We start from the raw sequence: 113220 nt of genomic DNA on the forward strand, positions 1-113220 counted from the left end.
CAAAGGTTAACTTTGCATAAATGAATTGTACAAATTTGCTGATTGAATAAAGAAAATTCAATCAGAGGTAAACAACCTTTGAAGAACCCTAAGCTCAAAATCTGTTAGTTTTAAAAAGTGATTTTTTTATACAAATTAAATACATAATTTTCATAAAGAGCTATTATATGAAAAACAACCAAACTCCAAACCAACCTAAATCATGCAATAAAATTTAAAGAAATAATATAGTATAGGAATCTCGGTAACAGCTAACAGATTTTGAGCAAAACAATGTAAGGTTGTCAAATTCATTCACAACGACAGCCCCAGATTCACTTCTGCGCGTTAAAAAAAAAACAAGTTAATAAATTCACTCGCGTCGGAAAGTCTTAATTAATTAATTCAGAGGCAGCAAACGTCGTCGGGAGAGTTGCCCGGTTTGGCATTCTGCTTGTAAAAGGTAGGCACAGGAATCTTGGAGTCGCCGGACATCTTTCTCGGGGTCGGATGGGCCTCGACCTTGTGTTCGTACTGGCTGATGATCTCGCGCAGGTTTTGAATGAACGCCGCCTCGTCCTGCTCGGAGGAGGCGATGATCTGCTGCAGCAAAACCTGTTTGGCGGGCGAGCCGGGGGTGGAGGTCGGAGGCGGCGGTTGGGGGCGGCGCGAGTCTTTGGGCAGACTGCGGCGCGTGCTGTCTCTGGCGAAGGGCGACTGGAATGTGTCGGCGCCCAACGCGGGCCGCGACTTTGTGCTCCGGGGGCCGTTCCAGGTGTTGCCGCCGGCCGCCGGGGGCGGCGCACGGAGGCTGCGGGCGCTGCGGTAGCCCACGGCCGTGCGGGACAGGGGTGAGGCGGGGGCTGAATTTATTTTCGGGTCTGAAACTCCTGAGCCTGAGACGGAACGGCTGCGAGGCAGCGGCTGCGTTTTGGGGGTGGAAGGGGTGGGTTTGCGCACGCATGGACTTGCGCTGCGTCGCGTCACGTTGCGCAAACGCGATGGAGGCGACAGGTGATCGGAACAGTCGGAACCGTTGGATCGCTGTGAAATTGCTGATTCGGGCCGTTCTGTAACAAGGAGAAGAAATATTTTGAAAATTACAAATTTTAGGCACGTACGAAAATTTTAAAATTTGATTTATTATTTATTTATGTTTTCCTCTCATATTTTTATCAACATAATGAAAATGAAAACAGTTGTTTCAATATGATTTGTAATTGATAAAAATTCTTTTTTATTGCTTTTTTATGACTCAAGTAAAATAAACATTATTATGAAACTACAGAGAGTCTTAAACAATTGCAACTGAATCAAATTTTGGAGAATGTGTAAAAATCCAGTTTTGAAGCATTTATTACTTTTAAATTGCCCTCACGTGGAATATTATTACATTAAAAGGCAAATCAAATTCAATAAATCTACTGGTTCACCGCACTCAATCTGTCCCTTTGTCAACAATATTGTCACTCGCGGTCTCCAACATATTGTCTTTTTTTATTCAAAGGTCAAGATCCCAAGATAATCTCGGCAGCGCTTGTGGCCATAAAAAGCTAATCCGCAACGCGTGGAGTATCTCGTGCAAGACCATAAAGGTATAACGCGACAAATACAATGAATCATCCGCGTGCAGTGCGATTTCATGGCCGAATTGTCAATCTATTGACCTCTCTGTGGGTGAAACAGCAAGGCACATTTTATTATTTCACATTTTTCTCAGCTGCACGAAGACAGCGCGGAAACAATGAAGCGGCAGAACTTGGCGCAGACCGTGACATTGTTCGCGAAAAGAAAAAAGGGAAATAAAAACAAATCGGCGGCGGCAAACGCATTAGACCAGCATTTGTTGTGCGTTTGTCAAGGTGAGGAATGAGGAATTAATGAGAGTGCCAAATGGACGGTCAAGGGCGCGACCCAACTCGACTGCCCAAATAAGGCACCAGAGACCTTATACAAACTTTCCTTTTTCGCCGATATTGTTCGTCTCGAGAGCGCGCGCTCGGAACAAAATGAAATATTGTCGAGCGGCGCAGATTTTGCCGCGCGGAGAAAGGTTGAAAACCATTTTTGGCGCAATTCCAAATGTGTGACGGCGTCATTAAGCTAGTTTCAATACCACTGAGGCGTGTTAACACACGTTCCAATATGGCAAGATTACGAGAGTGCTAACCTTCTGCGAGAGATCTCGAAAATAACCCTGGGAAAATTTGTTTTCGCACTTTGTTTGCGCAAAACTGTCCTGCCTGCATTTGCACTTCGATTGAAGGCAATTTGGGAGAAAACAAAAGCACGTGTCACAACAAACAGTGCATCGAGCTTTTTTACGTTACGACTGCCCCACTTGTTTAAATTGCACGTTTTCGCGCGGTGGCAAAATAAGTCATTCCGCGATTTATAAATGTAATAATGACAGACGTGCCAAATAAAGGCTTGAGTGTCGTTTGACAAAAAGGCCATGATTGTGTTGTTTCATGTTGGCGTGAACTGCGACTCTCGATTGCACCAAGCAAAGTAAACACTTAATAAAACAAATAGCACTTCTTTATACGGTTGACAGTTTGGATTTGTGGAGCCGGGCAAATATTTGTTGCAACCGAAAGTCAACCGTGTCACCAACGAGGGCGACGGAGTTTTCGCGACGGCAAGTTACGAAATTGTTTGTGTACTTGCATAGAAGGCTAATTTTATTGAACAATATTTGCAATGGCTTCTGACAGACGTAAGGTAAATATTGGTGGGCTAGATATTGTGAAGAATAAACTTTGAATGATGTAAATATTGAATATTCTTAATTGGATAAAAGAAATAAGGATCCTTTTAAAATTTGTATGAATCCAATCTTCAATCACAGATCACACAATTAGAATTCAATAACAAGAAACAAATATTTAAAATCATTAAAAAAAAAAACAATTTCGGTATCAGGCAAATAACTCGAGAAAAAATTAACAGGGGAAATTTTAATACCATTAATTACGGTTTTCGTAAATGTTTTAATTTATTTTAAAATAAGATTAATATTTAAATTATTTTTTTCATTCTTATACACAATTTTAAGAGATAAATTTCTGTTGAACATAAATTTAATCATGATAGCGTTTTTCATATTGCATTTAAAATTCATGGGAAAAGTTTTTTGCCGCTGCATATTTATCTCTTACAGCAAGTTCAAAAAACTCATCTCTCTTGCAAAAGGAGTGAGAGCAGTTCATGAATTACATATGCGCGACTGCATGAAATATTTATGACGCCAAACCTATCATTACGCAGATTAGAAGGGCACAGCTTTTCGCAAGAGTGATACTCTTTTCGGACGCGCTGCAACCTTTTTGAACCTCAGTCCTTAAAATGCACATTGTCTCGTGTGGGCATTAAATATTCGTTTTGTGAGTCATTTGGACAAATCGCGCGCGCAATGAGCGTGTGAGAAAAGGCATTCCATCATTACACAAGTGATTCAGCAGGATTAAAGTTTACGGCCGGCGAGCGTCACAGACGGAAAGAATTATATGTGTGAAGAAAGGATGAGTCCGGAGCCACATCAGAGACGAGTCGCCGATTCCCATTATTTATTTGCCTTCATTAGCTCCGTTATTGTGGCGGATTAACGCAAAAAAGATGCAGTTCCAAGGCTCACAATCAGTTAGATTTTTTTGCGACTCACAGACGTTCAAATACGGATTTGGTCGCCAGCAGGATAAAGGCGCAGCAAATTTAATTATCACTGTGCAGCACGGGCTTTCATAATGCAAGTCTAACTAAAGTGATGGAACAAATTTTTTGCAACAGCATATCTGATCAACTTTATTATGTTTGGTTGCAAATAATAAAGCAGGAGATAAAAAAATGTATAATTTCTTGAAAATTTACAGTTCAAGTTCTAAATTTTTAATTTCAATTTTTTGAGGAACCCCTTTTTAAAATTTTAATAATTGCAGCTAGCTCCTGAGTAGTTTTCCGAATTAGATATAGTGTGAAAGCAGCAATAAAAATCTCAATTGTATGAAATAAAAAACAAATGTCCGCACAAGCTGTCTGATCTCAATAGCGAGATCAAAACAAAGTGAGTCACTCGCTCGCCTCCAAAACGTCGAACACACGTGAAAAATAATTGGCATCGCACAATAAAACGGTCTCAACATCAGCAGCGAGCCAATTAACTTGGCGCGTGTAATGAGATCTCTCTCTGTAATAATATGAAATGCGTTCGGCGCAGCCTTGATCCGAAAAACTGCGACATCGAAAGAGGGTAAAGAAAAAAAAATCAGAAAAAATTAAACTTCATATCGCTTTAAGTGGATTTAACCATAATTGCTATAAGTGAGACAGAAATGGGATGTGTTTAAAAGAGAGACAAATCACCCCTAATTTCATGGGACACAAAACGCAAATCACTTTATCTGTGGGACGGCTATAAAAACTCACAGGGAATAAAAGTTTAAATTTAAATAAAAAAATTTTAAATCAATTTTAAAAAGAAAGCAACAAAGGTGTCTTCTTTTTGAGAATTTGCCTCCTTTACACTATTCATATTTGATATAAAATCAAATTGCAAAATTGATACGTTTTTAGACCAACCAATATTTCTGTTTACTCAACATTTTTAATTTTGTAATATATTTATTCTTCCTTGAAAGTCTTGGATAGAAATTTAGCTTAATTTTGATCGAATATTGGGATATTTTCAATGAACAAATTTTGATTGGAAAGGTTGTTGAAACCCATTTGAAAAGTAAAGAGAGCAAGTGATGGTTACCTGTGGGCAGGTCGTCGTTGGGCACGGTGAGTTTGTGGCCCAGACTCCGGTAGCCCTCATCGCTGACCTCTGACCCCGAGTCGGAGTTGTTGGCGTTCTGCGGGGGTCGCGGCGACCTGGAGCGCGGCCGGTTGGAGCTTGCAGGTCGCGGCGAGCGGCTTCGGGGTCGAGCACGGGCGGGGGAGGCGGGAACGGAAATGGACGGCCGCAGGGTGGCTTCGGAGGTGCTGCCCTGGCTTGAGGTGCTCGAGCGGCGCGTGCGTGGCGGCGACGTTGGCACCCTGGAGAGCAAACGGACCAACAGGGACGGTTTGTTAGTGTGGTTGGACACTCTTCACACAGACATTTATTTATGCATACCCAGCATTTTGAAAATCAAATTGTCAATTTCCATGCAGCACGAGCAAAGGTTAATTGGATAAAATTAAAAATTTGTTAAAAATCTCAAAAACACAAAATGAAAAAAAAATGATACTCTCTAAAAGAAGAGGATAGAAGTGTCATAAAAAAATTCAATACAAATAAATATTCTCTGCAAAAATAAATAGTTTTCCAATTTGAAATTTGAATGGTTAAAAATAGAGATTTTGAACGCCTCTGAAATGTGAAATTTGAAAATGATCATCCCAGAGGTTAGTAAACATTAGAAAATTTGGAGAAAAGTGCCATTGTTGCCAAAAGCGTTTTAAATTCATTACAGGACAGAGTTTTTATGTTAATAAAAAAAAATGAATTAAGTAAGGTAAAATTAATGTTTGCTGATTTTTTCCTATTCGAATTTCAATTAAGGAAACTCTTTTATTTTCTATTTCATAATAAAAAGGATAATTACGAAAGCTTTATTCTATAATTTTAACTCTACCACAAGTTATAATTATATGCAAATGAAACATCAGGAACAGACATTCCTTACATTACATGAACACAATAATTTTCAATTTAATTCTTAGAAGAAGCTACATTTAATCAAATTAAAAGTTCATGACACGAGGAAGATTCTCTGAAACATTTCTAAGCCGTGCTTGTATAAAAGTTTCTTTCTATAACACGTTATTATATGTCGCGAGCACACAGAGAGTATCAAGTTTCTTACCAGAATCCGTGCAGCGGTCTGGGTGAATAATGAGATTCGAATCATGTCGAGAGTCATAGTGTAATGAGATATAGTAAATAGCGTGATGTAAATAATAAGCAAATAAATGAGCAACTCACCGGTCGTAATGCACCTGAGCCGTGTTCAGATCCACATTGTTGCCGGACTTGGTGACCAGACGAGAGGAGAGCAGGGTGCGGTGGCCTGAGGAAAGAGAAAAACAAAAACCGTATCAGTCGCTGCGATCGACGCAAAATGTAATTCGAGAAATAAAAATAAACGAGTTGCTCCGGAATTGTATATAAAATTAAATGTATATGCATGAGAGGATAAAAAACTGCTGCAGGCCAACCCGTCTTTATGTACTTGTAATGCTGAATGGGATTTTATTTTGAGCGGTGCATTTATGCAAACGAGGAAATCGCGTTAAAAATATACACACCATCTTGTTTCTCTGTGCGAGAGATCGAGATCATCCACCGACGTAATACAACTTGTTCAAGATGAAACTCACTTTTCGTCTCTCGGAAAACACAGCAGCTGTTGTGTATGTGATTATTATTTAATGCCCCATTATAATTGGCGCGGATTTGCATAAATCGTGATAAAAACAACTTTTTCAACAGGTACCCTCTTCACAGTACGCCCTTGAAAGCCACTTGCACTCTTTTTTGCTTCATTGGCGGCGCAGACAAACTCCAAAGGAGCCGCGCGACCGCGGCACAAAAGAGGCTTTGAATTTGCGGGAGGATCCTTTCGCACGCGGGGGGATAAATTTCAGCCGCAGGAAAGAAGGGTTCGGCACAAGTGCGAAACACTCGCATCTTCGTCCATTCATAAAGCACTTAACATTTTTTGCGCGGCATAATTACTATGGGTATGCAGCAACTGGTTGGAGGCTGCGTACAGGTTTCTGTTTCGCGGAAATTTGATTCACAGAATTAAAAGTCATAAGAAGTGTTTTCCGAGCAATAACTTTCGTTCAATTTGAGTGAAGGTACGCTTCAAGTTAAATGCAAAAGGAATAAATTTTATAATCATCATACCGACTTTACCCAGCAAAATGTTAATGTATGAGTTTGCATTTCTTTATTTGCTGGAATTTAAAAAGTTAAATAATGTTATTTTATTTGAAAAGTAAAGAAACAATATTTTACTTCGGAAGAAAAAGCCCGAGTTCTTTACTACCATGATAATCTCAAATGTGAAACAAATATTTTATTTGTTAATTTTAAGATCATTGAAGATGTGATTTCAAGTCAATTTTATCAAGTTAATTGAATCGGGCAGTTTTTGAGATTTGCTTTTAAGAAAAATCTTTATGGAAGTTAAGTGGGGGTAGAATACTTATTATTTGAGAATATTTATGAGTGAAATTCAATAAAGTATAAAATTTGATGCTAAAAAGTTACGATGAGAGAAACAAAGCATACAACTTTCATCCGCCCCTCAAATTTATCTCCACGATACGGTTAAATTCGGCACCACGTGGGCAAAACAAATTACACACCGCACGAGTCTGTGTTGAATAAAATAAGTCCCATTTCGCTTTCGAGATTCCCACACAGCTCTCGGACGAATTCATTCTCTGCTTTCCATCTGATAGGAAGATGCGAGTGGAAATTTACATTTAAATGTGCCGCTTTTATTACGTAAATCGAGAGACGTGTTTGTTTGGCCTGTTGCATAAATTTATTGTGCCGGACTCACCTGCCCTGCACCTGCACGGGTCGTGTTTGTCGAGGTAATGAGAAAGTGTGTCCCAGCCGCCACCCACGCGCACCATTACGTGCTTGCGCAAAATCTGTAACAGAAACAATAATTCCGATTTATGGTGGGTTAAAATTATAACACATAAAATTCCAGAGAATTAATGAAACAAAGTAGCATATTTATCAAATTCTGCTTCTTTTGAAAACAATTTAGAATTTTTATTATTATAATTATGCTAATAATATTCAAAGAAAAAATTCTAGAGGTATCTTTAGAATATGTTTCATTAACAAGCAGTTGAAACGCGGAAATAATAAATATTTTATTGATTAAACTAACTAACCAAAATAAATATTTTTAAGAAAATATTTAAAAAAATTGAATTTTTAAAATAAATAATTTAAATAAAAACTAAAAAATCTTAAACATAATAAATAATATAAAATTTATTTTTAATTATCCCTGTAGAAATATTTAAAATCGAAATTATTTATAGTTTATTTCTTGCAGCTTCAAACAATTTCTATTGAACTGGAATACTTCATATTTTAAATAAATTTAAAATAAAATGATACTAACTCTGACAAAGATGAGCACTTTGGTGTCGCCGATGCGGTACTTGCCCTCGGAGACCCTGATCATGGGGAACTGCGTAGGACAGGTACATCTCTCCACCAAATCACGTACCTGCAAAGAGTGGTCGAGCAAAAGGGTGAGTCAGTCTGTTTAAAAAAGGACTGGTTCTCCAGCAAGGTCAGACAAGGTATTTATGTACAAGAAACAAGAATCACATACAAAAATAAAGCAGCGCGCGCCGCCGCCGCCGCGTTTCTGTGCTCGCGCGCGGATCTCACATAAAGGAGCAGAAAATAATAATAAAAGAGCAGTTCTGCAATTTATCTCGAAAAGTAAGAAGTATCTAAACGCTGCGCTGCCGGGATAACAACGATGCCGTGTTATAAATTTATTGTTTGTTTATTTATGGACGGTGGCGCGGCACAAAACAGGTATCAAGCGCAGTTGGAGACAAAAAGAAAAGTGAAAAATTACACGCGTCGCGACACATGGGTTGCAATCATGAAAATATACAATTAATATGAAATGAATACAATAAATAATATAATTTTGGTACGTCGTATTTTTTGTTTAGAGAAAGGAAAGGTCAAATCAATGTATTGTTGCATTTAATTAAAAAATTATCACAAATTTATTTCAGATTCAATATTATAAAGGGCTGAAACCCAATACTTGACATAATTAATTTTCGCTTCAGTAAACAAAATGAAAAAGTGAAATTTTAAAATAATTCTGTTATAAATAAACATTGATTAAAAAAATTATAGCTTAAAATTTTTAACAAATTGAGATCACGACGAAATTTAATAATAAAATTTAGTTCAACTTATTAAAGAAACAAAACATGAGTGACATATTATGAAAATTGTGACCGGCCTCTTTTATCTTGAATGTCTTTAACATGTTATTGTCAGCGAGTTTAAGCTTTTTAAGCTAATCTTGAAGTCACTCATCATTTACTTAACTCGCTGTCAACAGATATACTATTTTATTATTTTTGCTTCTCTAGCATTAATTTGCTAATGCGCTTCTCTGGGACCGAAATGACTAATGACGCAATTTTTATAGAATTAAGATAGCAGAAAGATTAGCTGCTGAAATAATGACAAGGCCGTTGTATGGCGACGACTCGTCGGCTGTGTGAAATACTTGAGGTGGAAATTATTTTCATCCGCGCGCGGTGCAATAAAGTTAAAAGAGCGGGCTGTTGAAATTTTCGCAGGAAAATATTTGTGCTGCTCTGACAGAGATAAAAAGAATTTTTATGGGTGGCGCGGCGAAAATGAATCAACCTGACGTGAAATTCGCGGAAAATGTGCCTGAGTGCGCGCCGCAAAAAAATTATAAATTAATCACTCTCAGCCGTGTGCTAAAAGTTGGAAAGATTTCCTGCGAATCTTGATTGTGGGCATTAATTTTTAGAGTGTCACGACCCCACACGACCAACTTGGAAGAAGACACAAGAATTCATACTCAATTTCTATAACTCGATTAAATTAAATTATAAATTATAAATTAATCACTCTCAGCCGTGTGCTAAAAGTTGGAAAGATTTCCTGCGAATCTTGATTGTGGGCATTAATTTTTAGAGTGTCACGACCCCACACGACCAACTTGGAAGAAGACACAAGAATTCATACTCAATTTCTATAACTCGATTAAATTAAATTATAAATAAATTAAAAACATTGATGAAAGGAACATTGGAAGAGACAAATTGGGATGGTAATACGTTTTCAAGTTACCAATAATTATTGTTAAGGGATGGTGTGTTAAATTTAAAATAAACAAAGATTTGTTTACTTTTCTATCTAATATGATAACCAGAGGACAAATTAGGCCAAAGAAAATTAAATAATGTGACTTTGTTTGAAAACAACCTAATTTAAATTATTATCGATTATTATAAAAATGATAAAATAAACAACAAAAGTTTATTATTAATAATTAAAAATAAAACTTGAATGTACGTTTTATTTAATCAAAAACTACACGAAATGTCAAAATTCAGTCTAGCCAAGCAATTTGCAAAATTTAAATACTAATGTAAACAAGTTTTTAAAAAAAATCAAAACACCATATCAACTTTGAAACAAATTGAAAAAACGCGGAAGAGTTTGTTAATGGCTTAACTTGACGTCAGTCTACTTTCGGCGAACAAAAATTAGCATATTAATCAAAATACCAACGCGACAGGTGGCAAAGCGGCAGTTATAAAAAAAAATTAGCTCCATAATCCGGCACGATTTGGAGAAAACCGCCTCAAGCTGCATGAGTTTATGGTTTAAGGAGCACCGCTTCATTTATGAAATTAGATTTGGCCAAGTCTGGGAAGTTTTTGACGCGCCAATTATTATAATAATTTTTCTGCGTCGAGACGCAGTACGCAGGACGATAAATATTAATCGTGTCTCGATTTTGCGTAAGGCGCTGAGCGTTGAGATCAAATCTGAGCAGGAATAGTCAAGGTCGGCGCTCTTTAATATAAATATTGCCATGTACGATCAATTAGCCAAGGACGACGGGATTGAGAGAAAGATCGGTTTTGCGAGTAGCCAGACGTCTTTCTTTTTGCGCGACAAACCGGCGGCTGAACATAATTTTTTTTGCAAACTGATCGCCTAATCGAAAAATGCAGGAAGTGAATTTTAAAATTTTAGCACGAGTGCCCTGCCTTCTAATGCTGCATCAAGTGGTGAGGTTAATGAAGTTGTGCATTAAATTGAAAAGGTCGTGCGGCACGTGCTTTTGTTCAGCTGCGGACTAACGTCATTACATGCACGGTTGTAATTACCAATTACCCAACAGCGTGCGTTAATTATAATTGCGTTAAATTGGAGAACGTCGGCTATTTTAATACGCCACAAGAAGTGTTATTTTTACTGTGCACATAGCGTAGAATTTGCATTTTACTGCAAGTAATGAACATAATAAAGTTGTGTATTTTATAATAAAAGCAGCCTCTTTTACATTAAATTTGATTTACAGCATGCATCACAAGTCAGGTGTATTAATTTCACTTTTAATACAATTATATAAAAATATAAATATATATTTTTGTTGCTACACATTAAATAATAATTATAAAAAACATTATCTTATTTTTAGCTTTTAAATTTTTGTTTATTTTAACAAAATTGATTGATATTTAAAATCAAATTTTACAGTGGCATGCTTTTTGAATATAATATAAAAAATCCTTAAAAGCTTATTTACTACAACCCTTTCAAAATTATTAAATACATTCTGGACATCAAAATAAAGTATAGATTAATATTGAAAATAACTTTACATAACCTTGTAGAGTCTCTTTCCTTTTTTTTGTGCACAGTAAATATCAGATAATTTAAATGAATAAATGCTGTACTTTCCACAACTTAAAAGTTACAAAATTTATTAAGAAGATGATTTATGAAAACGCTTACATGTTAATAATATTTTCTGATGCGCTTCTTATTAGGTGGTAGGCTAAATGTATAAAAAAATTATAATAACAAAATAAACCCTGATTTCCAAGGTCTTAAGTGAAATTTGATAAATTGGAGAAAATTTTTGTTGCATGCCAAATATAGCAAATAAGTCTTGAACTTGAAGGTTAAAAACAACAATCTATTTAGTTCTGGGGAAAAAATGATGAAAGGAATTACTTTTATTAATTTAGGATATTGAATAAAATTTAAAATTATACGGAGCTGTAGAGGAACTTTTCCCCTCTATATTTATGTAATTTTTGTTGTTATTGAATGTGTAAAAAAAAAACATATTTACAGATCATGCCTTGCGCATGCCATTGCCAAATTAATCTTTTTGGCTTCTCCGCGTGTAGAGGGTGAAAAGCTTGCCGCTGTGGGAAATAAATATAGAACTTCCGAGAGCCAATCAAATTTATTTTTTGGCTCGGAAAGCGGTGGCAATCAAAGGCAATAAAATTTGCAGCCCCGCACGTCCAAATGGAAGAGGAAAAGCAGGTGAATTTTCCGGCTGGGCATGAGTCATTGCGGAAAAGTGCCGCATTGCGGGGCTCACACTCGACCGCTCCGTGCAAACAAAGCCAAGAGGAGAAATCAATGAAAATGTATATTATACATACATACTGGGAGGTATATTATTATAATGATCTGATCGGCGCGCAGTCGGCCAAGGTTAATCGCTCATTACAAGAGTGCGGCGCCGCTTCCTGCTCCTAAGTTTCGCTTTCAGCGAAAATCAGAGCCTCGTAAATTATATCTCCTTTAAATAACGCGCAGCATCAAATGTGTTGGATTGGAGGTTTTATTGCAAGGCGGTCGAATTATACAATTTGCAACAGAGTCCAATAAATGTGCCGACAAACGCTAATTATTTTATGGTGTACACATTTATTTTTTCTGATGTGATGAGTTTAGTGAGCGAGCATAAAAGAATGTCTTGTTTTTGCAAAATTGCGAAAAAGATAATGGTAATGGGGGTCACTGAAGGACTTCTTCGGAAATTTTATTTTATTGAGCACAGTTAAAACAACAGTAAAATTACAAAACAATTTTTTGATGCAAGAAGATTTGGCGAATCTTTTTTTTTTTAGCATTCATTTACAACATAGAAAAATGTGTTTTTCTTTAAAAGTTTCCACGGGAAAATGTTGGTGTTTTTGAGTTAATTTTAAAATCGGTTTATTCCAACTTATTATTTAGGTTGGTACAACTCCAAGCACAATATAATATTTCCCAATGGTACATTAGTAAATTCATAATTAGCGGCTGGATTTGTGAGTAAATAAAAATATGAAAGAGGTAAATTAAAAAAGAATTACTAAATGGAGGCAAAAACTGTCAAATATATCAAATATATATTTATATATTTTTTTCAAACAATTAATTGTTTTGCGTTTAAAAATAAAATTTTCTAGTTGCATATGACTTATCATTCTCGCTTTTTCTAGAGAAATTTTACAAGCTTTTCTTACACTCTGTTGAACAGCCCACTTTTCACACACTGGACAGAATTCTCGTTTTTGTGCACACAACGGTACTCATTTGTTCCCACTGAGTACACAAAAATTTTCATCCCCCTTTGACAGCTCCTTTAAAACCGGAGGCAAGTGAGACAGTTAACAGTTTTTTCCTCTACCTGCCAAGGTTGAGGCAGGTCGATTGGGGGTGGGACCACTTTGTGCCGCGCCGGGATCATGACCTCGCTCACGACGCCGAGAGAAACTTAGCTAGCAGATCGATTCAGCCAGTAGAAGCAAGAAAGCAGCCGATTTTTGAGAAGTGCTGAATTATTTACGATAAAAGTCGGAAACGAGCATTTTTATCGAGAAACGGCGTTTGATGAAATTCAAAACACTCGAGCAGGTTTTCATTTTCCTGCTCAAGACACGTTCTGTCATGGGAAGTGTCACGCCTGCATTTATTAAAAGAAGCCGATTTGTTTTATTTCTAAAGGCTGAGAGATTTCATAATTAAAAGAGGCAAATTAAGGCGGTGCCCTTTTTCGGAGTTTGACCTTCCGAACGAGAAACAAAAAATATATAAACGTCCTGTCAGGAACTGCATCAGTATCGAAAAGCAGTTGTGATGATGAAGCAGGAATGACATTTGCAGCGCAATTGGAATTATGCAACGCGAGATTGATTTGCATTTAACAAAGGCCACGCGAGTCAAGTTTGATTTCACACATCACTCTTTGATCTCGCCAAGCTGAAGCTTTACAAGAGCGCAAGAGAAAAAAATAAGCTCCAATACGAGAGTGTTTTGAACATGACTGGGTTGAAGTGGAGCAATTTTATAATAATTGTTGACGATTCCAGTTTTCATGTAATTTCTCATCCAAAAGGCATTTTGGCGCCAGTCGCACTTTCCTTCATTACAATAGAAGATTAATTTTAAAAAACGTGGCTTTAAAATAAAAATCTTTGCTGAATCGAAACAATGTTTAAAATTTCTCATTGTGTTTCAGTTGGAAAGAATGTATGTTTTTCTTTGTGACCTAAATCGAACACTTTACGGCTTCCTATATATAATATTGAACAACGTGTTTCCCCATCAAGAACTTGACATTTCTCCCTTAATTTTTCATCAAGGTGTTCATTGAGGAACAGAGCAACCCCTCAAGCACAGCTATGCAAAAGTGAGAAGAAATCGCCCCAGTTCATTTAAAAAAATTTTTAGTGTCATTTTTTCTGATCACTTTTTTTATGTAAGTGACAAAATAAATAAAGTTTGTTTTGAGATAAAATGAAATAAGCAACGGCGTTTTGTGTCTATTTGTGGACGGCTTATTGGGAATCCACATGCAGTTATTGTTCTGCTTGTCATGTGGAGAGCGACAACATCAATCTATAATTGGATGCACAGCATTAAGAGTATAAAAAGCATAAAGTAGCAGAGTCGCGCGCGCATTAACAGTTGACAGCGCGAGAGGCAGAAATAAATACCTGTGGTCGCTCTCGTAACCCGAGCTTCTAACCGATATAAAACGGTCTTGCCGCACCAAACACGACGACCACTTAAAATGAAACGCGGACAAATAAACTACGTTAGTAAAAAATAAATTGAAATCACTGTTAATTTAAGCCATTTTCTAATTTCTATATTTTTAATATGTGTGCATAAATTTGAAACTCTCATCTGACTGATTTTCTTACAGGTTTGCTAAACCCACGAAGAGTGGTTTATTTTATGCTATATTTAAATTTTTATAAAAATTATTGTATTATATAAAACATAGATTATATTGATAACTAAGCGTGTTTAACTTATTATTTAAAAAATATAAATGTTTTAAATAAGCTTTTATATATAAAAATTTATTAAAATAACATTTTGTTAACTAATATTTTATAATAAATATAAATGAAGATAATAAACGTTTAAATAAAACTTTTTAGCTTACAACGCATTGCAATGCTTATTTCTGTGGAAATTTTTTTATAATTATAAAATTAATGTTATAAAAATATAGCTGATGCATTTTCCTCTGCCTGATGCGTTTATATACCACACATTGATTTATTCAGCTCGTTCGAAGCTCTCGAAACTGCTGTTGCAAGCGATACAAAAGGCAAGACGCGGCGGCCCACACGCCAATAAAATGCACTTGCCGTTGTGTTTAGTTATTTTATTTATTTACTCGCGCTGGTATTTATGCAAATGACGCGTGACGCACTGCCGCAGTAGTTGATCTATTGCTTTTATTTTTCTCTCGCTCGCTCAGCGGGGCAAAACGAGTGTTTTCCTAACAAAGTTTTTGCGTGAGCGTTTTTCAATGAGACTCACGAACGACAGCATTTTTCCCTCCGCTCACTCGATTTATGCAACTCTATATAAGAGCAGAAAGCAATTATTAAAAGAAAATTGCCGTTCAACGCGCGACCACTGCTGAGATCATAATTATTAATTTATTCAAAAGAGTGCGTTCGATTTATAAGCATAAAAGAACTTGATGCATTTGAATAGGCAAACTCCTTGTGAAGTTTTGCATATTTATGAAAGTAAGTTGCTGCCGCACGATAAATTGTAGTGCGACATTTCCTTCACTATTAGATCTTGTTCACTTAAGGAATTACCTAGAGTTTTCAAGTTCATTAGAGCTTAAAAAAAATTGCATTTTTAAATAATGTCAATTGGCGGTAAAATTAATTTAGAGGGATAATTGTTTCATAATGCACTACTTAACCGGTAGAGGATGTATTAAATTATAAACCACGTCTATTTAAAGACGTTACGCGTGAAGGTTAAAACAAAGAGGTGTGAATTTCAATACCTATCCTTTCCAATCTTCGTTGCCACACCGGCTCCCGTCATTGTAAGCGGAATAAAATTTAATCTGGCGCGCCTTACGTCTGCCCGAGAGATGCAATGAGAATAATTTTACTTCTGCAACGAACGTTACGCGAGAGAAAAAATTACACAAGTAACAGCGCTAAATATTCGCAAGCTCGTAATTGTCGCAAAACTTGTCGTCCTGGTTACTGGTTCGACTTAATTTGATATATCTTTGGTTTGGAGTAGTGAAATCTGATACACACGTGAGAATAATAACTCCGTAATTATATAAATATAGATAAAAAATATCATTTAAAACGCAATAACATAGCTTTTGATGACTTTGAAAGAAGCTGAGAGAATTATCACGATTCAATTTTTCTCAGACGCTGGTGCAAAGAAAGATAAATATTTTTCCCACGTGACTTGAATTCGCGGTATTTATTTTTATGTTTATGATAAGGTCGTTGAGGAAAAGAAAATTATTATTACGAGCGTTTTTCTGGAGGAAATTTTAGAAAGCAGCTGTGGTATTTTTGTCCTTATCACGACTTTTCATTCAAACGTACGCTACGAACGTGGCGCGCGTGGCGAGAAAGGATTCAGATCTTTGGCTCTCTCATTACAAAATACGCCCACACTTTCCCTTGGCCGTTTGTGTGGACGTCGCTTTAGTTTTCATGAGGCTAATCTCGCAGCCGAAAAGCACTAAATCAGGTGGAAAAGAAAACAAAGCTATTGTATTCAAAATGAAATAGGCGGTGGTCCAGAAATATGCAGATTTCCAAGAGATGCGCGCGCTTCTTTCTTGTTTTGAAAATTTGCCGAGGTGAAAATTCTTCATGATTTTTTTAGTACAGAAGAGATTATACAAAAGAAAAAATAATTAAAATTTAATTATTATTTTTTTTCCAACGTCAAGATCAAGATTGAATTAATACAGGTACATTTTTATACTAAAAATGGCAAGCGTTAAAATATTTAATGCAACTAAATATTTATTTTTCTTTAAAAGGTTTAAATAATTAAAATAATAACTTTGGAAAAAAGATATGTGAATTTTATATTTATGCCAAAGTTGATTATTACAACACTAAAAAGCTAATTTTATTTTCTTAAAAAAGAGAAATTCTTAAAGGTTTTGAGAGTACTTAAATTTAATCAATAATATTTTGGGCCTTCATAAATTGCATTGCTTAATAGATCTTTCATAGTAGGTAAATAATTTAGTTTATTTTTCCATCCTAACAAAGATATTATAATTTGGAGCACCAAAAGGCCAGTCAAATAAATAAAAATAAATAAAACGCATTAAATTAATCCTTTAAAAAAATCGATAGAATTATTTTTTAAATAATTATGACGAGGAAGTTCAAAATCTAAGCTTGGACTCCCGAACTATGCCAGACGATTTATCTCCTGAATCATCTTGAATGGATCGAAGGCTCTCGCGCAAATTGGACTCAATGAATCGTAGGAAAGTTTTGCATGAGAATCATTTTTCAAATTCCCAATTACCAAAGGAAAGTGTCTCGAGCCATGCAAGTCGTGTCCGCCACGCCGCGACCCGCGCCGTGCATTCGAGAGATATAAAATGTAATCACGGCGCTGCAGACCCCATGCAGGGGTCATCGGAGCCGTGTTTGGGGTCTCGCTCGGGTCACACGGCCCGAGGCAACTTTCACTGTGTGAGACGGTATTGATCGGCTGCACGAGAGTGCCGCCACATTCCGCGCCCCACTGATACCCTTTACTATAAAATAAAATATAAAAATAACGCCTCTGTCTCGAAATGTAAAAATACATTTCATGCTCCCAATAGAAATAATGGACGAAGCTTTTAAGTGACATGGTGGAACAGGTATATCTGGTTTTCGAGCGAAATCGCAGACAACATTACTTATGCCGCGCAGCTTGTCAAAAACATATCTTTGCCTCTTCACACTTCGCGAAACACGCGTTTCGTCGATCTCGGGTACTCGGACGTAATTGACGTAAATGATTCGGGCACTCAACAGGCCGCGAGTAGAGACTATTTAGCGCGAGGTAAGCGAACAAGAAAGGCTTGTTTTGTGTGCTGATTAAAATTGTTCTTGGGATTTATCTGCGCGAACCATCATGACATGCGATTTTTCAAATAAGATGAAGTTATTTTTGGTTCATTAACGTAATTGAACTGATTTCGCAAAGTGCAAGTAACTCAATGTCCTTCTAATTTCGATGGCAACACTGGATGCCATGAGTGGACAAACAAGTTATTCTGATCAGCAAAGGTATTAAATTAACTTTAAGATCAGAAAAAATTATTTTCAAACTAAATTAATAAATTCCAACTTACAAATTCAAGATTAAAGTTTATATTCTGCTCCTTTGTGAGAAAATTCGGACACTTCAATAGAAATTAAATACTAGATCAGGTGTACTCACCATTTCGTCCAAGCTCTTCAGATCGTTGGTGACAATTTGTGGGATGGGTCCATATTCAATAGGGTAATCTTCCTCCTCCTCTTCCTCCTCTTCTTCCTCCTCCAAATCGACACCATTTTCGGTGCCATTGGCGACACCGTTGAGCAAATCGCCTCCATCCCCTGAAGTGGAACCAGCCCGTTCACGTTTCTGGTCTCGAGCAATTTCGCGGTCAATCTCGCGTTCAAACTGGACCAGCATTGGGGCTGGCATGCCAAATTTGGCACCACGTCGTGCCACCTAAAGTAAAATATTAATTTTTTTACATTTTAGCTTTAATTTAAATTAAAAAACGTCGAATACAATCATATAAAAAGTTGGATACTAAAATTTTTGGACAAATGATTTTTTTGTATTATAAATTAATAAAATCAAGATTACTCGTAGTTTCATTAAAATAAACGTTAATTGTAAGTGCTAATTCTACAAAATGATTAATAATATTCCTTTATTAAATTTTGCATTTTAATTTTTGGTATATTCTCTCTTTATTTATTATTAGAAAAAATAGGTTTCATTTTAAAAGCGTAAACTATTTAAAAAATAGACATTTTCCAATTGTTGATTAATTTCCATAGGTCATTAGCAGAAAAGTTGTTTTTAGGGAAAACAGAATGTGACTTACCTCCATGAGGCAAAGGACGACATGCTTCTCATTCTTCCTGAGGATGAGGTCGTCGGTCTCGAAGAGCAGACACTCGTGGACCTCGAGGTCGTGTCTGCACCAGGTGATGAAGTTGCTGACGTTGTCCCTGGCGAGGAAGGTGCCCGGTTTGACATTTGCCCTGAACTGCACGTCCTTGGGCGACAGGATGGGCCAACGCACCTCGAAAGGGTTGCCCTTGCTGATGGAGCGCTCCATTTTGCGTTGCGCGTGCTCGGCGGCCGCTTTTCGCACGTTGTTGGCGTGCTGCAAACACACAAGGAGAAAACACAATTAATTTAGATGCACAATGGAGTGTGAGCAGGACAGGAAGAAGAGGCAGGAAACGAATGGCAAAAAGAAGTCGCACCAGCCCCTGCGTCAACAGCACAGAGAGGCACTGACCTCTCCTTGGCAAAAGGATTTGCTTGAACAAGCTTAAGGAACTTGAGTCATGCTCCGAGTGTAAGCAGTGAAATCACTTTGACTGCTAATTAAAATACTGTCGTTGGAGGAACGAATGCTTGAAAGGTGTTAAAGTAACGTTAAAAACCTTCCTTGAATGCCTTAGAAAAATGTAGTATTAAATCTAAATGAGTTCAAAATGAATTATCCTTTTTTTAATTTTTCATCACGTGCCCATTAAAAAATAAATCATTATTTCAATTTTTTATTCTTAAAATGTTTAAAATTATAAAATTTATTTTAAGTGTTTTTTATTTTAATTTTAAATCATTTTATATTAATTATATTTTTTTTTCATCTATCCCTAAAAAAAATCAAAATTATGGGTTATTAATTAAAATTCAATTAATTTAGGCTATTGTAATAAATCAAAATTATGGAAATAATTTCCATGATCATCTCCTCGAGTGTCAACTTCTTCAAACAAAATCAAAATTATATTAATTGGTATACGTTGATTTCAGTACATTTTTTAAATTTTGTTTTTATTATTATCGTTAATTCTATTCAATCCATTACAAAACTTAATAAGAAGAGTATGATATTACGTTAATTTTACTTAACAATAATCGCATGAATTTACAGTTGCTGTTTCATATTAATTAATTAAATTTGTACAAAAAAGATGATAAATATTGGAATTTTCAAATGTTTACACAATGCACAATCAAAATATGAACCCTTCTTTATAGATTTCTAAGAGTTAATAAAGATTGATCAGTGGATTTGCCCAATTGAATTATTAAATGGAATAATAAAAGGGTTATTCACTTGAGAAGAACTTTGCATGGTATGCATGAAACCGGCACAGAGAGAGGAAGAGGTGATCGATTCGGTTTCGCCGAAACAATGGCTTAAAACAATGGAAAGTGCTTATTGCTTTATTGAAAAATCTCCTTTATTTTCCCTTGGAGTTAACAGAACGTGCAGAGCGGAGATCGTGAGCGTGCGACCTTTTATTCGTTCCGAGAAAATACGGAACGGGCGAAGAGTAAAATGTCATCGAATGTGCCCCATCACGACAACCGAACTTTGTTCTATAATGCAAAGTGGCGGACGCCTCATTTATCTTGACTTCTTGAGAAGCACGAAAAATGGAGGAAACTCTCACTGCTGAGAGACGGAGAAGTGCTTGCGGAGAAAGAAAAGCAGGAGAAAACAAAGGGCTTGAGAAAACAAACAGAGAGAAAAAAGCAGCTAGGGAGGAATAATAATTGCAAATGCTGCATACATAAGCAGCTCTGGAGAGATAATAAGCATCCTTTGTCTTTCTTTAAAGGGAGAAACGCCACATGAGACAAAGCTGCCAAAATAAGGAAAAAAATTAAATATTAAGAATTTTTAGATTTAATTTTACAATTTCAAGAGTTGTATACGTTTTATTTTATATTTAAAAACAAATTTATCTTTGGAACCGAGATTGTTTTTAGTCCGTGCCGGCTAACTTGGGCGATTTTGAAATGCATCCAAAAGTTAATCCAACACGCGTCTTTTTTTGAAATCCGTTGAACCCCGCGCGAGCATCTCGGACGTGCATGTATTCCACCGTTGGATGCATTCCTGCGGCTCGTGCAGCAACGCCGGGCATTTGATCGTCCCGATTTCAAGAATAATAGCGACGAATCTGAGAGTGAAATCCCATTAACATTCTCTAGTGCGCCGCTATTTATAAACATGCGGGTGTGCAACGCGAGAGCAGAATGAGAAGAAGCGTACTCGACGTGCACGTCATAAAAATTGCTCGGGGAATATTGAAGTAGCGGTTAAAAAGAAGTTATGGAATTAAACTCCCTCTTGGTTCAGCCGACGCAGGAAGTTGTTGGTCCGCGAGAGTGGATTTATTTTCGAGAGAGAGGCTGAAAAACAACAACTGCGTGCATATGATGCATGTTTGTGCAGCCGCCGCCACTCAAGCAGGGGTTCGGCCGCACACACGCGTTTATGAGCGAGGGTGACTGACTGACTAACTGTGCTGCCAGAAGTGGGTACACGTGGATTCACAGCTTCGAATATGGACCGGGGTAGTGTTAAAATCACAAAATATAATCTGAGAATATTGATTCTCAACACAAACAAGAAAAGTTTGATCAAAAAAAGTGCTGAAGAGAAAGTAAAATTGAGGAAAAATAACTTTTTAATTATTTTTTTAATAAATTTTTATCTAAATTAGTTGATGTTAAATTTTAAGAATGAGTGCAATAAATTCTTTTATCAGTCTTTTAGTATCTTAGGTAATTAAAAAAACGCAATCAAAATGAATTAATATTATTTAGTTAGGGAAGCTTTCATTCATAAATTAATTTGATTGGGAGAATTCAGGATTATTTTTCTACAAGAGTTCTCCTCAATTTAACGCTGCCCTCAAAACAATGAATCAAAACAAATGGATGCAGATGTGAAGGGCTTTCTCTCCTTCAATGGTGCAGCGCAAAATGCGAAAAATTCCAGTTTCAGCCACTGGAGACTAAGCAGGGCGAGATCGCGCATTTATTTAAATGCAAGTAACAGGAAATGGAGAGAGACATTCAATCCACTCGTGCAAGCTGCTGTGCGACCCGCTGGTGCCCTTTGGTTTGTTGAGCTCTTTTATATAATCATGGAAGAGAGTCGATGGCGTTATATTGATTTTGACATTCAATGCTCCCGCATGCACGAAATTAATGCTCTATTATTCTGCACTCATTGCTTCACATTTGACCTCTTTATCGAATTCATGTGACTCAAGCTAGTTGGCTTGTGAGGGAGGAAATTGCCAATTTATGATCAAATTGAGAGAGGTATTTAGTGCGTAAGCGGAGTACTGAAGGAAAAATTGATTAAAATTGAGAGGTTGACGTTGAAACTATTCAGGGTTGAATCAATCTCTATTTATGCGAGTATTGATGTAAGAGGTCAACTTCAATAATTTTGATGGAGTTCAAATTCAGTTATCACTGAAATTGTAGTTTGATTTTTTGTAACTAAAAATTATAAACACAATAATTATAAATCTTTATTATTTTTATTTTTTAATCACTTGATTAAAATAGAAACAAAATTTCAAAATTTTCGCATCTCCAAAATAATTATTCATTTAGGTTTGCATATGGCACCCATTATAACAGTAACATACCCGCACAATAATAACGAGCCGAACGAGCGTTGTTGTTTATTCAACAGGTCTCTCCGCTAATAAAATTCAGTAATTTTATGCAGCAGCACCACTGCTGCCTCTCTCCGCTCAAATAGGACAAAGGAAACCTTACGATGATTTGAAGCAACACCTGCTTTGCATGATCAACAATATACGCACGAATGCCACCACAAGTAGAAACGAATAATAATGTGATGAGTGCGTGTGCCCCGAGGTTGGATGCTGCTGATGGCAAATTGCTCGACGGCCAATAACAATTCATCTGAACATAATTTGCAGAGAGGCATAATCATCAAATATTGATTTTCGAAGAGAAAATTCCAAACCTGCATGTGTGCGAAAGGAAATAACCGATCATCAAAGGGAAAGAGATCTCCTTAAGGTCAACGCAAACAAACCGCAAGTTTAGAAATTTCCTGAAATTTTATAGGTTTCTCAGCTATTTAAATTCTACAAAAATTGCACAAATTAATTTGTTTGTTGTAATAATAAAAAATGAAGGTTTGAAAGAAAAAACAAATTAAAGAACATGCTGGTAGTTTCCATTTGTCAACAAGTGAGAAATACGCGGAGGACAAAGCGTCGAATTGTGTTTGTTGGATTTGCTGCCACTGCATACTTAATGAGAGGATGCTGTGGGTTATTATTACATCAGCCACAGCGTTGCCTCTTCATTTTTTTTCCACATAGAGTTAGTCAAGTGTCAGCGAGAAAAGCTCATGTGCGCACACATGGGCGGCGGAGTGAACACCGTGCGAGGCTCATTTCCTTTTCAAAGCGATTTCTTTCTTCACACAGCATATTTCCTTCCAAGTTTTAAAATTAAGACGTAAAAATGAGGGACGCGGATGTGCATATTACGATTCTGTTTGCGCATTCTAGACGCGATTTTTACAAGTTGACCTTCCAAACGGTTCAAAAGAATGATCTATTCCATAACTTAATTTGACAGCCATCAAAAGATTAAACTAGCAAAGGTGTAAGACGTCGCTGAAAAAAAATCGAAGGCTACATATTTGAGAATCGATTTGGAGGTCTCCAATTATGTAAATCAGCCTTAAATGGAAGTGGAAATAAATAGGCGAAGGATCGCACCTTATCTAGTGGCAACAACTTTTAAGCGAAATTTCCATTCAAGGAATACTCTTCATATATTTATGTTTATTAGTTGTCAAAAATGATTAACATCGCAGTATTCACAGGAAAAATCCCAGATTTAATAATAATTTTTGCCATCGCCATTAACATGATTTTAGAGATTGACCACCAAAAGTAAAATAAATATTTTGTATTCATATTTAAAAAAATTTATTATGCATTTTCAATCAGTTAAACATTGATAATGCGAAAATTGTTATTTATTTAATAATAAAAATTACAATAGATAAATTTAAATTATAAATATGATTGAAAAATTTATTTTATAATAAAAGTAATAAGATAATATTAATAATAACATTTTATTTCAAAATTTTAAAATAAAACTGATGTTTATTAGAACTTAATTCAAAAATTAGGCAAATATTTTCATGAAATATAGTAAGTTTAATATTATATAAAAATAATAAATTAAAACAAAACCCGATTAAGCACTTGAAAATTAGTAGTTTTTCCTTCAAATTACTTACGCTTTAAAATATTTCATTTAAAAACTAGGTCAAAACTGATTTTGTCTCAATTTTTTTTCTATTATGCGCATCTCCTAAAGTTGGTTTAAAATACTGTCTGAATTGTCAAATAAAATGTTTCAATTTGGTCATCTTGAAAGGTGGCTGTCATTCTGCTGTGGTATGTGTTTGGCTGATGGCCTCTGAGGGGCAAAATCGTGTCTTATCTTTAAAACATTATCGCCGCCCGGCACATCCTGCCCCAGCAGTGGTTTATCATCTCTGCAGTATATGGAAGTGCTGCGAGCGCGTTTCACTCTCGGGCAAGCTGTCTTTGGGGCCTTCGTATATAACTGACTGACAAATGCATACACTGAGAGCGCACACGTCATTGACTGAGCAAATAGCTGGGCAAAAAATATTGCACGCAGAAAGAAAAAGAGAGAAGGCTGACGCTTATGAGAGGATGAGTGAATGCCGGGCCTTGATAATTTCAAAATTGCGCCCGCGGAGACAGCCGGACAGAATTAATTACGGCCAGAAGTGTGTTATGATATGACTGGGCAGACGGAAAAAAGTCGACTCGGTGCATTTCTGTCTGCTGCGGAGAAAGGAAGAACAATGTGCGCTTGTGGTGGGAAACTGAACGGAATGAGGAATTGAAGAAATCATAATAGAGGATGTGGTCGAATTTCCCACTTGGGGCGACGAAAAAGGATAAAAATTTGCACTTCACAAAAATAACAACGTGCCTATTTTTAATTTGGAGATAAAAAATATTGGAGCTCTGGATTGTTCTGTCACGTTAAAATAAAGGGCAAATTGTCTGACAAAAATTTATTCGTTAATCTTTTTAATTCTTAAAAAAAATCGAATAACTATATATTTTTCCCTTATTCAATCAATGATGCGATTTTTCAAGGAAATTTTAAATGTTTTATTACTGAAATTTGCAATAAAAAATATATTCCTTGAAAAAATTAAAATGCCAAACTTAAATTAAGCTTCAAAATTCAGACGTCTTCTATCATTTTTTTCAGATTTTATATGTTTAAATTAACCATTTTATGTGTTTACCAAAAACATGTTTATGAAATTAAACAAATTTGCTGATTTCAACAAATTTTAACAACAAATTAAAAAAAAAATTTTGCCCTCAGGCAATAAAAGAAAAAAAATCTAATATTGAAAATTTAAAGAGCTTGATGCTTTTAAGCTCTTCTAAGAAAGGAAAATTAATGTTTCTCAGCACTACTTCCCCTTTATGCAAGTGACTGTGTCGGGACAAAAATATCATTTATGGTCACATACAGCTTCATTCGTGCTGCTAAGTATAAACAGAAACTAATGCGGCGTGGGGGACCGACTGATGAGATGTTTAAAGCTTTAACTCCTTTACTTGTGCCCTTTTATCTCTCTCTGTCGAGTTCAACTCTCATATGCACGCGGCCGTTACTGTGCGTTCAAAAGAGAGTACCCAAGATAAAGCGTCTGGGAAATTGAATATAATCGAGATTGATGATGGTCGTACATGAGAAACGCGCGGTGACTGTCCGCATCATTTACAACTTCTTTCTTTTAAAAGGAAGAGCGCCACATTCAAATTAGACGACTCTCTTTTTCAAATGGTGAATTATTATCATGCGCCGGACGGAAAACGAAAAACGGAGGTCCCATTTTTTATTTCAACGCTGCGTTGGAGACCGAGTGTAAACATATTAGATCTTGTCACCAGCAGGCAAGGTCGTTGCTCGGCTAACACTGCAGGCTTGTTTTTAATTTGTATTGTATATGGTTGGGGACATTTTTATGTGTGCGCCCAACGCTCTTCCTATGTATATCAATTAGCAGCTCAAAAGTTTTGAATTGTATCCTTGGCAGGAGCTTTATTCAATTTTTAAAGTGTAGAGTATTCTTATCCTAATAAAATTCCACCAAATCGCCTTTTCAGCTTAAGCTAATTGCGTTCTGCGTACTACATAAAAAGTAATCTTCAGCACGCCAATAAATCGCGCACAAATCCCCTTAAGCGCGCGTGCAAGAAAATATAATATCGATAAATGCCCTGCTTAAGAGGCGATTTAAAATTATTTTTTCTTGTCACGCAAACCCAAGTTTTCTTTTCCTTAGAACATGCTCAAAACTTTTTTATTCGTTTCATATCTTTCAGTTTTTGTTCCGTGTGACGTTTATTATTGTGCAAAAAGAAATTTGGTTTGCATAAGAAATCCTCACGTTCCTGGAGCGTGAAGTGACATTTCTCACTTTTCTCTTTGCTTGCTCAGCCCGAATTGTTAGAACAAACGATGCCGACGTGCCCCAAGGACCATATATCCACCTTCATTTGTACTCGTACATCACGAAGAAAAATTTACAAGAGCTCTCTGCTAGTTTAGATGGCGCTGGAGAGTGTTCATTATTTCCAAAATCGAAAGGAAAATCTTCCAGTAGAGTGCTCGATCAATCCCCTTTCAAAATCGTTAGCACCTTGAGTATAATAATATTTCCAAAAATGGAAATTGCCTCAATTTCTCCGAACAGCTGCGAGCATGAAAGACTTTTTTATAGTTGGAGTTCGCCAGCCTGTGAACTTATTAGTGACTCGCAATAATTTGTCCTCCAAATTTTTTTTTGTTCCTCTGAAGAAGATAAGAAATTTAATCTGGACATTGAAATTCCGCGGCTTATTCAATATGCTTGTAAAGATGCAGCCTTTCTGATATTGAAAGATTATTCAAGTTTTATATTGTGAAGTATAGTGTCGTTGGGCCCAAGGCCGTACGCATTACCAAAGAAAATAACGCATCATAAATTATATGCACAGGATTATACAAGAGATCGATGCAGGTTGCTGGAATTTCGAAAGATTTTCTCAGGTATTTATATGGAAATCAATAAAAAAAAATTAACGCTGCGTTCTGTATATAATTATATTTAAATGCACTGAATTGTTATTGTGAAATCATAAATATTGAATACTTAAATTCCATATTGGTCCATCGCCCACTTTTTTTATACATCTCCAATTTAGTAAATAAATAAATTATTGTCTGCTGATGTTATTTTTCACTCAATAATCGTTTTATTAGAAATGGGCGAAATAACACGCTTACAAGGCCCTCTAATTGGGACAAATAACAATCGGAGAGTGATCTGGGTCTGCAATAAAAATTTATTGTTTTTCGCGAACCGGCTAATCTTTGCAGCCGAAAACTGGATTATATAAATAAAAATAAAGTTTTACAGGGGCACGGCCCTTTGCGCGATTAAGCGGAGGTGCGCTCCGCTTTAGAATCTAGAACTTGCTAATGGCTCTCGAGGATGAAAGCAAAAGCTCTCTAGAAATCCCACACACCAGCAGAAAAACCAACTTCGCCCTATCAAGAAGCATAAGAAGAGCTCCGCGCAGAACTTTCAAGGACCTGCAGCTCTATCTCGTAAATTCCAATAAACGCTTCTGCGCGTGACAATGGCAGGAAATATCGCGAAAAATTTACCATTTTCCATATTTCAACCGCGGAAATATATGAAAGGGTTATTATATTATGTGAGCTAGGTGGTTCGCGTGTGCGCTTATTAATCCTCATTCAAGTGTCAGTCCGCGTAATGAAAGCCGAAGTGCAATTTAGCATAATTGAAGTGAGGCGCACAAAATGAATGGATCGAGCGAGTCGAGCAGTTGAGTCACGACCACCCACCAACCCGCCGAGCCACCGGAATAAATCAAAACTCTGGTTGCTGAACGACGCGCCCAACCATCTCTCGCCATTTGTCTCTTAGCGTCCGGCTTAATGGTCTTTATATACAGAGTCAGGTGCTTCTGCTGCTGGACCGGAGGAGCAAAGTTTGGGAGTTTGATTTATGGGCGCGCCTCACAAACCGATCGATTATTATCCTTAATTTATGACTTCGAAAGTTAAAACCGAATGAAATGGTTGAGGTAATATTCTGAGTGCTGTGAGATAACCACAAAATAGTCATAATTAAATATGGAAATTCTATAACTTAATGCAACAAACAGATCATTCAAAATAAGAATTAAAAAATTTTAAATCAAGATTGGTATTTATTTTACAGAATTTAAAGTCAAATTCTATCCAGTTGAAAACTTGATAGAATCAAATTAAACTTGCAAACATTATTATAATTATTAATTTTCCCACCTTTTAAAATTAAACAAGATTTAAATTAACTCTCTTTAAAAAAATAATCCTTTTTAATTTATTTTTTATTTACTTATTTAGTCTGTAAAATATTCAGAATTATCTTCATACCTTTCACATCACGTGAAATTTTCAGTAGGGGTCCAGTTGCAAAACGTAATTGACGGTTGGATACTTCAGAACCATAGGTGGTCCTAATTAATTATTCTGTCTGAACCCACGGGAGCACATTCATTTTTAAATTTTTTTATTTCTAGATGAAGTTGCTCTTCTGTTTGTTTAAAATGAGGCATTAAATAGGCGCCAGATTTTCCAGCCGCCTATTCACGGTGTATATAAAAATGATTCTAGAAGAGGAGAATGCTCATTCAAAAAATAATTAAGGAATCCGGCGAGAGCAAAAAATGCGTGCCCGTATAAGGTCACAGCTACACTGGCTACTGCTTTTGGTTCTTTTAAAAATAAAACGTCCAGTTGCCGCTGAGAGATCTTGAAATGCGTGCGCGACGGAAAACGCGTCAATTTCAATGTTATTTGTTGAACTGGCCGAACAGGGCCAGACTAGTTAATTTAAAGCAAAAAAAGCTTTTTGGCTAAAGGACACCCTGCTGGACCAACATCGCCAGATAATGACATTTCCTAGAGAAACTACTTTAATTCGGTGGATTTTATCTTTGAACATATTTGAGGTCATGTGGCTAAGTGAATTTTCTTTTTGATTATAGAAAGAGATACAAATCTCTAATCCAACTCCTGCTGCTTACACTTCACATGAATTTTCAAAACATTTTGACACGTTCCTGCGCTGTATGGTGCAAACTTTCGAGAAAGGACCTTATAATTTCGGCGTGAAATTGCTCAACGGTTCTGTCTGATTTTGATATGAAATTCGACACCGACAGTCAAGCGAGATTTTAATCCGCTTTTGCGTTATTATAAATTGTCAAGTTGGTTGCGTCGCTGTATAAACAGAGCAGAGACGCGCGAAGTGAGACTGAAACTTAATATTTTAAGTTGATTACATCAAATTGCAACGGAGTTATATAGATTAATCTGCTTATTTAAATCGTGCAGTCGGTCACGTCATGGCGATTTGGACCACCGTCTATGAGAAAAATTAAAGTCATTTTTCCAAAAACGTTACCATCTTTTCTACATAACAGTATTCTAAATAATGATCTAGAAAACGATTATATTGAACATTTGATTAAAATTTAAAATTTCTTTTAAATGAAAAAGTTTCGGCTCTTTTTTTTTAAAAACGAGTTTCTGAATTATTGTATAAATAATTTAAATAAATCAACTTTAATTTAAAAAAAATATATATTATATTTCTCTATATAATGAAGGTTTAAAGCGAAGGGAAAATGAAATTGAAATTCAAAATTGAACTGACCTTGCAAAGGGCGACTCCATCCTCAAGTCGATCCATAAAGGTGTCAACGGTGATCTGCAGCTGCGGGTAAAGGACGCACAGCCACTCGGCCAAATCCTCCCTCATGGCGTACAGGTACTCTTCGCTGCTCTTGAAGGGGCGCAGGGTGCGCGAGTCCATCAGCAGGGCGGTCACCTCGGCTCCGAAGCCGACGCCGCCCATTAGCGTGGCCATAGCTTGTCAGATTTCGCGAACAACTGTTGACAGAAAGCAAAACAAACATCACTTTCTGTGCCGATGTGAAATCAAATAATATGTGTCTGTTGGCGAGTTTAGCCCCGGGGCCCCGCAAATTGGCCCCGATACTTCACTCTCTGCACCGATTTGAGTAGGAAGAAATATAAATTGATGACTCACTGCTCAATTTCTAGCATTTCTAAAAGATCTCTTCTCTATTAAAAATTTCTGCAAACCAGATAAGAGTTTGACTCTAGAGTTTAAAAATTTAATAAAATTTAGTTCAACAATTTACAAATAAAAAGTAGAATTGAATAAAACTTTGTCTATTCCTAGAATTGAATTGCTTTGGTTTTCCAATCCGGCTTATGGTTTGAACAACTGTGCTTTATCTGGCCGTTGCATCACAACCGCAAAAACACAACGGCGCCTCAATCGAATTTCGATCTAATTGGAGGGAATCGGGAGCGGTCGTTTCTTTTCATTCAGCTGCAAGTTTCCTTCTTTGGCCGCCTCAGCTCCCACATGCACGCAGCGAAAAGAGACGAATGAGAAATCGGCCACAGTTTGCCCGCCACCGGGCCTCACAAGAGAGTGTTGTGGAATATTAGCAATAATCCCGAAACAATGATGGGAAGCGAAGAATTTGAAATGTGTATGACCTTCAGGGATTAAAATGTAAATTTACACCGCAGGAAATGCAATAGTTTTTACTGGGTATTATTATCTCCTAGTGATTTCAATAAGAATTATTTTTTTTCACAAAATAATTTGAGATCATTTGGTTTTATGTGCGAATTTTTCACCTTTTTAACGAAATAGGGTCACATTGCTCACGCCAATAAAAACGAAAAGTGACATTTTCTAACAGTGAGTCAATCAAATTCCACGGAAAATAGCGTTGCGTGTCCCAGTTTGAAAAACGTCCGCGTGCTTGAATTTGAAATTACTCTACCGGTCGCTCATGCATATGTTCAGTTAAAAAGTCTGACAAAAGCTTCGACTTTTGGTGCTGTGTCTGAAATGTTACGTTTTATCTCTATGGAGGCCGATATGCACGCAACTTTATGAATGCCACTTCTCTCCAAATGTTATCTCTGAACGAATAACTAATTGCTTTGCGGGTTCCAACAAAAAATACACATATATCCTATTTAAAGTTTTTTTCCCAGCAACAACAAAATTTAAAATATTCTCAATTAAAAACTTCTTTTGATAATTAATTTAATTCTTTTTTAATATAATTTTACATTTAATCTTGAAAAGTCATAGATTTGCAAATAACACTAATTTTTGGAAAATTCGAGCTAGAGGCTAATTTATAAGTCCAGCATTGATTCAATAATTTTGCCAAATTTACTCAAGAACAGAAATATTTAAATCCTCTTAACTAAATTAGAAAAAGCTGAAAAAGATTTTTTTGTAAAATTAAAAAGAAAAACTTTCTCAGTGACGATTGTGGTTATGAATCAAAATGAAAATCACAATAGATGACCTGACGAGATTCACACTCGTGTGTACTGAAAATGAGGCTCTTTAACGACAAGAAAAGCCTTTTATAATTTAATGGCTTATTTCCTAACCTTCTCTCATCTCTGCACGCTGCTGCTGGATATGGTACAAAAAAAACTCCATCCGATTTCTCTACGGACACAATAGCAAAGAAATTTCCTTTATCGCACCGCAGCATGCATCGACGATGAGAGATATACACACGAGCAAAAAGTGCATAAAAGGCTTCGTTTGTCCGATTCGGCCTTTAGCCGCATTTTTCTGCAGCATCAATTGAATTTGCGCTTTGTGTTTAAATTGAATATTTCGCGCCTCGATGCCAATCTATAATGAGATTTCTGCGTGCATATCAGGCGTGTCAATCAAAATAAATTGCAGGTTGACGAGCTGGTGTTAAATTTTGAATGACAGGGTACAATTAAGAAAGATGAATTAAATTAAAAGGGCAATGGGCGTCAACGCAGTATTGAAATAATCAAATTTGCGTTATTTATTCAGTCCAAAATTTCAATAATTATGCTATTTATAATACCATTAATTGACTATACCAGAATTATTCAAATTACAAGAATTGCTTTTAAGATTATTATGCATTCGTCAACAAAGTATTTTGTAATAATATGATTTTGTAGATGATAAAAAAAATGATTTTAATTTATTTGAAAAGAATTTGAATGAATAACAAATAAATAACTCATAAAAATGATTTAAATCTAATAAATAAAAAAAAGAAAGCATTAATTTAATTATTTGAAACGGGAGAGTTATAAAAATATTGTTTATTCATTATTTTATATTCCCTTTGTAATGAATTATATGTAAGAAAAAATAAGAATATAAAAGTAAATATTTATTCTCAATCTCCTTATCAACTCCTAAGCAAGTGAAAAAGGAGCAGCGAATGTTGGATGTAATATATTTTAATTTTAAAATCCTAGAGAGAGGAGAGATCATTAATCTGTCTGGCTCCAAAATCGGAGACATGAGATTCGGGATTTAATCGGGCGCGCAGACTAATTAACGCATCTTGAGAGACGCGGAAGTCGCATGGTGTATTTTTTTCCAATCAAAGTGTTGCGTCGTCGAAAAGCAAGAAAGGTGCGAACGAACATCAATCCCGCTCGTCGGTCACAACCAGAGATAAGGGCCACTCTCGCGAGCGTGTGTGTCATCCTGTTAGGTGACGCAAGTAATGTTATTGAATTTAATCCATACAAGTGAAATGAGAACGCCGACGCCATAAACAGCCTGGCCAATTATCAATGCTAAAAGCGAGCGCACCGCCAACGTTCAAAATAGAGGAGAGTGCAATTAATCGAATATCTCTGCCGCGTTTTTCTCCTTTGTGCGCAGAGAGATGATTCATCCAATGCAGCGGCAGCTGGAGCCGAATGGAAAAAATCTTGATGGCCATTCCTTGGTGTTAACGATGATGACCGTGACTTTTTTGTTTGAAAGAGAGAGAAAAAAAAATGCCTTTCGGGCACAATGACTTGATTTCGGATTCAACCCGTTAGGAATTTTGACAACAAAATAGACTCTAGAATAGCAAAATGCAATTCTGAATTTATAGTATAATGTCTTGTTGATATATTAAAACAAGTCTTTGTATAAAATAATGTAGAAGCAATTTAGTTAAAAATGTGCACAAAAATTCAAAGTTAATAAAATAATCAGACTTGTTTTCAAATTTTCTTTTAAAATAATAACAAAAATTTGTATACAATTTATATCTTCATGCTCTTATTTGCGTTTTTGCCTAATACTGCAATTTAAGGGGAAAAATAAGTTTAATATAATTTAATTTTATGAATAATAAATATCCAAATTTCTAACTGTAAAATTTTGTACTCAAAAACTCCCCGATTGACCATTACAATTTTTAAATTCAGTATATAAAGCTAGAGTAGCAATATTGAGATTTGCACCTTTGATTATATTAAATTTCATTTAAAATTTTCAATGAGAATTTTATGAATGGTTAAAATGTGCGACCATTATTTTGCGTGGGTGAATTTGGGCGTGCAGCATTTGCATGTTTTTAAGTCGGTGCGGCGGAATGGAAACTCTTTTCTTCTTTGGCAAATATGAAGATTTTTTCATCGGCGGGCAAATCCCTTGCGCACACATCAAAAAGCAGACCTTATTCTTATTCCATACTTTTTTTTCTCACAATGCACAGGGTGGGTTTGTTCAGTTTGTTGTCGTGACTGTTGTGCAGTCGGCAGACTCGAATAATAAGAATTGGAAATGCAGCAGTGTTATCTGCATCCGTATCTCTCCGGGGAGGAAAAATTGCTTTTATATTCATTGGAATCGTCGCGAGCGAGAGATGAGTGTTTCCATTCGTGATAATAAAAAAAGACATTACTGTGCCAGTCACTATTTCATTTCTTTCCGTTTATCTGCTCCATGTCGCCGCCGCAGCGAAGTCAAAGCAGAAGAGTGCGTCATACGTTTTCTTCAATGGATATGTTGGAAGTTTTTATCAAAAGTCGTAAAATCTGAGGACAGCTTACTTTATTGCCCACTGTCTAAAAATTCCTGTTGAGACCCGTAAAATTTTTGCCCGAATCGTAATAATCATTCATCTTACCGAATTTTATTGACATTGAGATGGATGGTAGCGCCAAAGACAAAAAATTGCAAGATAAGAAATATCGGCCATTTAATTAACTACAAAAGTCCATTAAAAATTAAACAGACTTCTGAGAAAATAGCAAAGCCGCGAACACAAAACATAAGTAAATTTTTGAGATAGCTTTTATCATTTCGGCACAAATTAAATTGAAGCTTAGTCAATTAATTGATAAGATACCAATATATGAATGCAATTAAAAAAGTCTTAGCAACATCAAATTAGATATTTAAATTTCTCCATTTTCTTGGCACGAGTTCAATACGGAATGCAAATGATTTATATTAATCAGTTTTCTCTTTAGGAAGTATAATACAATTAATTCTACTTCCCATTCTTATGAAATGCTGCTGACATCTCATAGTGGGAGATTAAGTTGTTACTAAATAATAGAGATCAATTTCTGATTCAGGAAGTTCATTATATTAACTCCTCTCCGCGGACGCAATTTCCTCAGAGAGATTTCAAGCGTCATGAATATAATATATGATTCAACCTGTCCCAATTAAAGATCCAATTGGCATTCCCAGCATATTCGCACACTTTCCACAATCCAAATTAGCCGCATTCAAATGAGCCGCGTGCCGGAAAACCCAAGCACTTACTTTGAGGCGCGTGCGAATCGATCGAGCAGGAAAAACGAGGCAATTTCGCAGACCAACCTCAGTAGTTGGCACGAGACAGTGAACGATTCTTTGAATCGTAATTATTTAATCGCAGCCCTGGGAACTTGGCAGCGTTTCTCACATTGTGAAATGCATTTAACAATTTAATTTAAAGTCTCACGTAACGAGACAATAATTAAGTCATCTCGTTAAATTACTCACGAACGATTTGAAACGTTTAAATATTAAAAAATAAAGTAATACACAAGGTTGGCAGAAAAAAAAATCGAAATAAAATCCCTTGACCGCACCTTTGAGCAACAAAGTGTGGAAAAACCGCAGAGCGAAATTCAATAGGCCGCGCGCGATCGACTCTGGCAAAAAAGATCAAAGAAGGACTTTGGCGAGAGTAATCGAGTGGAAAAGTGCTCTTACCACAAAGAGGAAAAGCGAACGAAACGGGTGGTCGTGGTCGTCTGGTGCCGGTTCGCTCACAAAAGCAGCCTCATGTTGTCCGCTGCACCACTGACTGACTGACTGACTGAGTGAACCGCGGGCGCGAACTGCAAGTGAGACCAACGACGGCGGCTCCAGCGGCAGTGGATCGACCGGCCGACGGTGCTGCCACCTTCGCCGGCTCCAGACGCAAGGTCGCCCGCAATGCTGGGGCGTTTTCCGGGTTGCATACACGCGTGCTGCCAATTATTGGAAAATGCATTCGTGTGGAACAAGTTTGATAACGAAAGCACACATTAGTTTTAAATAAAATTCCGTTTATTTTTTTCGCAGAAAAAAAATAAAAATTAATTTTTTCTTTTGTTGATGCTGACAGACTTGACAGAGACAATAAGGGATGTATCATGTTTTATAATGAGGGTAGGGTGGGTTGATGATTAAAGCATTGGCGTGGAATGTGTGTGTGGCGAGGGTGCCGCTGCGGTAGACACGCAGACGGCTTTTCGTGGAAAATTAATTACCAGAGAGAATAGAGAATGACGAGTGGGCGAAAAGATGACCCTCTCATCAGACTTTTTTTAATAATGCACGGGCGCGCATCTGCTTGAGTGAGCTTTCCTTTGTTTATATACTTTTAGATCGTTTATCAAATTTTATCAAACTTTTGCAGAGAGAATAACATTAACACGGTCGCAACACTTTTAAATTGGGTCCGAAAACAGTGGAGAACAGATTAGATTATTTTAGGTTTTATTAAGTTGTTTTTGTCTTTCGTCTATACAAATTACTCCATTGCCCAAACAGGTCACGAGATGCAGGCAAGGGTGCTTTTGGTTTTGTTGTCTTGTGTAACCTTTACTCTAGCAGGTAAAAAATTATATTATTTTCTTTAAAGTTAACAATTGTGTTTAACAAAAAAATTAAATGTTAGAATTTTTAAATTAACACAAATTATAATTTAATTAAGTTAATGTAAATTATGATGTTTAATTTGACTTTTGTTTATTTTTTTTAAAAATGTTTTCAGTTTTTTTAATTATTTAATTTTTGTATTATTTATTTAGTTCAATAAATTTTTAACTACTTTAAGGCTGATGTTTGTTGTGCAACTACTAAAAATTAATCATCAAATATTGTATAATTATCTTCCTAAGCGATTAATGATCCATGCGCCGGGCCTGCCGACTGCGCTGATGTGGCGAACGCGGTGTGCGACCTCAGCGTAGGCCAGTGCGTTTGCGACACTCGATATGTTTTCACCACCGACGGAACCTGCGAGGGAGGTCAGGAATTTTCACTTTAAATCGATACTTTTTTAATATAAAATTGCAGCTGTGAGCAGAGCGTGCATTATCGATCATGGAAAAGCGTGCAATGCAATTCCGTACGCCCTGTGCAGCGTTCCCAGCCTGCTGACCTGCGACTGCACCAACGACTATCTCATATCTGACGACAGGACTTCTTGCAACACACGTAACTAAATAAATAAATCATGTCAGGGGCTTGCTCTTTGCAAATTCAATAACTGGTGCCGAAAAATATAATTTAAAATACATATTTTTTTTAATTAAATATCTAAATTAAAAAAAAAAATATTAATTTTCAGCTGAAGTTGGTGGTCATTGTTTGGACAACGCTCAGTGTTCGGGACTCGGAGCTTCCTCTTGTGTTGACGAGCGGTGCGTTTGTGACGCCGGGCATGTTGAAGGCACCGGTGGTGGCCGTTGCTACCCAAGTACGATATAAGAAGCTCTTAAAACTCAGATTATCTTTTATCTCACAATTCACAATCTCTTATTCAAAACACTTAATTGCTGCGATCTAAATATTGACACTTGTAGTCTCCACCGGACTTTACGAGCGCTGTGAAAATGATGCCCAATGCGTTGCTCTGCACCCTGGCGCTACTTGCCAGGGATTGATTGGGCCAGAGTGCAGGTGCGCGGGGAGATTTATCGAAAACGCCTCAAACACCACTTGTGTTGAAAGTAACATTTTCTCTTCAATTAAATCAAATGAGATTTTTTACTTTTAAAAATTTTGAAATAGTTTCTCCTCAAATTGGCGATTTCTGCGAGGTGCCCATCCAGTGCAGAGATCCGAACTCGAGCTGCCTCGGTGGAACTTGCCAATGCAACTCTGGCTATGTTGCATCAATAGATCAAGTCAACTGCATCCCACGTAAGCGGGCAAATGCATTTGATACAAAATCATACACAATTAAATTTTGTAATTACAGAGGCTGCAGTTGGAGGTTCTTGTTTCCAAAACCAACAATGCCAAAGCGGTTCATGCGTTGGGGGAGTGTGTTCATAAAATTTCCAAATCATGTATAATGAAATTTAAGGACATTTTAGAATGAATATTTTTAACTGAATATAACAAAAGCCAAGAAATACTTTTGATTTAATTTTTATTTTGTCTTTCTCGAGAGCATATGATTCAGAATCCGTCTCGTTTTCTTCAACACATCAAGATCTCATAAGTAACAGCAATAAATATATATATTTTCGTCTTTTTGCGAATATACTTTTTGTGTTCCGTATAATATACTTTTAATTTAATATTTTCCATTAGGTACCAGCCCTTACACGATATGATAAATGACAGAATATTAAGGTAGATAAGAGAGTGGATTGGAAGGTATGTGTGATTGTAAGTCATATGAGGTTTCTTTGGATGATAGAAAAATACAGTTGTCAGAAAACTAGCTATAAATTGTTAAAACCGAATCTATTTTTTCAAAGCTGCTTAATTTTCTTCTAAATTCAAGCGATATTGGGAAAGGGATCAGAGAAAAGGGGGATGAAGAGATTTATCCAATTACACCTATCATACACTTAGAGAGTCACTCAGCAAGATTTTAAAACATTTTTGGGCGCGCCAGGTCAAAATAGACATTTATGATTTTTCTGGCTAGCATATTTATGCGCCTTATTTGTTATCAATAAAAAAATTCGCAAGTATTGTGGCCGGATCGCAAAAATCAAGAAGAGGAAGTATCCTTTTGTAAGGCACATTTAACTCTAACATACACACTCACATTTGGCACTCGTCGCATGTAAAGATGATATTTTTTTGAGTAAAATAGGGTTAGACAGGATATGGCTGGTTGTGTGGTACTAAATATCTTCTTATTTGTTGTCGATAAGCGTTTGCAGTTGCAATACTAAATCACGCGCCAGATTGAGAACAGCCTTGGCATCGTGCCGCTCGGCCATTTCTAAAGCCACAAAATCCATAAATCAATTATCCACTGTATATTAGGACAGAGAGGATTTGATTAACTCACCGTTGAAAAATTTTATGATGTCGGTGAAGTCCATGGCGTTGCTAAGGATGATATCCCTGTAAGTCTCGACCAGTGCCAAGGCCAAGAAGAGGCCAAACTGCTGGGAAGCCACGTGCTTTGAGGCCCAAATTGTTTCCCAGGTGACGAACACGTCATCGTACAGAAGCTCCCGTTTGAAGTCAAGCAAGAACCACCGGTAGCAGAAGTAAAAGTGCGTGTAGTCTCCATGTTGATGCATCAGTTCAAACATTTCCGAGTCAAGAATTTGAATAAGTGACCTAAGAAAAAGAAAACAAAGAATAAACACACCCAATACTATATAAAATAAGTACCTCATGTTAGCAAAATGCGTGTCCATTGCGCCTCCGTTTGGGAAATTTGCCACCATCCTGTCCATCAAGCGGCAGAAGCAAGCATAAGAAAGCGCCTCGTCGTCCATGATAACAAGCAAAGGTGCCACAAGATCGCACATTCCTTGCATATAACCAATGTCCAAGTGTTCCCAAACGTAACTATTTTTTAAATAAATTAAAAAATGAATGTCATACAGAAAGAAAGTCTTACGTGCACATCACATTTCGCAGTTTATCCAAATTTCCCTCAGTAGCAAAATACCAATAATTCCTATCGCATCTTTGTACGTCTTTTTCAATTCGGTGCAAATTCAGGCCATAGTTTTCAAGCAACTCAGTCTGGACAGAGGAATAAAAACATTAATTCTAGTAAAAGTGAGCATTTTATGAACTATTATTATTTTTGTTTTGTTTTAGAGAGCAATAATATGTTGGATTAATTCAAGGAATAATTTTAAAATTGTGTGCTCACCGAATACACTCCGCCCTGTGAGCTTGCTGGGCTCACGGCGCCGGATCGTGAGCCGGGACTAACACCTCCATCAAGTTGCTCCAAAGTTAAGCCTTGTGCGTTTCCATTTACAGTGCTTGGTTCTTCCACCACTTCACTCTGGTTTCCACTGTCTACAGAGGGATTAGTGGTTGTGACAAGAACCGGCTCAGTCTCCACTGTGGATTTTTTTAAAATAAAATTCAATTTGTAATTATAAGATTTATAAATTTAACCACCTTTCTTTGGTTCTTTGTGCTCAGGCTCGGACGGAGCTCCATCTTCAAGCTCTTCGCCCACCCCTTCGTCAGGAGATGAGGACCTTTCCTCCGAAGCCTACATTCATATTTATTAAAAATTCTTTTTTTAAACAAATTTTAAATCTTCAAACCTGCGGTTGTGGTTGTGCTCTGTTGATGCCCTGGAGCAGTTTTCCAGGTTCAGGTGCTTGCTGGTTTGAGTGGTCAACGTCAGGCGCCTCCAGAGAATTAGGTGGGCAAACTGTGGGTCTGCGTCCTTGCCTCGGACCACCTTCGGCGGGAGCCTCCTCCGGTTCGGAATCACTCGACTCGCTCTCCTCAAAAACCTTTGGGGAAAAACAAAGTTCATCTTTATTTATTTTCATTCAATTAGAATTTACATCATTGGCCAAGTCGTGATTGACCTGTGGAGGAGCATCTCCAGCGTTGCTGGTGCTTTCCGAGCTGAGTTTGGCCAAATTAGCTGCCATGACTTCCTTGTCCCTCTGGCGGACGATGGCCTCGACGGCCAGCCACTCGGACATGGTGGTTTCGTAGGCCCTGCGGACGCTCAAGTCCTGCTCCTTCTTTTCCTCCTCAGTGCTGGCAAATGGAATGTGTCCCAACAGATAGGGCCACACTTGTTTCCTGATCGACGGCGCCACTCCTCCGTAATAAGTGAGACGGAACACTTCGGCTTCGTCAGGCAAATTTCCATTAGAGGTCATCTCGAGCCACTTTTCCTCAGTCAGGCCGGCAGAAGCATCCGTCGGAGATTGTGCAGATATTATGGCCGAGTGGACGAGACCGGACAGGTGCGTGCGGACAGTGGTCAGGTGGCGGCAGTAGGCGAGCCACCCGTAAAACGCGCGCGAGATGATCTGCCGCTTCATTGTGTCGCACAGCAACTGGATCGAGTCGCCGGGCGAAATTTTAAACGCCTTTGGGACTGGAGGAGGCGACGGTTCTGGCGGTCCTCCGTCCAGGCTGATTGACTTGGAAGAGGAGGTTGAGCTGGCTGTCGAGGTGGAGAAAAGTGAAGAGCGTGTGCCAGGTGACGGGGGCACCGGGCTACGAGGGAAGAACCACTCGGAGATGTCTTCGTGGTTGGCCGCCTTGCTGATGATTCTGAACACATAGTCGGACGCCTCTTCCTCTTCAATGCTGCTGCAGCTGTTTATGCTGGAACTGCTGGAGAAAATGCCTGGCTTTTCCAAGACGGCCCTAGCTTTGCGGCGGAGGCGCGGAAAAACTTTGCCTGAAATAATTTGAATCATTTAAGAAAATTATACAATTTTTATGGCAAAAAGGTTAATCAATACTATAATTTAAATTTTATTTAATGCTATAAAAATAAACGTGGAAATTTTTTAACTATATTCGTAATTTTTTCTAAATTCATGTAATTCATAAGTCCCTTGTTTATTATTGAAATTGAATTAAATTTAATATTGTAGCAAGGACATAATTTTTCATAATTCGCGATCAGATAATTTAATATTTTTTATGAAAACATGCACTAGAGAGGTTATCCCTCCTGCTAAAAATTACTCAATATTATAATATTGGTTAAATAAAAAACAAATTATGCAAGAAAAAAATATTTTTAATTATTTTTATACTGTGTGATACGGTGTATATAATGCTGTTAGTGATTAAATTTTTATAAATGTATTTTTAAATTTTTGATATAACTCTCCATAATTGTACAGTAAAAAATTACCAATTTACTAAAAAGCATTAAAAGAGAAATTGAAAAATGATGGTCTGATCCTGATCCTATTCTGATCACTTTTATTTGTACTGACCGCACTGACCTTTGCCTCTTTGTGACCAGAGCGGCGGGTCAAGTTGACCGTGCGGCAGTAATCCCGTCTCGAGGCAGGAGAGAAAAGCTAAGAGATGGCCACCCCGGGGGAAATGAATGGGCGGCCGCTGAACTCCATCTAGCCCGACAAGAACTACAGTTCCACCACTGTCAGCTGCACGAGCGAAAGAGGCAATTTAGTCGAGAGGGTTTTACAATAATACTGTCGCAACCGCCTCACCTTGCTGGTGGCAGTGCACGTAGACAATGTCGTCCACATTCACATGCAGAGCGTAGTCCCAGTACAAGCTAAGGCAAATAAATATTTAAGTTTCTTAATAACTCAAGAACGTGTCAGTGTGATTAACTCAATTAGCTGTTATTTTGAATTTAAAAATCCACCACCAAAAAAGTTAAACTCGAGTCTTACTAATCAATGAGAGCGGTGGAATGGCGCCTCAAAAGAGACACAGGTGCAATAGGAGGAGATCCCCTGACAGGTAAACTAAACCTTCTGAACACCGCATCAACGATTTTATGATTAACATTTGATTTTCATTGGACGGGAAATTATGCTCACCTCTTGTTCGCGGTGTCCTGGGGTGCTTCATTATATCCATTCATCAACTGGTTGGGGGTCCATTTTATGGTGAGGGCGTTGGGGCTTTGGTGCAGCGACAAATACCCTGGGATGGGCTCAGTCAAGTCTTTCTGCAAGGACGATTCGCGATTACATCAGATGTGTGTGCACGGTAATTAAAGGCACGCGCAGTCCCAAAAATAATTGCATGCCATTAGGCTTCGGTCGTTTGCCTCGCGAGAAATTAATGGCTAACAAAGGTGGATCATTAATTTCGCGTGTGACACCGCAAGGCCGAGCCTCAAAGGATGATGGATGCGCTCACCGGCAGTACAAGGACGTTGTTTTTGCCATAGAGGAGGGTGGCCCTGCTGTTTTGGTGCAGACTCTCCACGTACTCCTTGGCGCAGCTAGAGGTCAAAGGTCGGGGCATCGATTCCTCTGTAGTGGTCACTCCGTGCAAACTGCGCCGGAACTGCCGACAGACATTCCAGGGATAATCAAGTCAATTTCGAGCGGCTGCCGAGCGAGCGACGTCGTTGCTCGCCAAATTGAATCAGGGCAAGTATAAGAGAGGAGGTGCAGAAATTCGATTTGCAGGCCAGGGATGGATGTGTGGTTGTGGTAAAACCAACCTCAGTTGATTGCGACATTGTGTTTTTATTTGGTTAGAAGAGAAATGTTTTGCAAAGGGGGAAATGAAACATACTTGTCTTAGAATTTTCTTAAAGTGAAAATAACTAATAACTATTGTTAAAATTTCCATTAACTAATAAAAAAATATTTCAAGTGCTCAATTGTTTTGCTCTTAGGCAGGGATTTAATTAAACTACGGAATATTAGAATTACCGAAAGTTGTTATTAAGTAATTTAATTTTTATAAAGCAATTTATGTGGAAGGATGCTTAAATTTGCTTAAAATTTCAAACTCTGTAAGCTGGTTTTAAGTTGCTTGATGCTCGGAGCACAGAGCAGCCAGGGGCAAATGTCAATATCCATTATAATTCATATTTGAGTGGTCGCCATCTTTACGACCTTGGAAATGGCAAGTCAGCGTCTCTGTTTTGCACGCAGATGGCAACAGGACATTTAACACAAAAATGAGAAGGCAGTTCTCCAGCTCCTTCTTGAATAATTAAGAAAACTGTGCTGTGCTCACCAGACTTGACATTTTGCGAGCGGAAATAGGTCAAGAATATAAACAAAAGCTGATAAATAAGACTGCGAGATTAGATACGGCGAAAATCAATTACAGCAGAGCTGGAAATGGGTAAAGAAACAAACTGGAAATGAAATCTAAAGAATGGGATAAAAGCAGATAGAGAATAAATTGCTGTAGCATCGCGAGTAAACAAAGGGCAGATAATTAGATAATTGCCGCTTGGCCTCAGAGCCTTTGAGAACGAAGGAGCAAAAAGATAAGGTAATGTTTGCTGACCACTACAGCAGCATAATTTCCCCCGAGTACAATTACGGCCCGGGAGCGAGGGAAACACGCCAGGCTGACCGACGTATGGAGCGCCTGCAAAGCGTGATTTTATGCAACCGGGCAGAATATGCTGCTCAGCGGGCTGCATAAGCAGATCGGGGATCAATAGGGCGTGAAGGAGCAGCACGGATTTGTACTCACGTTGAGCGCGGGTCTCCTTGTGACCGGCGGAGTGCTCGAGTTGTGACCTGAAATGCGGTGCCGCTGGACGAGTTCATCTGCCGGAGGGTCGGTCCAAAAGTGGTCCTGCGTTTTGGTGCGCGAGTAGTCGAGGGCACACGGTCCAACTGTGTGGGCAACCAGAAGGAACATTAGATGAGCAGGCGAGCAGAGAAGTTTCGAGGCGCAATTTAGGCTCGGATCGCGAAAAAGAAGTCAACCTGTTTGAAGCACGAGGGGTGGCGGGGCTGCCAGGGGGCGCCTGGCGATCAATACGTGCGTGAACATGGCCGTCGCTCACAACTTGTTGATTCTCTACATGGGGCGAGGGTGTATTGTTCGCCAGCACACGCCCTTTCTGTTACACATTGCAAGTTTTTTCCTAATGCGACTGCTGCAAAGCTCCTTGATTGAATGGGCTTTTTAAAAATGACAAGGCTTTTTTGAATTAAATAAAGAAGATATCACTCTATTTTTTTTTTAATTTTTCACGATAGTTATTGCCTTATTTAAAACAAAATGCTTGGTTGCAGATTTTTGAACGTTTTCGCGTTTGCACATTCTTAATTTTGATTCAATAATTTAATTTTACCTCAGGTTCTTTACTTTTCATTACTGTTGTAAAGTTTTTGGTGAAAATAAAATTCTCAAAACGTACTAATTTTTTGAAAATTTAAAATTAGTTCACTCCAGTTTCGAATCGCATTGCAAACCTACACATTGTTTGAAACATATCACATATGTCGTCACTTTAGTAATTTCGCTAAAAGACGGTTTAAGCGTTTTGCTTGAATCCGTGTGACATATTCTGGGTGTTGATTGAATTTTTATTTTCATCTCCATAATTAGGTTTAATTTTATGTAATTTGTGTCAAAATTAAATATTCACCTCATATTATTCTTTAAGTACGGAAAATAATGTTGCATTTAGTTTCAAATGAATGTTTATTCAATTAAAACTTAAATATCAATTAGCTATGGCGTTGTAGATTTAACTTTGAAGATTTGAAGGATTCTAAGTGAGTTTATGCTTGAGAAAATTTATGCAAATAGAGTCGTCGCCATTTAGCAGAAAATTTCTGCGGCGCAAATCTCTGCCCCGAAAGTGCTCAGTGCCTCGCCCACACGTTGATATAGAAAATCCTTATTTTTTCGCCAACTCTTTTCAAGAATGGTAAACACATTTTCTCGACACCAGCTCCAAATGCAAATCCGTCGAAAGAGCGGCCTGGGTGCGACAATGCTTCGCTCTTGATTTTATTATCTGCCGGCAGAGACGCTGAAGGCGAGCAGAGCAATAAAATTATGCATGCAAAGGCAGATGGATTCCGCTGCCTAGAGGAAAAGGCACAACGCGCGGGGACAAGCACAGTACGAAAGTGGAACGGAATTTGTGGTGGAGAACGCGAAAAGACGACAAATTCTATTTTTATTATTGCTCTCAAGAAATTTTCCTTGTAATTTTTTTTCCATATCATTTGACCTTTTATTTTTAAGTATCTGCAAAGGGTCTGGTTGTTTCCTTTGAAACCCGCAAGAAATTTTTTTAGTATATTATATATCAATATATCTCGTATTCCCAAACATAACGTTGCTTTTTTGGCTTTTTAATAGTAACAAAAAGATAATATTCTTGGATGCTTATATTAAAAAAATTATGCAAAGATTTTAATGCGTCCTATAAAATATTCACAAGGACTTATGCAACTTGCTGGACAGACATGTCAAGCAGGTTGCATTTTGAACAACTTTGATAATTTTTTGCTTCAAATTCAAAGGAACAGAAGTAAAATCAAAGTGTTTTAGTGTCGATTAAATTTTAAGATGAATTAATTTTGCTTATTTATTAAATTATATGAAAACGGACAATTTACTCCATGAAATAATACAATTACACAACAGTGTAACGCAAAGTAAGAATAACGCGGCATATGAACAAATAATATAAATCAGAATAGAGAACAAAGAGTTCATTTAAAGACAAGTTTGAAATTGTTTGAAAGCCAGAGGCATATTATGTGTCCCGCTTGTTGGAAATAAACAATTGAACAATCAAATCAAAGTACCCACAATAGTAAATAATAGGCTGGCAAATGGTAACAACGGCGTGTCGATTTTCACAGTCCTGGCAATTATTGTAATGGTGCCCATTGTGTGCATTACGTACATTTGCGTTAACAACAGAGCGTGGCGCTTGCGGCAAAATAACGCGCGCGCTTTGTTTGTGCGCTCTAATGGCCGCGAGGCAGACGACGGAAAAGCCTCGTCACCTCGGGAATAAAGATGCTCATTAAGCTGGAAATTTCGCTCGCCCATCTAGCATATGGCTCAAAGAAGGAGGCGTCCCACTTTTCCAGCGCCAGGAATTCTCTCCCCTAAGAGAGTAAACACTGCGTTGCCGCCGTTGCATAAAAATGTAATTTATTTTCTGACGCCCCAGAGATAAAGTGCGTTGAAAAACGGGTCAAGCGAAAGGAAGTGTGAGCCGCTCTTGTTTTGATAAAAATAAATTGCTTGCGGGTGACGAATGAGCTGCGAGAATATTCACTGGCTTCTTTTCTGCCGTTCAGTTTGAGAAGCCCTGCATTTGCAGAGCCGGCTCGATCGAGCGAAAAATTTCACAACGAGTAAACATATTTTTCCAATATCAAAAGCGTGCGGGAGCAGATGCACTTCATTGCTTTTATATCTCATACTCGGGCTCTCTGAGGATTTGAAAGTGGATCATTGAGAGAGCTTTGATTTAACGCGGAAAATCGTTTGAATCCATCAGCTTAAAAATTCATTACGCAAACATCACCATTGTAAAATGATTGATTTATAGTTATTTAACGGAAATCACTCACCTAAAAGAGAGCTAAGTATTGATCCGTAGTCAGGGTCTGAAACGAGCGCGTCCTTTTCATAATACTTGCTGGAAGAAAAAATACAAGAAAAAAAATTATAATTTCGTATTTTTATTGTAAAGTAATTTATGCTAATATTATTTAATTAAAAATAACTTGATCATTTATCATTTCCAAAATATGCCAAAAGTATACCAGCTATGAAAATCAGGCCAATTATTAAGTGAAAATCTGTACAACTTTAAGATTTAAATGTTGAGAGGCGGCAGGTTTAGTCTTTAAATAGTTTTACAATAAATCTCAAAAATTTCTTTTGGATAAATACTCTTTTACAAATGCATTTTTTCTATCTACCGATTGTTTTAATTTTGAAAACAAGTACAAAGCAGAAATAAGATTTTAAAAATTTAGATGTATTCCAATTATGCTCTCTATTTGGATACTTAAGAATACTATTAAAATATAAATAATGTGAGTGTTAAATCAAACTTTAAATTTGGCATTGATTTTCAATGATATATCATATATCCATTTAGAATTAATTTGATAATTGATTGCATCAAAATTCTAGTTATCTACAGCAGAATTCAGGCATAAATAAATTTAATGAATTTCTTTAAAATTTATTTAATAAACTTAAAACAAAAAGCGGAAATCAAACTGGTCAAAATGTATTTACAATATTAACATAAAATGCTCAAAATACCTGCTATTTTGTACCAAGTGGTCGATAATCTTCGCAAGCTGCTTTTCAAAAAGCGCCAGCCGAAGCCAGAGATACCGAGGCGTTGCCGGCGCATTTGCGTTTCCAGACGTGGACAAAGAGTTGCAGCTGTTGGACAAAACGCCGCTGGCCGAATTTTTCTTGATCAGCTGAGGCTTGATGAGTCTGTTGGTGCTGTCACCGCTGGACGACGAGCGCCGGTTCGGCTCAGAGTTTTCCACGTCCTGCACCATCTGCGAGATCGTTGCGGCCGGAGGGAAACTTTTGCCAACTTTGTGCAAAAGCGCCGTTGTTGAGCTTGTCTTGAACAGTCCCAGCGCCCGCCGACGAAGCCCCTGCGAAAGGCACGTCTCCACGGCAGCTGTAAGACGAGGAAAGTTGCAGGTTTTTTGGAATAAGTTTTTAAAGTAAAAATGGAACGTATTTACTTTCGGCACATAACCGTTTCTTACAAATATGGGATGATAAAAGCTCCAAAAAGTTGAGTAAACTTTTTTGTGAGAAATAAAAAGAAAGGAGTACATTTTTATTGAAAAAAAAAGTACAAGACAAACAGTTTCAGCCTCAGGCTGCGGTCATATTGCATTATTAATTTTAATATATTTACTAAACTATAAGTTATATGTAAATAAGGAAATCGACTTTTAATGCTATGAAAATTTAGTAGGTCTAATTATTATGCGCCTTTCATGACATTTTCGAGCTTTTTTGGTTTGTTTATTCAAAAGGCGTTTTTGGGCGTTTTCTTGCACAAAAATCTAATTAAATATCAAACAATTTAAAGGTTCACTTTTGCTCAAGCATCCTAATTTCTTCAAAAAAATTTCAAAAGTTAAAAGTTGGTTCTTAAGATTCCATGTTTAGAGTAAAGCTCTGGAAAAATTTAATAACCTTCAAAGAAATAAAATTTTAAACATTTCTAATGGATGAAATAAATTCTGTGCCACTTTGCAGCTCCTAAAAAAATTTGAATATTCTCTCATCTTGATCGAGCTGTTAAGGGAAAACAGTTTTCTTTGAAGCCAACAAAGGAGGATGAAAGTGCGTATATCTGCTTGCTACAATGCGCCCCTGGGAAAAAAGATTCGCGAAACGAGACGTCTTTTTAAAAGAGAGAAAGAGATCAACGTTGGAGATTCACTGACAAAATCAAAGGGGTTGTGTCAAAAGCCAAAAGACGTGTTTTTCTCTCTTTAGAGGGCGGAGATATAAAGAAGTTGCCTTTCACGAAAAAAACATTTTCTCCTCATTCTCTTTCATTGGCACGGAAAAGAAAAGATGTTCCTTGAAGTCGCCTTGTGCACTAGTTTATTGATTGCAGGAGCAAGGGGTGTCGTTTCTGTCAAGGCCGACGAGCGCTTGTGGCACTAAAGCATCCCGTGTGTGTCAAATGAGGTGCATATTAAGCGGCGAACGTAGCAAACATGCGGGTGATGATGAAGTGGGTCAGAACAAAGGAGGTAAGGAGAAAGACCGGCGAGAGCGATACGCACCGCACAGGGAGGTGATGGAACTGCTGTCCTCGTGAACAAACTTCCTCGTCACGGCCTCCTCCATTATCTGCTTCACCTGTAATCAAAAATTCCAGCGTGCAGTTCATATCACCCTTGGACGAATGACCGAGAAAGTGCTAGTAATTGTCAAGAAATTAAAAAGTTGCCTTGCCCTTATTTTTCTTAACCTGACAAAAATGTGTCGCAAACATGCAAGAAATTAAAAAAAATTTTAACTTGGTGTTTGACAAGATTTTCATATTATTTTAAACAATAGCCAGACATACATAAACTAAAAACTCCTGACAAAGAGAATAACACACCTTGTTTACAATAAAATAATGATTAAATAAAACGAAAAATAAATATAAAACTAAAAAGACAGCTATTGTTTATATAGTATAAGGAACAGTTTTTTGTTCCTCAAAATTTAGCTCACATGGAAAGTTCAACAGTTCAAAAGTTCAAATGATGTTTATGTTGTAAATTTATTTTAAAAAGAATAAATTTCTTTTAAGCGGAAATATCCTTGATCGAGATATGCTGGTTTTTTCCGTCGAGAACTTACCGTCATGGTTTAAATCAGGTGCTTTTTAGGCAAATTCTTTACAATTGGGGGTTGCCTAGCTCGAAGTGACTTTCTTATTATCCGAGGTAAAAAGTGACCTTTCATTTGTTTTCTACAAACTTGTCTGTGCTTTGATAAAAATGTAATCCAAAGCATTGGTTTTCCGGCCAGCAATATTCCTTTCCGCTTTTAAATATTTGTAATTTGAATAGAAATTAATAATAATGTTGCATATTTAAGAGCCGATCTTTTGCTTGTTTAAATAGTGAACTTTTTCAATAATAAAAAAAAAACAGCTCGATTCAGATTTGAAAATTTTAACAAGGATAATAATAATTAAAGGCTTTTAAATTACTAAAATTTAATGAAAAAAAATGACGTATATTTTCGCATAATTAGTTTAATTATTATAATAAGCGATATAATCCTCTGTATAGCAGATTATTGACATAATTATTCAATTTGCAATAATATTGTCACATAAGTGGAACAATATATTGGCTACTGGAAAAGATAATAGCTTTTTTATTATGACACGCACGAAATTGTTTTAATTATTAAAAGGGCTGTGGGTGCGTTTGAAATCGATATATTGGTGGGGTTGCACACAAAGCTTTATAGTTCGTAGTCTGTTGATGAAGATTGCTCTTAATTTTCAAAAGTCACGCACTAAAACAAACCGCGGAAAATCAATTTACCAATCAATTGCCAACGGCACGAAGCAAAGCCTGCTTCCAGCAAAGTTCTTGCGCCCGCTGCTTTTCTCCGGAGATCGCTTTGATTAAAATCTAACACGGTTGCGAAAAGGACGTTGAGTGCTGCTTTTCCCCCAAACCAATTCACCCTCTCGCTATGTGTCAAGAAGGAACAACGCGACCATCTATATATATTTCCGATAATGGTAAATTTTTTCCGCCTTATTTTCATAAGGGCTCTCGCTGCTTGGCACGCCATTAGCGAAATTGTAAAAATAAATTCTCCAAGATCCGGAGCTTTTCAGGATTTTGGCAAGTGCGAGTGTGTTTTGGCGTGCAAAAAGAGAGGCAAAGCTGACGTCAGAGAGCTTTCAGTTGCCATGACGACCGCACCATCACGGACCCAAATAACAAAATCTCGGTGCTCTTTACGGTAATGTGTGTGCGTGTTTGTATCGCGCCCAGTGCATCATATGCTTGAGTAATAATAAAAAGGCCGGACCATAACACGACACTCACCTCCTTCTTCACATTTTTGATCAGCTTATCCTTGTAGGTGTCCGGCGCAGCATCTGCAACAAATCGGTTTCCTACATAGATTAAATGGACAAAAACACACCAAAGGCTTTTAATGGGGGATTTTCCGTCGCCACAGAAATTAAGCCTCGCACTAAAGCTGGTGTGGCGACGCCGCTTTGGTCTCCGAAAGATTCGCCGCGGCGTTATCCTTATCGCCCCCCGCATTTCCTTCCGCAAATTGTATACAATTTTGATAAGGAAAAGCAAGCACGTATCCACGACTGCTTTCCTCCTGTTCCGCCGGCACTAATTGGACAGTAATGATCGTGTCTGCTGCCATAACGAGTCACCAGGCAACCGCTTTTGTCGCGCGCTCTCGGCTAGAAAAATTTGTTGCATTGTATTGGGACGAGGGTGGATTTTTCGCGGCGTCTCCCGGCGATGCGGCACACACGACCTCGTCCCATTCACAACACGTGTCGTGTGGATGAGAGAGGCCTTTCAGAGGAGCGCTTTTATTTAATTATGATCGTCTCTGCTGTGTAGAAATTATAACAAATTATACAATCTAAAGATAGTTTTTTTTTAAATTTATTTAAATAAAAAAGATATTGAATATTGATTAAACATAAAAGTTTTATGACATGCACAATTAAAGTGGAGAGTTGTGAAGAGGTAAAAAAATTAAATTTGATAAATCAAAAGTAACTAATTTAATTATTTCCCAATTCGAGTGGTTTCTTTGGGTTTTAAAAAGTCTCAAAAAAGGTAGAAAAATTGTTATTTTAGAGGAAGAAATTGTTGATATTCTTTTTCAGTGAGCACGAGACGAATGTTTGTTAAATAAATTTACTATGTATGCTTTGTTAAAATAATAATAAACAACTTTAATTTTCTTAAAAATTTTTTTCTCCACAAAATTGTATATCATTGATTTAATTTTAAAAATTGATAATATTAAACTAGTACATTAATTATCTTACAAATCAGCAATATAAAAGTTTAAAGAAAAAAGGTCAGGCTGGCTTTGCAGCAAAAAAAGATGAAAACGAAATTTCAAGAACAGTTAATATAATAAAACAAAGTATTTCCATCATCGACTTTTATGAATTAAGATAAGATGATGATGAATCAGATCAGACTCAAATTTTCCTCATTAAGGCCAATTCTTAATTCAACCATGAGTTTTTTGGGCTATATCTTCTACAAAATATTGTATAATAAAGTAAACTTGTCAAAATTTGTTTCAGAACGAAATAAAGTGATAATATATATCAAGTAATAAACTCCGTTATGGAACTAGCTGGTTAATCAGTTGTGCGCCCTCAAGGGATGCATTTCGCAAAAGTTTTGACAGAGCAAAGTTGCGGAGCTCGAGAGAGCAGTCGTGAAAGCTTTTCCGCCGGAGAGGCAACGGGAATATCTGAATATTACATCTGTGCGGGCTGCTGCCAAGCCAACTTGCAAACGGCACTCGCAGGGCAATCAAATAACTCGGTGGCTGATCAGACCGGCAATAATTTTTATCTACCCGTGCGGAGTTGATCATTTTGCGTAGGCGCTGTTATGCTACCCGCCGGTGGGCAGCTTAAATGGAAAAGCTGCGAGCCAAAAACTTTTCTCATTATTGTCAGGATGATTGAGAGAGGATAACTCTGCACCCTCATATGTACGCTCAAAGAGAAGAACATTACAACAAGATCGATAAACGATGAAAGATGTGTAACACACGAGAGCTGAGAGAGGCAAATAAATTTCCGCCCGTATGCTTTCCGCCTGCACCATCATATTATGGAATAAATTCGTTTCATCCGCGACACGTTCGTCGTTTGGATAATAAAATTTCCATCTCACGCTTCTGATCCTAATGAAAAAGCGCCGTGCTCGTATTTGCACCAGTCGTCTCGCACGACCAGTTCGTGGGTGGACGGAAAATCGATAAAGTGCAGTGCGAAAATTGCCTAATGCGTGAGATGGTGCTCGGGCGGCCCTACTCTCATACACCTGCGTGTCGCGCTCGCGGATTTCGCCCTCTAAACGACGACAAACCAAGAGCAATAGTGTACCTGTTGATATGAATGACATGGTTGGTGCACGTCCTCCCTGCACTCTTTACAAACTCGGTCTGCCTGCACAGTACAACGCGACTTTACGCTATACTACCCAGTACCCACCATACACGACAACTCGCCAACCCCACCACCCTCCTGTCCATTATTATACGCGCGCGCACGTCTCTGGATCTTCGTCAGTTTTGCCAACTACACCGAAAATTTTGATGATATAAATTTTAAACAGTTTCCATAAATTTGATAAATTAAAAATATAATTAGATTTAAATTAAAAAAAACTCTAGTTACTAAAATTTTATGTAATTTTTGTCAGAAAAATAATATTTTTGTAACCTAAATTGAAAACATAGGAAAAAAACTTTCTGTTTGGTTGGCAAAATTAGTATTGGTAAAATCTCTTCAGATAAATACAAGAGGCGTTCCAGCTGATTTTGACAAACGAGTAATAAATTATTTTTTGATTCGGCCTTAATTCACTTAAATAATCTCATGATCACTTTGATTTTTAAAAAATGAATTCGAATTTGTCTGGAGGGCGACTCAATATCGCCGCTTTGCAAGATTTCGCTCGCAGAGAATTGATTTCTATGCTAGAAGATGGTCCCAAGGTGTGTAAATTTCCTACAATCACTCCTTTTTAAGTGTATACAGCAAATGATTTATAAAAATTAATTATTTAGACACTCGTCTGGGATGAAGGTCTCATCGGACCTGTCAGCCTCGTGGCTCCCTATAATCTCCTGAAAGAGCAAGAATTCAATCAGATGTTTTCTTTAAGCGAAGGTTCGATCAGCTCCTCCACAAGTCGGACGGTAATTTTCCTCACTCGGCCTCTTCCAAAGCTGATGGACAGCATTGCTGAACACGTCCACAAGTAAATTTAAAAGAGTTTTTGTCCGTAACTTTTACTGACATTTAAATTTTTTTAGTGAGGAACGTAAAGGACAAAGACGAGACTTTCACATAATTTTTGTACCTCGGAAAACTTGGCTTTGCGAAACGAGATTGAAAAACCGAGGCGTTTACGGAAACTTCAAAGGCAACATCCACGAGTGGGCCTGCGACATTTACCCTGTGGATAGTGACGTCATGTCCATGGAGCAGCCAGCAGCTTTCAAGGAACTGATCATTGAGGAGGATCCGACTTGCATCTACAGCGTTGCACAGGGTCTATCAACTTTGCAGGAGTTATTCGGTCCCATTGCAAAGGTGTCCGGTCAGGGAAAAGCAGCCAAGCAGGTTTTAGATCTGCTCAGAAGGATTAAAGCTGAGAAAGGCGCTCCAGAAAAGTCTTCTGGAATTGACCATTTAATTGTTCTGGACCGCGGAATTGATTTGCTGAGTCCTGTGGCAACCCAGCTAACTTACGAAGGGCTCATCGATGAACTTTTCGGAATTAATCAAAGTAAAATTTTGAACAAAATTAATTGAATAATCTGAATTGATCAATTTTGTTTCAGCCAAAGTGATTATGCCTGCTGAAAAATTTGGGCAAGGAGAGGAGCAAGGCAAAAAGACTATTATTCTCAACTCCGGAGAGGAGTTATTTGCAGAATTAAGGCTTGTTTTTTATTAGAATTGAAATCAAAACCTAACTTTCTATTATTCCACATTAATTTTAGAGATAAAAATTTCTCTGCTGTTGGAAACGCCCTCAGTCGAAAAGCACGGATAATCGCAGCCGAGTTCGATTCTCGACATGGGCAAACTGTCCAACAAATGAAGCAGTTTGTGGCTCGGCTTCCACAGATGACACTGGCAAAGCAGTCTCTGGCCACTCGTAATTTTTAAAGCTTCCTAATCCTAAAAAAGAGTCTTTATAAAACAATTTTTCTGTAGACACAACTATAGCTGAGCTGATCAAGGAAATCACGGATTCGTTTCCATTTATGGACTCGCTCCTTGTAGAGCAGGAATTTATGAATGGGATAGACACAGACAAAGCTCATCCGTTCATCGAGGACCAAATAGCTCAAAAAGAGGATTTATTGAAAGTAAATTTTTTTATTATAGCTAAAATGAATCAATAAATTTTTTATGATTTTTAAGGTGCTTCGACTTATTTGCATCCAGAGCATTACCAACAGTGGCCTTAAACCAAAGGTGCTGGATTACTACAAACGAGAAATTGTCCATGTTTATGGCTTCGAACATCTTCTCACTTTGACCAATCTCGAGAAAGCTGGTCTCTTGAGATCACAAGTATTATTAAACTTGATTTCTGTTGGAAAATTTACTAAATAATTTAATTTCAGCAAAGTGCCAGGCCATTTACGGTCCTCCGCAAGACCCTGAGGCTTGTCGTCCAGGACGGCAGCGAGTCAAATCCAACTGACATGAGCTACGTCCACTCCGTTTACGCCCCTTTGACAGCAAGACTGGTGCAGCATCTGGTTTACAAACCAGGAGGGTGGAAGGCAATCCAAGATGTGCTCAGTTCATTGCCAGGACCCACTATATTGGAGGAGCCCCTCTGTGAAGTGCAACCCTTGGACAGCTCGAAAGTCATTGTCGTCTTTTTCGTAGGGGGTTGCACCATGGCAGAAATTTCTGCCCTGCGATTTTTGGCACAGCAAGAAGAAGGTTTGAGCAAATTTTTTGTTGCATTTAAAATTCAAATAAAATTTAAATATTTCAGCTCCAGTTGAGCTTATTGTGGCAACAACAGCCATTATCAATGGAAACAATTTCTTAAGAAATCTCATGGAAGTCGTCAAATGATCGCCAAAATAATTATTAGCATTCCTAAATTAAACATGAAGTCAAATTATATGTATCACAAAAAGTAAGTTTACTTGACATTGTTATGTTTTACGTAAACGTAAGATTTATTTTCTATTTTCACAATTAAAAAAAGCATATTGCCTTGAAGAACAGTGTCATTTTTTAATTATTAACTTTAACAACAGATTGAATAATCACTGGTTAAGAACATAACAGGTTAAAAGATTAACAATCACAGTCTAGGTTTGTTTGTTGAGAAAAGTGGACACGATCCGTACAAATTCCGACGGCTGGTCCGAGTGGACCCAGTGGCCAGCACCTTGGACTCGCTCAAACTCAGCATTTGGGAAAATTCGTTTGATTGACTCAGTTTCTGATTCTTTGATGTAGTCGGATAAAGCACCTGCAATAAATAGGGTCGGTCCTTCGTACACCTTGGCAACTGGAGGGAAATCTGCTACTTGCTTGGCGAAGCACCTCTGCAGAACGTCAAGATTGACCCTCCACTTACAACCACCTTCCCCTGTTTCGACTAGGTTGGTCAGCAAGAACTGGCGTATTCCAATATCCTTTTAAAATAAATTAAAAAAAACGGCTTTCACGAAATAATTAGTCACAACTTACATGCACAACCTTACTCAATTGGTTGTCTGCAAGCTTCTTAGCTGTGAGGAGTGGCACTTTTGGGGGCAGATCGACTTTTCGCATTGCTTCTAAAAAAGCACCAATCAAATGTATACTTTTGCTAGTTCCAATTGGAGAAATATCGACTACAATAAGTCCTCGAACCAACTCGGGCTGAAAAAAATTAATATAATAATTTTATTTCAATGAGTGATTATTTTAGCATACTGAGCAATTGGTAATTAAAATGATCTCTAATTTAACTAACATAAAGCAGAGCTGTCAGCATCATTGCCCTTCCACCCATGCTGTGACCCAGCAGGATGGACTGATCAATTTTAAGCAGAGTGAGCAGCGCTCGGACGTCCTCCGCCATGTGATTGTAGCTAAGGTTCTCGTCGTGCGGACTGTCCCCGTGGTTCCTGGCGTCTACGGCCACCACCTTCCGGCCTGTTTTGGCGTGCAGACTTTTGGACAGTGACCGCCAGTTAGACTTTGAGCCCAGAAGGCCGTGCATGATGACAAGAGGGCAGGTTGAGGGCACTTTCGTCGATTCGTAAGACGAGTAGGACATCTGGACGGGTTGGATTCTGCAAGTTTCAATTTGATAAAATGTTTTGGTTATGTGGATCAAAGTTCACTGACCTATCGGTTTGAGGGGTTGTGCAGTTGGCGCTGGAAAAGAGTCGGTGACATGGTGACACCAGTCGGATTTCTTTTTTCAAAGAGATCAGTCTCTCCAGCCGCATTTCTTAAGGTTGATTTTTTACTTCTTGGTGGGTAAATCGAGCGATTAAATTTTTGAGAGGGCGACTCTAACATGAATGAGGGTACAGTTGATTTTCCCCGCCGAGAAAGCCCACTTTTCTTTGAGGGCGAGCTAAGGACGAGTTGGCCAATGTTGTGGTTTTTCAATTTGCCGCTCTCAGCGCTTTGCGGCTCGGCTCGCTCGATAAAATAAAGTAACCGGTATATGTATATGAATTTATAGCACAAATCGGTTTGCTCAGAGATCATTGCGCAATATTATATAGCACGAATATTTAATTTTTTTATCATATTCATATTATAAAAAAATATTAAAAATTCTGATCTAAGATCGTTGAAAATGACCCTGATGTGACCTCTGCATCTGCAGTGCTGTCCTAAAAGATGTAAACACTGGCATACCAGCTCTCTGGAGGGCTTTTCATTAAAAGTAATATTTCATTTTAAAAATAAATTATCCTATTTATGTATTATCAAAGTCTTCATTGCCAGTCTATGTTAATTTTTTTAGGAAAGAGGACACAATCTGGACGAATTTAGAAGGCTGGTCAGAGTGGATTGAGTGGCCAGCTCCTTCAACCCGCTCAAACTCGGCATTGGGAAAAATTCGTTTGATTTCCTCTGCGTCTGAATCTTTGATGTAATCGGACAAAGCGCCTTTAATAAATAGGGTTGGCCCATTGTACACGTTTGTGACAAGAGGAAAATTTGCAACTTGTTTCACAAGGTATCGCTGCAAAACGTCCAAATTGACCCTCCATTTACAGTCACCTTCCTCTGTTTCTAATAAATTTGTCAGCAAAAACTGGCGGGTTGCAATGTCCTTGAAAATATTAATTTAAAAATTTAAAAAAATCAATGTTATTACTGATTTACTTTCACAACCGTGCTCAATTGTCGGTCTGCTATATTCTTGGCTATAAGAATTGGCACTTTTGGGGGCAGTTCAATTTTCCGCATTGCCTCCAAAAATGAGTCAACTAGATTTATACTTTCGCTTGTCCTAATTGGAGAAGTATCAACTACAATTAGTCCTTTTACCAAATTGGGCTGTAACAAAATTTAATAAGTTAACATTATTCTTTATTTATATTTACATTAATATTTATTTATAAATATTTTCTTATTATTTGTTTTATAAAAAATAGCTATTTTTTTATTATTCTTGCGGTGGCATTGTATAATTTATTAAATATTTAATATGAAATTTAAAAAAAATAAAATATTTTTAATCTATACAAACATAAAGTAGAGCTGTCAACATCATTGCCCTTCCACCCATGCTGTGACCCAGCAGGACGGCACGGTCAATTTCAAGCAAAGTGAGGAGCGCCCGCAGATCCTCTGCCATATATCTGTAGCTGTGATTTTCATTGTGCGGACTTTCCCCGTGGTTTCTGGCGTCTACGGCTACCACTCTCCTGCATGTCTGGGCATGCAGACTTTTGGACAGTGACCGCCAGTTAGACTTGGAGCCCAGAAGGCCGTGCATAATGATGAGGGGGCTGATTGAGGGTATTGAGGTCAATTCATAAGACGAGTAGGCCATCTGGATGGGCTGAATTCTGCAAGTTTCAATTAGATTAATTTTAATTGTGTGTGAATCAAAGTTCACTGACCTGTCCGTTTGAGGGGTTGTAAATTTGGCGCTGGAAAAGTGTCGCTGTAACGGTGCTGATAGTTGGAACTCTTTTTTCCAAGAAATAATTCTCATTTTGGCAAATCAATCTAATTAACTTCCTGACGGGTAGATCGCTAGGTTAGCCACTGATGATGTTGTGATTTTTCAATTTGCCGCTCTCAATGTCATACTGTGTTTTGCAGCGGTTTGATAATATAAAGACTTGTAACCGGTATAAAGATAACAACTGCACAATTTCAAACTAAAATATAGGTTTACTAAGGATAATGTCTAACATTTTGATAATTGAAATGCGGAAATCTGCAGCTAATCTTATCGTCAAATTGGTAATTAATTTAACTGTTGTTAGTAAATTTTTAATTCACTTTTATTCCCGTAAAGCTAAAAAAAAAGTTATTATGGATATGAATTACTATCAATTAAAATTTTACAGACACTAAGAATTTCTTAATATTTTGTATGAAATTAATTTTGGTTTAAAAGAAATTGGCACTGATAAAGATCATGAACAAAAAATCGCATGACAAACGCTTATCCCCTTTTAAAAATTAACTTAATTTTGTTAAATTAAAATTGCAATAAAAAGAAAACCAGAAATGCAGGGTCCATAGTTTATATTTATCATATATCAAATTGATGTATTAATATATAATAATTATATATTTTATTGAAAATTAAATGAAGTTCTTCTGTTTTACTATAAAATATTATTACCTATTTATCATGATTATTAAAATTTTTCTTGCCTAAAAAAAGTAATTTAAAACAATAAAAATGATTGTTAATTTAAATTTTATAAATCAATTTTTTTAATATTTTATACAATGCAATTAAAAATATTATTATAATATAATATGTATTAAAATTTTTTTTTAAAAAACATTATTTATATTTTAACTTTTTTTTTAATTTTCACTTACAATGAAAACAATATCTCAGTTAAAAAAAAATAATTAATTTAATAAATTGGAAAAAATAATTAAAATTTTAATTTTTTTCTTTCAAATTCAAAACATACTTTTCTTTTCTGCATTCAAACTGATATTATTTATATTACAAATCTCGGAGCTTTTGTTACAATCACACAACTATTATACAATTAAAGCAATATTTTAATAATTAGAATTATATCAAATATTTCATCAATACTCTACACATGAGTTATCTTTTCCGTCTATACCAAAGTGGGTCTATATTTCTGTTGCCCAAAACCCAAGACCCAGTGATGCTCTTCTGCGAGCCTGACTGGCTCGACCCAGAGACGACCTCCAACCTTGGAAGTGACGTTGGGGGTTCTGGCTCATTGTAATCCTTTCTTCTGATCGCGCAGAACCACCAGCAGCAAATGAAGCAGAAGAACATGAGACTCATGAACAAAACCCCCAAGGCGATTCCCAACATCGTACTCCAAAAATCTGGAAAAACATTTTCGCACTCAGGCGGCGGCGCTTGGCTCGTAGTTGTGGCTTTCGAAGTGGTCGGAGCGGAAGTCGTGGTTGTTTTGAGGGTGGTGGTCGTTGGGCTTTTGGTGGTTGAGGTCGTTGTCGTTAACCTTGTGGTGGTCTGTTCTTCAGTTGAAGTTTCCGCTTCGGTTGTGAATTCCTCCTCAGTTGTAGTCTCTGCTTCATTCGTGAATTCATCTTCAGTTGTGGTCTCCATTATTTCTGTTGTTGGAGAGTCTGTGGGCTTTGGGGTCGGCGGAATAATGGGCTCGTCCGAGACCCCAAACCATCGCAAGGCCACAAACTCTACGTCGGCCGTGACCCATATTTCAAGCTATATAGAAAAATAAAATTGATTTTAATTATTACCAAGCAAGATCAAAAAGAGGAAATTGAAAATATTTACCCTATACTTTCGAGGATACGTTATCCCTGGTTGAACTGGCACGTCAGCCTCAAATTCGTACCAACCAGCAGAGGACGAGCCCCTAACATCAGTCAAAAGGTGCGAACCCTCGTCTTCCTGTACTAGCCAAACTTGAATTTTTCTTGTTGTCGCGCCTATATTGGCATCCGGCATGTACACGCTCATTTTGAATGAGTAATTTGATAAAATCTCAAAGGCGTCTGGAGTTCGAATGCAGGACCGTGTTAACTTTTCGTTTGTTAGAACAAGTCCTAAAAAAGATATTCAATTTTAAAATCAAACGATGAATTAAAGTTTGAGAATTAAATTTTTTTATTCTATGAATTTTTATTAAATTTCCTTTTACCTGTCAATGGTCCACTTTCAGGAGTTTCGTATATCGATGCATCCTCTTCTCTCCATGAGCCAAGAAGGAAATTTCCTGGTGGGCAAGGCGATTCAAGACCGGGGTTGCCTTCGGACAGATCAAAAATTTCGCCCATTGATGGACGTGCCGCGAGCACCAAAAAGAGAACAAGGCGCGAGAGAGTCATCATCAGTCTGATTAGGCACAAGGTAGGTGTGTTTCGCGCGAGAGGTGTCTATTTTGTTAGCGCCTTTTGTGACATTCTGATTAAATATAAGAGTGCGACGTTTCTGCCGACTATTGTCGTCAGAATTTTTATTATCTTTGATTTGATTGATCACACAAGGTGATTGAAATTTTTGCGATTTCATCACAAAGTTTAGGGGGGAAATGTTTAACTTGATAGATATAAGTTTTAGAATTCATGGCAATCCCCACAAAAAACTAATCAAGATTTTGAATTTCTAAGAATAAGTAAGCGCTTTTTACGCACTTCATAAAAGCTTAACAAAAAAGCTAGTTCCTCATTTCATTCCTGTAGTAATTTTTTTTTAATACACGCTCTAATCTTGCGCTAGTTTTAGTTTTTAATTTATATAAGTGTGTGTTACACTCAGGGAGCTTCCAATATTTTATTATAGATACTGTGTTATGCACTTGTATACACTTATTAAAATTACTAATTGCTTTCGAAAAAAAAATTATATGTAGCATAATAAAATAGTTTCAGAAGCTGAAAATAAAACATCTAAAATGCAAAACTGTAATATTAAAAAAAAATTATTATAAAATCGTGACTGGTATAGTATTACTTAATTTAGACTTAAAGAAATTAGATGTATTTATTTTCTTACACATTCCATTTCATTCTTAATTTTTTAATAGTATGGTCCTGGTTCAACCGTAGTGGACGGTTCAATAAAAGGAGGTGGTAAAGGGCCATCTGAGGCTCCAAACCAGCTTAGAGCTGCAAATTCCACATCGGCAGTAACCCAAATTTCAATCTGAATAATCAATTTTTTAAAATTTATCTTCTTCTGCTTGTAAAATTTAATTACCCAGTAATTCCTAGGATAGGTTATTCCTGGTCGTAAGGGCATCGGCGCACTCACCAAATACCAGCCTGCTGCCGAGGAACCTGATAATTCAGTCAAAATATGAGCGCCCTCATCTTCCTGCACCAGCCAAATTTGAATTTTTCGAGTAGTGGTGCCGATCACAGCATTAGGAAGGTAGACATTCATTTTGAACGTGAAGTTAGAATGGAGCTCCATTAAGTCTGACGTTCGGACGCAAGATCTAGTCCATTTCTCGTTTCTTAAGACTAGTCCTGATTGAAAAAAAAATGAAAATTAGTATGTTAATGAAATACATTAATTTAAAAATTTAAGGTACGTTGTTAATAAAAGTTTGGATTTCTTGCTACATTTTTTTTTCAATATAAAACTTATTACCTTTCATGGGTCCACTGGCTTCTGTTTCATACAGTGAGGCGTCCTCCGCTATCCAAATCCCAATCATCGGATTTGACGGCGGGCAGGGTGAAGTCAAACCGGGATCAGCATCGGACATATCAAAATAAAAGCAAAGAACTGGGCTTATGGCGAATGCCAAAAATATTAATGTCTTTTTACGAAACATATTGTAGCAGAGGCGCGCAATTGATTTTTGCTCAATAGTTTAATACTATACTTAACTCTTCATTGCCAGCGTGTCTTACCAGTATCAAAAAGAAGATTAGATAAATGAGCAGTGCAAAACACTACATACATAATAAGACTGTTTAAATGATTGCATTCTTGATTTGATTATCCTGGCAATCATTTGTGTAAAGATATTTTGCATATTCCACATTAGAAGAAAAAGATTGTTTAAAGTTAGATTTATTGATATATCTGCGGACATGCCCTGCCCAAATTCATAAACACATTAAAAAAATATTGAAAAATATAAAGTTGATTTACAAACAAAGAAAAAATTCGCAGATATGACAGAATATAATATTATTATTTTGATTAACAGCCGTTTCTAAAAATTATTTTATATTAATAAAATAAATATTGCAAAACAGGTTGCTAAATAATTTTAATTCCCTTTCATTAATTATAATCTGGGAAAAAAAATGCTTAAATTTAGATGTATACAGTTTTCAGGGAGCTTCTCATCAAAGATCAGAAACTGTGTTAATTAACAAGTGAAGGTGGTGATTGACGTTTTGAAGAGATACTCAAATTCACTAGCAATTCAGTTCTTATCGCGCGGTGAATTGCTCAAGATCAAGAGAGACAGCACGCGTCACTCACTATACCTTGACCAAGAAAAGTAAAATCTATTCTTGTAAATTAAAAATCGTCATGTTTCAAAGATTTGACAGGATGTATGATGGAATTGATGGATCTAGTGCCACAAAAATCTGATGTTTGGAATGCGATAACTTAGCTAAAAGAGACGGCCCATTTTTATTTACTCAAGAAATTCCATCACATCTCCTTCCTATTTCTATTAGAACAAAATTTCTGAAGCCTTCGAGATAAGAGGTTAATGGTATTTAATTATTAAAATGAAATAAAATTTTGTTTGCTTCTCGGTCTATTTTATTTATTCTTATTACACACATTCAAACTTTGATCAGTTTTAAATCACATATTTATGAACATTTACATATTCAAGTGTATTTTTTTTTATCTTTTTACTTCCACTGTTAAATTTACACTAATTGATTGACACTTATTGTTTACATAAATTTGTGTTCCTGAATTTGTAAGAAATTTATTAAACAATTTTACATGGTTGAAAAAATATTCTCTTGGTTTACGTCTGATTTAAAAATCTATAGATAGTATGACTGGCCAAATAATTCATTACAATTACTGCCCATTTTCATTCCCGTCAGTGAGAATATTAATATTGACATATTTTTTCCGTCAAATTGTAAGCTCAGATCCGTTTATAGTTTTCTTTGACTAAAACTGTGTTTTGTACACAAACATTAATGTAATTAAATACATGATACATAGATAGATTAACATTTTAAGGAATATTATTATTAAATGCTATGCGTGTAATTTTAAGATGAGATATATTATTATGTTTGATAAAATTATTATATTCTAGTACAATATTTCTTAAAAGATCGACTTTTGAGAAACTTAAAAAATAACAAGACACACAGCGGACTTTAATATTAGAGACATTTTTGACGATAACTTTATAAAGTTACATGTTTATATATTCATGTTACATATATGTAACATGAATATATGTTTCGAACACACTTATGTTTTTTGTTTGCTCTTTTGCAGCTGCAAAAGAAATATGACAGATCCCAAATAGCTTACGTAAGATAAATTAAAAACAATAAAAATGCATATTTTAAACTAGCGCAGTGACAAAAATTAATAACTCCTTTCCTTATTTCATGAAAAACGAAAATTTAACATTTTAGAGATTTTATTGAGGTCTTGCTCTTTGAAACGTCTTGCGAGATTATAACTTATTCAGTTGATTGCAAACCATTGGGGGGATTATCAGAGATTGAAAATGAGAGGTGCAAAATCGTTAATAGAAAAATTCAGAGATCAGTCATATTTCCACTTCAGCCAATAAAAACTCCAGAGAGCAAATCTGGATTATTTGAAGTGAAAGTTGCCCAAAGATCATCTAAAAGCCGTCAACAATTTGATTTATTCAACAAGTAAATTGAAAATTCATTAAAAAAAAGTTCATTCGATTCTCGACTATTCCACAACACAGTCAGCTTTGCAAAAATCATAATAACAAAAATACAATGACAAAAAATTATAAATATATATTTATTTTGTAAAAGGTTTTTGGTGAACTCTGTGTCAAAACGCACAAAATAAGTTAAAGGGAAAGAAGAGAACAAACCGAAAAGGTCCGCCACTAGCTCGCCTTGAGCAGAAAAGTTCACACGAGCACTTCGAGGGACTCATGGGAGGTAGAGGTGGCCGGGTTGAGTTTCTTCATCTGCAGATCATTGTTTGCGGGCGGCTGCGTCTTTGCCGGGGGCCTGTCCCTGGAGCGAGGGGCGCACAGGGGCCTCCGCGCCGGCAGGAGCAGGCACAGCCGGATCCAGAAGTTGTCCTTCTCTAGTTTGGCCGGCGGTGGCCACACAATGTGCCGCGTCTTCTGCAGCGCCGCCGAAAGCTCGCGACCAGCACTATCCACAGGCAGATCCTGCAATCAAACAAAAAACAACCCGGTTTTTTAATTAGCTCTTGATACATAAATTACTTGTCTACACTAATTTAAAGAAAGGGGGAAACTATTAAATTATAAAATTTTTGTTTTGTTACCAAATGTAAATATTTATAAAAAAAATTAATTGCAAATAAATTATCTTATTAGAATTGCTATTGCTGATGTGCATCATATAATAATTTTTAATTATCAGAAGAAACAAACATAAAAAGTTTTTAATTATTATTTCAAAATCAGTTTAAAATTATATAATATATTTATCTGATCCACTCAGATTATTACATAAATATCATACAAAAAATTAATATATAAAATAAAAAATTAAAAAACTTTTTATATCAAATGATTCTTCCTCAGATTAACTCCGATGCGCTGTACGTTTACTTAAACATAACATTAAGTTTCCTCAAGTGTAAAAATAATTTTTTTTTTTAGTTATTTATTATAATTTTGAATTTTAAACTAAAATTTACTTATTTGAAGTTTTCCTGATGTTAAATATTTCGCTCTTTGTCCCTTATTTTGAAACTTTATTTTAGCCTAGGTATTTTTAACATAGGAAATCCTCTTCTCTCAATATGAGCAAACAATAAGCAGACGCGGCTCTTCTCTAGTTTATAACCTTGTCCATCAAGCTGCCAATTTGCGACGAAAATGCCAAAAGTGGCTAAACTAGTTGTGTTGAATGCCCAAACCAAGCGATTTTATGTTTTTTGCTTTAATTACAGACGACAAGTACACCCTTCTTAGGCCCAACAACGTTTTAATTACAACCTGCTGCCGCGCGCTTTGCTGTTTACAAAGTGGGCGAAAAGCGCCAAATTTGTAAATCCAAGACAAGAGTTTTGTGTTATTAAAAATAATATTTGTCTGCCATTTGCAATTTTAGAATACTTTGCAGTGGAAAATATTTTTAGTATGCCGTATATCTTTAATAATATTACAAAAAAAAATAGTTTATATCTTTGCTGCAAAAGAAAAATTTAAAATTTTCAAAGTCATCATGCAAACGAATTTTGTTAAAGTCATAATTAAGAACGTCATAAAATGCATTTAAAAGACCAACAGTCTTTGTTGTAGCTAAATTTTTTCTTACGCGTAATTTTCGCAGACAATGAATTGCAAAGAGGAGAAAATTATTTCTCAAGCGCCTCTTACAAAGTTCCTGATTATTTTAGAAAGAAAAATACGTTTGAGAGTAAAATTAATTTATTTAATAACTCATCGATTCATGTCTACTGACGTAATGAAAATATTATTTTTGTTTGAGTAAAAAGATGTAATAATTACAGATGATTGTAAAATTTCGAGAAACAAAGGTGCTTGGTTATATAAAAAGCAGAGACGGACTCAGTAAAATCGGCTTAATTGCGTCTAAAATTATTTCAATTTGCTCCTTTCGCCAAGTCACAGCATTCGCAAAAGAAATAGCTGCAATTAACTTTTCTTGAGGCACCTGAGTCCGTCTCTGCCATCCCGAGGGAGCTCAGTTAATTGCTCGCGCGCTCATTTTCGCGCTGTAAATTACGCAATTGAAGCATTCTGGGAAGTTTGTCGCTTAATTGCAGCGCTGTTGTTTGCCGTGTTGCTAAGCGCGTTTTAAGCAAAATATTATATTCTGCAACCTCTGCATAAGTTTATTCAATATTCTGCTTACTAAATTACAAATTAAGCGCTATAAGAGATTTCTGCATCAACTTTAAAACTAATTTATATTCCTGATGGGCTCGAGGAAACCCACATAGAAGCTGGATAATTAAGTCGTGCAATTTGACTAGGTAATATATTAGTTTATCAATCTAACTTGCACTACCCTTTTATTTAAAATTTGAGATTTTTTTAAGATGCTATAAAAAATGTATTATTTGCGTTAGTTAAGAGAAAAATGAATAAAAATATTAAAAGCAGTACAATGGAATAATTATTTAAATTTAACTTTTTTATTTTATGTACTCGTATTAAAAATCATATAGAAATCTATTTTATAATTATAAATGTCAATCAGTTATTCAAAATATTATGGAATCTGTACCTGTGTGACTACGAACACCATGCTGGGGTGTAGCTGTGATAGGTGGTCCAGTAATTGGGCCAACGAGGCGGCGCTCCAGGTGGATGAGTGCTGCTGGGCAAATGCGGGTGACAACACCATCACCAGCCGCCTACTGACTTGGGATAACTGGGCCAGACGCCCGCAACCTTGAATCAATTTTAAAATTATGTTAGAAAAATAATTGCTAGTAGATTTTGCTAAAAGTATAAGTGAGAATATATCAATATGAAAAATTTAATAAAATTAATTGAAGTTTTTATTTGCATTAGCCGCGGTTTTGAACTGAAAGTTTCCTTGCATAAAAATCATAAAAATAAAATAAATTTAATTCAGGGTGTCAGAAGATATTATTCTGCATTGCTGTTTGATTTCATTTACACAATTTAAATATTCTTCTAATACAGTCATGTTTGATGGCTGTTTTAGATTTTTGTATAGATAAAAATAATATAGCAATCACTTATAAAATTGATTAAAATAATATAAAAGAGTCTGAAATGTTTGCAATTAATTTCAAAAAAAGATATCAGAATTAACTTATTTTTAATTATTATGCTTTAAAAGTATTTTCGTTACGATAAGATATTAGGAAAAATTCAAATGTGTAAGAAAAAATAATTAAAATTTTATTAAAAATTAAATATTGAGAGTTCGTTAAGATTTTTAAATGTAATTTTGTTAGCGCTGAAATCACAAAATTGTCTGTTTCTTGGAATCCAATTAATTCCCCCTTTTAACTCTATGTGGCAACCAAGACTTTGTGAGTGCAAATTTACATGATTAAATTACCATCAGGCTGGAGCTGATGAATGCAGCATTGGTAGTGGAACCTTTTCTCGAGGGCCGGCAGCAGTTCGCCAACTGCAAACTCAGCGTCTTTGGTTACGTAGCATATAAATATGTCAAACTCTTTTGGATCTGAAAACAAATGAACAATTTAGTGCCAGACTCGCCACAAGAACCATCAAACTTTTACCATTTTTATCCCCCGAAGAGAAGAAATCCTTCCACAAGAGGAGCAGTCTGAGTCGCAGTTTGTAATAAGTTAGAAGCACTAATCCTAGGGCTATACAAGATAAAGCTACGGCTAAGGAGACGCCGTTGGGTGGCGACGTCAGCGGAGCGGCCTTTGGCACTTCTAAGAGAATTAACAAAAGAAAGGCTGTAGAAAACGAGCCCAGGAACTAGTTACAAATTTATTCACCTTGTTTGCGAAGCTCTGCCGACATGTGCATGTTCCAGTTGGAAACAGCGATGGAGCAAATGTACCGACCGTAATCTTGGGGCTGCACATCTGCGACTTCGAGATAACCACCAAGAGTTTGGTCTTCATCTCTGCAATATGAGCAACGAAGTTAGTCGAATGTTTGAAAGTTTATGCGATTTGTTTATTTACCTGTGAAAGTGGTGTTGGATGAACTTAGTCGAGTTCAGTAGTGAGGAGTTGGCTCCATCCTTTCTCCAGTTCACTGTCTGGTGCAATTCACTGGTTTTGTTTACGGCAATGTGTCCTGAAATTAGAAATAAGTCAAATTTTTTTTTTAAGACACTCATTTTACATGTTTTCCTTTTTTACAAATGAATTAGAGGGGAAAAGATTAACTAATTTCCTAATTGTAAAAACAGTTGAAAATTGTACACAGCGTGAACTAATTGTAAGTGCAATGGAAGCAATAAGAAATCATTAAAAATTGAGCAATATTTTAGCAATTAATTCTAAGATAATATTGAAGAGGTATACCAATTTCATGAGAGAATTGAAGTTTTAGGATAATCTAATATTTACTGTGGAATCAGCAAAAAAATCTTATTATTTCCCTTTTTCCCTAAGGAGCCACACGTTTTATAAATGATTGTAGAGGAAATTTCATCTTTCCACATTTTTATTTAATTTTAGGTTTACAAAAATTGACTCCATTTTTTTTTTAATTGGTTTCAACTATTTCAAATCTAAACAAAATTAAAAAATTGTTGACAATAACTTTTGCCAACTTAATTAAACATTAACTTTGGCAATTTTTAAATTAAATTTAAATTTGACAATAATGATAAAGAGGGCTGTATTTTCTTTTTGAAGCGCTCCTGTCTAGATCCAATAATTTATTTATCTCCTTATTCATTAATTTGTGACCCTTTTATAATAATGATAAGACTACTAGTACAATAAGTGGCGATGTACTACATCAGATAATGACCCTCTCTCACAAATTGGAGTTTTGCCGTCGAGAGGGGTAAATCTACTCAATTTGCGCTTGATCGATTCATTTGAAACCTACGCACTTGTGCACGGCAGAGCAGCACCGCTGTCGCTTCTCGAAACAAGCTGTACTGGAAAATAATTTTATTGATTGCGATTCCAAGAAACGAATTATCGACAGGCTGTGCTGAAAGCAGCGCTGCACTCGCCGAGAAGCGGCGGCGAGAGTTCGTGCGCAATACAAAATTGGTGTTGCCCAACTGACTGCCAAAGCGAACCGTCGATAAGTGTGCATAATTGTTGGCCTCCCGCGGTAGCCACCAACAATCTCCAACCGGAGCTAATTTTATAAATTTCGCATATTTCTTCCACTAAGGACAAAAATTAATTTGTTTTTGTTGATGTGCAAAATGGCTAATTAGTCAGGTCGCGGTTTTTGCGAAATTTGGGGCAATTACGGCAGGAACTAAAAGCTATAAATTTTAATCTACTTTATGAAAGTATGCGCTAGACTAAAATATATATTGACGGTGTTTTTATTGCATCCTCATCCTGCTTGTTCTTACCGATAAAAGCTTCGCAGAAAAATCGCGTGCTGTCTCCTGGCGAAATGTACTGGTCTTCCGGTTTGTAGGTTGTTTTCATAGGACCCTCGTAGTCATTGTCTGAAGCAAAAAATTGTTTTAAAGAATTGCTGCTTTCCTTCTAGAAAATTTTTTTGATTGAATTTTACATAAACAGGATAATTTTACGACACTGCATTAGGGAAATAAAATAAAAGACAATAGAAATTTAATTACTAAGCCCATTATTCAATGTGTTTTTTTTTTTTTTAATTTACATAATATTGACAATTTAAAGCAATTATTTCAGCAGAAAATTAACCAGAATCTGCTTTACCCATATAATTCTAAATTTGAATAAAATTTTTATAAAAAACAGATTTATTTTTGTTATTCTTTCATAAAATCAACTCACCTAGAACCGTGAGACTGATTGTGTGGGAGAGCGAATGGGTGTCATTGCGCACCACACACTTGTAGAGTCCGGCGTCGGATTCGCGCACTGCACCGGAAAATATTGTCTGGTTTACAGTCTGTGGATCCAGAATGAAAGAGGATCCGCCTCCCAGCCATGGGTATGGAATGTCATCTTTGTACCTGGAACAAGAAAAGAAAAAGGGTTGAAGCATGGAAATTTGTATTAAAGTGGGGCTCCTATATGTTTGTAATAAGTAACGGGCGCAAAGTGAGGCGTGCAGCGTGTGGGATTGGATTGCTCGCGACGTGTGGAATACTGCGAAACGAACGTGCTGAGCAAAAATTTTTCATTCACTCTTCGCTGTATTAAATTCAGTCTGGGGCGGACACGCCTATCAAATTTAATTTCCAAGAAGCAAGCGTTTGTGCATTGCATTATATTCTTTTTTATTTCTTCCAGCGTGCCTTTCCAAGTACTGTATATCTGGTGCAATTTTTATGATCAACGTCTTGGAATCAAACGAATTACTTGATGGCACACTTCTCCGAGAGCCGCCGTCGTAAAGTTCTCGAGTGGAAAACACGAACGCTTGTCAAAACAAAAAGTGTGCGTTTATTATTCAAAAAGATGTGCCGATAGATTTTCCCTCAATAAAAGTTTCAGCCGGACAGACGAAAAAAATTGCGAGGCAAAATAAACTGTGAGGCATTCTGAGAATGAAAGTATCAAAGTTATTATACTCGGCGTGCGCGAATCTCACATGCCACTCCATACTACAACTACTGCTACAAGTTGGTGCTACGAAAAACTCGTTGTGCGTCCACTAAGAAAGATATGTCTATTTTGACAGCAGGAATTTGCATATAAATAAGTCTCAAGTTTTACTCTCTTGGGCAATGATCTCTTCCTCTCTGGCTACTGAATTATAATTTTATTCCGAGGGTCGTGCTCCAGGCTGTTTATTTTCTCAGCTGACTGACTGCAAGTTCAATTTAAATTCTAATGTGCGATTAATATTCACATATGCACATCGAGAGTGTGTTAATCGGCTAAAGTGAGATGACTTCGAGGAATTACTGTGTGAATCAGATAGTATGGAAAAATTGATTCACTTCCAAAGAATTTGAATGGCGTGTGCATTTATTTTTTGGGTAGGTGGAAAGGACAGATATATTTTTCCAGACAGACTTAGATTGCCGAAAAGTATTGACCCTTGGAAATGGCAATACTTGCGCGAAAAATACTTTTTATTTCATTGGTGACGAATATTTTGTAAATAATTAGTTTTTATTCTCATTCTGTTTCATACTATTGATAATTGAGAATTAATAATTGTATTTTTTAACGGTATCTCTTTAGAGCAGAATATTTAAAACTTAATTAAAAAAGGTATAAAAATCTCCGAGCTCTAAGTTTGAACAAAATATTATTAAATTACATATTTCTATAAACAAATTAAATATTTTCTAGGATTATTATTATTCATTTGTGTATTGTCTTTAATATTATGCAAAATTTCTATACTTCAAGAATTATTTTGTTTTTGGTAATTAAGATCAACAGTTGGGATAAAATTTATATTTTTCTGATCACAAGATAAATTAATTGTTTTGTTTCAACTAAACACTTTTCTAAACATAAGCTTTGATCATCATTATTTCAAATTTTAAACACACAAATCACTCATCCACGATCTTTGAAAGAGGCAAGGCACAATTTTAGAAAAGATTATTACTATAACCGAAATTTCCATTTAAATATTAATTGAATATCAAATTTGTGTTATATATTAAGATTTTTCATAATATTTTATTATCTTTCTTTCGGCTCAATGACCCGCTGAGCTCAATTCGGTTCACAATAATTAATAGTTACACTCTTTGAAAGGGCATGTGAACGTTTTTCGCCTAACAAAGAATTACAAAGTAGGGAGGTGTTTTGAATCGGCTCTTCCAAACGTGTCGGACAAATAAATTAATGACCGGCGATCGCTCCGGACATAAGCAGCATTAATAATAATAAAATTTCGCAACGGCGTGACTGGCATTCGCATTTACTCTAAGTACGTGCACCTGAGCGCGGGATGATGACATCAGAATTGTGACCCCGCTCAAATTCGCGGAAGCCGTCTAGTGCGTACACCTGACGGGCCGAATTCTGATTTCCACTTGACCGCGTTTGGAGAAACTTCAAAAACCCCTGTCTACGATTTGGCTCAAGTTCTGCTGTGAGAAATATTTTTTGAATTTTTCCTGGGCGACGCGAAATAAAACGCGTGGCGTGCTTGGTGTGAAATCACTTTCTGGAACTCGCCTGTGAATAATTCACCAGCGTCCCGGGAATCGGCGGTGCTTATGCATAAAATGTTAAATTTACGAGAAACCGGGGCATGAATGCACATTCCGGGAAAGGCGCCGCCTGCTTGCGGTCGACAGGCGCACCAAGTGGTTTTGTAAGTTTTCTTCATAACAAGTCGCTCGTGGGGCAAGAAAAGGAAAATTTGCTGGGCAGAAGACTTTTTTGAAATGCCAATAAATGTAAGAAGAAAAATTGTATTCATGGTGCAAGACGATGGGGCTCTCGGCAGCCAATCAATTAGCTGAGAACTCGCCGATCCACGTTTGCGCTCAAACACACATAATACGTCTAGAAAATAACAAGTAAAAAAATGTTTATTGCAGGCCAGTTATTGTTGCTGCGGTTCTATTTTTTGCTGGCAGCGTCACGCATCTTGCTCTCTCTCCTCTAATTATCGGCCGCTGGAGATAAATAATGGCTCGTTATTTTTAGAAATTTCTAATTATTTTAAATTTGCTTAAGGTAAAGTTTAATACAATGCAGACGGATTTTAAATTTCTGTCCTGGTTATTACCACTTTGAACAAAGTAGGCGATTTTAATTTATTGCCTATTCTGTAGCAATAGGTTGGTAACCTAATTTTTCCATCCCCACCTGCGTAGCCATGATTGTTTATGTTGCTGTGAGCTATAGGAGAATATGCACAACTAGGTTGCAATTTCTTCCCCTATGGAGAAATAAAAATTTTGTTACGCGTTCTTCATCCCCTATTACTAGAAACATGAACTCTCATTTCATATCAAATGAATTTTAATACATAAATCTAACTATAAAATATTTTTTTAAATTTCTAGTGATTTTCATTGTGAGCATTAATCAGGCAGATGAGAAAACCGTCAAAACCGTCTATTAGTTTTCCTCTTTTTCAGACAATTTAGTTGCAAATTTTCCTCATACTTTATCAAGAAACTACTGCCCAAATTCATAATTTCTTACATAACAAATAATAATAATTATTATTTATGCTCAATGCAAAACTCAAAATAATTTTATGTAGTAAGCAACACTTAATATTGAAAGCACATGTACCATTGCAGAATTCCATAATTAATTATTAATTGCTTTTGATGTGGAAATTTGGAACTAGAGCATTCAATTTCTACCAGCAGAACCCACTTGAAAAGCAGCCCCATGAGCGAAAACAGCGCCGCCCTTGGTGCTGTAATGGAGGTTGGTGGTGAAATTTCCGAGAAGGCGCGGGGACTGAACAGAGCTCGAGGCTCGATAGGATCTTCAGAGAAGGAAGCAGGGCTGACAGGGACTCAGCGTATTCAACAAGATGCGTGAGCCACGGCACCGTTGACAAGGAAAATAATGCGGCTTTGCCTTTCTAAGAAGACGGGGGTTCTCGAATTAAATTATATTTAAGGGTGAGTGCAATAATATATTGCATCACTTTATTTTCTTGAATTGGGGTCTAAAATTTACAATTTTTTTTACATTAATTGTGCACAAATTTTAGAAGATAAAAAATATCTGTGAAAGAACAAATGCGGCCGCGCGTTTCTGTGGATGAATTTTATAATTTGGACCATAAAAGTGTGTTTAAGGTAATTACAGGTGGGGTTATTAGAGGTAATAATATAATTGCAAAAGCAGCTGGAGGAATGGGCAGCAATCTCTGCAGCCGTATTTGGCTCGAGACTCATCCGCGCCGCCGTTGAAGTTCGCGGAAAATAATTCGAGTCGATTGTTTTCCCGGCGTTCATTACGCGCGGCTTTTAAATTGTTTCTGCGTAAGTGCCTCAATTCGCAGCCTGCCTTGACTTCGGCGCGGGCAATTAAAAATAATAATCACGCCGGACGCAAGAGAGGGAGAAGCGAGTCGGAGAGAGAAAAAAGTAAGAAGTATAAAGCCGGTGGAAAAAAATCGGCGGTGCTGCTGCAGACGAAAGAGTTTTGTTGAGCGGCAGCACTGGCCTAATTACCGCAATTCGGACTCAGCCTGCGAGCTGAATAATAAAAGTCGCACGTAAATTGACTGATGCTGAACACACACGCCGGCAAGCAGAGAGGAAACAAGTGGGAGAGAAAAAACAACAGGATGTCAACGTTTTGCCGAGAAATCTAATCATAAATTGCTTACGGAACTTTTGTACAAAGATAATCAATTAACATTATCAAATTTTGTAATAAATCTTTCAGATGTATGGTCCTTTTTACAATTTATTTTTATGCACTTCAACTTAAGTAAACATTTCATGCTCAGTAAAAGGTAGAAGGGTAAGGTAAAGAAATTAAAACAGGACCGTAAATTATTTTGATTATTACAATTTTTTGAGTAAAAAAATGTTTATAATAATGTTTTTGTTTTTAATTTGCACAAAAATCTAATTTTTTTTACTTTTATTTAAAATCATATGTTCCACGTTTAATTTAATTCAATTCATAACGAAACACACAGTGGCAATAAGTATAGCAAAGTAAACAAGAAAGTTTGTGTAAAAGCTGTAGCAAGCATAATATATTAATGATATTACACCACCGCTGTGCTGCAATTTCCTTGTTTACTTCCGAGAAGTCAAGAGGAGCTCTTGAAGCACTCGCGTGTACCCCTTCAGAAATAATTGTTCAAGACTCTGCGTAGGAGAGTGATTTGATGCAGGGATGGCGCACAGAAAAATGTAAATCACAGAGGGAAAATACAATTTTGCATGCGTTGGAGTGGCGACACATAATTAAAATTTCCGAGAAACCACCCTGCAAGTGAGGAAATCTTCCTGGAAATGTAAGCAGCAGGCTCTTGAATAAAGCAAAATTGTAAAGGGAAAAATAATAACAGAGGCTCAACTTGAGTGAGCATAGACTCCATCTTTCACAATTCTGTGGGGGTAAAATTGCGTAGGAGTAAAGTAGCCAAATTTTATATAATGGAAAGGACTTGGCGCAGTTTTCCCATTATCAAGGGAAAGTTTAAATTAAGTTACAAGCGCCAGAAATATGGAAAAATTTGCAAGATGTCAGAACTTGCTGATGTTTTCTCAAATCAGAGTACTCGCTCCTGCTAAAGATTTCTACTTGTTCATGGCAAAAGCAAAATTTCTATAGTTTCAAATTCTAATTCTAATGGCCCAATGCCTCCTCCCCTCCTGACAAAAAAATTTGTTTTAAATTTCGTTGTCTATAAAACTGTCAGAAATTGGTAAAAATGGCGAGATTACATTTCATCATCTTTGAAGTATTTGAACAGAAAAAAGGAAGTTTAAAATTTAAACGTTTTTTTTTCTTTCCTCATGTGCTTGCAAAGGCGCTAGCAAAAACGCAGCGCTCTCTCTTCTCTCTCTCTCTCTCTCTCTCTCTCTCTCTCTCTCTACACAAAGGTGAAAAAGCAATTATTTGCATTTTAACCAAATACAATCTTCAGCGGAAGATTCTGCGCCCCGAGGTGAAAAGCTGTGTACGTCATAGGACGAGTGAATATAGGATTTGCGCGTGCCTTAAATTTTGTGGAAATGTCAATCGAGTGGGAAATTCTTGGAAAAATCTTTCACGGTCAGATCAATAAAGTGCGCGTCGCACTTCATCAACCCTATTTTACTTTTGAAATGGATAGGATTTGTTGTATCGCATACATATCGCGTTACATATTCATTCTTTCTGCTACTCAAAAAAATTTTAATGGCATAAATAAATTTTGATATTGATCTGAAATTTTCTTTAATTATAGGTAGAATTAAAAAAAAATTAAAAGGAAAGCATGGGTATTTAGGCGTAAGAAAACTTTTGATTAAAATATAGAATAATCACCTTTTTTCTCTCATTGTCAGTGTCTCTTTTTTAGTGGTTCGTACATATACAAGTTGAAAGTTCAAATTTACGCTATTGTTGTTTAAAAACGAGCAAGAGGAAATAAATCTTGAAATATATTGGAGTATTTATCCCAGTTCCAGTCTTTTTAGAACAGCAGAAACAACCCTGGCCGCTGTTAGGATTTCTCAGAATTCGTCATGGCGCCGGTCGATAAATCTGGTGCTCATGTTTTTAGTGGGCGATAGGAAAAACTATATCAAAGTGCAAAAACAGCACATAATAATGTCATTACTCTACCTATTTTAATGTCAATTTATCAAAAAGAATATAAGGGCATTTCCAAGCTAATTTATTTTAGTAAAAAGCAATCAGCGGTGCATAATATACATACTTCATTCAGTTCGTATACTGGTGGTGTTTCTCATTATATCGTGTACACATATTTTTTTAGCTTTATTATTTTGGATTAATTTTTTGGATGTTTCATTTTTATTCACCAAAGCATACTTTATTTGAGAAATGAGCCAATCCATCCGCAAATTCCGGAATGGATTTAAGTCATGGTATCAATATCGCAAAACCATAATATTGATGAGGATGTATGACAATTTTAATAAAATAATTTTTCAAAAGGCAAATATTTACAATTTAAAAAAATTATTTTAATGTTTTTTTTTTAATTGATCATTTTGTGCAAATAATAGTTGTAATAGTTTCGTTAATTTCCTTTTAAAACTTTAATTTTCAATATTTTTAAACATATTAGAGCAACGTGATTTACCGCAATGATGACAATAACTCATAATCTGATACGAAAATATTAAAATTTAAAACTGATAGTTAGGTATGGATAGATAATAATTCGCACACAAAATTTTGCACCATTTCTGGCCAACGTGCGTGGTCAGTCTGTCTGTGACTTTTATTACAGAGTTTGCAGTGATTCAATTTAGTTGTCGGCGCGTTTGAATAAATTATTATTCGTGTATGAGCCTAAATTTTGCAGCAACACAGCTTCATCAATGCGGCGCACAGCACAGAGCGCACGGAAGGAGGGGGCTATGACGATGAGGACCTTCCAAGAATTGTTATTATTAACGAGAGAGAGCAGGGAAGGAGAAGCGCGCTGATTACACGCTGCTTGTCGTTTCCATGTAAATTGTGTTTGACAGTCGCAATAGTGCTTTTGCTGCAAATGATTGATTGCGATTGAGACCTTTGATGACATGTTTTGGTTTCTAGGAATGCATGTGATGGGCTTCATTTTGTAATAGTTGATTAGTAAAAAAGTTCAAATACATTAATGCAAAATTTATCAAAATTTGAAAGAAATTCATTGATATACTTATTACTCTAAATTCTCTTTAAATAAACTATAATACAAAAGTTCAATTTGGAGTTAGTTTTACAGAAAAAAAGTATGAAAAATATACCCTGTGATCCTAGCTTTTCAACGCCGCAGCCCTATCATGTATTCATGGATTTATTATTTTACTTCAGATATTAATATGCTTAAGCTTAATTAAGATATACTAAAAAAAAATACCAAATAAAATTTTCATTTGTTAAAAATTCTTTAGGTTTTTTTTATAAATACGTATAAACTGAAATTGCAGACATTATTATATTTATTTTTGCGGAGTAAGTGAACATTTTTTATTACTTTTTCCCACGGGATTATCCCACTTCCTTTTGGCTGACAGTGAAATATCTTCGAGCAGAGCAGGAGCACACGCTGTGCGATGATAAATAATTTGGCGAGACGCGCCGCTCGAAATTAGCATGCTGGCCGGATAGATTTTTTTTGTGACATCAAAAAGCGCCACATAAATTTTCTAATAATTGAAATTCAAAACGTAGGCATTTCACTGATTTTGCTCGCAAGCAAGCAGTCACATATGCCACGGAGGTTTATGAATATTATGTTGTCGAATGCATTCCACGTTGGCCTGACGGCCTCTGAATTTCAATTCTCTGCTCTCGGGCACAAGTGCTCTAGCTCGGCGCGGGCGCGATCCGATTCGCTTCTGGAAATTGTGAAAGCTGCTGGCTTTACGTTAAAAGTTGCAGAGAAAAATACCTGGAATCAACACGACATGGGAAATTTTCCACTTTTGTTACTCGCAGGACTTTCCTGCTTCGTTAAGGCTCGTCTCCGAGTTGATCAAAGGAATGAAAGTTAATCCACGCCTTTTCGCGTCCCCTTTGACCGAAAAGCATGGCGCCGACGGATTTTGCTCAAAGCTTTTCAAAGTATTTATTAATAATAAGCAGGGATCGCAATTGATTTTTTAAATTTAAGTTCTCCTCCATTGTTTCTGTTGAGCTTGATCGGGGACTAAGTTAATTACTGGTTCGCTTGCCAAATGGACTTGATATTTTTATTTCACGTGACACTCATGGTTCGGCTCTCGGTACTGCAGGCATTAAATAAGTCATAACGTTTGAAAAGGAAATTGATGAGACTACTGAGCAAAAAATTATTATTCATTCCATTAAGCAACAGAAATTTTAGTATCAAGCACCCATGTTCTGATTTATAGTCGTTATTTGTTGAGATTCAATAAAGAAACTTAAAAACAAAATTTACAATTTATGTTGAAAATGGAAGATAGGATAGTCGATTATGATTTATTCAATGGCATTGTAACGCCAGGTGTAACTTAAAATTGCAGAAAGAAGGCTTGAAAATTTTTATGTATTTACGATGACAATGCATTAAGTTTTATTTTTTTTACAATTTTGTTACACATTAAAATTAAAACTATTTTGAATAATCAAATCTAGAAAAAAAATATCTAGGTAAAGAATCTTACTGTGAAGCATTAAAAATAAATTGCTTCACTGACTAAATATAAAATTCTTCTTTGCTATGTTTTTGCTGAAACATTTATGTTATGAACTCAGCAAAAGCAAAAAAAAAAAAAAAAAAACAGGACCTGAGTATGGCCTTTCTGACGCAAAAAATTTGATATAAATTATTAAATTAATTAAACATTTGTCAGGAAAGAAGTTGTTAGAAAAGTAAACATATTTTTCTGCGTCATAATTCACAATTAAACAAAATTCGCACCTAAATGTAAAAAATGGTGAAATGTTGGAAATAAAATCGTGTATTAAAATAAAACCTGTAAAATAATTGAATATCGTTACGCTGAATTGTAAAAATTTAATAATTTTTTACATACAACCAATTTATTTTTAGTCATAAAATTTCAATTATACTCATTACGTGTACAGTAATTTGTGTTTTGAACTTGACCGCATCTGCAAATTTAACGGAAAATCTATTGGGTCACATTGTATAGAGGATGTGCAAGAGCAAATAAAGTACAGTACGTGCACTTGCACGAAATGTGTCAGACACACGCGGTATTCGGAGTGAGTTCGCGAGACAAGATGAGACAAAAAGGGGCCCGTTCGCTGTTTTATTTGACTCGGAGCTGCCTTTTACGGTGCAACTCGCGGGTCCACTTTTTTCGCTCGGATATAAATTCATCATCTCATTTTAGCAAAGCAGTAGTGTCCACAACAAAACAAGTCTGCTGCCGTCTCGCATTCTGATGACCAGATTCCACTAGTTTCGAGAGGCGGCTTCTTGCACGCGAGACGCGGTCGCGACGATATCATTAAAAGCCGCGTACGCTACTTATTCGCTCGCTGCTCTAGCCATTGTCTCTGCTCTTGATTTTTGCCCCGACACCGATCGCTCACTCGTTTGTATCGTTATTTGTATCGTATTTGCCCCGGCTGCAAAAAGCCACACGAGAGCCTCTCTGCTTGAGTTGTTACCTCGAGTGTCACACTTGCATGCTGTCTGTTCTCCACTTTGCACTTTTTTGCATCTCGCGCCGCGACGAAAATGGCAAATAGCATTTCAAATTAGCGCAGAGAAAATCCGTTCTGTTATGACGGCGTGCAGTAAGTTTCAACGGATTTAGATGCAACATCAAGAATCTTGAAAAGGTTAAAATATTGTATAATATATTACTTAAAAATATTAAAACAAGACTTACGCTATGCCAATGGCATCCCACATTTATTTCAATCCATTTTTTGTTTGCTCGTTTAGATATTAAATTTGCATTTTTATTTTATTATCATTTTTAAATATTTAAAAAAATGAAACGACGAATGTTTAAAAATAAAATAAAAATGGAATTTATTTAAATTTTTTTCTTGTCTGCTTGGTGGCAAAAAAAAACTCTGTAAAATAAATTATTTTTACTCAATAAAGATTTTTCTATTTCTTTTAATATTGTATAAAATTCAATTTTATACCACTTTAAGTGAAAAAAATTAAATGTCTTCCCACATTGATTAAGATATATCATTACTATTCAATCTCAAAAATTTGCAATGATTTGCAAGTAGCAATAATTATTATAATTCACCACACATATAACAAAACTGACAAGTCATCTCACAAGCTCTGATCTACATACAAAAAACTAACCAATTTAATGCTAAATGTGTTTGTTTTCTTTATAATCATTTTGCGCCAATTTAAATTATTCATTTTTCCAGGCTGCTGGACGCAATGATGATAGATATGTATAGGAGAGACGAGTCCGTCATATCTTATTTAAAATTTCTGCATGAGCAGCTCTTCAGCTTCAGCACGCACACTCATTAACTTATCCACCGCTGTGTGGCCCACTTTCTGTTTCGATTTTTATTCCCGTCAGCAAGTGCTCCTTCTTCTCTTTTACTTTTTGACCCAGCGCACATTCACTTGGGGCTTTGATTGTCAGTTTCCAAGAATACTCCTAGAAATACTTTCTTATACAAAAAGAAAATCACAATTTATTCTAGTTTTGTATAATAAGTTTGGGTTTGATGCAACATATCCGGTGATATAACCTTTGATAAAAAAAGGTAATGCGTGTATAAACGATTACAATCCATCTGAAAAGGCGGAGCTCTGTGTGTGTTTTCCGAATTCCCAGGGCTGGTTGCTGGAATTTCTGGAATCGGCTTTGTGCGACATGCGCGCTTTCCTCCTTGTATTGAGCCTCAAAGTACTGGCGCTTTTTCAATTTCCAACCTGCAGACCTACCAAGAGTTTATTCTGGAGTGAAAATAGCTCTATTTTTATTCATTGCAATAAAAAGCACATCTTGTGGGAATGTTGTACTACTTGTGTAGTTATTTTCCTTTATAAAAAGTAATTACGTTGTTGAAAAAAAAAAAAAAACCATTTTTCCTAGATTTCAATTTCTAAGGAAAAAATATTTTAGAGAGAGCAATTAGTATTTTTGGAAAAGGTCTGACAAAACAATTGCACTGCAATTGAAAAGCTTCTCAGAATTCGCAGCAATATAACGCAATTTACAAAACAGCGCGGCTTCCAATTTTGTGAGTTTCACAAATTGTCTGCTCAGATAATGAGATCGGCTAACAGAAAACACGCATAGCTCTATGTGTCTATACGTGATAAATATAATTGTCCGTTTTAATCACTGTATGCAATAAAGATTCTCCACACGCGCTGTCACCACTCTCGTTCTCCTAATTGCCCCTTCTTTTGCCGGGCAATAAACCACAAAAATTCATTTCACGGGAATTTTTCATACCCATGACCCATTAATTGCTTTTCAAGTGTAAATTCAGTGTGGGTAAAATTCGTGAAAATAATTTCAGATAAAACTGTGGTTCCAGAAAAATGATTATATTTCTTTACGGTTTTGGAAATTTTTGGATCAGCTCCCTATTCAAGATCAGCTTTCTTTTATTCAAAAGCGTGGACCTGTAACGAGGAAACTATCAAGATTTTATGACTTCATCACCACATTTTATGGCCTCTCGGAGCAAATTTCCCGACGGTTTTCGGGAAAGGCTCCAGTAAGAGGAAAAATTCCTCCAAAGAGGCGAAAAAGAGCTGCGCCGCTTGCATGACTCTAATTGTCGCCGCGGCGCGTTTATTTATTTCTCTCTCTATATATTTTCTCGATCACGTGATCGCGCGTTGCTACTGCTGCCGCTTCACATAATATTATATGTATTTGTGTGTACGCGCGAGTGTGTTTTAACTCTTCCACCGGCAGTGCTGCTGTTACGTTTTCCAGGTATAATTATGATTTAATAGGTGGTACCACTTTTCTCCGAAACAATCTTCGCCTTTTATTATACCTTCCTTTTAGACAGAAAGGAAAAAGTTTTCGTACGCGCCGCTCGTCTTCTCCTCTCGGCAGCTTTAGTGGTCGACTACCTGTGTGTGGTTTTCTTATTCCTCTGCTTGTTTCTATAACTTTTGCCAGAAAAGAATTAACACCGCGTTTCCTGCAGGGCAATTTTAGCTTTCAGGCGTTCTAATGAGTTGTTTGGCTTCAAAGTACAAATTAAATGCGGCTAATCCAAACGAGGAAAGCTCAAAACGGGCTGAAAACTTTGAGGGAGGTTTTTGTGCGGGTTTCCTTATAGTCAAGGAAAGTGATCTCATTGTTTAGCTAAACGGAGAGGCACTATGAATATTTTATTAAAGCTAAATTTTGCTTTACTGAAAACTAAAATTAAAAATAAGGGAAATAAACTTAGAAACGCTTAGAAAGAAAAATATTTTATTAAACGTATTAAGTAAAACTACTGGCTGAGAGAAATGTTTAGTGTTTGGATTCAATATTATCATTAAAATTTTTAGATAACCAATCAATTAGAAATAGAACAGTGCCGTTTTTAGAAAACATTTTCTATGATTTCTATTTAATTTATCATAGTGATAATAGAATCAAACGTGTATTAATAAATTTGAAATGGTTTTTTTTTGTAGTTTAATTGGTTAAAATATTTGGATCTTTTAATTGAGATCGGGGTTTTGATAAAAATTTGTTTGTGGTTTCTGCCTTTGTGGTTAACCTATAAGAACAGATATAATTTTACATTTTTGGAGCTGCAAAATTTCGTCCTTGACGATATAAGTTAAATTCATAATATTAAAATTATTAATATACACTAGTTCAATAATGCATTATAGGTTACTTATATAAAAATAGTCAGCAATGTTAAAATCTTAAAAATGTAAATAAGGGTTGTGAATTTGAGTACATTTTTTTGTTAAAAAATAATTCCTGCTCTCCTGCTGCCGCAAGAAAAAAATATTTTTTCAAATATATATTATCTAATTTTTCTAATAAAAGTATACCTCATGATTATGAAAAAATCCCATAGCAAACAAAAGGGATCAATTTCCTTCAATTTTAGATTCGTTCGAAGTCATTAAAATGATTACTTGCGGCCTTGAGTCGAACATATACACCAATTTGCTCCGGCCATATATACCCGCAACAGCACGCTCTGTCTTATTCAAGAGGCGGGCAAGCCAGCAAGAATCGCTGCATGCGTTTTAATAGCAGTAATATGCGATGCGAAAAGTGGAAAATGATTGTTTTCTCGGAATTTATGCATGTGTGCCGTTTTCATCATCGAAGAGAGCGGCTTCTCAGCAGCAGCAACACGGCGGCGGCGGGCCCTCAGCTCTCTCTTGAAAATGGAAGAAAATCATAAGAGACTCTCCTCGCTCATATACAGGTGCCGATAAACCAGTATTTTTGTTTTACAACTCACGTAGCAGAAATTAAAAAAGACGCATAGACGAAAAAAGCAGCGCTTGATTGCTTCTGGAAATTTAGCCGTTTTCGCCTGTTCAGAAAAGGTCACTCGCAATTATTACGATTATTATTACTAAAAGAGCGAGTCGCTCTCTTTCTCTGTTGTTAATTACCGCCGAGGTGGTCTCTCTCGGCGCGCACACCGACAAAAAGCGGCCCCCTCATGCCAAAATCGGAATTCCAAAAATCCGGCGCCCCTGCCTCGCAGGCTCACCGCAGCACGCCCTGCCAAACGAGGAAATTCGTTATCGCGCTTCTAAGAAAGAACACGCGTGATGGGGTGGGAAATTGTTTTTATGCTGGAATTGATAACGCAAAAATTTTCAAACGAATGTCACATGTCAATTAGGCGAGTTCTCGGTACCATTAAAATTTTTGATAATTATTATTCCCACAGGGACAGTATATAGGTTTCATATTTATTTTTGAAAACGTTTCCAGGTATTTCCAGGAAGAACGGAAATTACCGAAATACGCGAAACTTTCCTCGTTCTCTGTGGTATGAAATTTCTGCAAATAAACCATGAAGTTTTGCTACAGTTGCAGTAGCGTGTGTATCAACATTATAATCAGCTCTCTCATCACACCCAGTGCTCGGGATAATTATTTCCAAGAAAGGGACTTAGGCACCTGCTAGCTTGGTGCTGCTAAAGCCGTTCCAACACAATCCCTCAATTAAACTCTAATCAAAATAATGAAATGAGCGTTGACAGCATCGTCAATGGTTACCAGAGGATATACAAATTTTATTTTATTATTTTATCTTTTTCCTCTAATAAAATATAGTACCACATTGTGTAGGTTGAATTAATTAAATTTTATCGTGAAATTTTGAGAAGCCAAAATCAATTTAAAATAATTTTAACCAGAGATGGCGCAACGGCTTTTTTGCCGGTTTCCTTGTTTCCAGGAATAGCGAAGAGGCCAATTTAAATTGTCCCTTTAATCACGAGTTTTTTCTTTTTGCCATCGGCGCAAGACCGAATTTCAATTAAAATAATCAGCTAAATATTTCATTGCATTTTGAATTGCTGCGCTTGGAAACCGCCCAGGAGTGCCAAATCAATACGACATGAGGCTCGGAAGGATTCCTGGAATCTGAGGCGTCGATGCATTTGCCGTGAACTCGTTTTCCTGCTGCTGGCAGCGCTACTTTCCTGGTTCGCCAGGCCGCCGCGAACAATAATGCTAACTCCGCGTGTGTGCATTATTATAAACACACACCTCGCTCACCCAGCAACAGGCGATCGAAACTCAATAATGTACAATGAAAAATGCATGCAATACAGCTAATGGATGATTGGCAGCAATTAACGTGCGTTTGAATATAAAAATTAATTATTGAAAAGGAATATTTTAGTGAAACATAAATGTTTTAATTTTGTATATCATTATTTTGGATAAAATTAACTGACAGCAATAACAATCACAAGTTTAATAAAAAATTTTTAATCAATTTTAAAGTTCAAAAAATTGTAAATTTTGTTCGTTTAAATTTATTATATTTTGTCTTTTATTTAACGAAATAATTTTAATAAACAACTTATTACAAAATAATTTTGTTGAAACTTCACCAATGCAAAGTTAAAATAATATTACTTTTATATTTTTTTACATAAAAATATTTTTACCAAGTTTCTAATTTAATTTTTTGGTCATCAGATCTCAACATGCAAATGCACACTCTTGGCGCTGCCATATATTTACGCTTATCACTTCTACTTGTTTTGTGGGAAAACACTAGAGTGAGGCGCGCACACCACACCTTTGCTAGCAGCACTGACGAGTTCGCGGAACGCGTCCAGGAAGGAAATTGCAGCTAAAACATTGACATGAAAGCGCTCTGCGCGCTCACTTACAATAGACCTCTGGTTTTGACATTACATAGATCAGATAATCTGCAATTTGAAATCCGCGGTGACACGAATATGTGCTCCCTTTTCGTTCGCCCTTTTTAATGCACCGCAAAGCATTCCGCGAATTAAAAGGCGATTCTTTTAATTTGCATGATGACGTCTTTTTCGACTTCGACGAATAATCGTGAATGAAAAGTAACATCAAAGAAAGACATAATTATATTAGAACAACTGGGTCAATCGTTCATACCACGGGTGAGTAAATCAACTCAAAGAAGAAGCTTTCTGACATACGTGAATCCCGCACGCCGCAAGGCCAAGGAAAAGAAAGGATACAATGAGGAAAAGTTTGCTCTCAAAATATGGCATGTGAATAGCAATTCATTTCGGCACAGCTTACTTAAAATAAGCAAAATAATTCTTCAAGTGTTTTTTATTATAACAATTTTGTAGCCAATAAGAATTTCTTATGGAGAAATAGTTATGTTCCTTTTTTTTAGATTTGCCAAATAAATAAAAATCTTTCAAAATTAACAAAAACTTTATATACTTTTTCCTAACGTAATTGCATCAAATTATTTATCACGAGGATAACGAGGACATGTGCCAATTCCCACGCAAAAAAAGTTACACTTGTTGCTTCATAAGAAATTTAATAGTTTATAAGGAATATTGGGATATTTAATTAAAATTATGAAATACACAAATATATCCATCCCTAATACACCCTGCCTTCCTTTTATTTTGCGTGTGACTTTATCATCATTTCACTCGAGTGCCGTGTGTAAATGCGAGAGCAGCAAGCAGAGAAAGAGAAGAAAGAAAAGCGGAGTGTGTGTGTGCCGGTGAGCGCCTGCATTTATGCAACCAGCTTCACTTCCAGAGCAGCACGACACACACACCTCCCACCTCTCAATCAGCAAACCACCCAGCTGATAACAGCAGCATAGGTGCCAAGGGCAAAGGCCATTGGCCTCGTGCGGTTTTCGTGTCAGTCGCCTTGCAGACGTCAAGTCTCAAAAGTCGGCGCCGCTCGAGGAGCGAGCGACCGAAATCCTCTCGTCAATTGGAGGTTCCAAATGAATTGTTGGAGTTTCTAACGTAAGTTGAATTATCCGCAAAATCCCTTTTATAAATTTAGAGCGACATAACCCGTTCGGCCTTCTGACCGTTCCATCCCCGATTTTTGTAAGGCAAATTAAACTGACCGAATTTCGCGCACACCCTAGGCGCCCTGCGGGGCCGTTCGATCACCATCAACTGGTCCGGCAACGCAGAGCCGTCCCGGCGTAATTGGGAGCGAAGTGCACGTCGTCCATTGCGTGACTTCTCGCTGCTCATCGGAGTCCGTCACCCTGACTCCCGAGGTCATTCCGCTGCACCCTGTGCAACCCCAGCCTGACTGCAAGCCAGCGCAGTTCAGCTCTCTGCAAGATTTCTGCTCGTCTCTTCACATCATTAAAGCAAGTACAAAACCCCGAACCGAGTGCAAGAAATCGAACTTGTAATATTCGAGTGATTTTCTCCGAGTGCATTCAACTATTATTTTCAAATAATATGTAAATCAATTATTTTCCTACCCATCCTAATTCCTACCTACACAAACAATACAAATTTATAATATTCATGATTTGAATTAATTTACCGATTTTCCATTATTCTCTAATTAAATAATTTTGAATTGAATTTTCACCAAATAAAATCTTTCTTTAATTCTTTTCAAACTGCCGATTTTGATTTGTTTTTCATCTTGGAAAGATCTGAAATTAGTTTTTGAAGTTGTCTGAGTTAATTAAGTTGAGGAAATTAAGCCGAACCTGCGATTAATAGGATTTGATCTAACCCTGACATAGAGTCTAACAAGTCGTTGTTATATGGCGCCCAACTCACTTAATCCCAATTTAATTTGACAAATTAAAGTAAAATTTGTGATCCAGCGAGATCTAGAATATTCTATTCTGTGCTTTGTCTCCGAAAGTTTAGAATTCCAGGGAAATTTACCAAATTCTAGTAGTGCATTTTTGAGTCGGAATTCGCGAGCGTAATTTTTAGCATTCCGCGTGAGCAATTTTGCAGAGAAATTTTTGTCAGAAATTCTTGACATCTGTCAGAAAAACAAGGTTGGCCTCTCGTAAATAGTTTACATTTTGATCGTGTGTAAAAATTCTTTTGTAGAGTAAGACACATTTGTTGTTTGTTTCCGAGTAAACACGATTTTAGAGTCAGAAATTTAAAGATGGATTTGAACATTAATTCTCATGACATGTTTTTGGTGCCCATGCAATTTGATGTTGCGTCTGGTACCGCGATACCAAGTAGATTACCCCCGATTTGTGTCAATTCACGCGTCATGGCTAAGACAATTCCCGTTTCGGAGTGGAATTTGAAGTATGACGGCGATGAACAAAAACTTTCACTTTCTCTTTTCTTGCGAGAAGTAGAGTTAAATTTTGATTCAAGTAACCTGAGTGAAATTGATTTTTGGAACTCAGCAGTTAACCTTTTTGATGGCCCAATTAGAACATGGTTCTTGGCAAACAGACATAAATGGTCGAAATGGTCCGAGTTAGTCCCAGATCTGAAACTAAATTTCCGGCCGGCGAATTATGAGAGCAAATTGTGGGAGCAGTTGCGATCACGTTCTCAGGGTCCCAAAGAGCGAGTGAATATTTATATTGCCAACATGCAATTTATGTTCAGTTTGCTCGATGTGCAGCCCAGTGAGCGAGACAAATTTCTGTTTCTCAGAGCTCGTTTGCACCCAATTTGGCTGTCAAATTTACCGTGGTCGAGTATCGATTCAATCGAGTCGCTGATTAACGAGTCGCTAAAATTAGAGAGCATATTTGATTTGATTCATAGCTATCGCGATCCCGTCCCTCCAGACGATCCCGTTGAGCCAGGTCTAGTTTATAAAAATGATAATCAGTCAGAAATTTTGGATTTGCATGAAAATGGTAGCGAGAGGAGCGCACCAGCGCGTGAGCCAAATGAGCCGCACGGCCCTCCGCCGACGCTTATTTGTGATCCGCACTTGGATGCACACACTGTCGTTAGCGATTTTCCAGACGCCAAAAATTCTCATCATTCCCCTGATCAATGCGAGAATTGCGGAAGTGCGAAAATTGACCCAGCTATTTTAGCGCGTACTTGTTGGAATTGCCGTCGTGTCGGACATCATTATCGGCAATGCACTGTGCGAGTGTGCAATACGTTTTGCATCGGCTGCGGCACGCAAGGCGTATCAAATGTAGATTGCAAAAATGAGAGTTGCCGTCGCAGAGGACGAAAATCTCATTGCTTTGCTCGCGTTCATTTGATTAACACGGCGAGACAAAAATGTTCACGTTCAGGTAGCGATTGGAAACGACACGTGAATAAGATTAGGACCGATGTAATTAGACGCAAACTTGGTGGCATTTTGCTCAAATATAAGCACGAAAATACAAAGTCAAAAAGCGCAAGAGAAAAATCAGAGTCTTCAGAAAATCAAAAAGCAATCTCAGATGACGATCGGATTTTTCTTGAAGTAAAAATATTTGATATTTCTTCTGTTGCACTTTTGGATTCAGGTGCATCTGCTTGTATTTTAGGTGGTCCAGGCAAGCGTTTAATTGACAAATTGAGATTAAAATTGCAAAAATCGAATATTGCCAATGTTGAATTAGCAGATAATTCCAAAAAACCAGTAATTGGAGAAATTGATTTGCCAATTTGTATTGAAGGACAAACTTTTGTAGTAAATTGTTTAGTAGTGCCCGCGGTAGAGCAGAGTTTAATTCTTGGATTAAATTTTTGGTTAAAAACCGGATTTGTTCCCGATGTTTCACGGGGTGAATGGTTCTTTTCCTCTGATGTGGCGCATGAGATTCCGAAAATTTATTCTCTAACGGCGGATGGTGACAAACTTAGCGCGGAGGAGAAAGAAATTCTCGCGAAAACGATCGCCGAGGTTAAGAGCAATTTTCCCAAAGGCTTAGGTCGCACAAATGTAATGGAGCATAAAATTGATACTGGCGATGCAAAACCAGTGAAAACCAAACAGTTTTATATTCAACCTGCTCAATTAAAAATAATGCACGCAGAGCTTGACAAAATGTTAGAGTTAGATGTAATTGAACCGTGCATAAGTCCTTGGTCGAGTCCAGTATTTCTCGTTAATGGCGAAAGTAAAGGTAAAGAGCCGCGATTTGTTGTGGACATGCGTGAAGTAAATAAAGTAACAGTGAGCGACGCGTATGCAGTCCCAATTTTGACAAGCATTTTGGATGGATTAGGTGATGTAAAATTTTTGAGTTCAATTGATTTGAAAAAATCATATTGGCAAATTCCATTAGATTCTGAGAGTAGATTAAAAACAGCATTTTTCATACCTGAAAGAGGTCAGTTTTGTTTCAAAGTAATCCCTTTTGGAGCTAAAAATTCAGGTCCAGGTTTCATGCGAGCAATTGATTTTGTAGTTGCGAAATCTTGGATTAGAAAGTACATAAGGATTTATATTGATGATTGTTTTGTTGCAACCCCAACTTTCAAATTACACATTAAGGTGTTAATTGAATTATTTCGTTTACTCAAAGAAGCCAATTTAACTCCAAATTGGGAGAAATGTAGATTTCTCAGAAAATCAATTAAAATTTTAGGCTACGTGCTTGATGAATTTGGTTTGCACACCGATCCAGACAAAACCGCTTCAATTTTGAACCTTCCTCGTCCCAAAAATTGTACGGAAATCAAAAGATTTTACGGCGCACTTTCGTATTACCGCAGATTGATCCCAAATTTCAGTGTTTTAGCTGAACCCCTCTTGCGACTTCTCAAAAAGAAAATTCCCTTTGCGTGGAATGAAGAGCAAGACGATGCGTTCGTCAAGCTGAAACAGGCCGCTGTTTCAGACACAGTCGTGAAACTGCCAGATTTCAACCGTCCATTTTATTTGCACACTGATGCATCTGATGTTGGAATTTCAGGAGTTTTGACTCAAGTTTTCGATGACGGTGAACACCCAATTTTTTACGTCAGTCGTTTATTAAATGATTCCGAGAGAAATTATATAACAATCCAAAAGGAAGCCCTTGCGATAGTTTGGTCCATTGAGCGATTAGCAGGATATTTAAGTTATAACAAATTTTTTGTTGTTACTGATAATAAGCCTCTAAAATATTTGCAAGACCATAAAAATCCCAAAGGCAGACTTGCGAATTGGAAGTATAAATTACAGGAATTTGATTTTGAAATAATTCACCGCCCTGGCAGATTAAATGTTGTTCCCGATATTTTATCTCGTTCTTTCAATTGTAGTATTAAAGTTTCAGCAATAACTTTGAATACCCCAATTCGTGACACATGGTATTTGAGCATGATAACGCGCGTGAAGGAAAATCCAGCACAATTTCCACTTTTCAAAGTAGTTGATAATAAATTGTATAAATTGAGTAAAAGTTGGAATCCCTTAGATGAAGCCGAATTTAAATTAGTTGTCCCTAAGTGCTCGAGATTAAAGGTTTTTGAAGCAATGCACAATGCCCCTCAATCAGGACATTTTGGATTTTACAAAACATTCAATCGAATTTCAGAACAATTTTATTGGCCCAGAATGCGCGCAGATATTAGCAAATTTGTTTCCCATTGTAAAACGTGTCTAGCACAAAAACCAGTTCAAGCAGCTCCTGCTGGATTAATGAATTCACATCCCGTAAATTCACCTTGGCAAGTTGTGTGCTCAGATATTGTGGGCGAATTTCCGCGTAGCAAAAATGGTCACAAATATGTTCTTTGTTTAGTAGATTTGTTTACAAAATTTTCCATTTTGATTCCCCTGAAAGACGCAAAAGCAAATGCAATTTGTAATTCAATTGAGAAAGTAATTTTTTCGTACGGAGCACCACAATTAATGATTCAGGATAATGCCAAAAATTATTGTAGCAATCAATTTAAAGATTTAGCCAGAAAGTATGATTTTAAACTTCAATTCACACCTCGTTATCACGCGCAAGCAAATCCAACCGAACGAGTAAATCGAGTTTTCGAAACTGTCATGAGATGTTTCATTCAAGATGATCATAGAGAGTGGGACAAATTTTTACCCCACATAGCTTTTGCCATGAATAGTAGCCGACATGAAACTACCACTTTTTCACCCTATTTTTTGTTTATGGGCAGACAGCCAAGTTTTTCAGGTTCAAACGCAATTTCATCCGAGTCAAATTTTGACGACCCAAATCAAGTTAAAAATTATGCAAATCGTTTTCCGAAACTGAAAAAGGTCTATGATTTAGTTAAGCAAAAAATTGCAGACGCTAATCAAAGAAATAAGCATTATTATGACTTGCGTAGACGACCTGGTGATTTTAAATTAGGCGATAAAGTGATGAAAAAGAATTTTGCAATTTCAAATAAAGGCTCAGGCATATCAGCTAAGTTATTACCCTATTTTGTAGGTCCGTTCATTTTGAAAGAGCAAATCGCAGAAAATATTTTTCGATTGGCAGATGAAATTGATGAAAAGAAGGATATAGGAATTTTTCACGTCAAAGACCTTAAAAGGTGTCCAGCACAAAAATAATTTTCCTTCGTAAAATTATTTTAGTGGCGCGGGGAGATATAAGGAATATTGGGATATTTAATTAAAATTATGAAATACACAAATATATCCATCCCTAATACACCCTGCCTTCCTTTTATTTTGCGTGTGACTTTATCATCATTTCACTCGAGTGCCGTGTGTAAATGCGAGAGCAGCAAGCAGAGAAAGAGAAGAAAGAAAAGCGGAGTGTGTGTGTGCCGGTGAGCGCCTGCATTTATGCAACCAGCTTCACTTCCAGAGCAGCACGACACACACACCTCCCACCTCTCAATCAGCAAACCACCCAGCTGATAACAGCAGCATAGGTGCCAAGGGCAAAGGCCATTGGCCTCGTGCGGTTTTCGTGTCAGTCGCCTTGCAGACGTCAAGTCTCAAAAGTCGGCGCCGCTCGAGGAGCGAGCGACCGAAATCCTCTCGTCAATTGGAGGTTCCAAATGAATTGTTGGAGTTTCTAACGTAAGTTGAATTATCCGCAAAATCCCTTTTATAAATTTAGAGCGACATAACCCGTTCGGCCTTCTGACCGTTCCATCCCCGATTTTTGTAAGGCAAATTAAACTGACCGAATTTCGCGCACACCCTAGGCGCCCTGCGGGGCCGTTCGATCACCATCAACTGGTCCGGCAACGCAGAGCCGTCCCGGCGTAATTGGGAGCGAAGTGCACGTCGTCCATTGCGTGACTTCTCGCTGCTCATCGGAGTCCGTCACCCTGACTCCCGAGGTCATTCCGCTGCACCCTGTGCAACCCCAGCCTGACTGCAAGCCAGCGCAGTTCAGCTCTCTGCAAGATTTCTGCTCGTCTCTTCACATCATTAAAGCAAGTACAAAACCCCGAACCGAGTGCAAGAAATCGAACTTGTAATATTCGAGTGATTTTCTCCGAGTGCATTCAACTATTATTTTCAAATAATATGTAAATCAATTATTTTCCTACCCATCCTAATTCCTACCTACACAAACAATACAAATTTATAATATTCATGATTTGAATTAATTTACCGATTTTCCATTATTCTCTAATTAAATAATTTTGAATTGAATTTTCACCAAATAAAATCTTTCTTTAATTCTTTTCAAACTGCCGATTTTGATTTGTTTTTCATCTTGGAAAGATCTGAAATTAGTTTTTGAAGTTGTCTGAGTTAATTAAGTTGAGGAAATTAAGCCGAACCTGCGATTAATAGGATTTGATCTAACCCTGACATAGAGTCTAACAAGTCGTTGTTATAAGTTTATATTATGTATTGAAAGAGGGTTGATATATGGAAACATGAACTAACCATTCGATGCTCCTGTAGCCCCTTGCGCAGCAGTGGATGCTTTTGAACTTGGCCTCGAGGACAAAGTCGGACTTGCCGACCTCCCTGGTGAACTGCAGGCCGGACGCGTTGTGCGTGGCGTTGAAGGCGAACTTGGTGCAGAAGTCCTTGTTGTCCTGAGCGCGCGCCCCCAGCGCCACCCCCAGCGCCAGCACGAGGGCCACCTTGCCGACGATCATCTTCACACGCACATTCTTCGGCACTCACTGCGGCGCGGCGCAGCTGGCCGGACGACCTGCCGTCCTACCTGCCCGCCGCCGCCGATGGAAGGGGATTCCGAGGAAGGCCTTCAAGGTCCAAGTCGCCGGCTGCGGAGCAAGCGCGCTCTGTGCACCTCGCCGCAAACCTCCAGCTTGGCGCCGGCGTCGAACGGGAGCGCCAGCCAAGCTCTTCGAGGCTTGGACGTTGGCTTGGACTATTTTAAAATAATATTGTGCCGGCCTTGTTTTGTTTGTTGATAGCGGTTTCGACGGGTTGATCCTGGATGTATAAAAAAATCGGAAATTTACCAATTCCTAATCAGTATAGGAACTAGATGCATTGCAGACTAATTTTGAAACCGCACACAAAGCGGATGCTTTTTTCTTGAAAAGTTGCATGAGGTTAACATGCACTTATATATATTCAAAGTAACATAATACAAATAAATAAGTTTTTAGCATCATATACTTTTTTTGCAATCATTCTTTAAGAGAAATCAGTGGAAATCAGGAAATTTTTCTACACTGACGTTAAGATTTTTAATTGCAAACTTAATTTAATTTTCTTATTCTCTATTCCAAATTTAAACGAAACAAAGTTTTTTTTTTAAATATAGGTAATTTAAATTGAATCAATTTTCCTCCCTTAATTCTCAGACCCCTCGAATTCATTTTTTTTATTTTTTATTAAGAAATTATAAAAGTATTATATAGAACTACTTTGTGTTGATACTTCAAAAGTTTGTCAGTTTGGCACTTTTTTCTATTTATAAAAAGAACGTAATCGCAATGTATAAAAATCGTGAAAGGAAAGTTTAATTTTAAAATAAAATAAATCTCTCATAATATAAAAAATAAAAAGGTGAGTTTAAAATAAGTATTTATTTTAAGACTATATTGTCAGAATTATAGCTTTTCAAATTATTTGATTATTAAACTATTTTTATATTTTAACAGCAAACTAGTGTTAATTTTTTTACCAACTTTTTAAATCAAATAACGTTCAAGCTTAACAGTTCTATAAATTTTACATAAATTTTTTTAATAATAATTAAAAGCTCTTAATTTAGACTAGATCACGAATATGTGGTTGGCTTTTGAATGAATTTTAATGTGCGACAGTGACATTCGTAAGATGCATTCAATGATACAAATCAGGAAATGCGAATCCACGCGTTGTGATCTTGTGCTGGCCGGTTGAAGGATTTCCGACCAGCCGGCCGCCTTGATAGCACACACGTCCTCTAAAATAATGAACTTGTAAAGACAGATATTGAAAAGAAATTTATCAGAAATTAATTTCACGAGATTTTTTATGAGACTCATTCACACAAAGTGTTTCCTTCCTTCTAGATGATAGAAACTAGAACGTCTACGTCTAAGACTCTCGCTATTTCATAATTTTGAGTAAAAATGGAGAAAATCGTTTGCTGTAGCTGCATTTCTTAAAAATTAGTGATTCAAAAGTTTGCAAACAAGTAATGACATTCTCTGGAGCTCTGCCAAAGAAATAAAATTGAAATTTTAAATTTAATGGATTGATTGGAATATAACAGAGTGCATAGAAAATTTATATTCAAGCCTGGGAAATATCAACATCTCGGCAAACGAAAAATCCAAAAGCTGTTTGGCACTGACGACATTTATGAACGTCAAGTAAAGAGATTATTATGATTATGCCTCTATGCATATTTCCGGTGTGTAGGAGAAAGACGGATGAGGAACTAATCAAGTACGTATATGAGCCAGCTGACGGACGTGTGTGTGTTGTTGCAAAGCAGATCAGATATCAAATAGTAGATACAATGTATGAAGCAAATATACCAATTTTAAGTAAAAAAAATAATAATTATAATCAAAGATTTATTCACAAATTTTGGTATTAAATTATGAAAAATTGAAAAAAACTGGATAAAAAAAATTAATAATTAAATACTTAGACTACGTTCAAAATTTCCATACATACCTATCCAATTATATATTATGCAAGCATCTAAACCTATAGATAAGCCAATGTCATGAATCACGGTGTTAAATTATTAGGCTGATTAAAATCATATAATTTCCAGCATGAAAGGAAAACAGATAACTTTTGTTTTCAAGCCTGCTTTTTCAAGACTTTTGGCTTATCTAGTTTTAGTCGCACATAATAGGTCAAATTCGAAAATACTCTGTTTTTGTTGTTGCCCAATTGTATAAAAGGGTTAACAAAAAATATTTTAAGGTTTTTATAGCTACATCTAATTCCACCCACTTTTTGATCAGATTATGTTCGATGTAACCACCAAAGCTCAGACGCCACCTCAAACTCCTCCAGGATTTACTTAATCTGCTTACGTCATATTCAGAAACACTCCTCCTTATAAAATTTCCCTTATAAATATAAGGAAGCTAGAGAATATATCCATCATTCGACCTCTCTCCAACCACGAAAAACCAACATGCAGGCACTGATCCCGAGTCTTAAGACGTTAGTCGTAGTGGTGGTATTAATTATAGCAGTAGCGGCGGGACAAAAGTTTACCAGGACGAAGTAAGATAATTGATCTTATTTTATTTTCCTCATTGAAGCTTAAAAAATCAATTGCATTTTATTTTTTACGCTTTTTATTGAAAGTTGGTAGAATCTTTTAAGGACTCCTTATTGACATAGTCAAATCAAGACAAATCAACAATGGTTTGTTAAGTTTCCAATAATTGCCCAAAATAGCTTTCTATTGTTGAAAAGGCTTGATTTGACTATTTCAAAAAGGAGTCCTTAATAAAAAATCTAAGTCACAGTTCTGTTACTTTTTATTTAATTAAAACTAAATATGGTTTTTAATATTTTTTCTCTGTTATAAAAATATTAGAATTAACTTATTTATTCAAATAATTATCAAACCTCAGAATTTAAAATTTTAAATTATTTAAATTTTAACAATAAATGCGCTAGAAAAAATATTAGTAAAATTTTATTACATCATTGTAATGTGTGTAAAAAGATAATACTAACTTTTTATCAATCCAAATCTAATTAAATAAAATAGTATAGATTTCTCGATTTTCCACTGATATATAAGTAAGATAGCACGCCTGTGACGTACAATAAGTTCATAATCCACCATTATATATATTTTCAGGAATTATGGTCTCACGTATGAATTTCCACGGTTGGAATCAAACTCCCAGCGTAATAAATCTGGGTTTCAAAATATGGCATTGTTAATTAAAAAATGTTTATCATAAATTCCAGAAATAGTACGATTGAATTTCACATATGTTAAATTAAATGGAGATAGTTCAAAAACAACGTATTTAATTGATGTGGAGAGAGAACATAATATATTGGAAGTATTGAAAGTTGCGGAGGATAACAAGACTTTAGAGTTTGTTAACAAGTCTTCAGTAGATAATACGGTAAATTGAGAAATTTGGTGTATGATAAAAATAAGAAATTGAATTTTTTTGTAGAAAATATTAAAAGAATTGAATTTGCATTCACCCTACTTGTTTATGAGATATGCGGATTCCATAAAACATCACGGCGAAAGACAATTAAACCTTCAACTCTTCATTTCCTTGAAAGGTACATGGAATTTTTGTATTTAAAAGACCATTGTATTAAATCTTATGTTTTTTCTTTATTCACAGCCAATGGTAAATTTTTGGCTCCAAATGCAGATGGCTCATTGCATTTAGTTGAGATGAACTTCCAGACTAATTAAACTTTGGAACCTTGAATCTTTGGAAAAACCTGCGATCTACAGCAATATTTTTATGAAAACCTCGTCGCATTTTTCAATTTTTAGTTAGATATCTGCAAATTTTGTGATTTATTAATAATGAATCTCTTATTTATATAATTTATTGCGGTATTTATTTTATTTATTGTGGCTTCTGAATGTGAAATAAAAACCATTCGTGTTTTTACTCAATATTAATCTAGTATTTTTTTAATATTCCTTTAATTAATATGATGTTTAGTTATACATTAAAAAGTCTATAACAATTATTAAGGCAGGTACACGTTTGGGCGTATCAGCCCATTCTGTAGCACAAAAGTCTTTCCTCCATAAAGTTTTAACAAATTGTAAAGAATTGGTCTAGTTATACATTTCTAGAAATTTTCCCCCACCAATGCCCAGAATTATGTCAATCAAATCTTGGAAAGTCAATCCTTGCAGTCTTGCGTTGACAAAGGCAACAATACGTTGCACGGCAGCATCAATGATGGGTGCTTTTATTTCATTGAAAATAATTGGTGCAAAATCGTCAATCATGTCATTTACAATGGTCCCCATTGCACCACCGCCCATGATGCCCATCATATTACTCTGAAATTTTTAAATCAAAATTTAGGTCACAACAGAAAATTACAAAGACAAAATGTCACCGAAACGGCTGCAATATTAATGTCAATTGGCATGCTCAGAACTTGCACTGAGCCGTTGACAAGACCCATTTTTACTTCACCTATCATGCTCATATTGAGGATAGTAAATCTATGTTTAGAAAATTAACAAATTAATAAAAAAAAAAATGTAATAAAGAAATTATGTACTCGAAAGGTCCAGTGCCATAAATGGGTAGGACGGCGAGCACGCCGTCAACATCGTAACGATCACCAAGTGTATCAATAACGTTGAAGAGTAAATCAAAATTGATTTTCATTCGCAGCATGTCCATGTGAACTTTATTGATGGTGTAGGCAGAAATTCCATTTACTGTTACGTTATCAAATGACCCCTTAACACTAAAAAAAGTAAATTAAAATTAAAAATTATTTTTTAATTTAAAAATTTCAATCGTGTCACTCACTCGGCGGTCGCAGTCTCGATGTCAAACTGTCCATGAGGAACGAGGAGAGGGTCAAGAGGGGGAATACCAAGGGTAGGAAAACCCTGTTGCAAAGTCGCGCGGAAAGATTCTAAAATCGCCACCAAAGACTCATCGATTCCTCTTGGTTCAGCGTCAATTTTTACAAGAAATGATTCCAGTTCGGCAACTGACAAAAAACAAATTAGCGAAATAGTTTTTGGCATAATTATTATTTAGTCGTACTAAGTTGTTCAGACGTTAAATCATTGAAGTTCTGCGGCAAGGTGCTTTGGGGAAATGTGGTCGCACAGCCCACAAGAGCGAGCAACGTGAGGAAAACGAAATTTCTCATTTTCTACAATGTAAAAAAAATTTTATATCGAGAGTTGCAATTATATTTGAGCAGAAGCTCTTACCTTGAGATTGTAGTTTCAGGACGTCTGAGATGAAGATCAAGACCCGAGCCCCTTTTTATGCAAACCCTCCTCCTACGAGTGTGCACCTGAGTTTTCCAATCACATGCCGTAGCCATGATAATGATTTTTCTCAATAACCTGCTTATCTGTCTCGGTCAACCCATCTTAGGTTTCCCACAGTGGCGCGGACCCCGACGCACTATAATACTTGTTCTCTAGAGAGAAAGCTTAAGTGGCAATGTTTTGATTATCGCAGCGATTTTCTTGTTTTTCTGCGCCATTATCTGATTTGGAGACGAGATTTGACCTGTTAATGCACTCAATCTGCGCAATTTATAGCAATTTTTTTTCTTCAAAATAATATTTTCAAAATAAAAAGAAATTGAGGAGCATTTAAATAAAAAGCAAAAGGAAATATATTTGCTGATTTTCTTCTTCTTCTCTTTAAAATTTTTTCCAGAACAATTTTAAAAAGCACATATTCATTATATTTTCTAAGATTTTTCATTTGAAAAAGTAACTTTTCTCCCCCAGAGAAAATGTATCTTATGTGGAGTTGGAATAAATAAATTGAAAGGAAAATAAAAAAGGTGTATTAGCGATTCATTGTGTATCAATTTATTCTCTATTCAATAGATACACTGCAAAGGGGGGGGAAATAAAAACTGCAAATATAAGGCTGATCAGAATAAATTAAATTAATATTTTCTTATCATAACAACATGTATTATCAGTTTTAATCATAATTTTGTGTATCAACTTTATGTAAGATGTCGTGTATTTTCAATGCATTGAATGGATAATAAATAATCAATAATAATACACTTGATGAAATTTTTTGGAACCCTTTATTTTCATGCGCGCATTGAAAAAATAAAAATATGTGAATAACGTGATTAGTAAAGAGGATTTTTTCGGTCTTACCTTCCATTTATTTTTTATGCAGGCAGGCACAATAGTATTGAAATTAATTAACTCCACATTGCTACTTCCTACTACAAGGATTTCTTTTGGTTGAATCGGTTGAATAAAAAATTTCCAGACGTAAAACAAGTGGGCATTTCCCAGATAAGCTAAAGTGGGATAAAACCCGGATTTTATTGTATTAGCATAATTTTGTGTTTTGCAACATTATTAAAGTGGCCACTTGTAGTGCGAGTGCTTTGTGGGTGATTGACTGATTGATCTTTTGGCATGTTCGCCGGTCCGTTTGAAAATGATAGGAAAATAATGCTGAGCGCTATCAAATGTAGATGAGCAGATGCTCTCTTTTGTAATATCGAGTTACATAAGATAGTGTATAATTATACAGTATTTCTAATTTTCGTCTGCCTGTTAATTACCCCAATCTACAAGGTAAACTTTTGAAGACGATACTTAATTTATTAAATCATACCTTAAAATTCTTAGAATTATCATATAAAATATTCACAAATTGCGTTTATGTCAGTTATTTTTCAGCTACTTATATCTAAATAAATCATTGTTTGAAATAAAAAAAAAATAAAAATTATATTGAAAAATCGTTGGTGAAAAAATATATCAAACCATTTTTCTGGATATTTTTATTATTATTTTTTTTCCTCTTTAAACAATTTGACAGCACACTTATATTTTTAATAAATATATATATATATATATATATATATATATATATATATATATATATATATATATATATATATATATATATATATATATATATATATTTTTAATGAATTGCGTGTCTGCTTTTCACCAAAACAAACTTTTTAAAATTTATTATTTGCATCGAGGGCCGCTGGCACAAATGACAATTAAGATCTTAATGAGACCCTCTGGCTGCTTGATGCTGACAAGTGTCGTGATGATAGCCTATGTGATTTTATCGATGATTGGCTCCTTGCCTTCTCCAAAGATGATCGGAGCTCGGAGCAATTAAGCTGCATTATCTTTTCGTTAACAGCGCCGCCACTCATCACTCCCTCCATGTTGCACTGGTTTCAGTTATAAGAGAGAAAAATTAACAAAAATATCAAAATCATCTGCTATCTGTAAACTTAAAACAAAAATATTATATAAAAAATTATTAAAAAGTCTTCATTGGTGTAATTATATGTATATAATCAGCAAAATTTAAACAATTTTTTCTAATCGAAAACTAGAACTCTATATTATTTTCAAATGACTTTGCAATTCCATGTTTACTCTAAATTTTTAAATAATATTTAAAAATTTAGAAAATTTAAATTATATTTTAACGTTAAATAATAAAAATAACAAAAATTTATGCTTTTGTCAGTTTTTTTCTGTCTGAAATTGTGACTTTTTCATGTTTTCCATATTAACTGTTTAAATCGTTACAATTTTTACTTTTTAACTCGACTTGATTTTTATGTAACTTGTAAACTATATTTTTACATTATTTTTTATTATTGAAATGTAAATCTTCATATTTCTTTATATCTTATACATTTCTTTTAAATTTATTGAAACATGTTCAATAAGATAACGGTGCTGTTGAAGTGTTGATTTTGATCAGGCTGCTGGGAATAAACAAGGGCCTAGTTAAATGAAACCATACACACCAGGAAGCCCACATTCTATTTCCGCTCAAACACTCAAAAACGTTAACAAACGCTTCATCCAGTCCAGCCAAATAAGGAGCTTTTTCAACTGCTGAATGCATTCAGAAAGGGAGAAAAAATTGAATCTCAATTAATTTTTATTAATGTATATTTTTTACAGTAGGGAAAATAGCTGTCTGTAAAAATAATGAATTTTGATTATTTTTTTAAGATTTTCTTATCTCTTGAATGATTTTAATTGATAATTTTTTTAATGTATGCATAACATATTTTGGTAGTACCTATAAGGACACTCTGCAACCTGCAACTAATATTTTGTTTATAACCGAAATAAGATAAGTATAGGATAAATATTTAAAATAAATATAAAAATTAAAAAAAAAAAGAACGTAAATAACGTGTTCAAAAGAAATACCAGCTTTGTTCCCATTGGGCAAGTGCTTCGGCAGTCCTCCGTTGGGAAAGTGGTGGCGCGGGCTAGAAGGGTGAGAACACCCCTGTGAGCAGGAGACCTCTCATGGCGGGGGCTGCAAACGCCAAATGACACCTCGGTTATTGCATAATGCAGAACAAAGAGTCGGAAATCTTTCTTGCACGGAAGTTTTAGCATAAAGGGTTAAAAGTGTTTTTGTTGTGAAATCACAAGACAAAAGAGATGGTTGAATTTGAAATACCTTGATTCAAATTTTAAAATAAATCTTTTAGGGGGAATTTTTCTCAAAAATTGAATAATATAATTTCCATTACATTATGGTGTTTTAAAATTGATTTTTCAATTATTGGATACTTTTTAAACTGTTTCAAACATGAATTTTGTCGAACGGTGGTAGTTTGAGAAATTTCATGTGCCCGAAAACATAAATCGCTATAAGGTTGGAAAGGGCGCTGCTTTGTTTGCGCCCCTCGTTATTCACATACTGTTATTGTTGGTCTCTTTGTGGCACCGGAACGCTTTTTGCGCGCAGGGGATCAAATATTTTGGCCAAACTTTGCCGCTCTTGTTCACCTGTGCACCACACAAAAGGCCATTCATCCGTTTTCGAGCGCAATGTGTGCGAGGGTTGCTTTGTCTAGAGAGAAGTGATGGCGGTCGCAATAAAAAACCTGATCGCTGCGTTGAAATTTGTATATGATTTTTTTCTAATTTTAATTGCAATTATTTATTTATTGAAAAATTGTCCGTTGTTGCCAGTTGATAGCAAACAGGCTCTGCAGACGAAAGATTTGTGGCCACGATTTTCGCAATCGCGTGACCACGAAAGTGACTTTGGCCGCTGCAGTCGTGCGCTGCACTGAATAGCACAAGGCGAGCTGAAATCTAGCGCGCACACGGCTACCAAGTGTATAACTCAAAGCAAATTATGCCCATTTATCTGCGAGCGTCATTTGCATACAGGGGGATGCACGTAACTCGCCAGAGTGTATTACTGCTTAACTAGCACAATACAATTTTCCAAAGGAATAAGATTACAATAAAATTTAAAGCAATTATAATTATATTATTATTATAGCAGTGCAAATTAAAAAAAAATATAAATTTATCTTATGAATTTCGGGAATTTAGTTCTGCTAGACCTTACATCATGATTCTTTTTTTAAATAAATTTTGATCTGTAGCATTCTTTTCGGAGCAAACATTCTGTTGAATACTCTTTGACGGAAGTTTCACTGGAATTACATTTAAAAGTAAAAAATGGTAGATTTTAATATAATACACGTCAAACAATCTTAATATAATTTAATTATTTATTTTATTGAAATATTTCAAATGGTGTTTATTAATTATTTATTAAAAAAAAAAAAAAAACGCATATATTTACTTATTTTTTGTCTACCTTGATACACGTTTGGCGACAGCACGCCGCCAAGTCCTTTGTTCAATTTCAAAATACCGAAGATACGCGAATTGAGAGATATTTCACCATCGACTTTATATATATCTACCCCTTTTACTTTATACAGTTCTTCTTTCTTTTACAACTCTCGTTTGACCTTTCCGTTTTTATGGTGCAGTAGAACAGACGAGAATTCCTATTTCACTTTTAGAGTTCTCTAAAAGGAGCTCGTGAACCAGAGAAGCGGGAAAATCTGGCGAGGTTGAAGATATCTTACCTTTGACTGGCGCCGATGATTTAAATGATGTTTTGTGTGAATTGAAAAAAAATTCCTTTACCTAAATTCAATCAATCTTTTTATCACAAAAACAGATAAAATCTCTCCAACAATTTTGCAAAGAAAATTAACAATTTTGTCAAGCTGAAAGAGGAATTAAGTTTTCAGAGGACTTCCAATATCTGTGAAGCGGGGAAAGTAAAGGAAGTGTAACGCTTATTTTTTAATTCAATCAAACCCAAAGATGATATTAAATAAAGGCAACAAAGGATATAAATTTCAAGTGGGAAATGCGTGCAGTTTTTAATGCCTCTCCTTCTCCTCAATCATCAAGGAAAATCACCAAATGATAAATTTTGTTTTGCAAGGGCATACAAAATAAGTGCCGCCTGACGCTAAAATGGGCTCATTACTTGCAGTCCAGCGCAAAATTCTTGGACGCGAATAATAATTTAAAAGGCAAAGCGTTCGCAGGTCGAAAAACAAATTACACCCCGTTGTGCAGTGGCGGCGCGTGTTTGTGCTTATCACTAATGAGGGACCTGTGAGTGCGAGCAGGTTTGAAAGAGAGCATCCAGTTTGAGTTAACAACCCTCACACACCTCTTAGGGATAAAAAAAAACACGCACCAGCAAACTGGCGGCCTAGTCATTTTTGCAGCCGCCCTAACGACCTCTTTGCGCCGTTTCTCCTTTTAATTGCGGCATTATCCGGCCTTAATCACCTTTTGGGGCGACGTCACTCAATAGAAACGACGTTGTACTCAAGCATTTAACAAAACTAGTAAAAAGATAATTGCTTTTTATAGGCATTGCAACGTGCAGAAATTCAGTGAAATTTTTCCCAAACGTAACGGATGTTGTTAATGACGTACAATTGACGTGCTGATTTTTTGTTTCAACGGCTTAAGAATATAAACATGCTCTTCTCGTATCTCGTAGTGGTGTACCGCTTTTTAGATTATACACAAATCTCTGAAACTTGCGGTTGGAGCTGAGCCGGACTTAGGATCAAGAAAAAATCTTATCCTTTTTCAGTCATTATCTATTGATAAAATTTTTATTAATGAGCTTTATTAATGAAAAAAAAAAAATACTTGTTTTGGAAAGGAAAAGCGTTTTCTTGAGTTAACTAAATTTCTCACTCTATTTTTTTTTTAAATTATATTTTTTACATTAAATATAATTTATTTTTCATATTAAAAAATTCTTTAAATATAATTCTACTATTCGCATGTTACCAGCTCGATCAGCAATTTTTATTATGAAAAATAAAGTGTTTACTTCTGAAAACATCTTTTAGAGTTCAGAAATAATATACTTGCTTTTCTTCATATTTATTTTAATTTTTAAGATATAAATTTTATGGTACATGACTACATGTAAGAGGTTTGTATTACCAAGATGCAGATAATTTAAAAAATGTTATACTAAATTGGAATACAATACATGTCATGCCACTAAATTCTCTTCATAGGCAACTTGATTCTAGAGTTTCTTAATTGATTTTCATGTTTTGTTTGTATGCCATGCTAAAATGCAGCTGTTTTGGTTAGAGCTTTGAAGTATGCAGGTTTTAAGCAGCGTCCAGTGTTTCTTCTTAGTTCCGGTTCTAATTTGATAGGTTATCAGCGATGTTTCCTGTGGTTTAGGCACACTCAATATTCACACACACATCCAATTTCCTACATCCTTTTTATTACTCTTACGCATTTTCAAAAGGGTACCAAAGGGTACGTTTAAAGATAGACACCATATCTTACAATTAGCAATAAAATAAACATTTAGTAATATAATACGATTGAAAAAAAAACTAGTTAATTTTTTAACATGAGTGAATTCAAAATTTTTTTTAATATAACAAAAGTATCCCGTCGTATATAAAGCTGAATTTTGCTATGAATATTAAATAGAAAATATATTGTTTCATTATTTATTTTCAAAATTTTTTCTGAAGGAAAGTGAATCATGTAAAAATTCTTTCAAATTGAATATAAAAATTTTCACATATTAAAAAGTCGCTAAATCAACATTTTGAAGAAAATTTACTTAACGGTAATAAAAGATAAGTTTGGAAGAGTGAAATAATAAATACAAATTTTGTTTATAAAAATAATTAATCTCGTAGGCTTAGTCGCTTCTGTAACTTCCCTAGCAATATATTACATATTTTAATTTTCAAAATCCACCCTTTGTCAATTTGAATTCGATAGGACTAGTGCAGAATACTTATAATGGCACGTGCGTTTGAACTGGAGGTCAAACGAGTATAAAAGTTGGGAAACTGGCTGTGAGTGACATGCCACCCTTGAGGCAGCACCACGAGGGCGCACAATTTTAATTTAGCGGCGGCGGCACTGACCGGCCGGGGTTGGTGCACCTGTGACGGGGTGTCCTTTGCACTCCGCGGCGGCGACGGCGGCGGCGGCCGTGGAGTAAAGTGTGTGGAATGCGCCTCTTTTTGCTCTTCACTCCCCGACCCGACCAAGTGGGATCAATATTTCACACTCCGCGCACCCCCTTCGGAAGCCAGCCACCGCCAGCAACAACCCCTGCTGCATGCACACCGACACGATGCGCCCGCCGCCTTTCTTCCCTCCTCTGCAGTGGGTTAATTCGGTGCGCAAAACATACGTGCACTCTCTCTGCCAGCCCAACCACCCACCCTCTTGCGTACGCGTGTATATGTATGTCAACTCAACCCCTCGATCAACAGTTTCGCTCGAGAGACACCACCCTCTCGGCCTGATTGACACGCACCGCGTGCAAATACACTTTTATCAGCCGGTGTTTAACCCCTTAAACTCTGCTGAGCGGTTAATCAAACTTTTGAATACTTCCAAGAAGTGTTGTCAATTCCGTCGAGGGTGACCCTGTTCTTGTAGGTTCACTGTAGACGAAAGAAGTTGCTATGCTTGCCTGAAATTTGCTAGACTAGAAAAAGAAAAGTTGGACAAAAACATTTATATTTGATTCATGAAAGTGGAGATACTATTTGAAAAATTGATAATCAGCAAATTACGTCCTTACAGAAGTGGATTTCTTGGAAAATTCATTTTTCAAGAATATTTTAACAATATCTTTTTTTAAAGAAAAATTGGATGTGTCTATTAAACTTTTGTAACACAATTATAATAAACTGTTAATAATTTTTCTTTTTATATAGATTTTGATTTTATTATACACATGTGAAAAATATATAATCTACTTTTTTATATCTGTGATGAATAAATGCGTTATGCTAAAATCCTTTTACCTTCGTAACAGAAGGAATAGGCGATTAATTTAAATAAATAAAAGCACTTTTTACATAAATTCAATAAATATGTTTTATTTGGAAGGCATAATATATTGTAAAAGGAGGGCAATAACGAAATCAGGAAAGGGTTAACATTTGCCTAGAGCCTAGACTCTAACTTCCAACCTATGAAAAACTTAAAAAATTCTTTTTGACTTCAAGAATATTAGGAAATAACTATGTATGAAACCACTGTTGAAAATAATTTTAAATAAAAAATATTTCAAAGGAATTATAATAGATTTTATTGTGTTTGTTGACTATTGTTTTAAAAATTGTGCGCCGGATGTTGCGTGACGCAATTTTTGCTTATAAAGGAAGTTTGAAATCCCACGAGGATTAAAAGATTCCGTTACCATAAGCAAAAAAGCTTTAAACGTGAATGAAAGTTTAAGACGTCACTATGAATGGGTAGACTCGTTAAAAATCGCAAAGGAAGTAAATGCGCGTATGATGTGTGTACGTTTTTTGTGACGTTATTGTGATATTTACAGAACAAGGAAGAGCGTGGAAGTAGCGGAAATAAGGCAAATATTTTGTTTAGTAGCGAAATATTTATTGTAAACAAACATGACTGAGCGTACCATATCGAAGTATTAACAGTTCAACAGAATCAATAATCCAATGTACATAATATCCATACAGCAATTGAATCATATTTTGGTATTTTCCTAGCCGCTTACACTCTTTCTAAAAAATAGTTTGAGCCTTAAAACGGAACCGGAGCAACATAACTAGACAAATTTATTGATCGTATTATATATTCATATAGTATATATAATTTTTTTTTCATGTAATAATTCTCTTGATTATTTTAATACTTTTAAGATTAGCTTTTTAAAAAACGACCCAGATCCGATTAATGAATGCACGTGATCGGAAAATGAAAAATATGCGTTGAAAAAGCGAATAGGCGATTTTCTTACGGTGTATAGGTAATCGATTACTGATAATAATTATAAGATACGAAACAATGCAATAACGAACAACACTGACCCATAGCGAATTCACTCATAGAGTTTCTTTCCTTTCAGAACACCAATTCTATTAGGGTATAATTTAAAACTCTCTTCCTAATAATTAATAATATCAATTGAAGCTCATGTAACAATTGGTAAAACTACTTAAGTGAGTCAATAATTTAATGGAAATCTCGTCTCGAGAGAGTATGATAAAACCTCTTTGGTAGGCCATAAATTATACAATTTTATACTCTCATCTGAATATATATTCAACCATTTTTTGCTTTTTGTCACTTTCATTTAAAATTGAGAGGGATAGAGAGAAAGAGAGAGAGAGACCCAGCAAGAAATCGGGTCTCCGGGGACGCCCCTCCATGTTATTTCTCCATAAGGGGCATGACCGGAATATCCCTTTTCTCATAGGGGAGAGAGAGATAGATAGAGATTCTGGTCTATAATTTTTCATACTTTTACTTTATTTATAATAACGCGCGTTTACTCTTGAAAACGAAAATCAATCAATTCAAGAACTTTTTAAATTGCAATAATATATAATATAGCATTAGTTTTTCCGCTTGTGATAATCGCGTGCTTGTATGCGCAGTGAGTGTGGTTTGCCGTTTTCTTTCTTCTTTCCTCTCTTAACTGTAGTAAACTTGTTGTTGTTCTCTTGTTGTTGCCGTTTAAGTTATTTTAAGTATGCTTATAACCAACAATTGCACTATATAGTGATTTCAATACAAACAGGCTATAGTTAATATTTTATGATACAATTTCATTTTTTTTCTTCTTTGTATGTACACAACACTGACTGATGGTCCCGAGGCGGGGCGAACGATCACGGCCCAGGACGGAATCAATGGGGGAACTAATTAGCCGCCTGATAAAATCTCATTTCCTGTTCCGAGCAACGATTCGCGACCGCCTCGGGTTTCCTCGTTTATTATTTTCCGTGAATATCGCTCGTGTAGCATACCGTAAATTCTTATAATTTTACAATAGGCCTATACAAGAATCGTCTAATCCTAGAGCCATAGTGCGTGTGTTTGAGTTTTCGCGCGCGGGTCACTTTTTTTTTATTATACATATGCAAGCGATTCGATGCAGCAGGTAAAGGTTTTTAGAGAGTGTTTGTTTGTTCGCTTTTTTATGTGGAAATACACGTGAGCGGAATTTCGTTCTTCCCGTCCTTCCCGAAAAACAAAGAAGTGACTTTTCATATAAATGTAATATTTTATGCAGGGGAGAGATTGTTGGAAAGTTTTTTTTAATAAGAACGTGCGGTTTGAAGAAGAAACGAGGGAGCTTGCCAAGTGATGGAAAATCAATAAGAACCGGACATGATATTTATAAATAGTTGATTGATTCGCGGAGAAATTTGCTTTAGAAAATAAACAATGCAGTCGTCCAAACTAATTGAACTGAAAATTATGGCAATACTACGAAACGCGCGTTTGATGAAAAATTTTGAAGCGGTTAAAAATTTAAAAGATTACGTTACGCGCGCGAATCGTCAGGCTTTTTTTAGGTTTGAGCTGCTTGTGAAAATTTTGAAGGAACGATTGTATTTTGAATATCTGTGTGTGCTCTCACTGTGATAAATGTGTGAAAATTGTGGCAATCATAAAAAGTTTGGAAAAATGCGCTTCTGTCATTCAGCAGTGATTTTTTTACAACCCGTATAACGTCCGTACTTTGTGTTGCTGAGAATCCCGTTGGTTTTCATTTATAGTATAATTTAAATTGAATCAAGGCGCAATTGATGTGAAAAGGATATTCGCATTTAATTATACGTACTTGAGTGTTTTTAATGCAAAACGGCAATCAAAAGAGAGTTTGAAAAGCGGCAGCTTGAGTTTTGTTGACGAGTGAGCTATACTTTTCTTTTAAATTCCTCAGCGGAGAGATGAGAAAAGAGAGAGTTCAAGAGAGGGATACGTTATTTTGTCGCTTTTTATACACATTTCCTCCTTGTCTTTTTGTGCTTGAGTGTGTGTTTTTTTCGTTCGCAATTATATATGTTTATGAATTCGTCGGCTAATTATGATAGTTGAGAATATTTTTGCGTTTTATTACAACAACTTCATCCTTTTCATTTTGTGTTTTTCTTAATGATTATACTCTTACTATTATACTTAATAGGATATGTTTTATTTCTGATATGCAGCGGTGTTTTTAGATAATACAAGGCATGATGTATTTTTCACCACCAGTTGCGCAACAACAAACCAGTTTGCAGCACCTTCGGATATCACTAAGAGCTGTCTCGAGGTTTTCTTTTGCTTAAATTTTGAAACCAATTTTCCAAATTTCGAGTATTTGCGTGTGTGTATATAGGAAAGTGGTGTGCTAAGAAAAGTCTACTTACTCTATAGAAATGAGCAGATTTGAGTTGGCTTTGTCATGCAACTGGTGAGTGATCACTCCCACTCCCACCAATAGTTTATTTAGTTCTACATGCACAATAAAATCCTACGAGTGTTGTTTTTGTTTTGCTTTTTTATGCACAATCAAATCTGTTTAGAATCCAAACTCATTGCCAAAGTGATTTCAACTCCTGACGGTTTTTGCGATTTGAACTGAAAATATTCCGACTGCACGCCGAAAGAAAAAGTCCCGAGTATTTAAGAAAACAAAGTTTAAAAACAGATATAAGACTTTTTAAGAGTGACAGCTTCCTGTACCGAAAAGGCCCTATTTGCATCCGTGTCGATATCTAGTGCAAAATTTGTCTTTTTCCCCCAGCAATTCAGCAAAATATAGAATATCTGAGTTTCATTTTTTGAGAGAGTGTGACAAAATAACGCGTCGTCATCTGAGAGTGAGAAATATTAAAATAAAAATAGAGATTTAAAGCCTGGTACCGTTTTGGATTTTCTTACTCCTGAAGACGATAATTTTTGTATTTTGTATGACGACAAAAAGCTTTTTACTTCTGTCAAACGCTGAAGAGAATCTCTCTCTATACACACTTCTTCGTCTTTAAAATTATATGACCGTACTGAGCTGTATAATTACTTGACCCAATTTGAATTCTATATTATTTCATTTCCTGCTCGCGGATATTTTTAAAACGATTTTCAGCTGGCGATCTTCTTACTACAAAATTCCACCTCGAACTCCAATCTTTCTTAATCGTCTCCGTCCACAATTCTTGAAACCTGCAACAGAACGAAAAAGGGCTGCTTGAATTTGTCTTGGGGCCGACAGGTGGGCTTTTACGGGAATAAAACATTCAAACGTAGTCTTTTCACTTGTGAGAACACACAAAGCCGGGCGCGTGCAGCTTAGCTTTGATTTCGGCAGCAGCGAATCCATTTACAAATCATAAATAATTTAGACGGTAGCTAAAAGCCAAGTTTGTCTTTAGCCAACTATCCCGCTACTGAACACGTCAATATCTTTTCAAGGTTTAAATAACCCCTTTTAGCCGCAGCTCCATAGCTTTGTTTAAAGTCAAAAAGATCAAAAAATTAAGAAAAGAAAACATTATCTACTATTTTTGTGAAACCCATTAATTATTGATTATTGTTTATACTTAAAGGGTATGAAAACTAACAGACTTCACAGTTTTTTGAAGTAGAAATATAGAAATTCATCCTGGTTGATATCTGTGTAAGGATTGTTAATGCCAATTTATTGAGAAATGTTTTTTTTTTTTGCCAAATGGTGAAAGATATAAATAAAAAATATGAAGGCCTCGTACAATAACATTATTACTGTACATTTTATTATTTGGTGCAACTTAGGTTTCAATTTCATTTATTTTTATTTGTTACTATTACGTTCTTTAATTAAGACGCGAGTTAAATTTTTAACATCAAGCAGTTATTCCAAAGTTTGAAAAATTTTAAACAAGAGAGCCTTGAAAGTAAAAGAACAATCACAATCAGGCAGAAATTTTTGAATGATTTGAAATACATATTTCAAGAAAAAAAGTCTTGGTCAAAAACTGACCAGTAAGAATTTCCAAATTTTACAAAGTGGAAGCAATTGTTTTTAATGGTCTTAATGTTATTATTTATTGTTATGCAATAGTTCATGGTATAAAAGTCTTATTCAATTTATAATATATTCTGTAAACAACAAAAGGACTTTTGTGAAATGTCATACGAATTTTGTTGATGTTGAGGTAAATATTAATAAATTTATGGACATATATCTTCTAAGTTTCTGTACTTGAAAAAATCAACGCCTTTTTTCGGCGAAATGATTTTTTCATATTTAAAGTCAGCGATAGGGAAAAATATCATGTTTGAAATTCAATTAAACTTGTCTCGATTGTGAAATTCTTCTACTTTTAGTCAAATTAGCTAGCAATAATAAGGTGAGCAAATCTAAAAATTCTGCACTACTTTGCACCAACAGTTGTGTCTGTGAGAGATAAATAAAATCTGGTCTTGCGACTGTTCCAACTGAACTGGAAAACGCGTCCCTGATTGTACAAGTCTGACAATCGTGGCAGGCAAGTGTTTCACAGACCGCCAAACAGCCAATTCAAAAAGTCATCTCGCCGAGCGGAGGGTTTTGGCATTTAAATTAAACGAGAGACGCTGCTTTTCAGAGAGGCGGGCAAAGTTTTGTTTTTCCAACTATGGCCTCGGCGCTGGCGCGAGTCATTCATTTGTAAAGGGCACGATTGACGCAAAAAATGAGTGACTGACATGAGCATACGCTCTCGGGACCATACACATTACATTTTTAGAAGGCAGAGCGGCGGCCCTCGAGAATAATTGATGTAAACTTTAACCTTTGGCGCGCGCGGAGCTGCGTTGGTTGATTGGAGGGCTTGCAGGCAGCCAGGCTAAATGAATTTGGCGAGCGAAAGCCAGTCAGCCAGCCGACTCTGCGAATCCGAGAGAGGGTGCTTAACGCTTGAATGCATTGCCGAGCCAAGTGCACTCGATCTCGCAGGCCTTTGTGTGTTCCGCTGACTTTTTCATCGCAAACCAAACGTCGCAGCCGGCTGTTTTTCCAAACTGGCGGCCGCTTTTCAGCCAATCGGCTTTTCACCGCGGATCTGCGCCACGTGGCAACAGGATTATAAATATCTATATATATATAAAAAAAAATAATGATAAAACAGCAACCTACTTCTGATAATGAGCTCCAGTCGACCCGGTTCATAAAAAGCGCAATGCTGAATCAAAAGATTAAAACCGTTGAATGGTTTTGCAACATTCAAAAGGCAGCACTACACCAATAAATTATTCAAATTGTTTTCTAATTTTTATAATTTGCTGTTAAGTTAATATTTTAAATTTGTAAAATTTATCATAAATTAATATTTTTAACTTGAATTTTTATAATTAATTTAAAATGAGATTGGTGTAAAAATGAAACTAAAGGTAAATTTTGCGCTTGGCAATATGTAAATGATATAAATTTACTTTTAACCTTGCCATCAATAATTCACAAGTCGATCTGACTAAGAGGTTGAATAAATTGAGTGTAGGATAATTATAATATCAGAATTACT

The 113220-nt window shown here is 36.3% G+C and overlaps 9 protein-coding genes across 10 annotated transcripts; 2 read left to right on the top strand and 7 right to left on the bottom strand.

The window, feature by feature from the left end:
- Positions 1–318: 318 nt before the first annotated feature.
- Positions 319–35293, bottom strand: LOC132203311 (GAS2-like protein pickled eggs). Its single transcript, XM_059630980.1, has 9 exons — positions 35142–35293; positions 29736–29971; positions 18954–19238; positions 18290–18568; positions 8121–8228; positions 7539–7632; positions 5948–6032; positions 4736–5016; positions 319–1049 (listed from the first exon to the last, which is right to left on the bottom strand). Exons 2-9 carry the CDS (start codon positions 29946–29948, stop codon positions 385–387), a joined length of 2010 nt encoding a protein of 669 aa, XP_059486963.1. The 5' UTR covers positions 29949–29971; positions 35142–35293; the 3' UTR covers positions 319–384.
- Positions 35294–35843: 550 nt separating this feature from the next.
- LOC132203368 (teneurin-3-like) lies at positions 35844–37687 on the top strand. The gene is made up of 8 exons (XM_059631088.1): positions 35844–35909; positions 35967–36029; positions 36317–36445; positions 36495–36635; positions 36769–36897; positions 37004–37150; positions 37212–37343; positions 37402–37687. The coding sequence occupies exons 2-8, from the start codon at positions 35975–35977 to the stop codon at positions 37476–37478; spliced, it is 810 nt and encodes a 269-aa protein (XP_059487071.1). The 5' UTR covers positions 35844–35909; positions 35967–35974; the 3' UTR covers positions 37479–37687.
- On the bottom strand, positions 37498–52586 carry LOC132203366 (small G protein signaling modulator 2-like). Of its 2 annotated transcripts, XM_059631086.1 has the most exons (19): positions 52483–52586; positions 50417–50469; positions 48635–48710; positions 47124–47502; positions 46418–46485; positions 43554–43699; positions 42249–42398; positions 41924–42054; positions 41774–41857; positions 41585–41652; positions 41354–41518; positions 39938–40794; positions 39689–39883; positions 39537–39633; positions 39280–39476; positions 39019–39146; positions 38787–38966; positions 38455–38732; positions 37498–38385 (listed from the first exon to the last, which is right to left on the bottom strand). In XM_059631086.1, the coding sequence occupies exons 1-19, from the start codon at positions 52499–52501 to the stop codon at positions 38297–38299; spliced, it is 3360 nt and encodes a 1119-aa protein (XP_059487069.1). In that variant the 5' UTR covers positions 52502–52586; the 3' UTR covers positions 37498–38296. The 2 variants fall into 2 exon arrangements, with proteins under 2 accessions (XP_059487069.1, XP_059487070.1); XM_059631087.1 differs by lacking the exon at positions 41774–41857 and having other exon boundaries at positions 37501–38385; positions 52483–52585.
- Positions 52587–52882: 296 nt separating this feature from the next.
- LOC132203434 (vacuolar protein sorting-associated protein 33A) lies at positions 52883–55358 on the top strand. The gene is made up of 9 exons (XM_059631232.1): positions 52883–53096; positions 53169–53362; positions 53418–53893; positions 53949–54048; positions 54111–54268; positions 54328–54482; positions 54538–54690; positions 54744–55071; positions 55127–55358. Exons 1-9 carry the CDS (start codon positions 53001–53003, stop codon positions 55207–55209), a joined length of 1743 nt encoding a protein of 580 aa, XP_059487215.1. The 5' UTR covers positions 52883–53000; the 3' UTR covers positions 55210–55358.
- On the bottom strand, positions 55350–56763 carry LOC132203435 (protein ABHD11-like). Its single transcript, XM_059631233.1, has 4 exons — positions 56482–56763; positions 56105–56426; positions 55837–56010; positions 55350–55781 (listed from the first exon to the last, which is right to left on the bottom strand). Exons 1-4 carry the CDS (start codon positions 56583–56585, stop codon positions 55452–55454), a joined length of 930 nt encoding a protein of 309 aa, XP_059487216.1. The 5' UTR covers positions 56586–56763; the 3' UTR covers positions 55350–55451.
- Positions 56764–56938: 175 nt separating this feature from the next.
- Positions 56939–58403, bottom strand: LOC132203436 (protein ABHD11-like). The gene is made up of 4 exons (XM_059631234.1): positions 58224–58403; positions 57848–58169; positions 57481–57654; positions 56939–57427 (listed from the first exon to the last, which is right to left on the bottom strand). Exons 1-4 carry the CDS (start codon positions 58316–58318, stop codon positions 57098–57100), a joined length of 921 nt encoding a protein of 306 aa, XP_059487217.1. The 5' UTR covers positions 58319–58403; the 3' UTR covers positions 56939–57097.
- An 800-nt stretch (positions 58404–59203) lies between these two features.
- LOC132203052 (exocyst complex component 5-like) lies at positions 59204–62183 on the bottom strand. Its single transcript, XM_059630496.1, has 5 exons — positions 61916–62183; positions 61520–61791; positions 60462–61465; positions 60095–60366; positions 59204–60022 (listed from the first exon to the last, which is right to left on the bottom strand). Exons 3-5 carry the CDS (start codon positions 60649–60651, stop codon positions 59408–59410), a joined length of 1077 nt encoding a protein of 358 aa, XP_059486479.1. The 5' UTR covers positions 60652–61465; positions 61520–61791; positions 61916–62183; the 3' UTR covers positions 59204–59407.
- An 863-nt stretch (positions 62184–63046) lies between these two features.
- Positions 63047–93617, bottom strand: LOC132203433 (uncharacterized). The gene is made up of 9 exons (XM_059631231.1): positions 93349–93617; positions 69911–70092; positions 69499–69597; positions 68132–68246; positions 67940–68070; positions 67712–67873; positions 67525–67653; positions 66715–66881; positions 63047–64658 (listed from the first exon to the last, which is right to left on the bottom strand). Exons 1-9 carry the CDS (start codon positions 93564–93566, stop codon positions 64389–64391), a joined length of 1473 nt encoding a protein of 490 aa, XP_059487214.1. The 5' UTR covers positions 93567–93617; the 3' UTR covers positions 63047–64388.
- Positions 93618–97491: 3874 nt separating this feature from the next.
- Positions 97492–98952, bottom strand: LOC132203229 (uncharacterized). Its single transcript, XM_059630852.1, has 6 exons — positions 98804–98952; positions 98631–98742; positions 98388–98574; positions 98131–98322; positions 97963–98071; positions 97492–97903 (listed from the first exon to the last, which is right to left on the bottom strand). Exons 2-6 carry the CDS (start codon positions 98737–98739, stop codon positions 97673–97675), a joined length of 828 nt encoding a protein of 275 aa, XP_059486835.1. The 5' UTR covers positions 98740–98742; positions 98804–98952; the 3' UTR covers positions 97492–97672.
- Positions 98953–113220: the final 14268 nt, after the last annotated feature.

The sequence above is a fragment of the Neocloeon triangulifer genome, unplaced genomic scaffold (assembly GCF_031216515.1).
Source record: "Neocloeon triangulifer isolate White Clay Creek 2 clone unplaced genomic scaffold, ASM3121651v1 ptg000017l, whole genome shotgun sequence".
Taxonomy (NCBI): Eukaryota; Metazoa; Arthropoda; class Insecta; order Ephemeroptera; family Baetidae; genus Neocloeon; species Neocloeon triangulifer.

Coding starts and splice junctions, on each gene's coding strand:
- LOC132203052 (XM_059630496.1), bottom strand. CDS start 60,651: ATGATGACTCTCTCGCGCCTTGTTCTCTTTTTGGTGCTCGCGGCACGT. Junction 60,367..60,461: donor TGAAAGTGGACCATTGACAG/GTAAAAGGAAAT, acceptor TATCTTTTTTAG/GACTTGTTCTAACAAACGAA. Junction 60,023..60,094: donor CGTATCCTCGAAAGTATAGG/GTAAATATTTTC, acceptor TTTTCTATATAG/CTTGAAATATGGGTCACGGC.
- LOC132203434 (XM_059631232.1), top strand. CDS start 53,001: ATGAATTCGAATTTGTCTGGAGGGCGACTCAATATCGCCGCTTTGCAA. Junction 53,894..53,948: donor ACTTTTCGGAATTAATCAAA/GTAAAATTTTGA, acceptor ATTTTGTTTCAG/CCAAAGTGATTATGCCTGCT. Junction 54,483..54,537: donor AAAAAGAGGATTTATTGAAA/GTAAATTTTTTT, acceptor ATGATTTTTAAG/GTGCTTCGACTTATTTGCAT.
- LOC132203433 (XM_059631231.1), bottom strand. CDS start 93,566: ATGATCGTCGGCAAGGTGGCCCTCGTGCTGGCGCTGGGGGTGGCGCTG. Junction 70,093..93,348: donor GGCTACAGGAGCATCGAATG/GTTAGTTCATGT, acceptor TTCTTGTTCCAG/GTACAAAGATGACATTCCAT. Junction 64,659..66,714: donor TGGTGTTCGTAGTCACACAG/GTACAGATTCCA, acceptor GTTTGATTGCAG/GATCTGCCTGTGGATAGTGC.
- LOC132203229 (XM_059630852.1), bottom strand. CDS start 98,739: ATGAGAAATTTCGTTTTCCTCACGTTGCTCGCTCTTGTGGGCTGTGCG. Junction 98,323..98,387: donor ATCGAGACTGCGACCGCCGA/GTGAGTGACACG, acceptor TACTTTTTTTAG/TGTTAAGGGGTCATTTGATA. Junction 97,904..97,962: donor TTAATATTGCAGCCGTTTCG/GTGACATTTTGT, acceptor TAAAAATTTCAG/AGTAATATGATGGGCATCAT.
- LOC132203366 (XM_059631086.1), bottom strand. Junction 39,147..39,279: donor CACAGGGCGGAGTGTATTCG/GTGAGCACACAA, acceptor TCCTCTGTCCAG/ACTGAGTTGCTTGAAAACTA. Junction 38,967..39,018: donor CTGCGAAATGTGATGTGCAC/GTAAGACTTTCT, acceptor TTTAAAAAATAG/TTACGTTTGGGAACACTTGG.
- LOC132203368 (XM_059631088.1), top strand. CDS start 35,975: ATGCAGGCAAGGGTGCTTTTGGTTTTGTTGTCTTGTGTAACCTTTACT. Junction 36,446..36,494: donor CGACGGAACCTGCGAGGGAG/GTCAGGAATTTT, acceptor ATAAAATTGCAG/CTGTGAGCAGAGCGTGCATT. Junction 37,151..37,211: donor AAACACCACTTGTGTTGAAA/GTAACATTTTCT, acceptor ATTTTGAAATAG/TTTCTCCTCAAATTGGCGAT.
- LOC132203311 (XM_059630980.1), bottom strand. CDS start 29,948: ATGGCCACGCTAATGGGCGGCGTCGGCTTCGGAGCCGAGGTGACCGCC. Junction 19,239..29,735: donor ATGGAGTCGCCCTTTGCAAG/GTCAGTTCAATT, acceptor GTGTGTTTGCAG/CACGCCAACAACGTGCGAAA. Junction 8,229..18,289: donor TGAAGAGCTTGGACGAAATG/GTGAGTACACCT, acceptor CACTCTTTGCAG/GTACGTGATTTGGTGGAGAG.
- LOC132203436 (XM_059631234.1), bottom strand. CDS start 58,318: ATGAGAATTATTTCTTGGAAAAAAGAGTTCCAACTATCAGCACCGTTA. Junction 58,170..58,223: donor ACAACCCCTCAAACGGACAG/GTCAGTGAACTT, acceptor TGAAACTTGCAG/AATTCAGCCCATCCAGATGG. Junction 57,655..57,847: donor TGTTGACAGCTCTACTTTAT/GTTTGTATAGAT, acceptor ATTTTGTTACAG/CCCAATTTGGTAAAAGGACT.
- LOC132203435 (XM_059631233.1), bottom strand. CDS start 56,585: ATGCGGCTGGAGAGACTGATCTCTTTGAAAAAAGAAATCCGACTGGTG. Junction 56,427..56,481: donor ACAACCCCTCAAACCGATAG/GTCAGTGAACTT, acceptor TGAAACTTGCAG/AATCCAACCCGTCCAGATGT. Junction 55,782..55,836: donor AATTGAGTAAGGTTGTGCAT/GTAAGTTGTGAC, acceptor TTATTTTAAAAG/GATATTGGAATACGCCAGTT.